This window comes from Bos javanicus, chromosome 5, assembly GCF_032452875.1.
Source record: "Bos javanicus breed banteng chromosome 5, ARS-OSU_banteng_1.0, whole genome shotgun sequence".
In the NCBI taxonomy this organism is placed as follows: Eukaryota; Metazoa; Chordata; class Mammalia; order Artiodactyla; family Bovidae; genus Bos; species Bos javanicus.
The window spans coordinates 60,321,180-60,443,075 of NC_083872.1; the positions used below are offsets into that span (position 1 = coordinate 60,321,180).

Genomic DNA, 121,896 nt, shown 5'->3' on the forward strand with positions numbered 1-121,896 from the left:
TTAGATACATAAACTATTTTGAATAAATAATCACTAAACATGTTTCATCTGCCCCTTAAAGATTTAAAGTATTTAGGCAGGAAATTGCATGAGCGCTGCTTAGCACTTCTTCCAATATATGACAATTCACATCAGAAAATTTTTCAGTGTTGCTCTCCAATTTGGGTTCTTTCACTATATTCTCTCTTAAAATTATTGTTAGGTTTAAACTTTGAATGACAAATGTAAAGCACCCCACAGTTATCTCAGTGATATGGTTTCTTTTCCCCCTTACCTCCCTTAAGATTTGGAATAATTTTTCTTTTAAACCCTACTAAACATCCTTGGTGAAGAGGGTAGGAAAAGATAGGAGGAATATCCTATTTCTACTGCTCTGAGTTCAAAAGATAACTAAATTCTCACTTCAGGCTCAGGCATGTTCAAGAAACAAGTGTCATTCTATCTATACCATTGTTTGATATGTGAGTATAGTCATCCCTCTGTATCCACAAGTAATGGTTTGTCAGACCCCTCTGGATACCAAAATCCACAGATGCTCAAGTCCCTTATATAAAATGGCATAGTATTTGCGTGTAACTTACACCCATCCTCCCATATACTTTAAATCATCTCTAGACTACTTATGGCAACCCACTCCAGTACTCTTGGCTGGAAAATCCCATGGAGGAGGAGCCTGGTAGGCTACAGTCCATGGGATCACAAACAGTCAGACACGACTGAGAGAATTCAGTTTCACTAGACTACTTACAGGAGAAGGCAATGGCAACCCACTCCAGTACTCTTGCCTGGGAAATCCCATGGACCGAGGAGACTGGTAGGCCACAGTCCATGGGGTCGCTAAGAGTCAAACACGACTGAGAGACTTCACTTTCACTTTTCACTTTCATTCACTGCAGAAGGAAATGGCAACCCACTCCAGTGTTCTTGCCTGGAGAATCCCAGGGACAGGGGAGCCTGGTGGGCTGCCGTCTATGGGGTCACACAGAGTCGGACACGACTGACGTGACTTAGCAGCAGACTACTTATAATACCTGTATGCATGCTAAGTCACTTCAGTCGTGTCCAACTCTCTGCAAGCCCATGGACTGTAAGTAGCCTGCCAACTGTCCATGGAATCCTCCAGGCAAGAGTACTGGAGTGGGTTGCCACTTCCTTCTGCAGGGGGTCTTTCCAACCCAGGGATCAAACCTGAGTCTCTTACATCTACTGCAATGGCAGGTGGGTTCTTTACTACTAGCACCACCTGGGAAGCCCTTGCAGTGTAAATGCTACAGAAATAGTTGCCAGCCTGGAGTAAACTCAAGTTTTGTTTTTGGCAACTTTCTGGAATTTTTTGGAATATCTTTGATCTGCAGTTGTTTGAATCCATGGATGCAGAACCCCAAAATACATAGGGCCAGCTGTGTATATCAGAATGATTGAAAACCAGTGTGATGAGTCTAATTTTATTTTGACCCTGATTTCTTCTGTGGTCATTGTTCATGTTGTACCTCAGATTTCCCATCTAGGAAATGGGTAGAGTCACCTTAAATCATCCACCTTAAATCATCTTCAGAATACTGGAGTGGATTGCCATTTCCTCCTCCAAGGGATCTCTGGATGCAGGGATCCAACTCTTGTCTCTTAAGTCTCCTGCATTGGTAGGAGTGTTCTTCACCATTAGCACTACCTGGGAAGCCCTATATTAAATTAAGATCCTTAATTGTATAAATCCTATTAGTATAACTTACATTTTCATATCAATCATCTCTCATGACCATCTACCATAGCATTACGCATGATAAAAGTTGTAGCTTTTATAAAACATTTTCATAAACTGTAAAGCACTCGGTGATAGCCTTTCACAAAAGTAATATGATTGGTGCCTTGGAAGAATGTGCCTGAAGGAAGTGTTATAAAACACTGGACTCAGCCTAGTAAGGGTGAGATGGATGATTGGTCTCCTGGTGCCACTCCTTTGTGTTCTGTCTCCCAGCATCTTAAAGAGAGAATTAAGAAACACAGCTCTTCCAAGCTACTCTTCTTCTCTGCTGCCACTAGGTGGACACCCCGTCTAATCCCTACCGAGGTGCTGGTATAATAGGTTTAGAAAGTTGAGGATTTCCAGAATTAATGGCCCCAGAGGGAGGGCCTCTCCCCAAAGCTGCACGTGAGTGAACAGCCTGGTGATTAGACCCTGAAATTTAATCACTTGCTCAAAGATAAACTGGAAATAAAATCATAATGGACCCCTGTCCTATACATACCCTAGTCATTCCTGCCACTTCAGGGCCTTGGCCCAGGTGTTCAAATCTCAGTGGCTCCTTAACCTCCTACCAGCCCTGAAAGTTCAGTATTCTAGAACGCTAAGCTCACAGCTCAGGTGTCAGGTTAGAGCCTTAACCCTGGGCCAGAGGGAGGTGTTGACCCCTCCCCAGAACCTGGTAAATCAGAAAAAAGATCCTGTCTGAAGGTACAGAAAGAGTCTAACCAGGAAGAGATGGCAAGGACAGAGTAATCTGTGCAAAGATTTCTGAAGATGGTAGAGAAAGTGGAAAATTTAAGTTTTTACCCAAGGAAGAAGCTTTGGATTTCGTATGTGTTTCCTTAGTCCAAATTTGCCAAAACCTCTCTCTGAAACAACACTTGATATTTATATCCCCTTTGGTCTTTTCTTCTACCTCTTAAGACGACCTGACACATGCTCTTCTCAGATTCCCCTCAGTGACTCCTTCCTAAACTGTTGCTGCTACTGAGCCATCTGTCACCCCCCAGCGTCTGCAGCCCCCTCCAGAAAGCTGAGTCTCAGCAAGCTGTGACCCAGGCCTGGAGACAGGAGGCTGCAGTCACAGCAGGGTTTCTGCTAACTGGGAGGCAACAGAGAGAGGAAAGAGGCTCGATTTGAACTTCTCAAAGTAAAGACGACTCTAGACATTTGCTTTTAATTCAAATAAATATTTATGAGACAGATTCTGTAAGACACCCTTTTTAAAGGCTAGTCCCTGCCTTCCAACAATCATAAAGAATGCCCTTAATGAAGCAGTTAGGAAGCACTGTAGAATCTGCAACACTTTGTCAATCAATCAGTCATACATGTTAAAGACCATTGAATCAAACCCCTTTAACTTCACATTGCATAAATAGAGATCCAAAGTTGGAAGATGCAAAGGTATATAGTGTGTGTGTGTGTGTGTGTGTGTGTGAATTTCAGTATCTTTGCATCTTCCAACTTTATATATATAGGCATTCCAGGTGGCTCTAGTGGTAAAGAACCTGCCTGCAAATGCAGGAGACATAAGAGACATGGGTTCAATCCCTGGGTCAGGAAGATCCCCTGGAGGAGAGCATGGCAACTCACTCCAGTATTCTTGCCTGGAGAATCCCATGGACAGAGGAGCCTGGAGGGCTACAGTCCATAGGGTTGCAAAGAGTCAGACAAAACTGAAGCGATTTAGCACACACGTGCGCGCGCACACACACACACACACACATACATATATAACTTAAAATGTATATTACCTCTTCTCTAATTAGTAGGAGAGATAATGTATTTTTCAGGTATAGGGATCTGGTGGGGTGGAGATGGGGGTGAGGATAAGGGGAGGTCACCCACTACCCCAACGAGGGCCTGGACTACAGTTGTGAAATTGATATGTGGCTTTTAAAAAGTTAATACAAAAAACCTGCAAATAACATCGATGAAGTAAGAACTATTCTGAAGATTTAAATGAAGGAGCCAAATCCCATCTGACTGATTTCAAGAAATCAGCAAAAATGGGATTGTCTCAGGAGAAGTGAGGGAGGGGTAGATTATAAGAAATCCAAGCAAAAGTGCATGTAGGAGCAAAACACTGTCTAGGAAAGTCCAAAGCAGAGTCTGCACTAATAGAAAAAAAAATTTTGGCCTGTTTTTAAAAGTGTATATAAAGTTTGTAATCAGAAATATTTGGGTAAATGATTAGGGCAATAAATTTAGGCGATTGGTGGAGGCTTTGAATGACAGACTATTCTCAGTGTCACTACTTAATTGAATAAGAAATGGGGAATCTCATAATTTCTGGAAAAAGGAGGTAGGTGTGCAAATAAGAGGCTGTCAAAAACAAACACTAGGCAAACGAAACCAAAGGAAGAGGGTTATTCTGTGTCTAAGAAACAAATTTCTCAAGTCAAATCAAATCATCAAATCAAATAAAAACCTCAGCTGTCTGAGTCTGTCCATTCACTCACCCTCTGATCCAAATCCCAACCTGCATCATCCACCCATATTGCCCCCTGGGGAGAACACCTGGGCCCTGAGCCTAGCTCAACCTCTTATTTACACAAATGTCAGATTGACAGGAATATTCCTGATTTCATAATATCAAAGTTTCTCTAACAAAATACATCAATTTGGAATTTAAAAAAATAATTACACAGTAATTCATGTTTGTTTTCTTTGCAAAAATTTGGGATTGGTAGGTAGAAAGTAAGGGCCATAGACAAGGTGCAATTAATACAAATTTGAAAGTATAACAAAATGTCTAGGAGATACAGATATAAATATAAGTTAGATTAGATATAGATGGTTGTGAAGGAGTTCTAACTTAGTTAGAAAGTAATGAAGGATTATCAAAAGTCAGTACCCATACAAAGTCTAAAAATAATTGTCAAACCTGCAGATATTTTTATCTCCACAACATTAGCTTTCTGGCTCTTTGAACATCACTGGGTAACTAACCATTTTAAAAGAAAAAAAAATGCTTTTATCCAGCTCTGTCCTACAGAACAAAAATAAGCAAATGACCTGCAGCTCTAGATGATGTTGTGTTTGCTTATAGAATTCTTGGTGTAACAGAACAACTGAGGTGTCTCTTTATCCCACTTTATGATAATATCCTCATATTGTTAATATACTAACATTTAGGATAGCTGGATGTGAAGTTGCCTTTCTTGGTTTTTAGCACCCTAGAAATCTGGAGTTCTTTCCCCATCAGAAGTGTCTGTGATGCAAGCAAGCAATTCTGTTGCTCCTGCCTTACCCTTTTATACCCTAAACCATTTTCTGTCCCTTTCTCTCAGACATATGTGAAGGGCTAGAAACTGCCTTCGCCAATCCCTGTCCTTTCTGGAAGAAAATGAATATAAGAGACTAGAGCTATTCCCCCTGGGGCTCCACATGCCTGATTTCCATAGGAAACAATCAACCGGACTCTGATCCGATTGTTTGGGTGTAGAGGCTGGGTGAGAGGCGGTGGAGGTGGCCAGGAAGGGGGCTGCCCACCACTGTAATGAGAGTCAGGGCTGCAACCGGAATCATGACAGATGGGGTATGAATACCAGACTGGCACCTTGAAAAAGTTTCTCATGAGCACATAGAGGGATGGGAGAGGAGTCCAGGTCTAGGGACAGAACATCCATCGATGGGCCATCTCTGCCTCTAATCCACTCCTCATTCATCAATGAGGCCCTCAGTAATCTGTCTCCCTAAATCCGACTCAGAGAAAATATACCATACCATCCCAACAGACAACAAAAATCCCACCAGGATACGCTGGTTTGTTAAGCATACTTCTCCAAAATAAACCAATCCTAGAACCAGGATGCCAGCCACTGACTTTGAATCCTGCCACTTCTCTGTGTAAAAAATGCCAGTGTCTCCCTATCGTTGGTAAGATCAAACATAAACACTTCAGAATGGCATTACTTAGTTATGGCTTTTCTGAACTCATCCTCAACCAACCCCCTCCACACACACCACCACCCACCAATACTGCTCGGTGATCTCTTAGAACATCCCTTATTGCCAGTACACCTCAATTATTCTCAAGCTGTCTTTTGCCCTGGCATCCCCATTGCTTGGAATACTTCTCTCTACTTTTATCCTTTAATGTATAACTTAAGTGAAAGAAAGAAAATGAAGTCGCTCAGTCATGTCCAACTCTTTGTGACCCCATGGACACCAGGCTCCTCCGTCCATGGATTTTTCTAGGCAAGAGTACTGGAGTGGGTTGCCATTTCCTTCTCTAGGGAATCTTCCCGACCCAGGGATCGAACCCAGGTCTCCTGCATTGTAGACAGACGCTTTACCGTCTGAGCCACCAGGGAAATAATTGTCTTTCTAACAGTCTCTGTCTTCTCTCTATACAAATTTCCTTTCCCTGTGTCATGTAGTACTTGATCGATACTTTCATAGAGGCAAACATCATATATTTTGTGGCAGTGTAATATCTGTCTCTGCCTAGGTATCTCTGCCCTTGAAGAATGGATCAGCAACTTATGCTTTTTATCCCAACATGAAATTCTGGAGGGCATGTGTGTGTTCAGTCACTCAGTCATGTCCAGCTCTTTGCAACCCCATGGACTGTAGCCCACCAGGCTCCACTGTGGAATTCTCCATGCAAGAATACTGGAGTGGGTTGCCATGCCCTTCTCCAGGAGAGCTTCCTGACCCAGGGATCAAACCAATGTCTCCTGCATCTCCTGCATTGCAGGTGAATTCTTTACCACTGAACCAGCAGGGAAGCCTGAAGACACTTCTAAAAAACGTCTGTGAGGACTTCGTTGATGATCCTGTGGTTAAGACTCTGTGCTTCCACTGCAGGGGGTGCAGGTTTTTTTAATTTATTTATTTTTTAATTGAAAGATAATTGCTTTACAGAATTTTGTTGGTTTCTGTTTTACTTCCAACAATGTTGTCTTATCTAGTTCTGAAGCTTGCTCTGTCTCTTTAAATTGTGGTTTTTTTACCTTTTTGGTATGCCTTGCAATATTTTCTTAATAACCAGATGTATCATAATGGGTAAATGGAACTGTTACAAATAGACCTTTTGTAATGTGGTTGTGAGGTGCGTGAAGAGAAAAAGCCTCTATAGTCCTACAATCCAGGTCTCTGTCTTCTAAGGAGCCTGTGCCTCTGGACTGTGAACATCACAAGAACTTCTCAGTTTTCTCCTCTCCACCTTAGGTGACACAACAGCTAGAGATGGCTGAAATGGGGCGTTTCCCACCCCGTAGTCAGTTAGGCTCTGGCAGGCCTTGTTAAGAATAGAGTGCTTCGAAGTATTTCAAAACTACATGATACATATATGCAATGGTATTATTACTCAGCCATAAAAAAGGAACAAAACTGAGTCTTTTGTAGAGATGTGAATGGACCTACAGGCTGTAATATGGAGCAAAGTAAGTTGGAAAGAGAAAAAAATATCATATATTAACACATATATGTAGAATCTAGAAAAATGGTACAGATGAACCTATTTCCAGGGCAGAAATCAACACGCAAAGGCAGAGAACAGACATGTGGTCACAGGGTGGGAAGGAGAGGGTGCGATGAATTTGGAGATAAGACAACATAAATACACTACCGTGTGTAAAGTAGATAGCTAGTGGGAACTTGCTGTATATATAGAACAGGGAGCTCAGCTCAGTGCTCTGTGATGACCTAGATGGTGGGATGGGGAGGGGAGGTGGAAGGAAGGTCCCAGAGGGAGAGGATATATGTATACATATAGCTGATTCACTTTGTTGTACAGCAGAAACTAACACACCATTGTAAAGCAATTATACGCCAATTAAAAAACAAAAACAAAAAACTGTTTCTTTCCCTCCAACTGCCTGAAGCACCCAGTGATTTTTCTGTTATTTGCTGTGAGAATCTGGTTGAGCTCCCACAGGTAAATCACAAAACTGTGCTTCCCTGCTCCTCATGATGGGATCCCCTGGAGTTTTTAACTCTCAGAGGCGTCCGCACTGAGCCTCCAGCAATTCATGTTTACAGCACAGGTGCCTCGCCTTTAGCCGTGTCACTTGTGAGCCTCTGCTCTGGTGAACTGGATCATCTGTGTTCTCCTGTCTGTCTCTTCAATCTCGAGGATAATGGTTTGCCTTGTGTCCTCCCCTCTCTTGTGAATCCAAGAAGAGTTGTTGGTTTTTCTGTCTTCTCAGCTTTTACTTGCTAGGACAGAAAGGGAACTTCCAAACCCCTTACATGTGGAATCAGAAACTAGAATTCTGTCTATGAGCTTGCAGTTTGGGATTTCAGCCATTTCTTTAGATTATTGATGTCTTTGGGCCACAAATTCTGTTTTGTTCTCTTTCTTTTAAATTCCCTTTGTCTCCATGCCAAGTCTACAAAGTACAAGACAATTTAAGAAATATTTTTGCTTACAGACTGCTATTTGGTTGGTGCTGGCTTCCCTGGTGCTGACTCAGTTGGTAAAGAATCCACCTGCAATGCAGGAGACACTGGTTTAATTCCTGAGTTGGGAAGATCCACTGGAGAAGGGATAGGCAACCCACTCCAGTACTCTTGGGCTTCCCTTGTGGCTTAGCTGGTAAAGAATCTGCCTGCCATGTGGGAGACCTGGGTTTGATCCCTGGTTTGGGAAGATCCCCTGGAAAAGGGAAAGGCTACCCATTCCAGTATTCTGGCCTGAAGGATTGCATGTAAGTATACAGTCCATGGGGTCACAAAGAGTCAGATGTGACTGAGCAACTTTCATTTTCACTTTTTTCACTTCCATATGTCAGTTTATGTGTGTGTGTGCTCAGTCACTCAGTCATGTCTGACTCTTTGTGACCCCATGAACTGTAGCCTGCCAGGCTCCTCTGTCCATGGGATTCTTCAGGAAAGAATAATGGAGTGGGTTGCCATTTCCTCCTCTAGGGGATCTTCCTGACCGTGTCTCTTGAGTCTCCTGTGTTGGCAGGTGGATTCTTTACCACTGTACCACCTGGGAACCCTCTACACATACGGTATATAATTGAATCTTACAGAGAATCTTGCCCACTGCCACACAAGTAATAAATATTAAAAGCGTCATTAGTCTAAGAACTTCTATGCATATTATTAGCTTGAAGATTTACTAAGAAATTTGTTCTGTATGGTCTGCTGTTGTGCTTTTCATATGCCTCAGAGAAAAAGGTAGGAAATAGGAGATTTCATAGAAATATTTGATCCCTTTGGTTAATGTGTAATGCAAATTTGCAGGAGAAAATAAATGGGGACAAAATATTTCACTTTCAGATGAATCTCAGTTACTGCTGATAAGTTGTAAGAATTGCAACTTTATGAGATGTTGAAAAAAATAGTAGAGGGAAACAGAAAAATGAAATATAATTGACCCTTAAATAACATGGGTTTGAACTGTGCAGATCTAATTATACATGGATTTTTTTTTTCCCCAATGGATAAATTGGAAAACTTTTTGGGAATTGCAGCAATTTGAAAAATCTTACAAACTGCATAGCCTATAAATATAAAAAAATTAAATTATATGTGTCATGACTGCATAAAATATATGTAGATATACATAGAACCTACAAAATGTATTAGTGGACTATTTATGTTATTTATACAGCTTTCAGTCAATGGTAGGCTTTTAGCAAGTAAGTTCGGGGAAAGTAAAAAGTTATATGTGTATTTTTGACTACACCAGGGTCAGCACCCCTAACTCCAGCATTGTTCAAGGGTCAGCTATGATTGTATGTCAGGAGTATCATGAAAAGAACACTGTTATGAAAGTGAATGATCCTGGATATGGCTTTGTCATCCAATATCTAGACCTGGGGTCATGAACACCTTCCGAAATATCTCATAAATTTATCCTACTCACCAGGAAAACTGAAGAAAGTAAGCCAAATGAATTTGCAGTTAATCTAGATATATAATTCGGAGAAGGCAATGGCACCCCACTCCAGTACTCTTGCCTGGAAAATCCCATGGACGAAGGAGCCTGGAAGGCTGCAGTCCATGGGGTCGCTGAGGGTCGGACACGACTGAGCAACTTCACTTTCACTTTTCACTTTCATGCATTGGAGAAGGAAATGGCAACCCACTCCAGTGTTCTTGCCTGGAGAATCCCAGGGACGGGGGAGCCTGGTGGGCTACCATCTATGGGGTCACACAGAGTCGGACACAACTGAAGTGACTTAATAGTAGTAGTAGTAGTAGTAGATATATAATTACATTAGGTTCTAGTCTATTTTGTTCTAGTGTTCTCCATTATATTATAATGCTTTAGACAGGGAGCTTAGAAAACCCTGACTATATGTATTAAGCACTATGCAGATAAATTTTGAGAGACTAAAAGCAAAGGTAGCAATATTAACAACTGTTTCAAATACATTGAGGGGGCTAGAAAATAAGGACTTGTTTTTCTGATTCCTTTCAAACTCAAGAGGAATAAAGGAACTAGTTCCAATTAAAATATTTAAGGTTAGGCATCTAAGTGGAGAGAATGGATAAAAGGTAACTGTGCAGAAAGAACAAAAGCCCAAAAGAAGGAGAGGAAGTCTGGATTGAAGGAAAGTCAGTTTATTTCAGATTTGTCCAATACCTGTAGATGCAACGTATCTGTCCCCACCCTGGCTCTTCTGGATGAAAAAATGTCGCAGTATGAAAAGAGAGAGAAACCCCCTCACTCGTGGAGCTTTTGAAAAACAAAGATAAATAAAGGAGGTTAGATCCTCATCTGAGTCCGATTTTCTGCAAAGCTGACTACATCAAATGCTAATCCTTCAGGCCTTAGGGGGCTGCCCCACTCAGTCTATGACCCCTAATCCCCTCTTATAGGTCCCCTAGAGTAAGTGATACTGTGCTAAGTGCCCGGATGGGACCCTGGCCACATCTGGTCCCAAGACCCTCTGCTCTGCATTGAAACAGAAGGATGGATAAACAATTTGGACTTTGTCTTATTCTCTCTTTGAAGGATGCAACCTTATTACCCAAAGTGCTGAGCCCCTGACTCAATTAGTCCGCTAATGTGATTATATGCTAATCTGGGTTTTATTTTGCATCTGATTTTCATGTTATTTGCTTGATTTTAAAATAGAAGCCCTCCTGTGTGTGGTTCCCACTCCCTAATACAGTGCATGAATTCTTACTCCCTGCGTGAGTCAGGTGTTCTACGGTTCATTAGATAGATCTAATGTGAGAGCCTCTGTAAAGACATAGGTACAGCTCTCTTTTTCAACATTTTATAAATTCTCAAAATATTAACGGGTCAGTCCCTAACACAAATGTGTCCATTGAAAGATGAAATAAAAGTTTTAGCCACTTAAAAAAAATTTTCCAAAGAAATCAAGATACAGGATAATGAATTATGAGTGACTTTCATAGACTTTTTTAAAATTTTGCTTCTCAATTTTTAATAATTTTGGCTATAAAAGTAATAAACACAGCAAATATTTAATTATCACTTGCTTTACAATACAATATTTGCACAAAAGATCTTTGAGGAAGATACAATTATCATACTTGCTTTAAAAATAAGAAAACTGAGGGACAGAGTTTTGTACGCCCAATATCATAATACTAGTACAAGACAGAACTGGGATAAAGTATGCTTTTATTACTGGCTTAATTAAAGGTAAAAATAAGATATCTATATGCAAAGAATATTGTCACATTGCCTTATAGATGGATGAATATTGAAACCATCTTAAGTTCATATGGAATTTCAGGAAAGCCATATATTGTAGTGGGGCTCCACAAACTTATACTTTAAATTATAACATTTCAAGTTAGAACAATTATAATTGGGTCAAGGGACAAGGGTCTTCTCTTCCATGCTAATAGCATGAAAAAAAAACATTTTGCTTTTTAAAATTCACTGTATTTTTTAACTGGCTTGCTCAGTGTTCCCTTTGGAAAAGGAAATTAAGCTAAGCAATAAAGTAGAGTAGCAAAGAGATAAAAGAAAACACAGGAGATGATCTTTCTCAAGTTCATATTTATTCTCTCATAAGCTTGTATTTAATGAACATTATACACTAATTAACAATGGGCTCAGGGCAAAGGATATAGAGATTAGCGGAGGGGGAGTCCCTGAAATCAAAGAGATTTAGCACAGTAAAGATGATAAGAAAAATGAGTGAAAACAAGAACACAAATGTCTCTAATGCAAGGCAAAATAAAATAGATTTGCCTGGGAGAGTTGTATAGAGGAATAGAAGTTTAGGAGAGAAAAAAAGATCACATCTCTCTGAGATTCCTCTGAGGGTACACATCCTTAGGAAATGCCAGAAAGCTGTACTTTGAAAGATGGGTACAATTTTGGACTACAGAAATAAAGGAAGAATGACTATCTCTAAGGCTCTTTGGCAGAATTTTTGGATCCCAAGAGAATGAGATGTTTCCTGAAACCCAAAGGACAGGATATTCCATTGCCTAACACTTTACCATTTAGAAAAAGAGGGGAGAGGGGGAGAGGTGAGGCTCTAGGAGTCTTCGAGAGGAAAGAGTCAAAGCCATAAAGATTGGGTATGCCTGGGCTCTAGCCAAAAAATTAGGGTAAGAAAATCAAGGAAATCTTTCCTTACTCTGATCCTGTCCTGAAAAAAAGATGAAATCTAAAAATACTTTTATCCCTTTGAAAAAATAATTGGTATGAGTTCTGCTCTTCCCTCATTGTATTCAGTCAGGTTTTGCCCAGCCCCTAACGGCAGACCCTGCTTGCACAGATGGGGCCTTTCAACCTAGCCTGAGTTTCTATTCTCTGGCTAGCACCAGACTCCAGCCAACACAAAACTCCCCTCTAATTGTAATTGAATCCACACTTTTATAGTTCATTACCTCTCTGATAGATTAGATTAGATCAGGCTGAAGCTGTGGCCAGTTCAGACATTGCCCAGGTTGGAGCACAAAGAATGGAAAAGGGGAAAGGCTGAGACAGAAAGAAGGTACCTTGAGAAATGATCTATCTTTCCTCCCAGCCATTAACACATTTCTCTCCGCTCCAACCTTCCCCAGCTCATGACCCTGTCCAACATATACACACATTCACCCTTTAGGAATTAAATGTTGAGACTCTGTAAAATCAGAGCTGGAAGGAGATACATGGGACCTAAAGGTCATCTAGCCACAGCCATTTTGCTCTACAAATGAGGAAGCTGAAGCCCAGGTTGGGAAGGAAATTACTCAAGCCAAACAACAGAACCCAGGTGTAGTGGCCTTGGAAATGGGCTACTGGGATCTTCTGTAAAAGAGCCTATGGTAGTGGGCATCGCTGACCACCATGGATGCCATGTTACTTGTGTGGTGCTCCTAGTTAATGACTAAGCACAAGACAGGCCCCGCAGCATGCAGGGTTGCTCCAACAGGCCATCTGGGCTCAGAGATTCATGACTGACACAGCCAAAACTTTCTCATGATTACGCTGCACTCAGAGTCTCTTCCTGCACAACCCTGCTTCCTTCCCCTCTCCTGTCATAGGTATCAGACCTGCATTACAGTCTGAGGGATTTCTCTTCCTACATATGTTCCCTCCCCTTAATCTTTCAGAGGCATCTCTCTCTGCCCCCAACTCTCTTGCTTGTTTAATATAATATTGGCATCTGCTTTTGAAAGATTTCAAATGAACATGTGGTCTCTTGGCTTACAGTTGATTGATACTGTCTTCCCCACAGAAACATAATTATGTATTTACTCAGTGGCACTGTCATAAGAAATTTCCCCCTATCAACCTGTTTGAAAATAATCTTTTCTTATTTTATGGGTTCTTTCTTGGAGTAAAATTCTCTAGAGAGTCATGAGGGTCTTCAGTTTTTTCTCATTTTCCAGGGTCACATGAGGCATAACTGCACACAAGTCCCCCCTAGACACAGGTGGAAGGACAGTAATTGTTACACCCCTTCCACCACAGCCGCCTTAAATTATGCAAGAGCATTAATCAGAGATCTTATTGGGTTCTTTTCTGGGACTATTTCAGTCGGCCAATTCCATCCCTTTAAACTCCATATTAACACACTACCTTCCAAAGAGCACTGCCCTGATTGCAATTATTGGAGGGATTGGGCCAGAATTTAAAGAAAGGATTATTCCTGGACAAATTCTGATTAAAATGGGCTCCCTCAACCTCAGCTGAAAAGATTAATAACTGTCCAATCTCCTACAGCCAGCAAGTCTTCGTCAATAACTCCCAATCTCTCTACTGTGAGTTTATCTGCCGAGGATTAAACTGAAAGGCTGCTCCCAAAACCAGTATTAAAATTGCCACAAAATATAGCCCTCTGGTTCCTGACAGCTGTTGAGTTCAAAGTGAGGGAGCTAGAAATCTCTTTCCAGCTGGGTCTGGAGGGATGGGTGTGGGAGGAGAGGTAGGGAGGAGAGTAAAAGGGATGGTCTGAATTAGGTGTCTGGAGGGACAGAACTTGTCGTTACTTACTGGAAACAATCAGAAAGGTCAGAAAAACTCCATCTTCACATTGTTTTAAATGGAAAACATCCCAGCCTAGTGGAAAGAATAGGAACGTGCTTGCTCGATCACATCAGTCATGCCAGACTCTGCGACCCCATGGACTGTAGCCTGCCAGGTTCCTCTGTCCATGGGATTTCCCAGGAAAGAATACTGGAGAGAGTTGCCATGCCCTCCTCCAAGGGTCTTCCTGACACAGGGATCAAACCCGTGTCTTTTATGTCTCCTGCACTGGCAGGCAGGTTGTCATTATAGATTTATCTGAGTTCAAAGTCAAAATTGGCCACTTGTCACTTATGCCTAGTTTTTCATCCAAAAGGGAAATAATACCGACCATGTTACTTGTCTCACACTGAGAATAAAACATGATTCACTTGCTGTGTTTTAAGAACTGTAACCTGCTTGTGGGGAAAAATGAAATTTACCAATATCTGCTTTTCTGTCCTCACTTGGAACGTAAGGTGAAAGTGAGTGTAGAATAGCTTAGCATCCCTCACAGCTATGCATTGTTAGGAGACCAAGTTCAGGTCACTGGTGTATGTTCTCCAAAAGCAAGTTTGTGTCGAACTTTTCTTCTCTCTACACACACCCACTTCCCCATCGCCTATCCTTGCTTCTGGCTGGAATGTGACTATGATGGCAGGAGCCAGAGTAACCATCTTAGAGATGAATAAAAGCTGCACGTTTAGAGATTCACAGACATAGAGAACAGATTTGTGGTTGCCAAGGGGGAAGAGGGTGGGAGGGAGGGGGGATGGATCGAGAATTTGGGATTAGCAAGAGTACTGGAGTGGGTTGCCATATCCTTCTCCAGGGGATCTTCCCAACCCAGGAAGTGAACCCAGGTCTCCCACATCGCAGGCAGAGACTTTACCATCTCAGCCACCAGGGAAGCTTGGGATTAGCAGATGCAAACTATTAGATACATATATAACTGAATCACTTTGCTATATACTAGAAGCTAACACAATATTTTAAATCAACTACATTCAAGAAAATATTTTTTTTTTAAGTTGCTTTTTTGGATGGCAGAGAAAGGAGAGAAGGATCCTGAGTCCTTGAAACTGTATGGTTACATTACTAATCCTGGTCACATTTCCTAGACATTTTGTAAAGGAAAAATAATCTTCTATATTAAGTCACCAATATTTTGGACTTACTTGGTACAGCAAAAACTGATATCCTAACCACTATACTACTTTATAAATACAAATATTATTACTTTGTCATTACTATTCCAGTAGCTGCGTGTGAGCATGGGTATCTCAAAGCCCTCTGATCTACATGGACCTGAAGTAGAGTCCCAAGTTTTAGGCTCTAAGCTCAACATCTTCCATCAGCCAGAACTGTTTTCATTTTAATTCTAGTTTGATCCAAAGAAACCACTAACAGTATTATTTTGAAATGGCTCTGCATCCTAAGTATATTCACTTAGGTGAGGACTAAAGTGATGACTGCCAAATTCCTCCACTTCAGTCTTCCTCTTACTTAAGCTTTCCAGAGCTTCCTATTTTCACAAGTGGTTGAGCCCTTTAATTCACAAAATCCTCTTCTTTCTTCTCTCATTTAACCTCCTCCCTCTATCCTCCATTAGCAACAAGCCTTGCAAATATTTCTCCATTTTCTTCTCCCTCAATGCATTTTGTTTTAATCTGCTAAATGAATAGCCTAGGGTCTAAAACCCTAGAAAATATTTTTCAACTTTATCATCATTGTTGTTCTTACCAAAACTGCACATTCCAGAGTAGTCATGCCTACTAAATAAGAATTTAAGGTCTTAGCCCTAAATTCTGCATATTAGCAAGCTCTCCTACCCTTCCCTCCAACTCAATCACATACCAAGCAAATCTGATGTGTACTAAAATGTAAGCACTACTAAGATCTCTGAAAAATCTCCACAAAGCACTTCCCATTTTCCAGCATCTAAAAATAAATACTCTACTGAACAATCATAGGGGGAAACTGTTGCAGAATTATGGCAGGGAAGAGAATATGAGAAGAGAATACGAGAAAACAATACCAAGTGGAGAAGCAGGTTCGATTATGAACAAATTTGAAATTTTTGAGCTCATTGAGTCATATCTAATAACCCTTACAAACCTTACATAACTTTACTGACTCCTTTGGGAGATTAAACTTGTTCCTTTGCTGTAGCCATTAGAACTGACTGAGAACAACCGGTTACTCTTTGGGCCTTAAATGAGTGAAGAGTGGCTTTCAGGCCAGGGGTGCAATGGTCAGAGAGTAGGGATACCTCCTGGACCTGTCCTCAGAGGCAGATGCTATTTCCTCTGGAAGTATAGCACGTTTGCTGGCAAAGGAAATCTCCCTCCAGGGCAGGCAAGGAAGGACAATAGAGCCACGTCACCACCCACCATCTGTCGTGAAAACAGACACCAGCTGACAGAGAGGGAAGCTCAAAATCCTGCTCCCACCCCCACGCCATCGTCAGCAACCTCACTGCTTGACCTCCTAAAATGGGGGCTGGGAAAGACGAGGTAGGGATTAGCCTGCTGGGCCTGTAGGGATCAAGTTCGGGGTCACCCTGCCCAGATCACTGCAGTTCTCTCATCAGTCCCTTCAAATCATCAAATTGTCACTCTCCTCTGGGAGAGAAAGGGAAAAACCATGGCAGATAAGCAGAGATCAGTGTCCTAGAGCCCAGAAAAGCAGTCTTGTTTCTGTGTGGCCAGTCTGCCCTGTCTTTGGATATCCAAGGCCCCAGGGGGACACAGAGACATGGGAAAGGCAACCTTGGATAACTGACAACAAAAACAGCTTAACACTGTCAAAGCAGCAATCAGACAAAGAATGGAGGGGAGTATAAATAGAAGTCCCAGGGTAGAGGTGGCTTCATAGTGAGGGGGCATTCAGAGCTGCTCCTGAAGGGAAAGACTTGATTTTTCCATGAATATTTTATGCATTGTTGTGCAGTGACTAGAGCCAGGAGTCCTAGGTTCTGCTTTGACTTAGGTATGGCCAAAAGCGAGTTCCTTCTTTGTTAAAGAACTAGGTCTCCACTCTAATAAAGTTATGAGGTTGGACAAGGAAAACTCAAGGTGACTTCTCTGATTCATGAGTGACACAGGCAAAAGCTCAGGTAGAAATTTCCATAATGTAGAATATACAATTAAGGGCACTGAGATAGAGCCTCTGAGTTGCCAAATCTTAAGAAAACGGGATAATTTCAGTCCCCTCTTCCCAGGACAACAGTGCTGTGCCGTGCTTAAATCACTCAGTCGTGTCCAACTCTTTGAGACCCCATAGACTGCAGCCACCAGGCTCCTCTGTCCATGGGGATTCTCCAGGCAAGAATACTGGAGTGGGTTGTCATGCCTTCCTCCAGGGGATCTTCCCAACCCAGGGATTGAATCCAAGTCTCCCGCGTTGCAGGTGGATTCTTTACCAACTGAGCCACCAGGGAAGCATCTGTGCAACACTGTAATTTACAAAGCATTCTCTGATCCAATGAGATTAGATCCTGCACTGAGGTAGGAAATGGATGGGCTCCAGGATGGACATTTACAATCAGCCAGCCTCTTCTTTGCATTTCCTGAATCAAGAATAGGTTGGCTCCAGTTAAGGAATTTACAACCAGCCTTCTGTTTGCTCTCCAAAATGGAAGTAACAACAGAAACAGGGTAAATAGTCAGTCTTTGTCGATTGTAAACATCTCAAGGGAATAATGGCAAGGACAAAAAGAGGCAAAAACCTCTGTGAGTAAAGGATAAGGGAGACACTACACATGAGCAGAAAGACACTATGCATGTAACAGGAAAAAGAGTCCAGTAAATGTAGATAGACACGTGGGCGGACTCAGGGAGTCACTGAGTTGCACTCTCCTCCTGCATTGCAGGCATCTTCTTTACTATCAAAAGTCAGAGGATAATTCCAGGCTGTAATGAGTCCTGCTCCTTCCAGAAGCCTTCCCATCAAGATCCATCTTGGTTAAGTTGTGCGTACACACCCCAGGGGAGGCTTCTGAGATAAATTAAGGGGTGGGAGAGGGGACAAAGCAAGATGACTGGCCTAAGACCAAGACCAGGAAAAAAAAAAAATGAAGTTGCTTAGTCGTGTCCGACTCTTTGTGACCCCGTGGACTGTAGCCCACAACACTCATCTGTCCATGGGATTTTCCAGGCAAGAGTACTGGAGTGGGTTGCCATTTCCTTCTCCAGGAAAACTGCCCCCTTATAAAGGATTTAAACTTCCCAAAGGTGCTACTGTCTTTCTGAGCCCACCTGTGTGCCTTTCCACATGTACTTTTCTTTTCAATAACCTTTTTACTCTACTCTTTACCTTATGCCTCCTCGACTGAATTCATTATTGATTAGGCAGGCAAGGACTAGTAATCCCAGCCCTAATTGCTGGCCCCTGTGGTCCAGTGGTTAGGACTCCCATTCTGAGAGACAAAGACCTTGCTTCCAGCTACAGCTCACTGCTGCTTGTAGCAAGCTGCCATCTACTGCCACGTGCATCCGAAATCAGCACTAGACTTGTGAAGGAGCCGAAACAGTTATTGCTATTTTCCTCTGTCCTAATGAGCTCAGGTGGCCTCGATCCACAGCAGCTTGAAACGGGGCTTCAGTTCCTGGCCAGAGCTTGAGGTCAAGTCGTGGTAGTGAGAGCACCAAATCCTAGCCACGGGACAGCCACTTGTCAGTGACAAGGTCCTGGCCCTTCAGCTTTGCAAACAAAGAATTCCCACAAGACAGAAAGTAGTGAAACAAATAAAGTATTTATTAACAGGAAAAAAGAGTCCAGTACATGTAGATAGACACATGGGTGGACTCAGGGAGAGTCGCTGAGTTGCATTCTCCTCCTGCATTGCAGGCATCTTTACTGTCCGAGCCACCAAGGAAGCCCACACATGTATGGGGCATTTCTTCCAGATTTTTTTTGGCCCATCATTTTGATTTTCCTGGTTCAGAGTCTATATTTGATATATCTCAGGATCCTCCCAGGTGCACATGGGCATCTCTTAGCCAAGATGAATTCTACCGAAGAGGCTTATTGGTAGTGGCATCAGTTAGCATCACTCCCTTTTTCACTGCCAAGAAGCTTTGCTGTGCGTGAGTAGTGCATGTATGGTCCAGAAGGTCTTCTGACTTTGAGAATGAGAAATATGTGGTTTCTTATCATCTATCTGGGCAGGGCCCAGGATCCTCTCTCAATTGTCTTGCTATTGAATCTCCAACAGCTTTACCCTGCTGCTGCTGCTACTGCTAAGTCACTTCAGTCGTGTCTGACTCTGTGCAACCCCACAGACGGCAGCCTACCAGGCTCCTCTGTCCCTGGGATTCTCCAGGCAAGAACACTGGAGTGGGTTGCCATTTCCTTCTCCAATTCATGAGAGTGAAAAGTGAAAGTGAAGTCGCTCAGTCATGTCCAATTCTTCACGACCTCATGGACTGCAGCCCACCAGGCTCCTCCATCCATGGGATTTTCCAGGCAAGAGTACTGGAGTGGGGTGCCATTGCCTTCTCAAAAAAAAAAAAAAAATGAATTATGCAAGGTAACAAAAATGTACTGAGCTAATGCTATTATTAATTATCAGAATAAATTTGGAAAAATATGTCACCTTCCTGGGATTCAGCACTGTAATCTGTAAAATAAAGGAGTTTATAATTAGCTCCTGAGATTCCAAGAGAATTAGTATAAATACTCCCTTACTTGGTTCACCATCACTGTGAGTCATAGCAGCAGCAGATCACCAACTATCATCTGTTACACACATTAGTTAAATTAATTGCCATAATAGCCTTCTGAGAGAGGTAGTGATATTGTACCTGTTTTAAAAATGAGAAAATTGAGTCATGGAAATGTTATGTAACATGCTTAAGGTCCAAAAGGAAACAGTCAACGACAAATCTAGGATTCAGATCCAAGAGTTCTGATGCCAGAACCAATGACAGTGCTCCAAAGTTGATCTCACATAAATGAACATCCCTCTGCCCCCTAATTTTCTGGTTTTACTAGGTTTTCTGCAGGAATGTAATTGACCAAAAACATTCACAGTGAGTCTAGGATGGTCTACTTTGATGTATGTAGCATAAGATGTGCCTCATGGCTTCACCATAACAGCAGTCACACCTGATTTCACCTCCTCTATGACGTTCAGTCTTAAAGTCTGGTGTGGTCCTTTCTATTTGTCAGAGAACTTAGTTATCTGCTTCATGATTTTATGTGAGTCCTTGCCATGAAATGCATGCATATTCACACAAGCATGCGTGTGCACACATACACACACACATTTTAAAAGGGAAATACATTTTATAGAAGTGAATGTATTTCCCTTTTAAAATTAAAAGCTTCTGCACAACAAAGGAAACTATAAGCAGGGTGAAAAGACAGCCTTCAGAATGGGAGAAAATAATAGCAAATGAAGCAACTGACAAACAACTAATCTCAAAACTATACAAGCAACTCCTACAGCTCAATTCCAGAAAAATAAATGACCCAATCAAAAAATGGGCCAAAGAACTAAACAGACATTTCTCCAAAGAAGACATACAGATGGCTAACAAACACATGAAAAGATGCTCAACATCACTCATTATCAGAGAAATGCAAATCAAAACTACAATGAGGTACCATTCACACCAGTCAGAATGGCTGTGATCCAAAAGTCTACAAGCAATAAATGCTGGAGAGGGTGTGGAGAAAAGGGAACCCTCTTACACTGTTGGTGGGAATGCAAACTAGTACAGCCACTATGGAGAACAGTGTGGAGATTCCTTAAAAAACTGGAAATAAAACTGCCTTATGACCCAGCAATCCCACTGCTGGGCATACACACCGAGGAAACCAGAATTGAAAGAGACACGTGTACCCCAATGTTCATCACAGCACTGTTTATAATAGCCAGGACATGGAAGCAACCTAGATGTCCATCAGCAGATGAATGGATAAGAAAGCTGTGGCACATATACACAATGGAGTATTACTCAGCCGTTAAAAAGAATACATTTGAATCAGTTCTAATGAGGTGGATGAAACTGTAGCCTATTATACAGAGTGAAGCAAGCCAGAAAGAAAAACACCAATACAGTATGCTAACGCATATATATGGAATTTAGAAAGATAGTAACGATAACCCTGTATGTGAGACAGCAAAAGAGACACAGATGTATAGAACAGTCTGGACTCTGTGGGAGAGGGAGAGGAGGGGATGATTTGGAAGAATGGTATTGAAACATGTATAATATCATATAAGAAACAAATCGCCAGTCCAGGTTCAATGCAGGATACAGGATGCTTGGGGCTGGTGCACTGGGATGACCCAGAGGGATGGTACGGGGAGGGAGGTGGAAGGGGAGTTCAGGATCGGGAACACGTGTACACCCGTGGTGGATTCATGTTGATGTATGGCAAAACCAATACAATATTGTAAAGTAATTAGCCTCCAATTAAAATAAATAAATCTAAATTTTAAAAAAAAAGCAAAATAAAAAAAGTGAAGCATGTTGAAATTCCTAAATTAAAATATCTCATTCAAAATTTGAGAACCAAAGGTAAATGTGAGAGAAGACACCTAGCACACAGGCTCTGTTAGTAACTGTAGTGCATCCTTGCTGCCCACGATACTCAGAATCAGCAGGACCTGCATGGGAAGAGTCCTGGAACCTTCAGTCTGGACCCAGCTCTCCCACTCATAACGTCCGTGACCCTTAATTAATAAGCTCAACTCTCTGTGTCTTTTTCATCCCTAACGTATCCCCTGACCCTAAACCACTTGAGACACCCAATATATTCCCTCATGGGAACCCCTTGATGGAGATGGGAGGTGGGGTATTACGGCCTGGGGGAAGTTATTGTCATATCCGGCCTGTGACATATCAGATCTGTGGGGCAGTGGCTTGTCCATATGAGGAGAGAGATCCAGGACTGAACCCTTAGGCATGGTCAAGGAGAGCTAGAGACCAGGAAAAGATCACCAGGGGTCAGAGAGCCCAAAGTCTCCAGCCAAAGTTGAATTAGCAATCCTAAACTAGGTAAACTGACAGAAGTTAAAGGAAAATAATTATTTACAGTAGGTAAAGGGGAGAAGAGAAGAAAGATGATTATAAGTACTCATAAGACAAAAGGACTCCAAAAAACAAACAAAAGGAATCCTGAAACCATCATTAGAAACAGAGAAGTAATACAAAGTTTCCTTAAATACTAGACCATTATGTGTAAATTGCTTTTGATTTCACACACACACACACACACACACACACGTTATTGGATTATAAATTACATTGGATTGTTAAGTTTTTCTTTTTACATTGTACCTTTCTGTATTTGAACTGTTTACAATAAAGTGTAATGTCCTAGACCATAGAAGACCACACAGTTGTAAGAAAACTTTAAAATGATCTCAAATCATTACAGTATCAAAAAGAAAACAAAGTGCATGCTGTCGCTTCAGTCATGTCCAACTCTTTGCAACTGTATGGACTGTAGCCCTCCAGGCTCCTCTGTCCATCAGATTCTCCAGGCAAGAATACTGAAGTATTGCCATGCCCTCCTTCAGGGGATCTTCCCAACCCAGGGATTGAACCAACATCTCTTATGTCTCCTGTATTGGCAGGCAGATTCTTTACCACCAGTGCCATCTGGGAAACATAAAGATTGAACTGATATTCAAATGTCCAATGATTCGATCAAGATTATAGACCTAAAATGTATCATAACCAATATTAATTCTAAGGGTACAAACCTCAGTTCCACTTCTCCAGTTTTATAAAGAAATGATATAATGGTAAGAATCCTTTGAAAAATGTCAATTCAAAAGAAATACATATGTCATCTGGAATAAAGCATCTATAGTCAAGCTTGTTCAGAAAAGAATGAAGTAAAGTGAAGTGAAAGTCAGTTATATCCAACTCTTTGCGACCCCGTGAACTGTAGCCTGCCAGACTCCTCTGTCCATGGAATTCTCAGTTCCATGGACGGAGGAGAATACTGTCCTTGGGGCTAGAATACTAGGCTGAGTAGCCATTTCCTTCTCCAGGGGATCTTCCCAACCCAGGGATCAAACTCAGGTCTCCCGCATTACAGGCAGATTCTTTACTGTCTGAGCCACCAGGGAAGCCATAAATATAGACCAGGAAAGAGGAAGCTGAGAATGAAAGTTTGAGAAAGAATATAAATAGAGAAAGGTAAGCCACTGCTTGGTGAAGACATAGTAATATTGACAAGCATCAGAGAGAAAACAGAATGCCACTCCTGATGGCATGGAAAATATGGGAAAATAAAAATTTTGAAGGTAAAATTAAAGTTCATAATAGAAGAAAAGACTAAGAGAACACTGCTGCTGCTGCTAAGTCATTTCAGTCGTGTCCGACTCTGTGCAACCCCATAGACGGCAGCACACCAGGCTCCCCCATCCCTGGGATTCTCCAGGCAAGAACACTGGAGTGGGTTGCCATTTCCTTCTCCAAAGAGAGAACTAGCTTGTGTTAAATGAACTTGAGCCTCCAGACCTAGACAAATGGTCCCATTATGGAACCAAATAAAGTGTAAAATATGATTGGGGAACTGTTCTTTACCATATTTAAGGAACTTTGGCTATGAGATGATGTTACCACAGTCTTCATAAGAAGAAAAAATGTCTGCCATCCACAGCTCATGAACCTGCCTTTATTCTAGAATAATGTTGAAAAATGGACAGCACAGCTCACAGCTCCCTTTTTCTTTTACCCTGTCTGATTCAATATATTTCTTGGAGCAACAGCTGAAGAAACCATTATGCTGGATTCAAATAGGCAATAACCACTTTTTGTTTTACTAACCCACTTTTATTTCACTTCAAAGAGAATAAAATACAGCCAGGTTTCTGAGGACACTTTTCTTCCTAATAGAGAAGTCTACATAATTTAAATAGCAATGGGTCAAATTAACACAGCTTATTAAAATTTATGTATAAAAAATTCCTAAGTGAAAAAAATAATTCTTTTGATAAAATGAACAACTTACTATAGAAATAAATTGGGAGTTTGGGATTAACATAAACACATTACTGTATATAAAACATAAACAACAAGGCCTACTGTATAGCACAGGGAACTCTGTGTTCAACATCTTTTAATAACCTATAATGGAAAATAATCTGAAAAAGAATGTATATACATATATGTGTGTGTATATATGTATATGTATAACTATATCACTTTGAAACTAACACAACTCTATAAATCAACTATAACAAAAAATAAATGAACAATTTACTGTACTTTATAAACTATGAATTCATCACAAACTTTGGATGAATGTTACTTTGGCAGATATTGTTGGCTGCCTACTCAATCTTTACTCCCATTTCCCTGGTTCCCCATCATGTGAGTCGCCTCAAGGGACACAGAGGAAGAAATACAAGGGACTAGTCACTCTTCCAGCTCAGGATGAGTAAATCGTCCAGTTCAAGCCAATGAAACATAAAAGGAATTCTGCCCGGTAGATTCCTGGATAATTTTTTTTTAACTCATTAAAAGAGAAAAAGAAAAAGAAAGTAAAGAAGAGCATTGTACCCCACTGACACCCCACTGCCTTTTAGATTTTGGGTGCCAGCCACCATCTTATTAATAGCAGCAAAGTTTTGGTGAAGATGGACCATGTACCAGACATTTTCATTACTGGAGATTAGAGAAGGAGTAGGCCACAGGGATCATTAGTATCAAGGAAATGATCATTATTTGTGTATACCTAAAGCCTTATGGCACCCCACTCCAGTACTCTTGCTTGGAAAATCCCATGGAAGGAGGAGCCTGTTAGGCTGCAGTCCATGGGGTCGCTAGGAGTTGGACACGACTGGGCAACTTCACTTTCACTTTTCACTTTCATGCATTGGAGAAGGAAATGGCAACCCACTCCAGTGTTCTTGCCTGGAGAATCCCAGGGACGGGGGAGCCTGGTGGGCTGCCGTCTATGGGGTCGCACAGAGTCGGACACGACTGAAGTGACTTAGCATAAAGCCTTATAGTGTTCAGTAGATGGCTAAACATAAAAATAAAGAGCAAGTTTTGCATATGCTTCAGGGAAAAAGAATCACAACTTGTTGAGTCAGAAGTTTTCAAATCTGTCTGAAGAATAGAAGGTCTCTGTATTAAAGCACTTAGAAAAGGAGGATCTATACTGCCTTTGAGAGGACAAATGTAGCCTGTAACCCTTTCATAAGAAATTGGTTTTTCTAGTCCTTACTAAATGCTTCCCCAGAAGTTTCTCATTTATTTTTCCCCCAAAAAATGTAAATAGGAAGTAGTTTATGTCTTGTGAAATAAATGTGGACAGGATAGGAAGTCGTTTATGTCTTATAAAACAAACTCTATAAAAGCTCCACAAAGCAAATCAATAGCAAAGCTTTCTGGAGAGTAGTTCAGTCAACTGGCATGGTAATCTCTAGGGGTCACCCTCCACATTCTCTCCCTCTGCCTAGGCCATGGAAGGCAAGCCCCTCCTCTCTCCAGGGAATGAGTTTAGAAACTAGGAACATTGAGAAGAGGGCCTTTGGTGACGTGCTTCGGAGTATTCTTCCCGTGGCACACTCATTTATAGAGGATAATTTCCACTTTTTCTTTAATATTGTATTGATCTTAATATCCCTAAGTCTTCAGGAGATGGCTTTAGGAGAAAGATACTCAACAGTAGAAGAGATTGTGACACATGTGACACATATACATGCCCTTTGATATCAGTCTGGAGGAACAGCATTAGGTTGTATCCATGAGTCCATGAAATGAGAGATGCTGCATTGTAAAACTGGAATGAGCAGGGAAGAGAACATAATCCTGAGGAATAATATCTAGGAGGATGATTGAAGAAAGATGTGAAGTAATCTCCTCTGCCTTCATTCATATAAGTCTTAGAGGGAAAAAAGAAGCATTTTAGAGGGAAAAAATCTGGCACTTCAGTAATGCTATTGGTTTGATCAGCTCACACACTAAACTCTGCCATCCAGGACAGAAAAGAGGTAACTGTACCAGAAGAATCATGTACCGGGCAGTACTCAGGGCTAATAGTAGGATAGCTCATATCCATTGCTTATCTTTCAGAGTTATTATGAGGGTAAAATAAATAGAAAAAGAGAAATTATTGCATCACTGAAAAGTGTATTTGAGTGGAACTAAAAATTAACCCTACCATTCATTCAACAAAAATTATTGAGCAGCTAATAGATAGCAAATACTATAAAAGAGAATGGTAATATCATACACTGTTGTTAGTTGTTGCTTTATACTAATTAACATAGATCATAAGAAACCATCTCTTGTATGCTTAGAGATCAAAATGTAATATGAATATTATGGCTACAGGTGAGCAGGTTGTTTGGAAGCTGATAGGTGATTGGAAACAGTACCACCATCTTTTCTTTGAACCTCAGACATTTTCCCTGATCAACTAGCTGTCCATCCCAAATATAAAGATCATCCCTGACCACCTAGAAAAACATCCTTCCCCGTCTCTGGAAAAATTCACAATGATTATCAGACTACTCTTCTTTGGTTTGGAAGAACAGAGACTCAGTCCCCCACTGTCTCTATTTTCTAATATGAAAACCAAGGCATTGGGAAATGGTGTGTGTACAACCAACATCACCAATTGTTGACAACAGAATTTTTTTTAATTAGAAAGCTATGTCAGAGTAGTTACATATACACAGGTCTGTCTCATTTTAAGGAAGCCCAAAACATACAATTACTCTTGAGAAAAGAAAAAGAAGAGGAAAATAAGGAAGCCTGGCTTTAGAAGAGTCTGCATTTAAAAATTTTCCCAATATGTTAGTCACTCGAGTGACAAATTAACTGCCACTTATTAAAAACAGGTATTTGGTTTACAGAACTACAGTGAGCTGGTGCCTGAATAGGGAATATCTGTGAGGAGAGCCGTCCTTGGAGACAAGAAGCTCCTGGCTATAAAGAGGTTATGTGTCCTCTTGACCAGAATCACTAGCTTCCAGCTATTATCTATCTTTAAAAACCTATTCTCTAGCCCCAGGGATTCAACAAGTTGTCTATTTCTCAGCTCTGGGTACAATTCAAATGCAAAAGTGGAATCTGAAGATTTAATAGTGTAAGCCCCAAGTGAGGCAGCAGCCTTCCCCAGAGAACAAATTATTGAGGAATTACCCTATTAATTTGGAGAAGGCAATGGCACCCCACTCCAGTATTCTTGCCTGGAAAACCCCATGGACAGAGGAGCCTGGTGGGCTACAGTCCATGGAGTCACAAAGAGTCGGACACAACTGAGCAACTTCACTTTCACTTTTCATGCATCGGAGAAGGAAATGGCAACCCACTGCAGTGTTCTTGCCTGGAGAATCCCAGGGATGGGGGAGCCTGGTGGGCTGCTGTCTGTGGGGTCACACAGAGTCGGACATGACTGAATCGACTTAGCAGCAGCAGCAGCAGCAACCCTATTAACTGCATGGCTGCCTCCTTGAGCCAACATGAATATGAAGGTGAGACTAAGACCCCACAGTCCTCTCTGCTGGGAACTAGAGGGGAACCACCAAGCTTGATGTCTTATCTTCTTTATTTCCAGCAGAAACCTCCATTGCTCACATGCCCTATACCTTAAAGAATCAGCCAGGATGAAAGAGTGAGGCAAGGAGAAAGATGACTAGGTCTCCAGCCAAGACTCAGAGTTTACAGCTGAATTCTGACTAAAGAGCTTAACCACACACAGTGCCTTGAGGAGGCTTGGTGTTGTGTGTGCAAGCTTAGGAGTGTCTGACTCTTTGCTACCCTATAGACTATAGCCCACCAAGCTCCTCTGTCCATGAGACTTTTCAGGCAAGAATACTGGAGTGGGTTGCCATTCTCTTCTTCAGGGGATCTTCCTGACCCAGGGATCAAACCTGTGTCCCCTGCATCTCTTGAGCTACTGTGTCTTCCCAAGAAGGCTTGGGGTGAATAGCTTATAAGCCAGACCCATTCAAGGATTAAATCCATAATACTGAGTATTACTTTTGCCAAATAAGAAGGCCTATGAACTTTAAAGTGCAGGCCATAAATGGTGACATGAAGGTAGGACAAAATAAAGTTCACAGACTCTCTATTTAACCGAAAAACTCTCTTGCTGAGTATGAGCATCATTTATTATACTTGGCATTGGCATTGGTATCATTGGAGGTGAGGATTTCATAGTTATAAAGAGTTTAAATGAAGAAGTGGAAGAATTTGAAAACTGATCTTTCCATACATTTCTACTTTCTTAGATGTCTACTTAATACATGCCCACGTAAATAGTGGTTTCCTTTTCCTTTCTTGGAATTCAGGACTATAAATAGTGTTCCCTCTTACAATTTGGAAAATTCTTCCTAATATCTGAACCTCTCCATTCTCCCATTCAGTTTTTGTCCCTTGCATCTATGTTATCACTAGAACTTAACCATTAAATCAGTAAAAATTAATTGAATATTTAATGAACTTACATGTAATGAATTTTACATGTAATGTAAAATCGCAAAAACCAAGTCTTGGTTCTACCACCAATAGGCTATATACCTCTGGACAATAATAAGTGCAGAGTCTCAGTTCCCTAATCTGAAAAATGGGGATGATAATATCCTGGTAATCAGTATTGTGAGGCTCAAGCTAAATGAAGTTATGAGGGTAAGCTTCTTGAACAATAACTAGCACATAGTATTTCATTCCTAAGTGTCAATCACTGAACTAGGTTTATTGGATATACCCCAATACCACTGTCTACAGAGCTTTCCTGGTGGCTTAACAGGTAAAGAATCCTCCTGCAAAGAAGACACAAGAGACAAGGGTTCGATCCCTGGGTCAGGAAGATCCCCTGAAGCAGGAAAATGGCAACTCACTCCAGTATTCTTTCCTGGAAAAATCCATGAGAGAAGAGCCTGGAGGGCTACAGTCCATGGAGTTGCAACGAGTCAGACATGACTGACTAACAGCTCACTTCAGACTTCAGTTAATAGTAGCTAGGCTAATAGCACAGAGGAGATCTGACTGAGTACAGATATGCACAGGAGAGCAAGTAGCCCAGAGGACAGATCTGAAGTCTTCTCAGAGAAAAAACCAATCTGTTTTCTTTGGTGCAGCCTCTACCCAGCCACACCAACCATTCAGACTCTAACAGCTCCTGAGAAGGGGGGTTGGAGATGGTGGGAGGGGGCAGGGGACCTCCAGAAGAGGATGGGGGTGGTGACATCAGGCCGGCTGTCGAGTATTCCAGCACCTGCCAGGGATGCCCCAGGGACGCCAGGTCTGCCCTGCTGGGGCCCAGCTGCCACCCGGGCCCTCCTGACATTTGACAATGGGCGGTTGAGAGGTCAGGAGGGAATAGGGCAGGCATGACAATGAGATTCCGATGCTATAGAAAGAGGAACAATTGGGCCAGAGGGAGAGAGAAGCCAAGTGTTTGGGAGCTGTGCAGGATTGGGGGGTGGGGAGAGGGGAGACAAATGTGAGGATAAAATTAGAATGACTGGAATTTTATGGGGGTGTCAGAGAATGAGGAGGAGAGAGACTGTCCTTGATTATTCTGTTCAGAACAGAAAAGGTCAGCCTGTCCAGGGAACAGGTTCCCTTGCTCCTGACCTTGGGGTTGAACTGTCAGTAACACTGATCTGCTCTGCCACACGAGCTGGATCTTGTCTCCAGCTCAGTCATTTATTCTTCTGTCCACTCTATGAATATGTATTAAACCCTTGCCATATATCAAGCTCTTTGCAAGGTACTAGGGACAGAGATTTGTAATTTATCTTCCTACTATTGATGAACCAACAGTCTTCAGTGGAGATGGATTTAGGAGCACAGGAGCATAGCAGTTAGATACTCTGTAGAGGTGGGAAGAGGACATTCCTGGGGCATGAGCAGAAGAGCTATTAGCTCACAGAGCAGGGAAACCTCATCCAGCCTGGGAGATGACTGTGTGTCAGGAACAGGATCAAAAAAGGATAAGTGACATTCAAGTTGCATCTTGAGATATAAGTAGGAGTTTGGCAGCCTAAAGGCCAAGGGAAGGCAGGGGAGCTAGAAGATCATTCTACAGAAAAAGAATGAGTTAGTTAGGAATCATAGGAAAATACCTGCCAAAATAAGGCCTTGGAGTTTCCAGAGGCTTAGACTGATGCCAAGCGTAGGTTATTCAGGTGATTTCAAGGCTCAGATCAAAAATTCTAGTTTGAGATTTCTCTGGAGAGCTGTTACTTCCCTTGTGTTCACAAGAAACAGTATCCCCTTTGTCTTCTAATCTACTCATCTCTTTCTTGTGTACAAAGATACACTGTGGATGCTGGTAGAGGACTTCTTCAGCAATATATTTAGGAAAAAAGTGTTCCTTTGTCTCTATTCCTATTTGTTGATGAGAGAATAGACATCTACTGCAACAAACACTGATTTGGGTCTTTAGAGAAAACCAGTTAAACCTTGCATACATTGCAAATGATGAAAAGTGAAAGTCCCTCACTCGTGTCCAACTCTTTGTGATCCCATGGACTATACAGTCAACACAATTCTCCAGGGAATAATACTGGAGTGGGTAACCATTCCCTTCTCCAGGGAATCCTTCCAATCCAAACCCAGGTCTCCCACATTGCAGGTAGATTCTTTACCAGCTGAGCCACCAGGGAAGCCCAAAAATACTGGAGTGGGTAGCCTTTCCCTTCTCCAGAGGATATTTCCAACCCCGGAATTAGAGTCTCCTACGTTGCAGGCAACTTATTTACCAGCTGAGCTAAGAAGCCCCCCAGATTTAGGCTTAAGGGAAGGGAGAGATATGCTGTGGGTGAAAAGCAACTTGGTGGGGCTACCACTGACAATGAGGAAAAAAAACAGTGTTGCTGGAATGCAAAGAGCTGAAAAAGACACCATCTTTCCCTTCAATGCCTAAACTTTGGAGCTGTTTAGGGTCCAGAGATGAATATCACTTTCTTCTCAAATAAAGAATCTAAGTCAGCCACTGCCTAGAGTTTTGCTGTGATGAATTCTGAGGAAGGTCCAGGCTCAGTAGGAAACAGCCCTGCTTGATTAATGATGTCCATCCAGGCAGGAGGAAATGGTAGAAGTCAGTGCACCTATTTTTCATCCCCATGTGAAAACCCACAATTTTAGATGGAGAAAAATAATAACTGAAAGTGATAGAGATCTGTCTCTTTAGAAAGATAATATAAATTTTCCTATCCACTGTACAGCACCTAAGCATATGAGGCTATTTAAATTTAATTACACTTCAGTAAATTTAAAAATTTAGTACCAAGCTCAGTTCTGTGCTTTGGGGTGACCTAGATAGGTGGGAATGGCACCCCACTCCAGTACTCTTGCCTGGAAAATTCCATGGATGGAGAAGCCTGGTGGGCTACAGTCCATGGGGTCGATAAGGGTCGGACACGACTGAGCGACTTCACTTTCACTTTTCACTTTCATGCATCGGAGAAGGAAATAGCAACCTACTCCAGTGTTCTTGCCTGGAGAATCCCAGGGATGGGGGAGCCTAGTGGGCTGCCGTCTATGGGGTCACACAGAGTCGGACACGACTGAAGGGACTTAGCAGCAGCAGATAGGTGGGATGGGGTGGTGGGGGTGGGAAGGCAGTCTAAGAGGGAGGGGATATATATATACATATAACTGATTCACTTCACTGTATAGCAGAAACTAACACCAACTCATAAAGCAACAACATCCCCAGTAAAATAAATAAATAATATAGTTCCTTGGTTGCACTTGCCACATTTTAAGTGCTTGATATCATAGAACCTTTCCACCATTGCAGACAGTTCTACTGGACAGCACTGGCAGAGAGTGATGGATAAAAATGCAAGCTCGGGTGCCAAACTGTTTAGATTAAATCTCAGATCTGTCACTTGCTTGTTATGTGACACAGCGGAGCTGCTTTACCCCTCTGTGTGTCAGATTTTCATCTGTAAAATGCACTGCTAGCACCAATTCCAGAGTACCTTACTAAGAATCACATTATTTCATATATGTAAAAACTAAAAGACATTGCCTGGCACCTGGTTAGCACTCAATTAGTACTGGCTGTTATGATTATCTTCTGCCCATGTTTATGTAGCAATCTAGGAGCAGAAAGGGCTAGAAAGTTCTTGACCCCCAATCTAACGCTCTCCACTGAGCCTGCCCTCAACGCTGAGCATTATTTCACATTCAGAGCACCCTCTCCCTGCCACCCCAGGCCCCTTATTTCTGTGCAGTGGAATCTCCCATCCTGGGAACCCAGGGCATTGCACCTTGCTTGTCTCTCTCTCCCTTTTGCTTCGCCTGATGCCCGCTTTCCCTGGGAATCCACGCTGCTGAGAACAACTGCAGCTGCTATCCCTGCTTGCAGCTGCTGCTCAGAAACAGGGCAGCAGGGTTCAGTGGTGCTCCCTCTCAGGACTGCTTTTTTTTCCCACTTATCCTTGAAAATTCTGTTGGACTGTGCCAACTGTGGGCATGGTGTCAGCTGCCCCCTGTGTGTCCCTGATGCTTCTGCTTAGGGACCCTTTGTACTCGGGCTCCAGCTGAGTCACACACTCCAGACTGCAAGCCAGTAATTCCTTCTGATGGCTTCAGTCATTTTCCAATACTACTTGTACCCTCCACGGGTCCCTTTTTCTCATTTCTCTTCCTCTTCTCTGATCTCTCTTTCAATTGCATGCGTGCTATTGTTTCAGTCGTGATCAACTCTCTGCGACCCTGTGGTCTGTAGCCCTCCATGCTCCTCTGCCCATGGGATTTTCCAGGCAAGAACACTGGAGTGGGTTGCCCACTCCCTGCCCTCCTCCAGGGGATTTTCCCAACCTAGGAATCGAACCGGTATCTTATGTCTCCTGCGTTGACAGGTGGGTAATTTACCACTAGTGCCTCCTTAGAAGTCCCCCTCTCAATTAGCCCAATGGAGTTCTCATTCACATGGGAGGAAATGATGATGATGACAACGACAATGCCAAAGTACTACTTATTGATCACTAATAATGTGCAGGCCTCATAATACATGTATAGTAATCGTTATATTTAATGTCACAGAAATCCTATAAGATATTGTCATCATTTTGTTGATAAAGGTTTTAAAGTCCTAGGAATTCATAAATCACGTCCAAAGTCAATGACAATACATGGTAAACCAAGCATTCACATAGAGCTTGTGCAGATCACAAACCCAAAACAAATCAAGAGACCTCAATGGCTCTAGGAGCCAGAGAAATTGATCTGTCCACATCACTGGTAAAGCATTTTTTGTTTCCGGTACCTTTCGTTAAAGAATATATATCCAGTGACTAAATGAAACCCTTCATGTTAAGACGTAAGTCTTCTGGTGGATGGGGTGACTTGGGAGACCTATAGTCTTTGTTCTTCTCCAAAACAGTTTATGGTGGTGATATTTCTATTGCTCTGAAGACAGATAGCCAGTGATGATATTCGAGGAGGCTTGGTGGGAGCACACTGGTGCCCAGCCTTTTGTGTGGCAGTAACAAATATACGAGGCTCCTGCCTGAAACACAACAGAGGCAGCAGCTGCCTATTTCATAAAGTGTACCTACCTCTCCCCACTCCCATGGAGCCCCCAGGTCCTCTGAGACAATATCTAAAATATTTGAAATGTTGTCCCACTTGAAGAAGTTGTACCCATGCTCCTTTTATCTTGCCTTTATTCTGTTCTTTCAGTGCTCCTCTGTCTCCTTTCCTTGTCTCTCAGTCTCAGCCTTTACATCAGCCCTTTTTCTGTTCCTCTGGTTTTATTTGTTTCTAAAACTCTACTCCTTCGACAGATTCTATTTGTCTCTGTATTTAACTCTGTATTAGTTCACCCAGCCTGTATGGCTTTGTCTAAATAAATTTTTGATGGTCAACATTTCATTCTGTTGAGTAGCATAGTGGACATTGGGGAGACTCAAGAAACGCTCACTTACGGTCTTTTTCATTCATACATGTATTAGAGCAAAAATCGCTCTGACAAGTCATCACTCCCTTCTTATGAACTGAGTTGACTTGAACATTATCTGAACCTCCTTTCAGTCATCTGTAAAATGGAAAAAACTTTTTCCCAAAGTTGTATGAATTCATGGGAAGGTAAAATTAACTTTGCAATTCCCAGCACGTGTTCAAGTGCTCTGGAAAAAAAATTGCTCTGTCTTCCCCTTACTATGTGGAAAGGACTCCACTGGGAGCTGTTACTATAGAAAAAGGATAAAACAGCCTCTCTTCTCTAGCTTATAAAGAGTAGAGGAGACACAGATGGAAATAGTAACTAAACTTCTAGGATCAACTATTATGACTCCCTAAATTTCAAAATGAAGGAGGCAATAATATAAATAAAATAAACATATAAGTAAATGAATTTTTTTAAGTGATCATAATTATTCTATTATAGGATTACTCAGTAAAGACTTTAGTGAGGACAAATTTCAATTAGGCTTTGAAGGATAAATACAATTTCAGCAAGCGAAGACAGAGGAGACAGCCCTCCAGAGAAAGGCATTGCAAGGAACAAAGGCAAGGGAGCAATTTCACTTCATGTTGATTAGAGGAACTGTAACCTAGAGAAGCCATTCTAATGTACAGTGAAGTGAAAGTCGCTCAGTCGTGTCTGACTCTTTGCAACCCCATGGACTATGCAGTCCGTGGAATTCTCCAGGCCAGAATACTGGAGTGAGTAGCCTTTCCCTTCTCCAGGGGATCTTCCCAACCCAGGAATCGAACCTAGGTCTCCCACATTGCAAGTGGATTCTTTACCAGCTGAGCCACAAGGGAAGCCCATATATATATAATTAGTGATATATAAATGTAGACCAAGACCAATTATGATGATTGGATTTTAAATGTTATGCTGAAAAGTTTGGACTTCATTCCATAATAGTGGAAGAATCAGTGCAGGGTTTTGACCAAAAAAATGACGTGGTCCATGGCTTTGCTTTAAGATGGTCAATCAATCAGGATGGATTCATGAAGAAAGAAACATTGCATGCAAAAAGATGGGAAGTTTGAAAGAACACTATGACATTTGTCCAGACAGGGAGAATCTGAGGGCCTCATGCAGGGCAGTGATGGTATGCATGCCTAGGGGGAAGAGGAAGAAGAAAGAAGGGAGACCGTGAGCACGTGCACTGCTCCCTAGATCTCTGGATCTCTAACTGTCTCGATCGGCCTTCCCGGAGTTCTGACTCTCAGATTCTGTGTCTTTCCCTACCCATCTTTACTTCCTTTTCCTTATGGAAACCCAGACAGTGAGGGCCAATGCCCTTTCTCAGAGTATTTGCCAGTAGTGAGGGGAAGGTCAAGGTTCTTTCTTTCAGAGCTGCTGTTCAGGTGAGAAGACAGCTTGCCTGGGAGCTGCTTGGAGACAGGGAGACTTTAGAACCAACTTTCAAGCCTGGCCCATCCCAGAGCTTGTCTTCTCTTCTCCTCCAGTACTAAACAGTGCTGAATCCCCCTGGTCCTCCATCTGTCTGCATGTGTCCTAGATCTCCCTGGGCAGGGATTAGGTAATTGTGCCATTCCCATCAGCACGCCCAGGGGTCTGGCAGGAGGGAAGCTGCCGGCTGGCAGCAGTGGGCTGAGTAGGAGCCAGGGGAGCGTCTGCTCCAGGAGTCCCCTGAGCAGCTTGCGGCTGTGCCTGGCCCTCTGTGGGGCAGCCATGTGTCCGCCTGCCCTGGATCTGCCTCGGCTCAGAGGCCAGCTCTCAGAGGAGGAGACAGCACTTACCTTTATCTGGCTGCCTCTCCAGGTCCAGGCCAGTGAGGAACACAAGGCCCTCCCCAGGTTCCTTCCTGCCTCTGGCCTCCTTCTCCTCCTCTCTCCTCTAGCTCAGTTAGTAACATTATGATAATAAAGGAAAGAAATCAGGCTACAGACTTGCCAAAAATTAAACGATCCAAAAAGTGTTTCCATTTAACTTTAGGAGTACATTCAAATGTGTGTGTATATGTGTGTGTGCCCATTTTCAGTATGTACCAATATGTGTATGTTAAATATACATACCTTTGTAGGTGGGGATAAATTAGGAATTTGGGATTAACATGTATACACTGCTATACATAAAATCTGAGAAGGCAATGGCACCCCACTCCAGTGTTCTTGCCTGGAGAATCCCAGGGATGAGGGAGCCTGGTAGGAGGCCGTCTATGGGATCGCACAGAGTCGGACACAACTGAAGCAACTTAGCAGCAGCAGCAGCATATATAAAATAGATAAGCAGCAAGAACCTACTGTATAGCATAGGAAACTGTATTCAATATCTTCTAATCACTTATAATGGAAAAGAATATGTGTACATATATGTATATATATATATATATATAACTGAATCACTTTGCTATATACCTGAAACTAACACAACATTGTAAATCAACTATACTTCAATTAAAAAAATACATATATACATATATACACATACCTTCAAATATATACACACATATAAATCTTGGTATGCTTGTATAAATATAGATATATTAATATGTGCCTGTACCTACACCACACATACACACAACACACCAAAAACTAGGAATATAGTAACTGGCATGGAGAAACAAGCTTCATATGAAATATTTTTCATCTGTCACCTACAACCTGAATTATTCATATGGATAATAGAGAACATGTTATATTTGCAATCAAGTGAACAACATAATCAACATCTTCCTTATTGTTTCTCACTTAAGGGGAGGGGGAAGAGGAAGAGCACACTTCTAGTAATAACACGAGCCTTTTAGTTGCTAAACATGCTGCAGTGGTTGTCACTAGAGAATGAAGTTCATTGCCTAGAAAATTATGGTCTAAATTGAAAGGCACCCGGTTCCTTAGGATAACTGACTAGTAAGTATTAAACCATACCCAGCACACCCTTGATTTTAAGGTTTTGTGGTCCACTCTTTCTTCATGTATTAGCTTTTATTCAATCATCATTCACTCACTTTTTTTTCCAAAATATGTGTAATCTGTCAGAGAAAAGGGACATTTGCTGCTCATGAAAATATTAAGATGAGAGAAACTCCAAGTATATAATGGTACAACCATATGATCTTATAGATGAGAAAACAAAACTCAGTTTATGTAACTTGCCATGGTCTCATATCTATTAATACACTTCTACATAGGTTTTTATAATATCTGGAACCCTCCTTCAAATGGTTTATTTTGAAGCCTGGCTAATATTGAGAACTTAACTTTGTGAATTTTACCTGATTTAGATGCCCACTAAACAGCAATTTCCTCTTCCTTTCCTTGAGTCTTTTGCCATTATTTTCTAAAAATTTCTTCAGATCACATTTAGCAAGTTAATTCATTTACTTACACATATATGAGGTATTGACCAAACATTTTATTTTCTTGTCCATGATGACAGCCTTAATGAGATGCCTTTGATTTTATGATGAACTGCCTCCCTGGTTACTATGCATCTGAACCTGACCTTGGCCACAATTTGTTTTGCTTTATGTAATATTTACAGTAATTCATTTTAGCCATTTTAGCAGGGTGTGAAGCTTTGAAAGGGTTAATTAATTTAACCAAAGTTATTCAACCAGTAAGTTATACAGAATTGTTATAGTAATCCATTAACCTCATCCCAGAAAATGTTTTATTTAACCACAAATAAAGCAGACTTTACTCATCTGAAATAAGCAAACAAAACATTGTAACAGATAGCCTCTGACTTAACTTCTGATTAATTGCTTGACCCAGCTAATCAGTATATGTCTCTGAAAATCAGCCTTCTCCTCTGTAAAACAGTATCTATGATACTCGAACTTATTGCCTCACATTGCTGTCAATATTGAGTGATAACTAGATAGAATGCTTTATTAATTCATACTCTGTCAAACTATAAACTTACAAATCATGGTCATATATTCATTTGTCTGTTCCCAGCACTTGGCTTAGTGTCTGTCCCATAAGAAGTGTTCAGCAACTATTTGCAAAACTGAATTGAAAAGAAATATATGGTACTAAGTATTTGTGAAATAATAAGAGTTCTTTCCTACATAGTCTTAGGTCAGATGACAGCAAAAGCCACCACTAGGCTTCTTTGAGCCCCATGCCAGTTTCCAGGAAAAAAGAAAAACACAGCGCTTCCTATTTCCCAAATTCTGGAAATTTGCCATTGAGGATTCTGTTTATGGTAGGCTTCTCTGGTGGCTCAGAGGGTAAAGCATCTGCCTACAACGTGGGAGACCCAGATTCGATCCCTGGGTGGGGAAGATCCATTGGAGAAGGAAATGGCAACCCACTCCAGTACTCTTGCCTGGAAAATCCCATGGACTGAGAAGCCTGGTAGGCTACAGTCCATGGGGTCGCAAAGAGTCAGACACGACTGAGCGACTTCATTTCACTATGTAGAATAAGAAAATAGCATATTCCAACATACAGAGTACTAGTCAAAAGGCTTGGATTTTTATATCAGCCCTAGTAAATGATTAACTGTATAAATTCAAAGGATCTTAATGGCACCCCACTCCAGTACTCTTGCCTGAAAAATCCCAGGGACAGAAGAGCCTGGTGGGCTGCCGTCTATGGGGTCGCACAAAGTCGGACACGACTGAGGCGACTTAGCAGTAGCAGCAGTAAATGATTAACTGTATAATTAAATAATTATATTAATGATATATATAATGATTATATATATAATATATAATATATATAATGATATATATAATGATAAATAATGATATATAAAATGATTAACTATATAATTAAATAATTATAAAAAGTATAAATTCAAAGGATCTTCTCTGCTCTCTCATTCTCAGTTTCCTTATCTCTTCCCATACACTCCTAATAATAAAACTAACAATAATAGGGACTTCCCTGGTAGTCCAGTGGTTAAGATTTCACCTTCCAATGCAGCGGGTGAGGGTTTGATCCCTGGTCAGGGAACTAAGATCCTACATACCTCTTGGCCAGAAAACCAAAACATGAAACAGAAGCAACACTGTAACAAATTCAATAAAGACTTAAAAAAACAATAAAAATAGTAGATTACTTCCCTTGTGCCAGAACCTGAGATAATCACTTCATTGGCATTATCATCACTTCTAATTCACTTCGTATCAACTCTATGGATTTGGTGGAATTTTTGTGCCCTTTATGTCAAGAAGGAAACTGAGACATAGAGATGGTAAATAAATTGCTTCATTAGCTTTGAATTCAGCCAGTTAACTTCAAACCGAAGTCTGATTCAACTCTTAACCTAAACTCTATGTATACCCTAAGTAAGCCTGCTGTAATCACCATCAGCACTCCCCAGTAATATATTAGAGACAAAGAGAAAAGTCAATGTACGGTTAATCATAAAATGATGAATAGTAACATGGATGGTAATAAATGCCACTTCTTAAATACTATGCACTGTGGACATATTACCTCAATTAATTCCTCAGAATGACCCTGTGAGAAAGTCATGCTATTATTGCCATTAAATTTGAAGGAACTAAGGCTTTGCAGGGTTAATCAATTTAATAAAGGTTATTCAATGAGAAGGAAATGGCAACCCACTCCAGCATTCTTGCCTGGGGAATCCCATGGGCAGAGAAGCCTGGCGGGCTATGGTCCATGGGGTCGCAAAGAGTTGGTCATGACTGAGCAACTAACACACTGCATTCAACTAGAAAGCTAATAGCTAAAAGAGTACCTGTTAGATCTTGATGCCAACGCTTGCAATTAATGCATGAAGCTGTACACTGAAGATAGCTTTGTGCATTAATAGACAGAAGAAAATAATCTTGAAGATAGTCTGCTCCTATGTTGCAAACAATTTCATTATTTTAATACCTGTAATTTCTTGCTAAAACTTTTTTCTAAAATTTTAAAGGTATGTAAGCTGACCAGCCATGAAATGGATTTCAGCTGTCAGAAAGACGAAGAGTTTCAATAAACAAACCATTGATCTGTGAGCTAGCCTATATCTACATAGGCAGCATACAATTGAAAGTTGAGCATTTCTTGGTGGAAAGAGAGTCTTTCCTCAGGTTCTGTTTCAGAGCTTGGGTATGGGCCAGCCTGGGTCATAGATATAACAGGGTGCCATATGTCATACGGACAATTTGAGAAGTATCAAAAAAATCCCTCCTCTTCCACCAGCTCTAACCTTCTGCAAATATGACATCTTTATGTACCTACCAGCCAACCAGCCAAACAACCAAACCGTTTGGATAAATTATCTAGCTCAAATCCTGGCTCTACCATTCATTAGCAGTGTGAGCTTGAACAGGTTACTCTATGCCTTTGTTTACAATTTGTAAAATGATGGTGATAATAATGTCTCTGTTATAGGAATTGTTTTAGATTAAATGAATATTATACAAATCACCTAGAAAAATGACAGTACATATTAAGCATTCCTAACAGCTAGATGTGATTATCATTGATATCCGTCAATTTATTTGTATTCCTCTAGAATATTCTTTGCTAAATATTCTTTTAACAAGCAGCAAATGACAGACCATTTTATAAGACTATCTTGCACTAGTGTGTGGGTGCTCAGTCGCGACCGAGTCTTTGCAACCCCAACTGCCAGGCTCCTCTGTCCGTGGAATTTTCCAGTCAAGATCACTGGAGTGGATTGCCACTCCCTACTCCAGGGGATCTTCCCAACCCAGGGAATGAACCCATGTCTCTTGTATATTGGCAGTTGGATCCTTTACCACTACACAACTTGGGAAGCCCATCAAATGACATGTACATTATTATTCACTTAATATTGCAAAAGATTGGAAAAGTCCAAATTTTGTAACTTAATTTAATCGCATATTGCCATGAAATGTTAACCAGCTATAACAAGAAATTGAGATTTTTATGACATATGAAAGAAACGTGATATGCTACCAATAATAGAAAAAAAAGAAGAGGATAAATGAACTTAGTATTTGTACCTAATATCTGTTTACATATTCATAAAAGATCTCTGGTAACTAGTAAACTAAAAATTAAAAATTGATTTCTAGTTAGAGAGTGAGTACTGGACAGATGGAGATTGGGGGTGGGAGGATGACTTTCATTCTTTTTTGTTTCTTAAATATTTTAAACCATTTCTCTACCTTGATTAATCAATAATATTTTATTAAAGTTAATTTTTATCATCATCATTATTATTTCTTTGTCATCAGCAGTTATGCATGTAAGAAGGGACCCTGGAAAATTTTAACTGGAAAAATCTGAAAGAAAAAAATCTTGAGAAGAAGCTGTTAACAGGCAGTTGCCAAAAACATGCCTCATAATTTTTTGAAGAGTTGCTGGCCCAGCTAAATTTTGGATAATAGTTTATCTTCCTGTGGTCCACCTCTCTGTACATCATCTAAGTCATCTCTTTGATGGCTTAAAACGCTCAAAGCCATAGAGTTCTATAAATGGGGAGATTTTTTTTTTTCCTCAATTGCAGATAGTTGATTATGTGAGTGGCAGAGTGCATCTAGGCTTCTAACTACTTGGTTTAGACCTTTCAAATCTTCTGGAAAGATCAGTTGAAATATGGGATGTATAAATCCTCCAGACGGGCCAGCAGTCCTGCTGTTGCTCATAGGATTTAGAGCCCAAGAAAATTAATAGGTGAAAATACAGAAATCTTTGAAGACTGACAATGCAAACACAACACAATGTCTATTAAGACTCACAGCTTTATTTCTGCTAGAAAAAGAGGAAAAACATTTTTTTTTTTTACAAAATGTTTAAACAATTGTTTTGCATTATTGGATAAAGTCCCCAGAAGAAAAAGACCATCCAGGGTTGGAGAGTAGGTTCTTTCCAATTACACAGCATTTACAAATTTTATTCAATTATGAAATCTCTGAACAATCCCACACTGGTTCACAGATACCATAGTCCCTAAAAGCATAAACAATGAGCCAAAATGATTGGCTCATCTTAGAGTGAAGAAAAAAAATCTAAGAAATATTAACTTGCATAGCCATTCAAATTATTGCTGCTTTTTATAAAATTCTTATAGGTAACTTTGCACTAACTTTCTCCTTTGCCCTCACCCCAAAACTCAGGAATTCCTAGCAAAATTATGAGCTACTTTCCAAATGAAGTCTTGGGGAGGGTTTGCAAGCACATGTATACAACCTAAGGAATTTGCATGAAAATGAGAAATAAATTAAATAAATATCTAATAAATAACTCAGACAACATTCATTATCTACAAACTTAAATGCCACAAAATGCTAACTTCAAGGATAGCTTCCCCCACCCCCATAACTTCTCAGGAAGGTAAGAACCAGTATAGACTCAGAAAGCACCTAGGATGGCTTCATCAATCATTTTACTTGTCTATTCCCTCTAGGGCAAATCACGGTGAGGGGAGCCACTTTGGTGGCTGATGGGGTTTAGGATCTCTCTTCAAGGGTACTTTCAAGTAGATTTACAAATTAAGGGTGCAAAAAAAAGTAAGATTAGTGTTGCAAGCAAAATGGAAAGAAAATGACTTTGGCTATAAGGAGATAATAAGTTAAGGGTAAAAAAAAAAGTTGATACACAAATAGTTTGGCAGGTTTTAGGAGTTAGCTGAGCTGTAGAAAATCACATACTAATCTGCCTTATCAATTTTATTCATTGGCCCTATTTGTGTACCCTGCCTGCTTCCTAAACTTATCCTCTCTGGCAGGAGCAGGATATGATCCACTATCATGTAAACCATGTAGGCTTTTGGTTTGTTTTAAATAATTGTTCCGGCAGATTGAACAGGACAGTGAAACTTCTCAGATCACATTTCTCTGGGAAAAAATAAACTTAACAAAATGACTGCTAATATAAAGGAAAGAAGAGTTACATGAAGAAAATATAACATCCTGCAAATCAGGATAAATCTATGATGAAGACATAGATTGGTAAAAGCATTTGCTAACCTTGGATTTGATTTCTACATCCCTAAGTTTGGTCACTTGAAATGTTATCTACAATATGTAATAACATATTTTAAAAGTGAAGAAGAGGTAATGATTAGTGGGAAAGGAGATAAGGAATTATATATGTTGGAAAAATTCAAGTTTGGTCAATAAATTGACTGGTGCTTGTGCTTTGAGAAAATATGTGTGGGCAGATGTTAGTGGTTTTTAGCCATGCTTTCTTTAACCAAATGAAATTCATCTTGCCAAAGAAAACCTAGTGGTTTTCCTATGGACAGGTTAAGAGTCCCAAAATGATGGTTAGTTAGTATCCAATGGCCATTTTATTGCTCTTGAATGTGACCTGGGTTGTTTGCTGATTCCAATAGCAGTACCTGAGCTTCATCAGAATTTCCATGCCTCTCTGGTTATGAAGGTCATGAAATGATTCTCCAAGTCCTGTTGGCTTGGAAGAGTCTAAGGTTTCAGTGTCTTGCTTGCCCCACTTCGAGTACTGAGAAAAGTGCTTTTGAAATGTTATCAAGAATCAAGTTGGTATGAGATCTCTATTACGGTTCTCAAATTACTAAGGAAGATATGTTCAGCTTTCAGCCCAGTAAGAAATAGAGCTAATCTCTTAAAGAACATTATTCACAGTGACAATCAAGGTAGAATGTCAGCCTCTGGAAGCTATTTTTAGATGGATGCAAAGAAGTCCTTTCATCAAGTCTGAAGGACATGCACCTGGTGCTCCTTTGGCACTTCCATCCAATCATTCCACACATAGTGTCCATTTCCTATTACGCCTCAATCCTTCCACCGTTAAGAAGTTTGTAGGAATGACCCCCAAAGTCATAGAATTTCATAACTGTGAAGAACTTTAGAAATTATCTAAACTTAGAACAATTGCCTGATTTACCAGTAAGTAAACAGAGGCCAGAAATGAAAAACGAATTGGCATAGACCATCCAGTGAGTTTTGGCACCACTAGGATAAGACCCAGGGCTTCTGATCAATTTTCACATGATTGTAAACAATCAAATAATTTCTTGTGAGGACCCAAAATAAAGGAATCAATACAATATGAGAAATTGATGAGAAAGGAGGGTGACAGGTTAGGGAGACCCAAACAGCCTAGGACTATTGTGTTTGATATACATCTATAGGGTCCCATTAAGGTCACCGAATCCTCTGCTCAGTGACTTGAGCTATGGAAAATTTCTCCAGGCATCTTTCTCTGAAATGCTGGTCTGACTGCCCTAGTCAGTGAAGATTGTATTGAGTTGGGCCCCAATGCTGTGGTGGGGGTAAGAATCATAGGACATATCTATGGGAACATCATAGCGGGGGGTGCCAGCCTGAAAAGGAGTTGAATGCACATGCCCTGAGCTTAGACTTGCAGCAGGGTAATGTGGCATGAAACTGTAGGACTTATCCAGGTCAGGGGAGCCATCTTGCTTCAAGGAGAAGTTCCCACTGATGCTCAGGGGTGGAGTAAGTGGGCCCTCATAAGGTGGTGTACTGCAGTCAGGTGGGTGGCTCCCAAAAGATGACTCTCCCAAACTCTTGAATACTGGGGGTTTGAGATTAATAAGATGTGTTTCCATATGGCCATAAGGAGGGCTGGGGAGCCCGGGAGATTGATAGTTGAAGTTGTGGACAGAGATGGCAGAGTCACAGATCGATTTCTCCTCACGCTTTTCCAGGAGGACGGACTGAGAGCCCAATTGGAGGCACCCAGCCACCAGGTTGCTTGTAGGCTGAGAGAGCCCTTTACAGAGCATCTCCACAAAGCCCTTCCCTTCAGGTGTCTGTCCAGTTTCTAGGACCTCGGACAAAGCCCAAATATAGTTCCTGGCCAGTCTAAGAGTCTCTATCTTGGAGAGCTTTTGGGTCTTAGAGTAGCATGGCATGACCCTCCTCAGATTGTCCAGGGCATCATTCAGGCCGTGCATCCGGGTCCGTTCCCTAGCATTAGCCTTGACTCTTCGAGCCCTGAATCTCTCAAGGCGAGCTTTTGTCATCTTCTTTTTCTTGGGACCTCTTCTTTTAGGCTTCTCCCCATCTTCTTCCTCCTCTTCTTCCTCCTCAATACTGTCATGATCTTCAGCTAAGCTGCCAAGCATTCCATAAGCACCCAGTCTTCTCTCCTCCTCCTTTGCCTCATTCTGAGAGGCCAGACCTTTGTCCATCCAAGATGGTGCGTTGACCAACTCTGTCATCTCCTTGGGTTTCACATAAGCTTTTGCCATCTCCAGACTCTGGGAAGAAAAACAGCAATGGTTAGTGCCTGTGGACATTTGACTTGGTTTAAAGTTAAACTTTCTTTTTACATCTTAGATGTAAAGCACGGAATTTGTGTTGGAATTCAACTTATGATTATCTATCCCAAACCCTCAACTCTAAATAACAAATCTAAACTCAAGTAAATGCCCAGCACACTCATTGAACTGTAGTATTTATAAGAAAGTCAACTATAGAAAAAGGAAAATGACTTGATTATTCATTGCAGAGTCAACACCTAACTCTTTTTATTCTCCAGTTCTTCATCTCATGGATATTTTATTCCAAAATAGCTGATATACCACTCAAAACATGTTTTTCTTTCTTTGCAGAATCAGATCACAAAAGAAAATAGCTAAGGTGGGCATATAAATTATTGTCCAAATACAGAAACTTCTGAAAGGGAAAGAAGATGCTGAAGTAGTTATAATTAGATAATATGTAAACAATAATTGTAGTTGTTGCAAAATTTTAAAGCATATCAAGTGATAATATTAATAAATTGTTGTATATTTACATCACAAAATAAATGAGAAACTGTAGTGAGATCATTCAGAGTTTATGTTCTACAAAGGACTACTCAATCTCTATTTAGAGACATATCTCTTACATCTAACCCCAGCATCCCTTGTTTCCCACTGTCTCTGCTTGTACACCATATGATCATGAAATATTTCTCTCACCATGGCCAAAAGAGCACTTAGGTTTTTTGGTAAGCACCTTGTGGTCTGCCTAATGTTAGTGGTGTTAGAGGTATTAGTCACATGGTGTCTAGAAAGAATCAGGAAAACAGAGGAGGTTGCCATTGATTATCTTTCAAATCCACCCATATGTTAAAAGTGAGAACTCTTCATTGAACATGTATCTCACATCACCAGACAAGAAAATAGCAGCTGCTAGAATTACAAGCCAGAGTTCTACCAAACCTATTTAAGATTATCTTCATGCAACTATTATAATAAGATTTCATTAAAAATGAAAAATCTGGAACAGATTTTACACTTCACCAAACAGTGACTGCAAACATAGCAAAAGACTATTTCAGGCAAACATGCAAATAGTCTAACTATTTTAACTCACCTGCCTAACAGACACTGTTTAGTCAGAATTTTCTATGAAAAAATAGTAAAACTTATTTGAAAACCAAAAGAGACTAGTTGTTTAGTCAACATTTAGCATTCAATTCTGGAAGAGCCTGAATTGTTTTGAGATTTGTTGAGAGATTTGTAGGTATATAATTTACCAAATAAAAGTATCTGCTAAACTCCATTGGGCCATCCCAGTTCACCAGCTAGTTTTTGAGATGTTAAACCCTCCATCACCTTTGTATATCAGAAAGGGGAGAACATGATAAGTGTTTTTTGATGCTTGAGGCTTGAGCCTCAAATCAATGAATGCAGGAATTAGTATGTAGCTTTTAAAAGTATAAATATATGGTTTGATGGTTTCTGGTAATCTGAGCTTGTTTTCCTTGTAACCTCATTTACCTCCTATAAATAATTAATGCGACTGCATGGCAAAAACAGCCTAGGTTTCATGTTAATCAGCAAGGAAATCATGTCAGCTTGACTTACTCACTTAATAAGGCTTCCTGGGTAAGCAGCTTTATTGAAAACACACGTTCAAACCTATTGGTCAACTGGCTGCCCAGGCCAAATCAGAAAATCCCACTTTTAATATGGATGATGGAGCTTGTGTGCTGAGCTGCACTTCTAACGCAGGCAAATATCCAGAGGGAGGGTGAAAGACCTAATTAACTTTCTGTTAAAGTAACACAGACCTTCCAGAGGCAGGTGCACTCTGAGGCCAGAGAGGACGGAGTGGGCTTGGGAAACCAAATGTTCCACACATCACTGTAATACCGTTTGTGTAGTCTTAGAGCAAAATGTTGAGGAGTCTCTCCTTTCAGGAGACTCTGATGCTCATTTTATAGTTGAGGTCACTGCAGGTCAGGTAGATTAAGTAATGGGAATATGAAGACATAGAGCAGGTAGAGTAAGACATAGCACCAGTTCTTCTGATTCCAAATACTAGGTTTTATGCTTTTGTTCCTTTTTATTTTCATCACAGCTACCAGAAGAAACAAAGAGACTTTGACTTCAGGAGATGTGGGTCAGTAGAGCTAAGTCAATAGGAAATGATCCTCATCCAAAGGGAGGCTTATTTAAGAGTTCTCTGCTTTCTAAACTCTTATATTCCAGGATTCCTTCCTCTTCAAGCTAGATTCTTGTTGTTTTTCATTTATTCTCCCCTCCTTTTTTTAAAAAACTCTGTTTCCTTCTCCTTTGTGACTTTCTTCTCTTTCTCTCATCTCCTTTTCATTGTCATCATTAGCATTGGGTGGTACATACATGCATGAAGAGGATAGAAGGAAGATGCAGGAGAGTTTCCTCAATTGTCCTAAAACCAAATACTATCCTAGCCTCTGCATTTGAGTTTTTTTATCATTCCCACCTCTGGACACTAGCCAAGTGCTGTCTACCCTCACACCCATCACAACATGGGATTAGATCAGAACGGACTACATTTTGCCTTTAACATAATTGGATGGTTTCTGTAAGAGCTGCTTTCAAATCAGATTTACAGCAGGTATAAAGGAAAATAGCCAAAAGACTTTGACTAAAACAATTAAAAGGGCAACAAGTTTTCATCTTTGTTCTCTTACTGACCATAGAAAGGACATAGATAGCTCCAGTTTAACTTTCTCTATTCCCATAAATTCTGGTCCATAAGCTCTTAGAGAATTCCATGAATATATAGTGTGGTTTCAAAACATGGAAGCTGGAATAACACACATTCTAGTCCCAACTCTTTTAATTCCTGGTAATTGTTCCCAAACACAGTACATAAGCTCTCTGATCTTTCACTTCCTCTTTGATAAAGTGAGGATAAGATATATTCTATGTGGTTTTGCAAGACAAAAAATATGAGAAAGGATTTTGTAAACTTTTGATGATATAAAACATTGTCCATATATTTATTTGTTTTGTGTTTATTCTGGGGTTTTCTTATCAAATTCATTCACACATCTGCTTATTCAGAAATACAAATTATTCCTCATGGGTGAATAGTAAAAGGAAACTGTATTAATTACTGTGACCCTTATTATCTGGATGGAACCTCCTCTGATTGGCTCAGATCATCTGACAATTGCCTAATAACCTTCCCTTTTACCCAATATGGCTAGACAGCACAAACCCTGGAGTCAGATTGTGCATGCGTGCTCATTTACTCAGTCCCCTTTGACTCTTTGCATCCCCATGGACTATAGTATCTCCTGTGTCTCCTGCATTGGCAGGCAGAAGCTCTACCATTGAGCCACTACCTGAGTTCAGATTTCAGCTCAATTACTTACCAAATATGTGGTCTTAAGCACGTTTCATAATCTTTCTGTCCAGTCTTCTCTTTAAAATAGGAATAATCATAGGAATACCTCACTAATTTATTGTGAGCATAAATACATTTAAAGACTTCGAATAGTGCCAGATATTGTAAATGCCATGTGCTGCTGCTGCTGCTGCTAAGTCGCTTCAGTTGTGTCCGACTCTGTGCGACCCCATAGACGGCAGTCCACTAGGATCCCCCGTCCCTGGGATTCTCCAGGCAAGAACACTGGAGTGGGTTGCCATTTCCTTCTCCAATTCATGAAAGTGAAAAGTGAAAGTGAAGTCACTGAGTCATGTCCAGCTCTCAGCGACCCCATGGACTGCAGCCCACCAGGCTCCTCCATCCATGGGATTTTCCAGGCAAGAGTACTGGAGTGGGGTGCCATTGCCTTCTCCCAAATGCCATGTAGTTGTGAGGTATTTTGTTCCTAAAGTTCACCATGAATTTTTCTGGCCACATGGACAAAATAGGTGTAATTACAGTCTATGCTTAATGTTGATTTTATGCCAGCAAAAGCCAATGGCTCCATCTCAACACCAATTTCAAATACTGCCCTGATAAACCCTCTCCCCCAACCTCCTAATGAAATGAAATTTCAAAGCTCCTATTCTGTTACAAACGATGAGGGAACAGAACTCTATCCTTTGCCTCTGCTGTGTTGACTAAAACTCTTCTACCATGTTCCAGAAGGAAGTTAACCTCTTTTATCCTGTTTTATAATTCCAAGAGAGCAGTTGACTGGACTCCTCCTCAGTCACATGAATTTTCAGGGTCATAAAGTTTCTGGTGGAATAGAGACCACCCTTGGCACTTGGACATTTTTCCTTTGTCTCTGTTTAGACAATATTTGGGATAAGACTTTCCTACCAGAATCAAGGGCCAGACCACTGAGAAGAAAAATCAAGAGTCTCTTAAATAGAAATAAAAGCCAGGATTGCCCAAAGATACAGAAGAAAACCTTTCCTTTGACTTTTTCTACCTAAATATCTTTAATTCATCAGAAGGTCAGCAGGGGAAAAAAGATAAACATCCAGTTTTTTATCTGAGAGTTGAAAATGTGTGTGATGTGCTTCTGAGTTTCAATCAAGGAAACCAACTTGGCTGTGTCCAGAACAGGTAAGTAATTCTACCATGGTTCTCAGCCTGTTAATGAACCAGCTCCAAGGTATATCGAAAAAAGCATGAAATCGAAACTGTGTTCCATCACTCACTTATTATATGAGCACAAAAAATATTATAATTCTTTTACCCTTGGGGCAAAATGGACATAATATTTTTGTCTTTCATATCTCATTTAGAAGCTTTTATAAAAGCAAGTACTTTATAAAGTTATTATGCAAATGTAAAGATAAAAGCTGTATGGAAAAATCTATACCACTATTGCACAAAGTTCTGTAATACACAATTTTCAGGTTTTCCCAATTCCTAGAAAAGAAATTAGCTTTCAAAATTTACATGAAGCAGACTCAAATAAGACAAAAATCAATGAATACTGGCTTTGGAGGCACAATACAGGCTCCCCTGTATATCCAAATACATTCTGATCTTTTAAAGCTCATTTTATCTTTTAATCTTAGAATTTGGATTTCCTTATGCGTCTACACTTTATACAGAATTTTTCCCTTTCTTTAGGATTCTTCTGTGAAATTTCAAGTTTGGAAAATTCTCTCAAATTCAATTTTTTCCCTTTTTTTTTTCATTAAAAAAAAATCTGTTCTGTAAAACAAAAAGTTTTGCTTAGGCAATGATTATGATGACCTAATACTTTCATCCTTGGTGAAGGGAATGGCAACCCACTCTAGTATTCTTGCCTAGAAAATTCCATGGACAGAGCTGTCTGAAGGGCTACAGTCTATAGTATCCTAAAGAGTTGGACTGTAGGAGGAAATGGCAACCCACCCCAGTCTTCTTGCCTGGAGAATCCCATGGACAGAGGAGCCTGGCAGGCTACAGTCTATGGGGTCTCAAGAGTTGGACATGACTGAGCAAATAAGTACACACAATACTTGCATCACTGGGGCTGAGGTCTTTGGGCATTACTGTCATGTGGGACTGTCCTGGAATTCATCCTACACATTTACTATTTTTGAGTTGTAAAGAAGTTTCAGTTGATGAATAAGTGAGCAAGGAGTGCTTGCATGTGTGTCTGTAGTGATTAGGTAGTATATTTCCTCTCAAAAGCTGATTGTACTAACTTCACCTCCTGATCCTACGACTAAATCCTAACTACAAAAAGGACAGGGACTATTCAGTCCAGTTTCTTGCAAATGTAAGGATCAGAGAGACTAGACTGTCTTGCTTGGATTTACAGAGTCTTTGCACGGACAACAGAATGCAAACCAAGGTACTCATAAATCACGCTGCCTGGAAACAGCCAGTAGGCTGTTTTGCGCTCTTCCTATTCAACCTTTTGGGTTTCCCTGGTGGCTCAGATGGTAAAGAATCTGCCTGTAATGCAGGAGACCTGGGTTCAATCCCTGGGTCAGGAAGATTCTCTGGAGAAGGGAATGGCTACCCACGCCAGTCTTCTTGCCTGGAGAATTCCATGGACAGAGGATCCTGGCGGCCTACAGTCCATAGGGTTGCAAAAAGTCAGACACAACTGAGGGACTAATACTATTCAACCTTTACACACTTCCACTTTCCTTCTTGATTAATACTTGTACACACACACACACACACCCCTTATCCAGCATAGCTACATCATACTTAAGTTTTCATAGCCTCAGATCCTGATGGTGAACTTTGCCAACAGAAATTACTCAGTCCTTCAGTTTTCCCTCCTTGTTCTTCAGCATTTCATCTCTGGTCCCTCTGTCAAAATGAGGGAGGCATTTTACATATATTATTATTTTTTTGAATATATTTCTAGGGGTAAGTGAATGATAAAAGACAGAGGAGGCAAAACTATACATGGACAATCTTTCTTTTCTGATTGCCCATCTGAAAGAGCTGAGGAAGAGGAAATGTTTCCCCCCTGATGCCAACAGTCTAAGGACTTTTACCCAAGCAAAGGGGGGCCAATGGTGAAAATATATGCCTTTCTCTCCTTCCCGTTTCTATTTTCATCACTCCTACCCCATTCCCTTCACTCCTCGCATAGTAAAAAATGCTGTGAACTGAATGGTGGATTGGGTCAATTCTTTCAACATATTTGGTGACCCACCTCTTCTTTGGCCCTTTTCTTCTGCATCAATAAAATGGAAAAATAGGTTTGATAGGAATGGTGGATAATTTATAATCCCTATTTTATAAAAGTGATTGGCATATCTGAGTTTCACTTTGAGTGACAGATGCTTGGGAATTAGTGAAATTATTACAATTTTAATATCTGTCCAAAAGCGTTCTTTGCTTCTCCATTCAAGTTTCCTAAATCCTACTCCCTTCTTACTTAGCCCAGAAGAGACTTACCTCACCCTAATTGCTCCTCTAAGTCTACAGAAACTACCCACAGAAACTTCAGTAATCCCCGTACCACCCCATCGCTGGCTCACCTCTGTCAGTAGCAATCCCTGGAGTGAACTCTGTGAATCTGTGTCCCGGAGGAGACTTAGAGAAGCCAAGTCTCCCTGACCATCCAGAGCATAGGAGGAGGTGCTTTTAGCGATCCATGTTAAACCCGGCCACTGCCTCTTAGAATTGCCCCGGGTCTGGTTTCCCTGACTGCTATTCTACTCCTTCCTTGGAGTTCTATATGCTCCTTCAGGACTCCTTTAGGCTGATGCAGCTGATTTAGTCGGTCTTCAGTACCTCCTCCCCCTGGCTAGTTCCCTGGAGTGGAGCTTTCAGGACCACAGCCTCTGGGCAGCTCCTGCTCTCTGGCTGGAGCCTCAGAGTTGCAGCAGTTTTGATTGCTTTCCCAGCTGTCCAGGGAGGGGTGATGCTGCCGGCAATCTAACTCCTCCCCTTCCCCAGATGAAAGGCACGCCCTCTTCAAAGGGCTCCTCTGGTCAGGTCCAGCTGAGCCATGCATTTGTTTGTTTAAATGGGGATAGAGGTTAGTAGGAGGGGAATATGAGAGAAGAGCTGCTGAAGTTGAGAGGTAAAGAAAAAGAGGACTGGACATTTTTGTAGTTAAAAAGATAAGAAATGGGACTTGACCAAAGGGCAATACAGGGAAAGAGAATTGGTGGTAAACTTGGATAAAGGCAAATAAAATACATTGGCCCATGTCTGAAAAGTCAAAAAAAAAAAAAAAAAAACTGAGAAAGATGCATGCCCAGGGCACAGCATCAATGACTGTTATCTTACACATGTGGATTGGTGTCTTGGCTTTAAAACTTCCAAACTCTAAAAGGAGAAGAATTATCTTCCTCTCCCTTTTTTCAAACTTGTCAAACTTATTCCCATTTAAAACCTTTTCATTTTATTTAGTGAATATAGACAAAGCTATATCTATATTTACTATCCTGTTCTTTCAACTTTTCTATTTGTTTGAAATTTTAAAAACAAAAAGCAAATGAATTAAATATTTCATTCTGAGGACACTTAACTCCTCAAATTACAAAGGAGGATCCTGTATTGTAATGAATTTGGAAGGAAAGAAGGATCAAGTAATTCCTAAAATCCCTGTGGCATTTTGAAGTTAGATTAAATCACTAGAAGAGAAAAAAGAAAACTACATCTGAAAAGATTTAAAGAAAATACATGTATATGCTTTATGACAGAGAACTATCTGTGGACCAGACTACCAAGTCAAAGTGTGGAAACTTCATCGTAGAGATTGTCAAATTTGGAATACTATCTGGTGTAAAAAATTTACCAAGATCAAATAAATAATTGTGAGTTCCTTTTAAGGTATAAACAATTTTACAATCTTCTAGTCATTCTGAGGAGGAAACGGTTGCATGAACTTTAATAGTTTGACTTCATTTCTGGCATCAATTTTCACATCTGTAAAATGATCTAATCACTTAAGTGTTTTCTAGCAGTAGCAAGATAGGATTCTCAACCTCTTTTTGAAATGACTTGAAGGCAATTCTCCAGGCTTTTTGGAAATCACTTATATTACCAATGTAACAAGCACATGTTTGTGACAGAGATGAAGAGTTATGCCTTATTGTAAGGAAAAGTGCAAAAGTTTAAAAGAAAACATAAGTTTTACTGCCAATAAAGTTGAAAGAAATACCGTAGGTTTGAAATTGTTAAATTTTTTCTAATTCTAATATAGGTGTCACATGACTCTTGTCCTTCCCCAAAAGCTAGAAAATAGAAATTAATACTTTGTTTTATACAAAGTTGTTCATAGGAAAATTTCAACGCTCTTACTGATCTTTTTCACATCCCTATCCAGGAAATATCTGCTCAGTAAAATAAACTTCATTTTCAGAGTCATGAAATAACACATGCTAGGAATGGTGAGCTTCTAAAAACCGAATCAAAATCTACTCCTCAGCCAGAGGAAATTTATCCATGGAGGAATTTGTGTTTAAGAGTACAGCTGCAATGAGCACGTATAGGACGGATTGATCTCGTTTGTGTCTTCCGAGCCACCTCCTTGAATGTTTGAGAGCTGATGACACCAGTGGTGTTAGAATCCTGCCCCTGAAATGTTCAGAGGGCAGGGAGGAGATTAGCAGAAAGGTGAACATATTGAGACAAAGATGAGGGTGGGGACAGAACATTCTGTGGGGCTCCTTGCTTTAGCTGACAGATGTGAGGAACTGGACACAATAGGATTAGCGCTCAAAACACGCTTAATTGTGTGTTCGTGTGTGTGCCTGCGCGTGCAGCCTTCGTAGGGAGTCGAGGAGGGTACTGAGTTTTCTTTAAGAGCTGCCTTTTTCAGAGGGAAGGGTGGAATCTGTTTCACCAGGGTCCCCCTCATCACAGCTCTTGGACGGTTAGACACTTGGCTATTCAACTCAGAGGGAGCAGGAAGGCGGCGGTGGGGGCGGGGAGGGGGCGGGGTGGGGATGCAGTCGGGAGAGGCCAGGGGTAAGTGGCTGAATGCCGGGCAGTTGGACTCAGTCTCCTCCCCCAACACGGTTTCTGGGCCAGAGGGCCAATCCCCAGCCCTTCCTTCTTTCTCTGCTGCTTTTTGTAAAGCTCTGAGCTAACCTGTTAGAACCATCTGCTGGGCGGGGGAGAAAACGCAACCAGCGCTCAGTGGCCGGCCCACGGGCCTCGCGGCCAGGAGCCATTGAAACGGAGAGGAGGGAGGCAACAGGCAGATTTATGGGCAGCAATCTGTTACCAACCCCCGCCCCCAAGGCCCCTCTGCCAGGAGACAGCTTGATAATCCATCAAGCCCACTAATGAATTAATTAGTATTCCCAGTAATCCCGACCCCCAAAGGGAACTGGCCCGCGGGCCCCTAAGAGCCCTGGAAACTGCCTTCTTCGACCAGACACTGAAGACCAGGGACCAGTGCCTGACATCGGTCCCCAGGGTGCTGAGCTGCAAGCCGCAGAGCCTGTTGGGAAAGATCCCCAGATGTCTGCCTTCTCACCTTCCCTGGGGAGATGGCTGGCTTTTGCTGAATTAAAACCAAATGGAGTCCCAGAGCCATAAATTAGGGACTGTGGAGAGTACGACGATGAACTTCCAGAAAGTGAGAATTCCGGCTGCCCATATTCCGGGTAAAACTTGAGCAGTTACTAAAGATATTCTCCAAAGACTAGTACAGGGTTGAGGCGGGCCAGGGATGGGGGCAGAAGCTCAGCACTCCGGGCGGGAAATAATACAGGGTCAAAGATAATTATGAAACAGGTTGGAGCAAAATGACATGAATCCCTACTGAATAAGAAGACTGGAGTAACACAGAGGTGTCCAGTTGAGTTTCTGAACAGTCTGGAAACTGGGAGTTTCAATAATCCTCCCTTACAACTGCAAAGTCCTTTCTTTCACTCAGTGATGCAGTGGGGTGAGAAAAGCTTGGGAGTAAGGAAAGCTTTGATCTTAAACCTGTGTCTGCCCCTGATTGTGTGGCCATAATGAGTGATCTAAGGACTCAGGTCACCAGTCAATAACCAGGTTGGATTATGATCTCTTGGGTTCCTTCAGGCTCTACCATTCAGCAATGATGACATAGTTAAGTGTTACAGTGCCCCTTTGAGGGCGATTAACACTAGCCCATTCAAAAGCCTTCGGTCTGAGTTGCCAAGTTTGAATGGGTAGCAAATGAAGTTAGTGACAAAAAGGGATCTAGAAACTAGGTAATAGTCTTAGGTGTATCCTCTGCTTGGGAATCCCCAAATTCCTTGTCTCTTTGGGGAAGAACATTTGACTCAACCTTCTCTTGTGCCATTCACTCAAGGCCTGTACATGTGGGCATTCACTGGTCGTACAGAGTGACTCATTCCAGCTACAAAAAATACTACCACTTATTGAAATCTGTTGGGAAACGTCTGCACCTGTATTCTCTGCCTCCCGCATCATTTTCTCTACATCCTCACCAACATTTGTTATTTGTAGACTTTTTTGATAATTTCTTATTGTTGTTTTAATTTGCATTTCCCTAATAGTTAGTGATGTTGAACATCTTTTCACATACCTATTGGCCATCTGTATGTCTTCTTCAGAAAAATGTCTATTCACCTCCTCCCCCATTTCTTAATCTTTATTTATTTATTTTGTTGTTGTTGAGTTGTATAAGTTCTTGATATATTTTTGGATGTTAACCTCTTATCAGATATATCATTTACAATATCATCTCCCATTAGGTAGATTGTCTTTTTGCTTTGTTGATAGTTTCCTGTGCTGTGCAGAAGTGGTTTTTTGTTTGTTTATTTGAGTTAGTCCCATTTGTTTCCTTTTCCTTTCCCTTGCCTAAGGAGACATGAGTTAAGTTACTGCTAAGACCAATGTCAAAGAGCAGACTGTCTATGCTTCCTTCTAAGAGTTTACAGTGTTGGGTCTTATGTTCAAGTCTTTAGTCCATTCTGAGTTAATTTTTGTGTATGATGTGAGATATTGGTCTACTTTCTTTTTCTTTCTTTTCTTTTTTTTTTGCATGTCAGTTGAGTTTCAGTTGTTCAGTCGTGTCCAACTCTTTGTGACCCCATAGACTGCAGCACACAAGGCTTCCCTGTCCATCACCAGCTCCTGGAGCTTGCTCAAACTAATGTCAGTTGAGTCGGTGATGCCATCCAACCATCTCATCCTCTGTCATCCCCTTTTCCTCCTGCCTTCAATCTTTCCCAGCATTGGGGTCTTTTCCAGTGAGTCAGTTCTTCACATCAGGTGATCAAAGTATTGGAGTTTCAGCTTTAGCATCAGGCCTTCCAATGAATATTCAGGACTGATTTCCTTTAGGATTGACTGATTGGATCTCCTTGCTGTCCAAGGGACTCTCAAGACTATTCTCCAAAACCACAGTTCAAAAACATCAATTCCTCAGCACTCAGCTTTATTTATAGTCCAACTCTCACATCCATACATGACTACTGGAAAAACCATAGCTTTGACTAGACAGAGCTTTTTAGGCAAAATAATATCTCTGCTTTTTAATATGCTGTCTAGGTTGGTCATAACTTTCCTTCCAAGGAGTAAGCGTCTTTTAATTTCATGGCTGCAGTCACCATCTGCAGTGATTTTGGAGCCCAAGAAAATAAAGTCTGTCACGGTTTCCATTGTTTCCCAATGTTTTTCATGTGGCTGCTCATTTTTTCCAATACCACTTATTGAAGAGACTATCATTTCTCTATTTTATGTTTGTTGCTTCTTTGTCATAAATTAGCTGTCCATATATGTGTGGGTTTATTTCTGGGCTCTCAATTCTAAACTAAAATTTTTTAACCAACTTTCAATATCCAGAAAATCAAATTACATAAATATATATTTCAAACTTCCACTTCTTCATGTCTTTTATATATATATATATTCTACTTTTTATTTATTTTTATTCTTCTGTTATTTGGGGGGAGCTGTACCACATGGCTTGTGCTATTTTAATTTCTCATCTGGGGATTGAACCCAGGCCCTCAGTACTGAGAGGTCAGAGTCTTAACCATTGGACCACCAGGAAATCCCTCTCCATGTCTAACATAATTACGTATGCCCCATGGAAGCATGTATGGACCAAATGTGTTCATTGCAGTATTGTTTTTAATATAAAAAGTTTTTGAATATATTGCGTAACCAATGGGTTAGCCAAAGTGAAGTCACTCAGTCGTGTCTGACTCTTTGCGACCCTGTGGACTGTAGCCCAGCAGGCTCCTCTGTCCATGGGATTCTCCAGGGACTGGGGTGGGTTGCCATTTTCTTCTCCAGAGGATCTTCTCAACCCAGGGATCGAACCTGGGTCTCCCGCAGTGCAGGCAGATGCTTTAACCTCTGAGCTACCAGGGAAGACTATATATATATATATATATATATATATATATATATAATTTTACTTTTATTTATTTTTATTCTTCTATTATTTGGGGGGAGCTGTACCACATGGCTTGTGCTATTTTAATTTCTCAACTAGGGGTTAAACCCAGGCCCTCAGTACTAACATATTTATGTTAGTATGTCTAAACATAAATATGTCTAACATAATTATGTATGTGCCATGGAACCATGTATGGACCAGATGTGTTCATTGCAGTATTGTTTTTAATATAAAAATTTTTTGAATACATTGCATAACGAATGGGTTAGCCAAATAATAGAATACTTTCTGATTTGCATGAGTTGGTATATATATCCTTAAAAGAAATGTACTTTATGTATTAATATGCTGTGGGGGAAAATGTAAAATGATTTTTAGAAATACAGGTTCAACATGATACAGTTAACCTTTAATATTTACACACATACATTAAATAATAGATACACACACACAAACTGATAATAGTGAGTCTTCAGAATATCTCAGGACTGAGATATAAAGTAGATTTAGATCAGGCAGGTATTAAAAAGAGATTGTTTATATGACAAGTATCAAGTATTCATATATAAGTTTTGAAAGTAAAATTGATGATAAAACATGCTGTCCTTAAAATCTCATTCCTTACTAATAGCCAAACTTATTTTTCTGAAGGATCTTATAGCTCCTTCCAACCCCAAACTCTGGAGTATATGGTGATATGACTCCTCTATGAAAAGATTGCTTTACTAGCTCCCATTAAGTCTACCCTCATACACTCAGCCCCAGGAGCATTTGCCTGATCTTAGTAGCAAACTTTGGGTTGAATTTTAAGAGGCTTCTATCAAGCTCTGAGAAATATCTGGTAGGGATAGTGGAGGTTTCCTAAGCATCCAGCCTTAATTTATACTATTGGAAGAAAATTAGGGTAATGAGATGAATAACACCAAGTCTCCTGGGAGGACCAAGCAAAGCATTGCCCTTGGCAGTCTCAGATCACAGCCAAAGCTCAATTACTCTAAGTGGACCCTGCACCATTACAGAGACTGTTCCCTTGCAGCCATAGGAGCTTTCAGTGGTCTGCTCCACAAGGCCAGTTGCTCCAATCATGTCACCTCTCCTAAGCATTCATTGATTGAGTGAGGCAGAAGTCAATGAGAAGAAACTAATTATTAACTGTATTAATTACAGCTAGGCCCTACAGAACATTTAACATCTGTTAGAGACTAAGTGCTTTGCATGTATTATTTTTATCATCATAACAGCCTTATGATGTAAGTATTACTATTATTATCATAATCATTATTGTTACTATTATGTCTGTTTTACAAATAAATTGATCAAATACAGAAAGGTTAAAGCAATTGCCCAAGGTCACATGGGAAGTGTTGGTGTACTAAATGATGATCCTGGGATTTGGATACAAATAGCCCACTACCCCATATTGCCTTCCTAAAGCAGACAACTGGTAGTTAACTGTACAACCAGAATCTATCCACTGGATGCTCTGGGGTGGAGATGGGGCAGGGGGTGGGGGATGCAGCAGGGACGGGAACAACACAAAGTAAAATGATAAACAGTGGCCCTTCTGCTACCACAGCCTGAAGCACCTGGCAGGTTGGCATTCTCATCTGGTTCCCCATTGTTCAGAAAATGTTCAGAAGAATCATGTTTTGCCCACAATACAGTTACCTGAGATTCAATTTCAGGAGACTTTTTACCACTACAACTGATGATGCAATGTGAGGAGGTGGTCTCATTGTGGTCCCTAGAATAGCTCCTGTAGCACATGAGATACTCTCCTCTCATGTGGCCTCTCCTGAGCCCCACTCTCTCTCAGACCTCATGCTCTCAGAGAGTATTTGATGAATACAGAGCAGAGAGAATAACCTCTCTTATGAAAATAAAACATAAAACCTCTGGGCCAACCAGAGTATTGCAAGACCATTGTGGGTGCTACCTACAGCAGCAGGCTGTGTACTCACCAGCATGGAATTCATCTTCCAAATGGGGTTTTCTCCCACTAATCTAAAGGGAAAATAACAAAATAATACAAGAAACAATCACATAGCCCAGCTCCCAAACTCTGACATTCTACTTCTACAATAAACAATTTTCAACCACAAAGGTCTGGTTGAACCTCTCAGACATTCTCCCCTTCCTCCTGCTCTTCTATTCTCTCATCAAGGAAGACCTTTATTTCTTGACACCTCAATTCCTGGTATGAGCTAGGAAGACAGGGAATCAGGCAACAGAGAAGGAAAAAGTGCTCTGGCCCTTTGGGGTTCAAAGGTGAGTATTTTAAGATTCCATAATTACAGTATGGGGAAAAGGTAGGGATCAAGGAGGAAACTGATATTTGCAAGGTATTTGCACCATACAGTCACATTAATCGTCTGCATACATTATCTCCATTAGAAATACAGCCAAGTTTCCTGAATGTCCACATCGAATTCAGTTTTACCTGGGTTACTTCATTTAATTGCCACTATTCTTTAATGTAGGAGCTATTGTTATCACTTTTTTAACAAAGAAGGAAAACAAGGTCCCTTAATTCATGCCTTCAATAAATATTTGACTGCTTCTTACTTGCAACAGACCCTGGGGATATATCAGCAAACAAAACAGAAAGAACAAGGAAGTTGCCCAAGGTCACACAGCTAGGAAATGAATGCTGTACTTTGAAAGTCTGCTTACTCTTATGTTGCTTTTGTTTATTTATATTATAATTTTATCCTTTTAATACATACACATTAGGAGGATAGATTTAAATGAAAATTAAATAGGTTAATACTTCACCTCCTCCTCCCTGGGTCAGGAAAAGCCTCTGCAGAAGGAAATGGCAACCCTCTCCAGTATTCTTGCCTGGAGAATCCCATGGACAGAGGAACCTGGCGGGCTACAGTCCATGGACTTGCAAAGAATCAGACACCACTTAGCATCTAAACCACTCACCTCCTCTTAATTGGCCAAGCTCCTTCATCCATGGGATTTTCCAGGCAAGAATACTGGACTGGGTTGCCATTTCATTCTCCGGGGGATCTTCCTGACTCAGGAATCAAACCCGGGTCTTCTGCATTACAGGCAGACTCTTTACCATCTGAGCCACCAGGGAATCCCCTAAGGAGTCATACTGTTACATAAAGGGAAGTAGTTATCAGAAAGAGATTCTCTGTGACAAGTTGAATAGTTTTTGTATCCTACCCCTGTGCTCTAGTCGCTCAGTCATGTCTGACTCTGCGACCCCATGAATGGTAGACTGTCAGGCTCCTCTGTCCATGGGATTTTCCAGGCAAGAATACTGGAGTGGGTTGTCATTTCCTACTCCAGGTGATCATCCTGACAAGGGATTAAACCCACATCTCTTGCATCTCCTGCATCCATAGGCAGATTCTTTACCATTGCACCACCTGGGGAGATTTGCCCTCCCTTCAACCACACACACACACACACACACACACACACACACACACTCACACACACACATTCACATAGAGTCAATACACAGCTATAGGGTTACCTGCCAATTTATTCCTATCCAGAGTGACTAAGCTCTAGTTTTCTTAGTACAGTGGCAGTTCACACCTGATGTAGAACACCTAATGCCTGTTAATTATTTTTAAAGCCCTTTCCACTTTTAAAACTATCCCAGCTTTAATGTACATTGTTCGATCACCCTACTTACACTCTACATTGAAGCTTCAAACTTTCTCATTCCCAATTAGGACCTTAGCTCTCTCTGTTCATTTTACTTTCCTCCACCATTAAAGGGGTAAAGCCTCCCACACCCTCCCTAAGCTCAAAAGGATCATAATGAGGGGAGTTGGAGGGGTGTGGAGATATTGGAAGGTGAGGGCTTTATAAATGAACTGTGACAAGTGAATGGAGAAAGTGAGAAAAGAGAGGTTAAAAAGCAAAGACAAAGGCAAAACCTTTCTCTACCCCATCCAATAACCCCTGTGAAAAAATATTCCCACATGCAGCTCAGCCTCCTGATAGCCAGCCCCCACCCCTCCCACCTTCACCCAGATGAATCTAGGAGTTAGAAGCCCAAATCCAGCTTTAAGGGTGGGAGCTGTTTATTCCCCTAGGCTAGAAGGGATTTAACGTCTTTAAAGGCTAAATTAAGGCTCTGAATATTTTCTGTGGGTACCAGCTGAGGCCAGGCTAAAACCACTCTGCTCTCCTCTAGGAACCTCCCACAATAATTCATGGGAAGGGTTGCCACCTATTATTAAAGAAGCTGATGGAGTCTTTCTCTAGATATTGTTTCCCACCCAACAACCTACCCCAGGCAGTTACCTATTTATTGGTGGTATTGAAGATTTAGTCTTACCTAATTTTTTTTTCCTTGTGAGTTATCCATTTTACTTTCTTTAACAGCTATTGAATTAACTAATTTTTAAAACCTTTTTATTTTGTATTGGGGTATAGCTGATTAACAAACAATTTTGTGATAGTTTCAGGTAAACAGCATAGGTACTCAGCCATATATACATGAACACATGTATACATTCTCCCCACAAACTTCCCTCCCATCCGGACTGCCATATAACATTGAGCAGAGTCCCCTGTGCTATACAGTAAGTTGGTTACAAATTTTTAAATAAAGCAATGTGTACATGTCCATCCCAACTCTCTAACTATCCCTTTCCCCCACATCCCACATTTGAGAATAATTGGAATACTCATCCAAGTTCCCCAAGGTCTGGGGATATTATGAAAGTGTGACCCTCCCTGTATCTTTCCCTTTACTCCCCAGCTCTTCTGGAAAAACACTAGCCTCCCAAGATGTGGCTTCCTTTTCCTTTTTCTCTGCCTAACTAACTCTGCACTCTCTTCTTCAGGCTCTGAGGGGGTCTCCATCCCACTCTCTCAGTCACCTCTCTACTGTGTGTGCGCCCTTTTCCCCCTCCCATCTTTTCCCTTCTTTAGTGCACATGTTCCTCAATTTGATTTACTTCTGTACATTGTGTAGCTTTGCAACGGTTGGTCCTTAGAGAGCCCTCAAAGAGAGCGCTCCATCTGTCAGCCTCTCACTATCCCCTCCCTGGCCTCCAGCCATCACTCCCCTCCCCCTTCCCAGGGGCAATTTCTATGGGAGCTGTGGAAGATGTAGGCAAACTTCCCGTCCTCCACCTCTTCCCACTTCAGCCCTCACTTGAGAGTTTTCTTTTACCTGATTTTCCCCCACTCTCACTCAGTCTGACTCCTACCATTCTCTCAAGGAAAGCCTTTGAAGTCACAGAAATCAATGAGAAAGTGTAGTCCAGTGAAGTCACCTTTGCGCCCTCTCTCCTACTAGGATGCCTGATGCTGTATAATTAAGACTTGCTGATCTAACACTACATTGGGTTATCCATTGATTCAGGCTTAGGCACTTGGACAGTAGGGAGAAATGGTGCGGAAAATCCCAAACTAGAGATAATTCAAAATTATATCTCATTCAACAAATCCTTGTTCAAATCCTGGAAGGTGCTGGAGACACAAATGTGAATAAAATTGGAACACTCCAGGGATTCATAGTCCAAGGGAGGCTATTCACACATATGAATAACTTTAATCAAGGAAAAGGCCCTAGGATTCTAGAAGGTGTCTGTGGCTCAGGGAATGCTTCCAGTAGGAGGTAGAATTTGAGCTGTGCCTTGAGACAGACAGACAGACACAGCTTCTGTGTGTATTCCTATTAATGCAGCAGCAAATGGAAACTGGGCATTTGTGTGCATTTTTCTATAAATAATGTGCATTTTTCCCATAATCTTTATTTTATACTATGTATGAGTAACTGTGTATAATAATAAACTCCTCAAGGGGGTATATTTTTTAAGGTGACACCCTTAGATGTTTTGTTTTGTTTGTGACTGCTGAGGAAAATCAGCAGATTTACTTATTTTATCATTTTTGACTAGGATTGATAATTCAATTAACTTGTTTCTGGGAAATGTGTTGCATGATTGTACTAGCTTTTGAGGTTCTGACAGTTTTGAACCATAGAGAATAAATAACAAGTTCATATATACAGAGCGCTTTAGATATCTGCCTAATTTTTTCCTCCCTTGGGCAGAAAAATCTAAATTATTTTGTGCATGTTAAAAAAAAGATAAAACATCCATAGGGAGAGTGAACTTGAATGAGGTTATCCATTGAAATGGCTTGATGACGTGATGGGAGCTTATCTGAAAACAACCAAAACAAAACCAAAAGTCACTTGTGTGTTAAGATGAGACTACAATTCTTTGCTAGCATAGTTTCACCTCAAATCATCTAAACAAAACAACCTCAAATCAGAAGTATCCTTGTGTATAAGTAAATTCACCCCTGTGCTGTTTATTTAAGTTAAATTAGGAAATAACTCAATTGGGCTCAGCAGAATAATTAATTCAATTTAGGTAAATTTGTGAAATAAAACTTTGCAGCTTTTACCCTGTGTTTACCACAGATTTTGAAGACATCTAAAAATGGCAGAAAGTAAATAAAGAGCACGTGTGTGTGTGTGTGTGTGTTTTCAGTTGCTCAGTTGTGTCTGACTCTTTGTTACCCCTTGAACTGTAGCTTGCCATGCTCCTCTGTCCATCAAAATTTTCAAGCAAGAATACTGGAGTGGGTTGCCATTTTCCTCCTCCAGGGGATCATCTCTACCCCGGGATCCATCCTGAGGCAAAGGAAAATTTTGTACACAATGTGACCTCAGTTGTCTGCAATGTGTGCTAAGAACTGACAATTTTCTACCCCCATACAACTTACTGTATACATTAACCTGACTTCCCTATTCAAGAAGCTCTTGCCCAGGAGAAAAATTATTTCAAATGCTTTACTGTTTATTTTAGGAATTTTGCTGAATGAAAGGAGGAAAAAAGTTTAAATGAATATTGAATGATAGTACCAAGTGACTCCTTACCATCTAAGACTCTTCAAAATTCTCACTTCGTAATCCTTGCCTTTCTCTCTTTCTTAATCCTAAACTGTTATATCATTATCTTTATCCTGTTATCTTCACATCTCACACTGAAACACTTTTCTTAAACTACACCTTCACATTATAAATATCTGAACCCCCTCCCAGTCCCTCTAAAAAAAAAAAAAAGCAAAACACACCTAAGATTCTGACAACACAATGATCTCCCTTGCCATGGAAAGCAAATAAATATAAATAGCTTATTTTGGTAGAATTTTGGAAGAATCCAGCATTTTCAAATATTCAAAGGAAAAAAAGTAGGAAAGAAACACAACAGACTTGGGTTATTCCTCAGGCAGTAAGATATGTTTGATTTTTTTTTTAATAGTAAAATGTTGTTTTACCAGTTTAAAATAAGTTGTTAGTCAAATGTGTAAGAGTCTCTTCAGGTTTCTTGAGATACATTTCACATCACTAGGACACAGAATTTATAATCTCTCTGAAAGCAATCCAACATGGTGATTCAAAATACAGACTTTGAAATCCCAATATTTTCTAACTTCCTTCTAAAACTTACCTTTCTGAGTCTATACTAACTCTACTGATACTAATTTTCTGCATCTAACTCTTTATGATTATATTCTAAAGCCATCTTTGCCGTAAATGTTCATGCCCAAGTATGTATCTTCAGTCCAGACCACCCCCTGGATGCCAGACCCATATATTCGACAGCCAACTTGATTATCACCAAGTTATGAGTCAGAGACATCTCAAGTTAAACTTGTCTAAAGCTGAATCCTTATCTCTCCAAATCGTATCCTCCTCCAGGCTTCTACCTCTCAGTTACCACTGACAAAATCCCGCTCTCTAGGGGCTCTGGCCAAAGAGCTTGAGATCATTCCTGTGCACTCTCTTTCCCTTACTCTTCCAACCAGTCAACAAACTTTGGCTGGTCCAAACTTCCAAGTATATTCAGAACCCCACCAGTTCTGCTATGACCCTGGTCTGAGTCATCATCATTTTTACCTGGGTGATTGTCATAGTCTCCTGACTGGTCCTCTCCTTTACATCCCTAATACAAGTCTGTTCTCAGCCCAGCATTGAAGTGAGAACTATTGCCACTGTTTGCTCAAAAGCTTTTAACAGCTTCACACTTTCCTCACAAAGTCCTTCCAGTGACTTAGACATCTTTCCTTCTTCTGAGTGGACCTTGGGTCCTCTTTACCTTGCACACTCTCCTCCAGGATCCCTGGCCTCTTTGCATGTCTCAAATACCCTGATCTTCTCATGCTCCCTCCTTTGTCTCCTACAACCATTAAGTGAGTGAAGTTGCTCAGTCGTGTCTGACTCTGCGATCCCATGGACTGTAGTCTACCAGGCTTCTCTGTCCATGGGATTTTCCAGGCAAGAGTACTGGAGGGGGTTGCCATTTCCTTCTCCAGGGGATCTTCCTGACCCAGGGATCGAACCCAGGTCTCCTGCATTGCAGGCAGACGCTTTAGCCTCTGAGCCACCAGGGAAGCCCATTTACTCATATCCAAATTATATTCAGATTAGATTATTTTGCCTCCCAACAAATAATTTCTATTCTCTGTTAAAAACCCATTCATTTTTCTAGTGCATGCCACCTTTTTAATGAGCCTATCCTTCCAGTCATTTTTTTACCTCTACCGTAGCAGTACTATTATGTGCTAAATGATCACAATTTGTTCTGTTTGTTCATGTCTCCTACAGAATGAGTGCTCTCCTCATGTCAAAACTTATCTTCTTTTCAATGTCATTTCTGTAGCACAAAATGTACTATATTTATTACACGTGTTGAACCGAGCTGTGAGAGTTGATCTCAAGAATCCCACATCAGGGACTTGCCTGGAGGTCCAGTGGTTAAGAATTCACTTGCAATGCAGGAGACATAGGTTTGATCCCTAGTTGGGAAACTAAGAAGTCACATGCTATGAAGCAATTAAACCCACTCGCCACAACTATAGAGCCTGCATGCCACAACTAGAGAGTCTGTGCGCTGCAACAAAAGAGAGTCCCACATCACTGGCAGGATGACCTGGCCATCATTACATAAACTTTTTCTGAGCACCTAGTGCCCAGACAGTTTTGGGCACTAGAAATCTAGTGGAGAATTGGGTTGACAAGTTTCTTGTCAACTTTCTTTCAATAATATATGATATTATTGTTTACATTAAAATGAGAAAAATTATTTAAACACTAGAAAATTTAATTTCACAAGTGTTCTCAGGAATAATCTCCTGACATTTAAACTCAGGATATTCGATCTTGGTTTCAACCTGTCCTATTTTCCCTCTGCTGTCACAGAAATTCTATTTTTGTCTTTCAGTGAGAAGTTCTTATTGAAAATTCTTTACTCAAAACAAATATCTTTGTTCCAGGCCTCAAGGAGCTTATGCCTTTAAAATGCTTATAACACTGTATAAGTAATTGAATTAAATGTGTTGTAAAATGTCCATGTGCATGGCAAGAGTAAAGACTAACATGAGATGTTAAATGTTTGTTTTGAATGCAAAAAGGGAAAAGAAAAATGGGTCAAAATAGGGAAGAGGTGGTGAAGTAGGTCCTTCCCTCTCTGTCTTTTCTAGAAGCATTCAATCCAGTTCCCTTGGCTTATCCAGGATATTTTCCTCTCTTAGGAACCAAATTAGCCCAAGATCTAGGTATCTTTCTGGTATGTTTTCCTCTCTTAGGAACCAAATTAGTCCAAGATCTAGGTATCTCGCTAGGTATCTCTCTAGGTATCTCTCTGTATGCTCCATAACAAAAGTATGTGTGTCTGTTTGTCTTTGTGTGTGTGTGTGTATAAGAGATAGGGACAGAGACAGAAAGAGAGAATGTGTGTTTACAGAAGGACTTCGGCCTGAAAGAGTTCCTATTCCTATTCATGGAGCTTATAGGGAGTGAAACTCTTAAAGAAATGGGAATGCCAGACCATCTTACCTGTCTCCTGAGAAACCTATATGCAAGTGAAGAAGCAACAGTTAGAAACCTCCTGTGTGGAACAACTAACTGGTTCAGGATTGAGAAAGTACAATGAGGCTATTTGTTGTCACCCTATTTATTTAACTTTTACCCTGAACACATCATGAGAAATGCCAGGCTGGAAGAGTTTACAAGCTGGAACCAAGATTGGCGGGAGAAACATCAGCAACCTCAGATATGCAGATGATACCACTCTAAAGGCAGAAAGTGAAGAGAAACTAAAGAACCTCTTGATGGGGGTAAAGGAGGAAACTGAAAAAGCCAAACTAAGATCATGGCATCCAGCCCCATCACTTCATGGCAAATAGAAGGGGAAAAGGTGGAAGCAGTGACAGATTTCCTCTTCTTGGGCTCTAAATTCACTCTGAATGGTGATTGCAGCCATGAAATTAGAAGACCATTGCTTCTTGGGAGAAAAGCTATGACAAACCTAGACAGAGTGTTGAAAAGCAGAGACATCATTTTACCAACAAAGGTCTGTGTAGTCAATGCTATGATCTTTCTAGTAGTCATGTATGGTTGTGAGAGCTGAAGGCTGGCTGCTGAAAAATTTATGCTTTAAAACTGTGGTGCTGCAGAAGACTCCTGAGAGTCCCTTAGACAGCAAGGAGATCAAACTAGTCAGTCTTAAAGGAAATCAACCGTGAATACTCATTGGAAGGACTGATGCTGAAGTATAAGCTCCAATATTTAGCCTTCTGATGTGAAGAACTGACTCCATGGAAAAGACTCTGATGCTGGGAAAGATTGAGGGCAAAAGTAGAAATGGGCATCAGAAGATGAGATGGTTGGATGGCATCACTGATGCAATGGACATGAACTTGGGCAAACACCTGGAGATGGTGAGGGACAGAGAGGCCTGGCGTGCTGCAGTTCATGGGGTCATGAAGAGTCGGACACGAATGGGTGACTGAACCACAACAACAATATAGGGAGTGAGGACAGAAGCTCCTTAAAGAACAGGAATACCTTAAATTTATAAAAGAAAAGCAGAACTTCAGTAAAGTAGATTCACTCATTAATATGTATCATGCTAAATTATTAGCAGTCCCTCCTTTTCATTCTCAAAAGTGCCTCAATTTGGAAAATACACATAAGATTATCCTACTTTTCATGAAGTTTTAGAGGAATAGTAGAAGAACAGAAAGAGGCAATATTTGTTTCTAACTTAATGTTAGTCACTCAGTTGTGTCTGATTCTTTACAACTCCATGGACTGTAGCCCGTTAGGCTCCTCTGTTCATGGAATTCTCCAGGCAAGAATACTAGAGTGGATTGCCATCCCCTTCTCCAGGGCACCTTCCCAACCCAAGGACTGAACCTGGGTCTCATGCATTGCAGGCAGCTTCTTTACCATCTGATCCCCCAGGGAAGCCCAATATTTGTTTTGCTTTCCTAGCAGCCTCAATTTAATAGGAGAAATAACCAAACAAACATAGGCAAAACAGCGTGTCCACAGTTCAAATAAGAAAAAAAAAAGTACACAGGCTGGAAGGTAAATGATTTGGGTTTCAGTTCTGAATTTGTCAATAATTCACTTCATTACTTCTAGCAAATTATAACACCTCTGTGAACTCTGTGATCACTACTCTCCCATTTCAGATTTAACTTCCTAAGATCACAGTGAGATGACACTGAATAAAAACAAATATCATATGATATCACATATATGCAGAATTTAAAAATATGATACAATGATTTTTAACAATTTAAAAAAGAGAAACAGATTCATAGACGTAGAGAACAAATTTATGGTTACCAAAGGGGAAAGAGAGGTAGGAAAGGGATAAATTAAGAGCTTGGGATTAAGATATACACACTACTATATATATAAAAAAATAAGCAACAAGAGCCTACTGTATAGCACAAGGAACTATATTTAATATCTTGTGATAACCTATAATGGAAAAGAATCTGAAAAAGAATATATATGTGTGTGTGTATATATGTATATATGCATTAACTGAATCACTTTGCTGTACACAAAAACATTGTAACTCTTCAATTAAAAAATTATGAGCTGCATAATGAAGCCAGACTTCTTGGAAGAGGAGACGTGGCAGGTTTAACAACCAAGAAGGTTAACCTCCTTTTAGACTCCTCCTCCACACTGCTTGCTCCTGGCTAAGTCATTCTTTGGCTGGGGGATATGTTGAGGGGAAGCGGCTGAGAAGATCAGTGGAGGGATAAAAAGGGCCCTAACGAAGCAGCTGGTCTAGTTAACTGCAGAGGCCTACAGCAGTTCAAAATTAAGAAAAAACAAATTATGTGTTCCTCTCCCATATTCTGAAGGCACTGCCAGTTAGCTGAACACTTAATAAATTTTGTATTGTTTTGCAATTGTCTCTCAGTGTTGTTGAAGGTAGCTGCAATACTCATTAGCGCTTTGTAAGATTTTTTTCTTTAACTACTTTAGTCCGTTTATAAGCAAACTGTTGGGTGTCTCTCTGATCCAGATACTGGGAAAACAGTTACAATGAACTCTTGTGAATCATCTATGAGCTTAAGAAAATGAGAAAGAAAATTAGCATATCCCTACATGGCCCTAGTGGTAAAGAACCCACATGCCAATGCAGGAGACACAGGTTTGATCTCTGGATCAAAAAGATGCCCTGGAGGAGGGCATGGCAACCCACTCCAGTATTCTTGCCTGAAGAATCCCATGGACAGAGGAGCCTGGCAGGCTGCAGTCCATAGAGTCACAGAGTTGGACATAACTGAAGCAACTTAGCATGCATCCAGTCAATTTCGCATCATTTTTTAATTTAAAATTTGTGATGTTTAATTTTATGTGTCAACTTGACTGGGCTAAGGGATACCCAGATAACCTGCAAAACATTCCTGGGTGTGTCTGTGAGGGTGTTTCTGGGAAATGTTTGCATTTAGATAGGAGACTAAGTAAAGATCACCCTCACCAGTGCAGGTATATGTCACCCAACGTGCTGGGCCCCTGAACAGAATGAAAAGGTGTAGAAAGGGCCTACTGTGCTGATCTCAAGTCTGTGCTCCCTGCCTGAGGGACATCCATCTTCTCCTGCCCTCAGATTTGGGTGCTCCCGTTTTCTGGGCCTTTAAACTGGGACTCGGCAGGACCCTGGTCCTCAGGCCTTCAGACTTGGACTGAATTGCATTATCTTCCTTCCTGGTCTCCAGTGTGCAGTCAACAGGTTGTAGGACTTCTCGGCCTCCAAAATCAAGTGAGCCAATCCCTACAATAAATAAATACATATAATTGGTTTTGTTTCCCTGAAGAACTTTGACTGATATAATATTCCCCAAGAAACTATGAAGAAACATGATTTTGTCTTTTGCAGATAAGGACTGAATAGTTAAGAAAAAGTATATAACCAAACAATGTGTCCACCTGTTCAGTGCCATGGTGGGACTCTCACCCACACTTACCTGACTGCAAAGTTCATAATCTTTTGATCACCCAGTGTCACTGGGGAGGAAGACAAGGCCATGTGTGAAGAGAAGTATGAAAGGCAGCCTATAAAAATATGAATAAACCCATACAAGGCATGAGCTGATGAAGTGGCAGAATCCTGAAGGGCTATGAAATTTCAGACCCAGATCATCTCATTCTGATATACTCCATCGCTTACTCTGAAGAAGGGTCTTAAAAACAAGTATCTGGCGGTCCAATCATTGCCTTGGCCGAAAGTGGACATGCAAGTTGCTACCAGCTCGGATTTGTCCTTTGGCCAGCGCTACAAGTAACAGTATGTCATGTTACCCAGAGAACTTTTCAAATACCCACACCCATCTGATGTTTGAAGAAGGGTGGAGGAGACTGGGTGTCCAGAACGTCCAGGCTGGAGTCATTACATGATTCGTGAGCCAAAACCACCTGTTCTTTGGAACCACTCCTCCAGAAGATCAACTATAAAGAAGTGTATCTGGGGATAAGCAGTTGAATCCTTTTCACATTTAATGTACAAGTATATCTAAGGCAGTATTCAGTGAATACTCAAAAAATGTACAAATTATTCATCCATACCTGTGTGTGAGCTGTATTCTTCCCAGCAACAGAGCTCAGTTAAATTCAAGTAGGTTACTATTCAGTGTTCGAGATAAATTTTCTTCTAGTCAGTTTTTCTCTTCACATAAAATGGACTTAATATAAAGCCTGTTTGACTTTACCTCTTACTTTTGTTAAATAAAGTTTGTACATTGTATTTACTTTGATGTCTGGTCCACTGTGCCTTACTGAGGATGGTGGCTCATTCTCCCTGAAGTTATCATTCAGGCTTTTTTTTTTGTAAGAAAAATTTTTTATATATCTCAATTTTAAGAGTGTTTTATTTTTAAACTTTACAATATTGTATTAGTTTTGCCATATATCGAAATGAATCCGCCACAGGTATACCTGTGTTCCCCATCCTCCCTCCCCATACCCTCCCTCTGGGTCATTCAGGCTTTATCTAGAAATTGGCAGCACAACATTGGAGCTGACTGCACCCAGGGTCAGAGGCAGACCTTGTGTAGGTCATGTTTGAAGGACACACATCCCCTGTGGAGGGCCTGGGGCAAAACCCCAGGGGGACATTTCATTTTGGATATTGGTGAAGAGACCTCATCAGACCCTCTCCTGAAAGTGCAAACTTAGGACACACAGATGGTGAGTTAGAAGAGCTCAGTTTGTCTCCTTAATTATCCCTGTCTCTCTCTCTCTCTGGGCGTCACTGTCCTGGCATTCTTGGACTCAGAATAACTGAGCTCCTGCCGCCATGTGCTCCCCTGCTGTGTCACCTCCCCACGCAGCCTTATAGTGGACCTGAACTACTGAAGGCACATCTACACATACATAGACCAATCACAAGTCCCTGCTCTTCTTCAAAGCAGGAATTATGCCTTTACATACTTTCACATGGGCTTCCCTGATGGCTCAGTTGGTAAAGAATCTGCCTGCAATGCAGGAGACTCCAGGTTCAATTCTGTGGTCGGGAAGGTCTGCTGGAGAAGGGATAGGCTACCCATTCCCATATTCTTGGGCTTCCCTTGTGACTCAGCTGGTGAAGAATCCACCTGCAATGCGGGAGACCTGGGTTTGATCCCTGGGTTGGGAAGATCCCCTGAAGAAGGAAAAGGCTATCCACTCCTGTATTCGGGCCTGGAGAATTCCATGGACTGTATAGTCCATGGGGTCACAAAGAGTTGGATGTGACTGAGGAACTTTCACTTTCATACTTTCACATCTACCTCACTATGGGATGTATGGTAAGCACACAACCAATATTAATGGAATGAAATTAAGGACTGGCAAACTTTGTCTCTAGGCAATTTGAGATATCAGTTATGTTCCAGTCTTAAAGGCAAGGCTCCCCAGGTGGCTCAGCTATAAGGAACATGCCTGCTAAGGCAGGAGACATAGGAGACGTGAGTTCGATCTTGGGTTGGGAAGATCCCCTGGGGAAGGGAATGGCAACCCACTCCAGTATTCTTGCCTGGAGAATCCCATGGACAGAGGACTCTGGCAGGCTACACTACATGGGGTAGCAAAGAGTCAAACACGACTGACTAAAACAACATGAAGGCAAAGGCTGGAGGACAAGCTGTAAAACAGAATTCTGTAAGGAAAGTAGCCGTTTTCACTTGAGATAGAGGTAGAAGAAAAGACCCTGATGCCAGGAAAGATTGAGGGCAGGTGGTGAAGGGGGCAACAGAGGACGAGATGGTTTGATGACATCACCAAATCAATGGACATGAGCTTGAACAAACTCCAGGAGATAGTTAAGGACAGGAAAGGCTGGTGTGCTGCAGTCCAGGGGGTCACAGAGTTGGACACGACTTAGCAACTGAACAACACTGCAGGATAAGTGGCAATGAATATTTGGAGAAACGACTTGGGAGTTAGGAAGAGGGGAAGGGCTCACAAAAGTAGGAGTAGAATCTCAGTTTTGAGAAAGAGTTCTGTGCTATTCTTTCTTCCTTGGCCTGGTGATAGTGGCCAGGCACAGCTGGCAGAAGGATGGATGGGATTTAGGTAGGTCCTTTGAGTAAAAGTCTCTTCTCTCTTTCTGATCTAATCTAATTCCAGGGGCCCAGATTGGCTGGGGAAGACAAAACCACCCAGGCAAGAAGAGTCAAATGTCCTCAGCAAATATTGGCAGTGCTCATTTACTTCTCATAGGCCCCGTACCCTAAAGGTGGGGGAAGAAAATTCCGGGCTGAAAATATAATTAGTCAGCCTGCTGGTTTGGGCTCTAATTTAATCTGGGCAGCTGTGTCAGGAGCCTGTATTAGCATGACACTGGGAGGCGGAGAATATAATTACTGAGCAATAGAGTAGGGGAGGAGAAGTGGGATGGTGACCGGTTTGTGCTTGTGGGAGAGGATGGGGGATGGAGGGTGATGTCAATGAAAAGTGAGGATTCTCCTGGGAGAAGGCGGTAGGAAAGAGGCTTCTCTTCGTGGATGGACGGTGACTTTAATTTGGCTTTTGAGAAATGATGTGTGTGTTGTGCAGGATGTGTGCGTCTGTGTTGGTGTGAGGGGGGGCGGGGCTCGGTAGCTAGCAGCTAGTCCACTCTGCATGACAAAGGTGAGCTTGAGAGCTGATAGATGGGCCTTGTTGGCTAGTGTGGAGAAAAGGGGACAGAGGGGACAGGAGTGAAGGAGCAAGTTAGGGTTCAATTCTGAACAAATATTCTCAGATACTTTTTCAGTGGATCGAAGTGGGGAAAGAGAAGAAGAATTTTAAATGTGCATGCTTATTATCTCCTTTTTGTCTTAGGCAAAAGAAATGAGATTGGAAAAATATTTTGTAGGCAATTTCACTTAGACCAAAAAGCTACCAACTACCAATTTCACTTTGAGGATGCCTACTTTGTGCAGAGCTCTGGGTTAAGCAGCTTATACTTTAATGTCCTAAATGGTCCTTTGAAAGTTCAACAAGATACATGGTATGCTGCTGCTGCTGCTAAGTCGCTTCAGTCATGTCCGACTCTGTTCGACCCCATAGACGGCAGCCCACCAGGCTCCCCGTCCCTGGGATTCTCCAAGCAAGAACACTGGAGTGGGTTGCCATTTCCTTCTCCAAAGCATGAAAGTGAAAAGTGAAAGTGAAGTCACTAAGTCATGTCTGACTTTTAGCCACCCCATGGACTGCAGCCTACCAAGCTCCTCCGTCCATGGGATTTTCCAGGCAAGAGTACTGGAGTGGGTTGCCATTGTCTTCTCCGGATACATGGTATGATAACCCATACCATGGGTTAACAATGGAGGAAACTGAAGTTCAGAGGTGTTAATTACAATACTCAAAGTCAGACAGCTAGTAAGTTTGAAGTTATCATTTAAATCCAGGCCTATCTGACTCAAATCACTATGCTATTAACTAGCAACCCAAAAGAGGTGTTATCCTTTCCATGTATGGGGCTTCTCTGGTGGCTTAGACAGTAAAGAATCTACCTGCAGTGTGGAGTCTTGGATTCCATTCCTGGGTCAGGAAGATCCCCTGGAGAAGGGAATGGCCACCCACTCCAGTATTATTGCCTGGAGAATTCCATGGACAGAGGAGCTTGGCAGGCTACAGTCCATGGGGTCACAAAGAGTCAGACTTGACTAAGCAACTAACACTTTCACTTTCTCCATGTATATTTGGGGGAACTGAGGCTCAGAGTAGTGACATAATTTGAATTAGCTCAAAACATGACTTAGTATCACAACTGGAAACAGATCTTGGATCTCACACAATACTGTCTTTTTACGTAAAGGATATGTAGGGGAAAGAAGATATTATTTACCAAGAAAAGAACTAGATATCTTGAAAGATATACAAATACAAAAATGGTTTTCCTCACCCTCAACCCAGCACTTTTCATTATAACTAAAAAGTATGCTAACAAACAGCTAAATTTTTTGCTCATTTGTTATATACTAGGTGATATACTAAATTTTATACACCCTCTTATTTCACTCTCACAACACCAGAGATGGGCATTAGTATTGTCCCATGTTACATGAGAAGATAAGGCTTCAAGGCTACACAGCTTGCCCAAACTCACATAGCGGGTCAGTGACAAAGCAGTGATTCAAATCCTGACAGCCCGCCTCTCTCTTTATTACCACCTCCCTGTGAAACACTGTTCCTTCAAGCATCAGCCCATCCTTCCTTCAATATCCAAGATGGATCTATCAGCTTTATCTACCCTCTTAAAGTGACATAACACTTAACAAAATTCCACAGAAATCTTCCTTTATTTCAACCCTAGGCCAGTCCCACTCACATTTCAGCCTATTATTTTGGGGAGTGGGAAAACATATAGATATTTATTGGGGATCTTTTTCTTTACTCTCAGAGCTATCTTTCTCTGTAGCTTTTAACCTTTCCCCACCCAGGCAAGGCCTTGCAAATTTGTCCTCTGTCTTCTGTCCTAGGGGTCTCTGTCTTTTAAGCAAAAATCAGAGGAGAAGCCTGGTTCTTCTATTGCTTTTGTCCTTTTGAGGTTCCATCTGCCCTTTTGCTCTCTTTTTCCCAGGCAACTATCTCTCGAGGGGCCTAGAGAGCCACTGGGAGTGAGAACGTAGAGAAGTCAACTCTTGACCTCCCAAGGGAAGGGGGAGCCCGGGAGGAAGCTGTGCTCCAGGGCTTCTGGACAACCGATTAGCTGGAGGAGATGGCCCTTCATGCCTGCCTGCCTAGTCCCGCTTGCTCAGCTGCTCAGCATCTGCCCTGCCCCCAAGAGAAGAGTGGGTCTTCTCTAGGGTCCCTGCCAATCTCCTGGGCTCTGGCAAAACGAGCCAAGAAGGGCGCAGATGTGTCCTGCATCCTGAAGCCTGCAGGCACCACTGGGCGGCTCTGCAGCCCATATCTGGGAAGCCAGAAGGAGCAACGTGATTTCACAGGTCTCCCTACCCCTGAAATCCTCCACCCGCCACAGTGTTTGCTCCCTATGTCTTCCCCCTCAGGCCCCCAAATCCTCTCCTCCCTCCTCAGAAGAAAGCATAGGCTATAATTAGAAAATGCTTCTGACTGAAAGTCAAAAAGGTTACTTTCATCACTAGCCACTAAGATCCCACAAACTGAGCAGCGTGACCTAAGTAAACAAATAAAGTTGATTCAAAAGAAAGAGATTGGTTATATCAGTTACCAAGGCAATGACAAGGGTCACTCCTAGTATGGCCATCAGAATGAGTGGATTTATAAGCCAGCAGCAATGATACAGTCTTCATAATCAGACAGACCAGAGATGAAATCCTGGCCTTCTTCTGAGACTGCTGGAGCTCCTTTTCTAACGTCTAACCCAAAGTCAATCTCAGGCAACTGCAGACAAACCAACCTGGGGGACACTCTACACAACAGAAGAACGATACTCTTCCAAAACGTCAAGGTCACGAGAGAGAAAGGGAAATTGAAAAGCAATTCCAGATGAAAGGAGATAAAATAGACATGAAGTGTATGTGCTATGTGTGATTCTATACTTCATGGAGGAAAAAATTAAATTTGAATAAGATCTATCTTAGATGATAATGTTGTGTCATTGTCAGATTTCCTAATTTTGATCATTGTACTAGACTTGTGAAAATTAGTAAATTTGTTTTAAGGTGACACAACATCTGCAAATTATTCTTAAAATTCAGAAAAAGAGACTGTGTGATAATGCAAAATATTAACCATTGTCAGTCAGTGTGACAGGTGATGTGCATGTGCAGAGTCTTCTCTTGTGTTGTTGGAAGAGGGTGTTTGCTATGACCAGTGTGTTCTCTTTGCAAAACTCTATTAGCCTTTACTCTGCTTCATTCTGTACTCCAAGGCCAAATTTGCCTGTTACTCCAGGTGTTTCTTGACTTCCTACTTTTGCATTCCAGTCCCCTATAATGAGGACAGTTTTGGGGGGGTGTTCTGGACGCAAAGAGTCAGACACTACTGAGCAACTGAACTGAACTGAACTGAGACAGTTTTGTAGGTCTTCATAGAACCTTTTGAAATCCTATTCAACTTTGACTCAAATAAAAATTTACCCAATCTTAGGAATAAGCCCTCTTTTAACCCTTAAATCCAGCCAATCTCTTGAGATAATCCATCAGTTTGGGTTATGTCAACCTTTTCAACTGTGGCCTGGTAGTTGCCTCCTACTATCTTAGGCAAAGCAGAACTCAGAGAATAAGTATAGGCTTCCACCTGGTGGCCTTTAAAGAAAATTACTTGAAAAATTCATCTGTACACAGAAGTTGGCAGAATAGGAAACACCAAGACACAGAGATTCTGCTTCAAGTCTCGTTTAATTTATCTGTGGGTTATAAAGTCCACTCTATGGAAGTGAATTTTGAAGTCTAGAGTCAAGATATATTCACTGTTTTCCCCAGAGTATTTACTCAATAAATGGTAACTAGAATTACTAGAAACATAAAATGTTATACTGGAAAGAAACTTGAAGACCATTTATTTTTATCTAATCATTTTATAGTTAAGAAACCTTGGGACTTCCCTGGTGATCCAGTGGTTAAGAATCTGCCTTGAAATGCAGGGGATTAGGGTTTGATCCCTGGTCAAGGAACTAAAATCCCACATACCTCTGCCAAAAAATATTTAAAAAAAAAAAAAAAGAAGAAGAAGAAGAAGAAAAAAGAAAGAAACCTAAAATCCAGAAAAGATGCAGATCAAAGTCTAAAGGACAGGCTTTTGACTCCTTGCTTTTATCAAACCTATTTCAGAAGAAACCAGTTTATCCTGAGTGCAGCAAAATGATAGAACGTGACTACAGAACACTTGAGTTTAAATCTCATTCACACCCACCCTCTCATTTACTCCTACCTTCTAAAGTGGGCCTGGCTGCTGCCAGCTCCAAGTAGGTAAGGGTAGGAGGGGGCTCCAGAGGAGGGAACTGTCCCGTCGGTGAAGGAGGACAGCTGTGACAGGAGCAGGTGCCTGCAAGAGACGAGATGTTTTTATGAGGTCGGTCGGCCAAAGCAACTTGCCTTTTGAAGTTGGGGTGGTTTTACACTCTAGTTTTGCTTTCTCTTGTGTATGGATCACTTCCTTTCAGATTCTCTCTCTGCACTTGTCTTAGGTTCTGTTTCTCTTCTTCTCCTCCCTTCTTCCTCTTTCTTTCTCTCTAACCCTAAACAAAGAGAACTCTCCTTGGAGCTGAGAGTCCTGCACAGACCAATAGCTGGGGTGGACCCTACACCATCTCCCGCTCTGCAACTCTGCCTCTGATCAGAAGCTGACGGTTATCCCACTTCCTCTGATTAACTGACACATCACTGATAAAACTTTTTAGCATCCTTGCAGAAATCCTGGTTTGTTGTTCTCCACCCATCAGTGGGTTCTGCCCCACACCCTCTCTTGCCTCCATATCTGCTCTGCCCCCCAGGTTCTCTGGTCCACTGTGGCTGGGAAGAACAGGCTAACTTTGGTGGAATGGCCGCAGAGTTTCAGGGCTTCTCTTCTGTAGAGATGAGAGGAGAATGTAAGCTTAGAAAAGAGCCCTCCACCTCTTCCTGCAATCTGCTTCTCCTGCCCCTTCCTCATCAGAACTCAAGTTCTCATGTTCTGCCTCTAAACCCTAAACCCCACACTCAAACACTGCATTTCCCCTTATATCAGATCTAAAGCAACCTTCAAATTCTGCCTGCTGTTGTGGCTTTTAATCCCCCTCCTTTTAAAGACTTTAGAGTGCTGGACCTAAAGACCACAGCTTTAAATGTTTCCCAAGTCCATGAGGTCACTAAGTGCCTCCTGGCACTTGACGCACAGTTTCTCAAAGGTCCAACTCACCTTAGATGCTCTTTCACCCAAACATTTTGACAGCTTTTCTTTCATCCCCTCATTGTTTTCTTACCACCAGTTATACCATTGCTATCAGCGGTGACTATGTACCAACTTCCTGGTAGAGAGAGGAACCGTCCTAGAAGCCATCCTTTCTTCTAGCTAGGAAGACCAAGCTGAAAATGTTTCCACATTTCTTGTTCCTCAAGTCCACAGGGTTATCCCAGCTCCCAAAGTCCTCGAACTCCCATCCTGTGAATCCCCAGATCCCTCCTCGTTCACTGCACTTATGTTCACATCCTGTGGACCTCAGACTCTGTCCTCCTCAAAGGGCTTCTAAGACACTGAGCTTACTACATGAATCACACTTGAGACCCCATGAGGCCTCTTAGTTAAATGACATACTTCTAAATTAAACAGGCTTGATCAGAAGAAAGGTAGGACATAGGCTTACCAGACAATCTCTGTTCAAACCATCCGAGTGTGATGAAAGACCTGAGCAGTGTTTTTTAATCTAGAGAAGGCAGAACAGAAATGACTGTAGTGGAGGACAACTTTCCTATGAGTGATTTGTTTGGGATGTTCCTCAAAAAAATAAAAAAGAGAGAGAGACTAAGACATTTGGGAAATAAAAACTCCTTCTGAGAGAATCACAACTGATGTCAGCTTGCTAAAATCTTCAAGAAGTTGTGCCTTAAAGAATAAGTTTTTTCTTTTGTTAGCCATGTATTTCCTCCAAATTATTTAATCACGCAAGAGAGTAAGCCTTCTAAGGGATAGCATTTTATATTGTCTATCTTTGTATCCCCCTGGATCTAGTTTTTCTCTGGAACTTAGATGGCAGACAACTAAATTCAATTCAAATAGAATTATCACATCAGATCCCCACAGTATTGCCCTTTGCAGAGGCTGGTGACATACTGCTCTTTAGTTCTGCTGGATTTATAACAGGGAAGAGATAGCAAAACAGAACGAAGAACCTCACTGCAGTTAAACTGAGTGATTCAGAGCACTGGGTGTATTAGGAAATAATAGTAAATCCCATTTCTTTGAATCCTGTACTGCCAAGCACAGAAGCAAAGAAAAGGACAAGATGAACCTCTGCAGGTCTGAATGTCTCATGAAGTTCAAAAAACTCTTCATGAGTTGAACCCTTACTTTCTCTCCTACGGCACTACCCATGCTCTCTCCCCACTTTTTAAAAAAAATTTTGGCTATGTGGGCTCTTAGTTCCCTGACTGGGGATTGAATCTGCACCCCCTGCACTGGAAGCAGAGTCTTAACCACTGGATCACCAGGGAAGTCCCTCTCTCCCCTACTTTTGAGCCTTTGGTACAGGAAGGGGACAAACGCATTCAAACTCCCACATCAGTGATTTGCAGAAACAGACCCAGTGGAAAATGGCTGCTCGCAAACCCCACGGTCTGAAAACAGAGAAAGCTGAGAACTGAAATGGAAGCAACTAGCTTGCATCTGGGCTGGGGCAGAGGGGTCCAGCTGCTTGGCCCAGAGCAGCGGCTGTGAGCAGCAGCAGCTTGTCCATCTTGGGACAGTCTTGCTGGGCAGCTGTCCTGGCTCTGCCCCAGGTCTGGCTGGGCTGCCTGCCAACTAGCTCTCAATCTGGTAGCTTCAGAACTTTTTCCCAATCCTGCTCAGCTGTTTGATGGACACCTCAGTGCTAGGAAACTGTTCTTATTTATCAGTGTTATCAGGTTACATGTCTGGAGGACAATATCATTCAAAGGCCATTTTTACTTAGCTTTGTAATGGATAACACTTTGTTCCCTAACGCATTCTCTCTTGCCTTTCTAATGATTTCTTACCAAAGATCTCTCACTTAATATTTTCGCTTTCTGTAAGAAACCACACATAGGTACAGGAGAGAAGAGTAAAAGTATGTGTAGATTTCTAGAGCCAAGAGAACCTTACAAAATCTTTCTCTGTTTGTCGAAAAGGAAGCTGATAGCCAGAGAAACTGAGTAACCAGCATATAGCTAGTGTTAAAGCCAGATGGCTTTTTTACTCCCAGTTCAGTGTTTTTACTAAATTTCATAAAGCAAGGGAGGTCACCCTAGAATGACAAGTTGACCATGTGATAAGGCGTTAAACTACTGAATCGCATGGGCAGTAGAGAGATAACTCTACATCTCAGATAGTTTAAGAGTTTTTATTTTTAACCGGGGGTGGGGGGGGTGGTGGGAAACGAGCAGAATCTCCTAAAAACCTCCTGAAATCTTGAACTACATCTAGCAGAAAAAGGACAATTGGTCAAGGTTTCAGGAAGCCCGTGGAATATATGATGAGAAAACTTTAGAGAGTCAAAGATATAGAGGCTCCATCCCTGGGCAGGGGAGATCCCCTGGAGAAGAAAATGACCACCAACTCCAGTATTCTTCCCTGGAGAATTCCATGGAGAGAGGAGCCCGGCAGGCTACAGTCCAAGGGGTTGCAAAGAGTCGGACACAACTGAAAGACTGAACACACACACACACACACACACACACACACACACAATGTTATCAGAGGACATAGGAAGGGTAGATAAGAGGGAGAGAGAGAAATATTCTACAATTGAGGAATAAGACAAACATAGAATACTCTGGACTTCTTTGTCTTCCTAGGGATCATACAGCAGCATCTTTGTCTTTCAGCAATTGCTTTTAAAGAAGAAAACATTTATTTAAAAAAAAATCACAGACCTTTTTTTAATTAACAACAAAAAAAAAAACCTCTCAAAATTTGCTTGTGAAATGAATTTTTGTGAAATGAAAATTTGTTTCTTTAATGAGTAAGGTCACTTTGGTGGCTTCAGGGACTAGAGTTTTCCCAGAGTTTTGCAACTAGTCCTTTAGGAAGATTATCTTCATTTTGCAGATAGGAAGTTGAGGTCTGGAGGTGTTAGTTAATGTGTCCAGGGCTTCCCTGGTGGCTGAGTGGTAGAGAATCTGCGTGCAGTGCAAGAGACTCGGGTTCGATCCCTGGGTTGGGAAGACTGGAGGAGGGCATGGCAACCCACTCCAGTGTTGTTGCCTGGAGAATCCCATGGACAGAGGAGCCTGGTGGGATACAGTCCATGGGGGTCGCAAAAGAGTTGGACGTGACTCACTGACTAAACAAGAACGGACAACATAGAGGTGGTACTTTCCCTGTCCCCAGCATGTTGAAGATAACAGTTAAGGAAAGTAGTGAATTTCAGAAATGAGGTTAAAAACAATTTTAACTTCGATTAGTTAGTTGTAGTTAATTTGTACAGGGTAAAAATAAATAGTGTTAAAGAGACCAAGGGAGTGCTAGATTTGGTTTTTTACTTGTGGATTTTGAGTTAATTCTCTGAAAAATTTATATTTAGCACCTACTATATACTGGGAAAGAGGTTTAAACATTTTTATTCCTACATGTAAATGAATGTATTGTGTGTGTCTGTGTGTATTAGAGAGAGAGAGAATTATTATTTTAATCCTACTTGTCTTTGAAGAAAATAATATTTAGAGAAGTTGATTTGCTGAGCAGAAATTTAGGCTACTTTCCATGACACTATAACTATATTGTGAATATCCAATGAAGTTGTCCCACTGGCAATTGGAAATGAAATTTTGGAACATGGTAAAAAGAGATCCAGCTGTAGTTATAGCCATAAAATTGGGAAGAAAAGAATGAACACATGAAAGTCAGTTCCAGCAGTACATCAGAGGTGTGTCTCGTATGACAAATATTATGATAAATATTTGTAAGTAAATGACACAGGAAAGGAACAGAATCAGGACCTGAAGAGAGATAGGAGATAACTTGGTGCAACATCAAAGAAGAAAGAGTGTCAGGAGATGGGGTGAGGGATCGTCAAGGATACTGAATGCTGGTCAGAGGTGAAAGTGACGGAGGGATGGAAGAAAATCTAGAGTCTAATCAGTCTTCTTGAAACTGAAAGCCAGTAAATGGAAGACATCTCCAGGCTGGGACAGATTTGGGGGTGAGAAATCAATCAGTCATTTAACAAGAAATACTTTGAATTGGTTTGAGCAAAAAATAAAACATTAAGAAGTCAACACAGAGAGACAGTTGTTTACAATGGTGCAGTATTTGAAAACAAGCTTCTGGGGACTTCATGAGAGTGTGAAAGAGTTATAAAAACAGATGCACTCTGGCTTAGAGGACTCTTCAGTTTGTGATGGGGCCATAAGCATCTTCTCAGAAATAAATGTGAGATCATTTTAGGGAGAGAGCATTACCATTTTTAGACACTTCTCCTGCTGAGGACAGAAGCTTTACGTGAGGCAACGGAATTATTTGAGGCAGTTACATGGTTAGAAGACTTTTCCTGTACACATCCTTCAGTGAGCTGTACCTTCCCCTTAATAGGAAAAGGTCTCCTATTGTCTCGGAAAGAGCATTGCAGATCTTGACGGGAAGGGCTCCTTAGTGGTGAGCTGCGGGGACCTCAGATATTTTGTTCTACAGTCAGTCTGCCGAGCTAAACAGAGGATGTGGCTGGGGTAGGAGGCGGGGACTGTGCATGTGTGTGTGTGTGTATGTGTGTTTGAGCATTTTCTCATTTCCGCTTCCCCTTTCAAGCCGGCAAAAGCAGTTTCATGAAGACAGAGAGAAAGGTGCGATATGCAATATGATACCTTCTCCTTGTCCTTGCCTCCATCCCAAAACAGGGGAAGGGCAGTGCCCAGCACTGACAACTGCATTGCCTCAAACTCAGCTCTCTACCAGTGGACAGGTGAGTACAACTTCCACCTCAGTTTTAAGACTGTGCTGATTTTGAATGATGCCAGGAGATGGGGAACTTCCCTGGTGGCTCAGCAGTAAAGAATCCATATGCAATAAAGGAGACCCAGGTTCAATCCCTGAATCAGGAAGATCCCCTGGAGTAAGGGGAAATGACAACCCACTCCAGTATTTTTACCTGGAAAATTCCATGGACAGAGAAGCCTGGAGGGCTACTGTCCATGGGGTCGCAAAAGAGTCGGACATAACTTAGCGACTAAACAACAACCGAAGACAGGGCGAAACATGTCAGAGAAAATCAGGCTGCAGAGAAGAGGGAAACATCAGGAGAAAAGCTCCCACATCCCTGACTTCAACCTTAAGAAATGCATCACTGTGCCTCTTGGAACATGGTCTCTTTGCTTTTTTTTTCCTTCCTGTTATCAGAGAGGTACTCTTGGCAGGGACATAAAACATGGGTTCCTTTGATGACCTGGTTAGTATTTAGGAATTCTTTCTCGCCTGAGAAGTTCCTCTCTGTGCCCTGCTGTCCTTACTTTTGCTTCATTTCAGTCTGGTTCTAGCTTTGAAAAGTTCTCAAGGAGAAAAGTTTCTTCCCTTCATCTGCTCTAGTATTCATAACTCTGACTCTCGAGAGTACCTAGCCTAAGTCAACTTTGCTTTTTGTGGATATGGCCTCTTTCTTCAAAAGCTGCAGAAGGTTGGTGAGGAGATAAACTATAGCCATATATGCTTGGGTGAGAGAAGAGGGAGAATTTATACAACTGGACAACACTGGACCAAATTTACTGGAAAACCCAAGATCAACAACCACCTCTCAGGTTGGTGTTCAAGCCGTACATCTCAGAGACGGATTGATGAATATATTGACCCCTTAATGATCTATGTAATCCTGAGTGAGGAGGAGGTCTGCTCCTCCAACACACCTGGTCTCAGCAGTAATCAGGCTGAGCATGTCACCACCTGCATGAGTTTGGGGGAAGGTAGAGGAGTGTGCTGGGGTTTTCCCATGCCCTGCTTGCTACTGAACCCACCAGTGGGTGGAGGAGCAGAGGTGAGTCCCCAGTGCAGAACAAGGACAAGATGAAAGAGCCCCCCAGAAGGGATTTGATGAGACCAGGAGGGTTTGTAGGAGAGCCTCAGTGACTCCATCTACCACAAATGGCCCTGAATAGAGAGAAAAGAGAACTTTCTAGACTTCTAGACAGCATACAGTGGTACCCAGGATAGGAGATTGGCAGTTGCAGGATTTCAACTTTTTTGTCTAAAGTTGTTATTAGGCTTGAGTGATTAGACCTAAAGATCTGGTATAAATTTCCTATAACTTGAAGCATTATTATGAGGAGGGTAAGTCAGGTTTATTATCTGTCTCTACTGAGAATATCATCAGAGATAACTTGCTGAAGCTATGACAAGAGAGATGGAAAGGGGTTTTACAAATGGTTTTTTACTCACAGACACCCCAAGGAGTTTAGAAATTCTTTCCAACTGTACTAATAACTTTTTCTCATAACTCCTTTGCTCCACTGAAACTTAGATGGAGTTCAGTGATTAAACATAATGTAGTGGCCATGGAGACCCAACATAGTCATTTTGATTCATATTCTATTAGAAAAAGTAGAGGGAAAAAAAAAGGAGAGGAAATTTATTCTCAGCTCAGATCATGATTCACATAATAAGAGAAATAGATCCGACATCTATCTCCACTTAATAACTGCCAAATGTTTACTGCCTAAAGGACAAGACCAAGGCTGGTATTCCAGTACCCATGGTACTACTACGTGTCTGGCCCATACCTGGGCCTACTGCAAAAAGCTTGAACACAGATTTTGAGAAGATGAAGAGAGGGTATAGATATTGTGAAAGAAAAATAAGAGTAAATGTGAGTACCTGAAGGACAGAGTTTCATTACCAAGGAAATAATACTGAAGTATTAAAGATTGTAATTCACAGAACTAACTCGATGATCAAGACATCTGCTCATTCTCACTCCTGTTTCTAGACTGAACTGCCTGTAAACCAGTCCAAATGAACTGGTGCCTCTTATTCTTGATGCCTGATGATAACCCATCCAGAGGAAAGAAATTAGTGTCTCCCAACATGGACAGCACAAGATTCCTTTTTTCCAAATGTACAACTTTAGTAAAGAAGAGAGAAAAAGAGTCTGTAGATGGTCTTCTTTCAGGATGCATTCAACTAAGCTTATTTGTGGGTAAGGGGGGAAGGAGGGAATGAAAAGAGAAGGGGAAAAGAGTTATAAAAGTGAATAGGCATTTTTCTTGGTTTTATTTATCAAATAGCATCCCTCTTTTCTCCTTGAATAGATTGAACTGCTCCCTTAGACCACAAGAATTCTCGAATGCAAAAATGCAGCACTCAGGGTAAATTTTGTTCTGATGGTCTTCCAAACAGCAGTGACACGGGAAAGGGTTACAGATTGGGAAGGCATTGCCTGTCTGTGAAGGAACATGAGAGCTTGTGGCAGGTATGGAGAGCCTGGAGGTATGGAGAATGGCGGGCTGTCAGCCTGGCTTGAGGTGGAGTTTGTCCTATTCGAAAACCGAGAAATTGGCCGTCCTGGGATTTCCCACACCACCTTACAACAGTGGTGATGTCTGTCTTGGCAGTGACCGAGGATAAGATGTACCTACTGCGGAAGGTCTTACAGGCCTCATCATGGAAACTCCGTTTCCTTTTTCTCTCCTCCCACGCTTGTTTTCACTCTCAGTCCAATTCACAGGTACTGCTCGGGGTATAGGCATAATTCAGAGAGAAGAGAAGAGAGGCCTGTCTGATACGTGTCCTAGGAGGAGGCCCAGAGTGCTGAAGAGAAAACCAGGGCTGGGTCTTAGAAACCAAGAGTGGAGGAGGAGGGCTGTGCAATATAGAGGAAGAAAGCACACACCTGGGGCTCAGAACTTGTGTGTGTTCCATTGATAACAGTCGGTATTCTGTGTGACTTCAGATAAGTCTCTCTCTGTCAGTTTCCTTAACTGCAAAATGAGGGATCGGGATTATATGATCTCTCTGATCCCTCTGAGTATTAAATAAGAACAAAGAACCTATTTACTGCTTATTTTTCATCTCTTCTTAACAGCATCGTCTTACTTTCATCCTCTGGATTTGGCACACACTTCTGTACCCTGTCCCCTGGAGGAGGAAATGGCGACCCACTACAGTATTCTTGCCTGAAAACCCCATGGACAGAGGAGCCTGGCGGGCTACAGTCCATGGGGTTGCAAAGAGTCAGATATGATTGAGCACAAACATATCTCTACTCTACTAACCACTTCTTATTCCTTCTTTCCTTATTCCTGAAAATGTTCCAACTTTAGTGAATGATTTAGACTGAGGGAAAATTTACAATAATAATAACTATGTTTATTAAGCACCTCCTTTATACATCAGGGACTTAATATGCATTATCTGATTTTTAAATCCCAATAACCCAAGTCTGGTACTCTGTCTGTTTTATATATGAAAAAATTTAGGTTTAGAGGGGACAAGGAATTTCACCAAGGACACATACACAGTAAGTAGGCAGAACTGTGATTTCAAACAAGGTTTATTCTGATTCCACAGTGCACATTCTTTCTACAGTTTTCCTTCTCAAGAATTGACCATTCTTCCTAAACCCCTTCAAAACATCCCCATAGTAAGATATCTGTAACTGGAGCTGATACTTGGCAGGTTCAGATTGGTAGGCTATAATGGTTGTTAAAATATTAAAATATGTTCACATCAAATTATGATAAATATTCATTGTTTCAAGCCCTTCGAATGCCCATCACTAACTCAGCTATCCCAGTGCTTCCAACAAGACCCCCCAGATGGCACCAAAAATTCAGTGCCATGCTAGCCATAGCACTTGTGGGACCCAGGCCAAGGACTCTGACTGGTGTCACCTCTGATTTTCCTGTGCTGCTAAATGTTCTGAATGCTACCACCATCTAAAAGTAATGTGAGATTCCAGGCAAACTCTCTTCTAAAGTAGAACGTAGGGTCTTGATTGCTATTAACCAAACAAAGTCACTCTTTTTTTGCTAAGATGATAGCAAAGTTGAGCCAAAATTACTTTTGGTTTGTCTGCCTCCTCTGCACTAGATTATAAGATGGAGAGTTTATGTAGCATGATGTGGAATAGAAAATTTACTAACATCGTTTCTCCTTCTTTTTATCCTAAATTGCATTTACTGCGGACATCTACATGGTGATCTTAGGTTATTCTCATACGCTATTACCAGTGGAAAGATGATACAACTAGAGTCAGATCAATGTGAATTTAAATCTCAGTACCACAAGATCTTAAATATATGACCTTGGATCACTCACATATCACTCTGAGCTTCAGATAACAGTAGTTAGCTCCAAGGAGATTGTGGGGATTAAGTGAAGTAGTTTGTGGAGAAGTTTTATGGGTAAATATAAGGAACTCTATACATCTCAGTTATTATGAATACCTATTACTTTGACTTGCCCATGTTAATATTAAGTGAATCTCAGACTGCATTCCTTAGAAAGGAGATACTGGAAGTAAGTGATGATCTCAGTGTAGTAAAAATCACATACCCATAAAGATTTTCTCTGCTACAAAAGTTACTGCTTCTGCTGATGATTTTGGTGGGAGATATTCCTTTCAAAGTTCTTAAACAACTCCCTAGTCTTAAACCACGAATGGTGACTCTTCTTGTCTAACTCCAATCCTATCTGCTGAAATTTTTTCTTTTAACTATAACATCCTCAGAACAAAGAGAATTTACTTCTTCTCTGTTTGGTTGTAGTCAGTTTCCAGAACACTCAACAGATGATGGAGAAATATTTGGGGAGTAAATCTCTAGAGAAATGTAGGGAAGGCAAAGACAAAGGACTGAAAATAGTAGCAGAAGGGGAAATAAGATTTTGGAGTGATTTAAGCAAGTAGCAATAAAACCAGTGTGGCGTTTTTGTTGTTTTTTTTGGGGGGGGGTGGGGGGAAATATTTAATGGAAATGTCAGAGAAAATTTATCAGACATCCATCCTTACAGAAGATAGATTAAATATAACATTATAATATAAACCAGCATTAAGAAAGATGGTACTCAAATCCCAAAGGAACTTTTGAACAAGGAGTAAAAATTTACAATGGAAAATTCTGGAAGACAGTTTTTTTTCCATGTTTTTGTTTTTAGGATAGGAGGATTTGATAGTTTCAGCTTATAAATTCATTAAGACTTGTGTGGCCCTGCGTTCTAGCAACAAAGCCTTGGTGTGACTATGCCCCAAGCCTTCTTCCTCTTCATTACAAGGTATATAAAACATATACTGATACATTAGAATTTGAGACCATGTGGACCTGTCCTAGGACATAGACTAGATGAGGGTAATTTTTCAGCTCCAGTGCGATTCTTGCTTCTCTGCAGGTACAGTGTCTACTGAGCCCCTTCTGTTGTGAGGTACTGTGCAATGTCCTGAGTAAGATTTAGGGGAGAGGTTCAAGCATTGGTGGATAATGATAAGAAACGTAGGCACATATATCTTGCTGAACGTGACATAGGTACATGTGCTGGGTGCTAGAGGTGGGCAAGAGAACAGAGATGACTTGAGGAGGTCTTCAAAGGATAGATAGCATATGGTTGTGTAGAGAGGAAGGTGGATGAGCCTGTATAAACTAAGGCAAAGGATCAGAGAAGTTCAAGAAGCGCCAGGGGTCCATGAGCTCTCCTGACTGAGTCACACTCCTTTGGTCTCCTTCTTTCAGCCTTCCTCATCTAGGCTTACCACTTTCCTAGGTCACTAGGAAGTTTTAAGTCTGGAACCTCATGAAAGTGAAAGTGTTATACACTCAGTCATATCTGTCTCTTTGTTACCTCATGGACTCCCTTCTCCAGGGGATTTTCCAAACCCTGGGATCAAACCCGAGTTTCCTGCATTGGAGGCAGATTCTTTACTGTTTGAGTCACCAGGGAAGCCTTCATAAATTAGTATTAATTGAAAGTAAATTTGTTAAGTAGGAAGTAACTCCCGAGGCCACTGGACCATTTTCTAATTCTTACAGGAAAAACTACACAAATGCTTCTTTTGTACAATATTGTTCCTACAAATATTTCAAAGTCAACTAGAATAAATTCATAAATGTTACTATTAGAGGCAAACTCTACAATATTCATTGCCACTAATTCACTTTCTAGAGGACAAAGTCAATGCCCAAGTAGAAACCTGATTGACTTACCAGAAGTCAGTTAATTGGACAGCAAGTTTGGAAGAATGCCCAAGTCTCCAAACTCCCAGTAAGTGCTTTTTTCACTGCACCAAACTCCACTGTACACACAGGTGTGTGTTTTTGTATGACTTGTTTAGAGGAAATACCTCCATACCTTCTATTACAAGCCACCCCCGCCCCATACCTTCCAAGGTGCCATCCTGACAGCTGTGTGCATACATCCCTCAGTTCTAACACTCTCACTGTTGATGTGCTTGCCTGATAATCATTTGCCACTTCCTCCAGATTTCCACAAACACTCAGTTTCTTATCTTCCAGCAACATCACTTCCTTCTGCTACCACTAACCAGACAATTCTATTTCTTTCTGCCTCGGAATATTGCTGTACTTATGGTGTTCCCACACAATGCCCCATGAACCCATCTCTATAATCCAAGTGTGGCTGAGATTGGAGAAAACCAGTTAGATTCTGTTTAGGCAACAGGGATATAGCAGTGAATAACCCAGAGAAAAATCTCTGCCCTGGTGGAGCTTCTATTTTAATCAGAAGAGTAAATAATGAATTAGATTAACAAGTAAAATATAATGTTAGTGATAAGAACAATGAAGAAGGGAAGGAACTACGAGGAAGTGACTGTTTACTGGACACTGTGGAAGCCAGGCCTGGCTTCACAGAGAAATTGCTTGATAGCTGGGCTTCGCAGGTTGAGTGCGTCAAAGGCTGAGGTAGGGGGAAGACAGGGGAAAACAATGTGTGAAAAGCCAGGAGTTGAAAAAGAGATAAGCATTTTCAGGGGGCAGAGGGAAAATGAGTCTATATGAGTGTGATGTATTTTCCAAAAAGTAGGAGGAATACAGGATAGATTCACATCATGGAGGATGTTAAAACCCAAGTAGAGGCCTCCATAACTCATCTCAGGTAGTGAGATTCTGACACAGTGCTTGACTATAGCATCCTCACTGAGAAAATGAGCCCAGAGAAAGGGGATGAATTTGCCAAGGTTATACTTTTAGCAAGTGGCTGAATATGGGAATCCACGTCCCTTCCTTCTTTCCCTCCTTCCTTCACTTCTTCTTCCCTCCCTTCCCGACTTCCTTCTCTCACTTCTTTCCCTCTTTCTTTCCTTCCTCTCTGCCTGCCTTTATGACTTCCTTTTAAATTCCCCTCATCCCCAAATAAGTTCTGGTGAGCTGAAGATTTCCTGTGATTTAGGTGGGGTTCATTTGCTCTGGAAATTAAAGACAACAGACTAGTCAGAAATTAAAGACAACAGGCAAGTCAACCTTTGATATTTTCTTCCCCAGTCTGACTGATGCCAACCTATTAAATGCTTTGGATGGTGGTGCAGGACCAGGTAAATGCAGGCTAAGACGGCTTTTTAGACTCTTTCCCTAAATTCTTTACAGTGGCAGTTTCATCCTTGTTTTATCACCTCACAGCAGCTTTAGCCAAAGGACAACAAATTCTCTCTGCTATCGCTCTTTGCGGCTTCACTCTGCATCCCAGGTTTCAGTCAATCATTTAATTTCCCCTCAAAGGCACTGGCTGTGGACAAAGAGCCCAGTGTCAAGGGTTAATAAAGTTGCATAGTGCCAACTACTATCTCTCCTTGGGGGAAAATATGCCTTAGGCTGAACCTAAAGTAAAAGAATTTAGATCAGACAGCAGTAATTACGTATCCTTTTCCTCTGAATATATTTTGTCTGTAACAAACAGAAGCATCCAAAACAATTTTATTGTCTTAGGAAGGCTTTTCTATTTAGGATGTTCTTTTCAAAAATAGCTATTTTAGTGCCTAAATTAATGCTTCGCTGATGGTTTTTGTTTTTAAGAGTTTGAAAAGCAGGAGTCTCTGGAAACTGGCTCTCTTTATTTTTCCCCCTTTTATTTTTCCTAACTCTAACAGATAAAGGTGTAGGTATAAGGATGGAGTGTTTATGGCAGCTGCAGGGATGAGGGGTGGTCCCACCTCCACCTGTTCACTGTGGAAGTTGTGAGTGCAGCTGGTGGAGAAGAGGCAGGAGGACAGAGTATAAGCAAATTACAGTATATTAGCCTCAAATCTTTTAAGCTGTATTTGCACAGTTGAATGATTCATTCCCTCTGATTTCCTCTTCAAATAAGTGGCTCGTGCCATCGGAATGCATCACTTGGAAAAACACACAAGTGTTGATCAGGCAGTGTTAAATGAAACATTAGCACACTGATGAACTGGGGGATTAACTCAGAGCCGGGGGAAAACCCAAGATGACAAATTAGAAGGTGATGATTCTAAAGGTGGTAACTGCTAATTGATCCAGAAATTCCAGAAAAGAAACATCTACATCTGCTTCATCAACTGCACTAAAACATTTGACTGTGTGGATCACAAAAAACTGGAAAATTCTTAGAGATGGGAGTACCAGAACACCTTACCTGCCTCCTGAGAAACCTGTATGCAGGTCAAGAAGCAACCATTAGAACCAGACATGAAATGACTGGTTCAAAATTGGGAAAGAAGTGTGACAAGGCTGTATATTGTCACCCTTGTCACCCCGCTTATTTAACTTATATGCAGAGTACATCATGCAAGATGCTGGGCTGGATTAATCACAAGTGGGAATCAAGACTGCCAGCAGAAATATCAATAACCTCAGATATGCAGATGATACCACTATAATGGCAGAAAGTGAAGAAAAACTAAAGAGCCGCTTGATGATGGTGAAAGAGGAGAGTGAAAAAGCTGGCTTGAAATTTAACCTTAAAAAAACTAAGATCATGACATCTGGTCCCATCACTTCACGGCAAATAGAAGGGGGAAAAGTGGAAGCACTGACGGATTTTATTTCCTTGGGCTCCAAAAGCACTGCAGAAGGTGACTGCAGCCATGAAATTAAAAGATGCTTGCTCATTGGAAGGAAAGCTATGACAAACCTAGATAGTATATTAAAAAGCAGAGACACCACTTTTATGCTAACAAAGGTCCGTATAGTCAAAGCTATGGTTTTTCTAGTAGTCGTGTATGGGTGAGAGAGTTGGACCATGAAGAAGGCTGTGCAGCAATGAACTGATGCTTTTGAACCATGGTGCTGGAGAAGAGCTTTGAGAGTCCCTTGGACTTCAAGGAGATCAAACTGGTCAACATTAAATGAAATCAACCTTGAATATTCATTGAAAGAACTGATGCTGAAATTGAAGCTCCAATACTTTGGCCACTTGATGTGAAGAGCCAACTCAATAGAAAAGACCCTGATGCTGGGAAAGGTTGAAGGAAAAAGGAGAAGAGGGTGACAACAGGTGAGATAATTGGGCTGAATCAACAACTCAATGGACATGAATTTGAGCAAACTCCGGGAGACAGTGAAGGACAGGGAAGCCTGGTGTGCTACTCCATGGGGTCACAAAGAGTTGGACATGACTTAGTGACTGAGCAACAACAATAACAACAGTATCTCTGTGTTGTTTTTATTATGGGATTCTCCCACCCTCATTTCCCCCAGAGAATTCCTATTTTAAACAGGAAACAAAACACGCCCAGAATGACTGTAGTTAGAGTGACATCCTGGTTGTGAGACCTTTAGAAAATTGGTTTAACCTTTGAGATCTAATTTTTCCCCTTTCATATATCTTTATGAAGATCAAATAAAGTGAAATTTACACATTGCAAATTTAAAGATATTTTCATTTCAATGGAATATTCTGGGAGACAAAATTCTTAAGAATTAAAGAAAATGTTTTCTAATACGGCAGCTAACCTATCATGAGAGGCAGCCCTTTCTCATTGTCCCTTAAATCATACGATGTTTCAAGTTTTCAGATTTGAAGAAATCTGAAATTGCCCTGGTGTTTAGGTTGTTCAGAGCATTCCTTTTTTTTTCTTTGAAGAACCAGACATCTCCTCCCAGCTCCTGAATAGGCAGAGGGTTATGCTCCTTTGTGCAGAGCTGGGAAAATGTGGAGGCAACCCTGGGGGTGGTGGATTCTGAACACAGGATGATGGTGTATCACTGTGTTCCAACTCTCAGGATAGCATCTCTGTGGCCAGAGGCCCTGAAGTCTGAATCGGCGCCATGGAGGGCTCTGTGCTGAGCCCCACATCCTGGGAGAGACGCAGGGCCTGGCTCCGTCAGAGCCGGCACTGGCAGACCCAGGTCCTGGAGGAGGAGGCTGCAGCGGCCCTGCAGAATGTCCCAGATGCCGAGCCCTCTGGCATGGATGACGTTTTCCAGGAAGGTAAGGAGGCCAAACAGAGAGGCATATTGTCTTGAGATAGGGAATATGTGGCAGATGCCCAGGTCTGCCGTGAGGGCAGAGGGTCCCCGGTTTCTTCCCTGATAGCTTGGTTGGTAAAGAATCTGCCTGCAATGCAGGAGATCCCGGTTTGAATCCTGGGTTGGGAAGATCCCCTGAAGAAGGGAGAGGCTACCCACTCCAGTATTCTTGGGCTTCCCTTGCGACTCAGCTGGTAAAGAATCTGCCTGAAGTGAGGGAGGCCTGGGTTCGATCCTCGGGTTAGGAAGATCTCTGGAAAAGGGAAAGGCTACCCCCTCCAGTGTTCTGGCCTGGAGAATTCCACGAATTGTATAGTCCATGGAGTTGCAAAGAGTCGGACACAACTGAGCGGCTTTCACTCTCACTCCATGTGGCTCATTTTGACTGGGTTAAATGAGCTAAAGGGAAGATCATAAAGACAGTAATGTAAGGTATGAATTGTGTACAAAAGAAAGGGCATAAGATTGAGAAAGAGGAAGAGGTGCACTTTTGCGTCGTCTTGAGTAGTTGTGAGGACCCCAGGCCAGGTATCTCTGTGAATGTTTAGAGTGTTTCTATGTTGAATGTGTGACAAAGCTACACTCAATCTTGGTGCCTGGACTCTGGCTGCTGCTCAGTTGCTGATGTGACCTTTGGCAAGTCACTCACCCCTCTAGAACATACTTGTCTAATTGAAGTATTAGTACCTGAAATAGTAATATTACCTTTTCCACATGCCTCTCAAAACTTTTTGGAGGTTCAAATGATGCTACAGACATGATTGAAAAATAAAAAATAAATCTTACGTAAATATGCCTACCCTTGCTTATTTGATAGGAAACAAAAAGGACAAAAGCAAAATTGTGCTGGTTTTTCTTGTTTTTTCTTTCTTTTTTCTTTAAACAGAATAATCTACCCCTGCTCCCAAACCTTGGAGTATTCCCAAGTTTCTGGGAGAAAGGGGGCCCAGAGGCCAAGAGAAAAGAGATGTCCACTGTTTTTTTACATGGGTATATCACTCTTGTATCTTAAGGGAAAGTTTTATGGGAATAAAAAGGGTTCATGAGGTGGCTTGAATAAGGATAAATTTGTGGAACAGGGTGAGTTCCAGGGAGGAAGTCTGATATCCTTCAGTCCCCACAGTGATCCGATATCTGACTTTTCTAGGAAATCCAATCAACAAGATTGAAGACTGGCTGCAAGATTGTGGGTAAGTACCAGCAAAGTGGTGTGTTGAGCATGGTTGGTGGTTGGGTGTCCTGACTGGAGGACTCAAAGACAGGGACATGAGTTTTAATTGGGCCTAATAATTAGAAGTGATGTTGAAATGAGTGAGAGGGGTCTGTAAAGAATTGAGTGAGTGTGGGGGTTAGGGCTGTGAGTCAAGTGCCTCTCTGGGCTGAGACTAAGTTAGGGTGAAGGTCTGGAAACACAGACTGGATCTGGTCTAAAATCAAGAAGGATGGAAATTGGCAGCCATAGTGAATGACGGCTAAATTCCAGACCCCTGCTCCATTACTTTTCCCTTTGGATCAGAGTCTTACACTGTGTGACAGAAGAGGAGTTAAAAACCTAACTGTTCTTATGATCAAAGTAATTCATCATTATGAATCATTATATTGTTTACTTCTACAACAGAACACAGGAAGGGCTAAGCATTTACCCTAGTTATTCAAAGCATTGACTAAGTGGAATAGGTACTTCAAGGCAGATTGTAGTATTTCTTTCCTGAGAAACTCTTAAAATTTGAGGCCCCACACCCCCAACAGGCTGTCCCATTTTAGGCTCAGTCTACTCAGACACAGAGGGAAAGCTTCTGTGACCTGTTTAAGTGTGATCACTTGTGTGATAATGAATTCTCAGAACTTAAAATCTACTGCCTGTTCTTTATTTCCTCTCCAGAAATGTCTCTAGCTTGATATAGCCTTTCATCTAAACTCATTTATTAACATAAAAATAAGCCCATCCTGGTTGATTTGGTAGGAAATAAATAGCACTGCATAATCCAAGGTTGTTTATTTTAACTCTACCCTGGCAGGTAAGGCCAGGAAGGATTTATTTTGTTTTGTTTGTTGTTGTTGTTTATTAAACACATTGTCTTTATTGATTGTCATAATCTGGTTCAAAATTTTTTTACTTCAAAAGTCAATTAAGGGTAATCAAAATACAGGGAATTGAAGGGATGATGTTAATGGGAATGCTTGCAGGTTTGGGTGTGTAAGAACTGTCCCAGGATTTAAAATGCTTCCCACAGTTCAATACTCCTTTGTACTCTTTGTTTATGAATTCAGTATATAGAAAGAGCAGTAACTTGGCCCTTCTATGTCAGAATGAAATGATGCTAAGGGACCTTTCAATGCAAATATGGAGAGGAGCAAACTCTGGATCTAGTCTCTAGTCATTGATTTTATGTCCTAAGCAATAACTCATGAAAGGCCTGGGACTTGGATGAGGGCTGTGAAATGTCAGACCATCATTCTCAGTGAGAAGACGTCAACAGATCCAGGCTTTTGTCCATATTTCTGTTGTGTATCCCACATACACAAAGAAAAGCAAGGGTCAGCCTGAGCTGGTCCTCATATATAGACTATAGAAATGCCTACTAGAGCACAACTAGAAAATAGAAACAAAGGATGCGCACCCAACAAATCTTGTGTTACCAAATTTTGTTTTGGAAAAATAAGGAATTTTATCAGTAGGATTTTAATGTAAATTTTATTGAAGTATAGTATACACATCAGTAGAATTTTTCTTTTTAGTATAAATTGTACAACTCAATGAATATAAGTTCCAGCTATGGTAGATGAATACATTCTAGTGACCAGTGCTGTACAACGTAGTGCCTGTAGTTAACAATATGGTATTGGGCACTTCAAAATTTGTGTAGAGGGTAGATCCCATGTTAAGTGTTCTTATTTCAAAAAAAAGTCAAAGGGAAATGAAGATACCCTGGGAATTGTTGGATATGTCTGTTTCTTCGATTGGTGATGGGTGGTATCACAAGTGTTTACATATGTCCAAGCTTATCAAGTTACACATGTTAAATATGTGCTGTTTCTTGTATATCAATTGTACCTCAAAAAAAACTTGTTAAAATAAGAGCAATATAAATCATTGAAGTATAAAATATTTACTGAAAAATAAGTGAGGATTTAAGTATATGGTTCAGTGAATTTTCTCGAAGGGAATAGAGTGATGAAATCTGAAAAATCTGAAGTGAAACATTGCCCACACTCCAGAAGCCCCTTGTGTCCTGTTCCATTCACTGCCCTACTTCCAAGGGTAACCAGTACCCTGACTTGTAGCATCATAGATAAGTTTTGTACTTTTTATGCTTTATATAAAGGGAATCATACTATATGCACTTTTTTATGTGTTCTTCTTTTGTTCAGCCTTAAGTTTGCGATGTTCATCCACCCATTTTCACCCAGCAATAGGTCCTTCTTTTTAATTGTGTAGCCCTGTCCATCTATCCATCATGGAAATTATCCACTTTAAAATAACTAGAGATTTGGGAGTCTCCTGATTCTGGGTTATTATATATATTATTTCTTTTGGTGAATATATATAGTCATTTCCATTGATGGCATACCTAGCAATGCAACAATAGTATGTTTTATTGTAGTCATATTAATAGTGGGCTTTAGTAGTTGCATTACTGTGTACTGACAGCACAAGCATTAAATGGAACAGTAGATCTTGTCATTCTAGTAGTTGACTGCATTCAGATCAGATCAGTCGCTCAGTCGTGTCCGACTCTTTGCAACCCCATGAATCGCAGCACGCCAGGCCTCCCTGTCCCTCACCAACTCCCGGAGTTCACTCAGACTCACGTCCATTGAGTCAGTGATTCCATCCAGCCACCTCATCCTCTGTCGTCCCCTTCTCCTCCTGCCCCCAATGCCTCCCAGCATCAGAGTCTTCCCATGAGTCAACTCTTCGCATGAGGTGGCCAAAGGACTGGAGTTTCAGCTTTAGCATCATTCCTTCCAAAGAAATCCCAGGGCTGATCTCCTTCAGAATGGACTGGTTGGATCTCCTTGCAGTCCAAGGGACTCTCAAGAGTCTTCTCCAACACCACAGTTCAAAAGCATCAATTCTTCGGCACTCAGCCTTCTTCACAGTCCAACTCTCACATCCATACATGACCACAGGAAAAACCATAGCCTTGACTAGACAAACCTTTGTTGGCAAAGTAATGTCTCTGCTTTTGAACATGCTATCTAGGTTGGTCATAATTTTCCTTCCAAGGAATAAGCGTCTTTTAATTTCATGGCTGCAGTCACCATCTGCAGTGATTTTGGAGCCCAGAAAAATAAAGTCTGACACTGTTTCCCCATCTATTTCCCATGAAGTGGTGGGACCAGATGCCATGATCTTCGTTTTCTGAATGTTGAGCTTTAAGCCAACTTTTTCACTCTCCACTTTCACTTTCATCAAGAGGCTTTTGAGTTCCTCTTCACTTTCTGCCATAAGGGTGGTGTCATCTGCATATCTGAGGTTATTGAGATTTCTCCCGGCAATCTTGATTCCAGTTTGTGTTTCTTCCAGCCCAGCGTTTCTCATGATGTACTCTGAATATAAGTTAAATAAACAGGGTGACAATATACAGTCTTGACGAACTCCTTTTCCTATTTGGAACCAGTCTGTTGTTCCATGTCCAGTTCTAATTGTTGCTTCCTGACCTGCATACAAATTTCTCAAGAGGCAGATCAGGTGGTCTGGTATTCCCATCTCTTTCAGAATTTTCCACAGTTTATTGTGATCCACACAGTCAAAGGCTTTGGCATAGTCAATAAAGCAGAAATAGATGTTTTTCAGGAACTCTTTTGCTTTTTCTATGATCCAGCGGATGTTGGCAATTTGATCTCTGGTTCCTCTGCCTTTTCTAAAACCAGCTTGAACATCAGGAATTTCACGGTTCACGTATTGCTGAAGCCTGTCTTGGAGAATTTTGAGCATTACTTTACTAGCGTGTGAGATGAGTGCAATTGTGCGGTAGTTTGAGCATTCTTTGGCATTGTCTTTCTTTGGGATTGGAATGAAAACTGACCTTTTCCAGTCCTGTGGCCACTGCTGAGTTTTCCAAATTTGCTGGCATATTGAGTACAGCACTTTCACAGCATCATCTTTCAGGATTTGGAATAGCTCAACTGGAATTCCATCACCTCCACTAGCTTTGTTCATAGTGATGCTTTCTAAGGCCCACTTGACTTCACATCCCAGGATGTCTGGCTCTAGGTCAGTGATCACACCATCACTGAATAAAGAAGACTTATTTAAGAACAGCTCCAATGGCTGCTTTCCAGTCAGTTTCCCCATTAACTCGCTTTAGCAACTCTTTATTCCAGCCTCCATTTGAGATTATATTCAAAGCATCATGTGCAAGTTCCATTTTTTAAACTTTCAGGAAAGCCAACTATAAAACTCACAACACATCAGTGCTCAAAGTGAACTTACTGCTGCTAAGTCGCTTCAGTCGTGTCCGACTCTGTGTGACCCCATAGACAACAGCCCACCAGGCTCCCCGTCCCTGGGATTCTCCAGCCAAGAATACTGGAGTGGGTTGCCATTTCCTTCTCCAATGCATGAAGGTGAAAAGTGAAAGTGAAGTAGCTCAGTCCTGTCCAACTCTGAGCGACCCCATGGACCGCAGCCTACCGGGCTCCTCCATCCATGGGATTTTCCAGGCAAGAGTACTGGAGTAGGGTGCCATCACCTTCTCCACAAAGTGAACTTAGAAAATGATAATATCTAGGCCTCTAAATCCCCTTACTTAATATATTTGAGAACATAGCAGCAGCAAGGAGCCACGACTGGAATCCAGGTACTCTGTTCTCCATTCAAAGGTTTTTCATAGACAACTTCATTCACTTGCTTCAGACAGTGAATCTCTTCCTTGTTTAAGCTGTTTCTCACTACCGTGTATGCTGACTTCCATCTGTTCTTGTGGAGATAGTGAATGTTTGATAAAGCACATATCTCAAAATGTAGAAACATAATCTTTAACCAAAATGCTGTTCCGACTGCTTCCTGAAAGACATGATATTCACCAAGAAAGGAGCTCAGAGGAAATGAAGGAGAGGTGGGTAAATAAGATGATCTCCTAAAAGATTTTTTCTTAGTCTCAATATTTGCATTTGTAATGGAAAGTTTATGGCACTCAAACCCCTGCTTCTGTAAATAGATTTATCCAGTTTTGTTTCCATATTCTTTCTTTCCTAGCTTCTGAAGAATTATTGCTAAGCTGACTTGGGGCACTGTGGTCAGCATGATGGCTGCTGCTGCTGCTGCTAAGTTGCTTCAGTCACTTCCGACTCTGTGCAACCCCATAGATGGCAGCCCAATTTAAAATATGGGGCCCGCTGACTACCACTATGGATTTGTCAGTCAAATCATCACTCTCCATTTTCTTCAACATAAAAGTGATTTAAATACTACTGACTCTCATTAGAAAATTATACAAACTTGTGGGAGATATTTGAAGAAAAGCCCCTTTGAAAACATAGTGATTTCAACCTGTGTTTCTTTTTGGTTTTTAGATACTCTGAAGAAGGGTTTTTTGAGGAAGCAGGACAGTTGAACTACAATGGTAAGTAGAGGCTCTATTCTTTCTTCTGTTCATCCACCTTAGACAGTGACATCACTGTGTGTGTGTACATGCACATGCATATGAGTGCATAAGATGCTATCTTTTCACTGCCTGCAGAACACCTATTAATAGTCATAAGGCAATCCAGGAGGCCCAGAAGATAGTGTTGGCTGAGAGCCCACAGGCTGACTAGTCCTCAAAGGTTATCTTCTGTTAGTGGTTGCTCAGCTAATAATCAGAGAAGGCAATGGCAATCCACTCCAGTACTCTTGCCTGGAAAATCCCATGGACGGAGGAGCCTGGTAGGCTAACAGTCCATGGGGTCGCGAAGAGTCAGACACGACGGACCGACTTCACTTTCACTTTTTACTTTCATGCATTGGAGAAGGAAATGGCAACCCACTCCAGTGTTCTTGCCTGGAGAATCCCAGGGACGAGGGAGCCTGGTGGGCTGCTGTCTCTGGGGTCTCACAGAGTCGGACACGACTGAAGCAACTTAGCAACAGCAGCAGCAGCTAATAATCACTGCTATGGAAAAAGAGCTTTGTAAAATGTGTGTGTCTGTGTATGTATGTTTATGTATCTGAGTGCATACCTCCATGTGCTAATTCTTTGATAAAGGACTGTGTACTTGACTATGTGATTTGGGAACATATTAATTATAGGTAATTTTACAAAACAAAAAAATTTTTACATGATTATTTTTAATCAGAATTATGAATGTGATTTCTGTATATGTATGGCTGGGGTTGTTTTGCAAATGTGTGGATGTGTGATGTGATTGTGTGGTTGTAGATGTGTATATAAGTGTGTAAGCATGTGTGTGAGTCCAAGCCTGATTTTCTGCAGCCCTTGCCTCATTATTTGATAGGGTGCCCCAGCCATGGAACCAGCTTTGAAGATGACTTGAGCCTTGGAGCAGAGGGTAAGTGGCACAGCTCTCTCAGGTTGGGATTGAAGAAGCGGCTATCCACTGGATAAATGAAGATAGACTGGAAAGGGAGAACTGCAGAAAGAAGCAGCCCATCCCTGGCATCTTCTCTGCAGGGAAAGAGCAATCCCATATGATCTAATGGAAAACTCAGAAAGCATCACATGCCCAGAACTGTCTGCTCACCATCCTATCAAGACATTTACTGGTTCATCATTGGAGCTTTCCTTTGGCCCCTAGGAAGATAATACATAAAATCACCCTAGAGTTGGCTGCCCAGACATCTTTGAAATGGTTTTCTATATAGAAGACCCAAGCAGCCTGAGTACTGGGTGTAAGAGAGAGATTACATTGGAGGAAGATAAAGGCTAAAATGAAGGATGGAGGTACATCAACCCACCTGTGTCTTCTGGGACCCTTAGAGACCCATGTGGTGAGATAGGAACACTAGCCTGGGGGCCTGAATGACTCTGTCCTCCTCAGGACAGAGAAACTCTTGTCTGGACACCAGGCATGGTTCAGAAGTTTGGAGGCATGGGGCCAGTTTTTCTCTGCCATGTCTGTCCCCCTTCCAGGTCTATGTTTGATAATCTTCATATACTTTCCTAAAGAACAGGGTTCATAGGGTTTATGGGCCTGTAGTAGTAGCAGAGAGGAACAGAAGGGGCCGAGGTTTCAGTTCAGAGGGGCAGCTCAGATGATTTTCCTTTCCCCTTCTAACTTTGTCTTTCTGTTACTTGTCCAGCCACACTGTTGGCCGCCAGCAGCAAACTCTACTCCAGGTAAGTGTTAGTTTCAGCCAGGCTGAGTGATATCTCCTTCAGGAGCTACTGAACTGGGGTGGGTGTCAGAGTCCAAGAGATTAAAAACAAAGAGCTGCAGTTTCACAATAGAGAGTGAAATTTCCAACCAGAAATGAGACCATAGATCCAGTTTTTACAGTAGATGTTTCAAACATACCCAGCAGGGAGTGACTGTGCCCTGCGGGGCATGTCTAGAAGCCAGAGTACAGACTGATTGCTCACAAGATTAGTGTGTCTTAGCATTGATCCCTGCAGGAGCTTCCTGGAGACATCCCGGCCCGGACAGCTACTAGATCTTGGCTGCAGTTTGGCTTCCAGCAGCATGACTGGTGGGACCAACAAGACTAGTTCAAGGTAGGTACCAAGTTTGGCAGGGTTATAAGGTCAGGGAAGATGAGAGGCAGAAGAGACTGGAACTTAGAACCATTGCCAGTTTTTTTCTGGGATATATTATTACTAGCGCTTTTATGCAGTCACATACTTGACAAGGGTGACAGCATGCTTCAAGAATAGCAGGGATGCACAAATATCTACTACTCAGAGCTGGTTGCTGTGTGTAAAATACAGGTGTCTCCTCCCCTGAACTTTGTACCCCAGGAAGTGTAATATTGGTCCAATCACATTTCCAGGACTTATAATAAGTTCTCAGTAAACAATCAGTTGGATATCAATTTCAGCAAACTCTCAGAGATAGTGAAGGACAGGGAAACCTGGCATGCTGCAGTCCGTGGGTTGCAAAGAGTTGGACATGACTTAGTGACTGAACAACAACAAAACAATCAATAAGTGTATCCATTAATTGATTGATCAATTGATGTAATAAAATATTGATTCATTCAAGCAATTTTGTATCTCCAAATTCAGGCCAGGCAATGACTGTATGGAATTTGAAAATCAAGTAGATAAAAAGTTTGCCTGAAGGAGCTCAACAATTCTATAGGGTGAAAAAAAAATACACACCAATAACTCTAAAACAAGGTGGAAAATGATGAGAACTAGTGTGCTATTATAAAAATTGTTTGGAATTTGGAGTCAAAGTTTGAATCTCAAACCTGGTTCGCAGACTTATTAGCTTATTTACTATTTTTAGTGATTTGTACTCACTGAGCCTTACACCCCAATTCAGTTAACATAGAATCTCTGGGGGTGAGACTCAAATGTCTGCATTTAAAAGAAAACTTTTTTTGAAGTACATTTGATTTACAATGCTTCAAATGTACCGCAAAGTGATTCAAATATATATATATTATATATATATATATATATATATATATATATATATATATTCTTATTCAGATTCTTAGGTGATTACAAGATATTGAGTATAGTGTCCTATGTTGTACAGTAGGTCCTTATTGTTTACCCATTGTATATATAGTAGCATATATGTGTTAATCCCAAACTCCTAACTTATCTCTCATCCCTTGCTATCCCCTTTGGTAACCATAAGCTTGTTTTCTATGTCTGTGAGTCTATTTCTATTTTGTAAATAAGTTCATTTGTATCATTTTTTTGGATTCCACATGTAAGAAATATCATATGATATTTATCTTTCTCTGACTTACTTCACTTAGTATAATAATTTCTAGATCTGTGTTGCTGCAAATGGTTTTATTTCAATCTTTTTTATGGCTGATATATACCACATCATTTTTCCCTTGATTTTCTGGTTTTTAATTTATTCATTCTTAATCAGAGAATAATTGCTTTACAATATTGTGTTGGTTCCTGCCACACATCAGCATGAATCGGCCATTGGTATATGTCCCCGCCCCTTGAACCTCCCTCCCACCTCCTACCTGATCCCACCCCTCTAAGTTGTCACAGGGCGCCAGGTTTGAGCTCCTTTTGATTTAGAGCAAATTCTCATTGGCTGTTTTACTTATGGTAACGCACGTATTTCCATGCTACTCCCTCAGTTCGTTCCACCCTCTCCTTGCCCTGTGTCCACAAATTTGTTCTCTATGTCTACATCTCCATTGCTGCTCTGCCAATAGGTTCCATATATGTGTGTGTGTGTGCATGTGTGTGTGTGTTAATATATTATTTTTCTCTTTCTGACTTACTTCATTCTGTATAATAGGCTTCAGGTTCATCCACTTCATTAGAACTGACTCAAATGCATTCCTTTTATGGCTTAGTAATATTCCACTATATATATATATATATATATATATATATATATATATATATATATATGCCACAACTAGCCTATAGTTGTTAGGGTTAGAGTTAGAGTTAGGGTTAGGGTATCTCTATATATACCACAACTTCTTTACCCATTCGTCTGTTGATGGACATCTAGGTTGCTTCCATGTCCTAGCTATTGTAAACAGTGCTGCAATGAGCCTTTGGGTACATGTGTCTTTTTCAACTATGATTTCCTCAGGATAAATGCCGAGTAGCAGATTGTTGGGTCATATGATAATTTTATTCCTAGCTTTTTAAGGAATCTCCATACTGTTCTCTATAGTGGTTGTGTTCATTTATATTCCCACCAACAGTGCGAGAAAGTTCCTTTTTCTCCATACCCTCTCCAGCATGTATTGTTTGTAGACTTTTTGATGATGGCCATTCTGATCAGTGTGAGGTGTAGTTTTGATTTTTATTTTTCTAATCATTAGCAATGATGAACATCTTTTCGTGCCTATTGGCCATCCATATGTCTTCTTTGGGAAAATATCTATTCAGGTCTTCTGCCCATTTTCTAATTAGGTTCTTTAATTTTTTGATATGAGTTGTATGAGCTGTATATTCATTTTATATTAACTCATTATCAGTCATATCATTTGAAAATATTTTCTCCCATTCAGTAGGTTTTCTTTTCATTTTGTAAATGATTTCCTTTGCTGTGCAAAATGTTTTCAGTTTAATCAGGTCCCATTTGTTCTTTTTTGCTTTTGTTTCCTTTGCCTTATAAGACAGATCAAAAAAAAACTTTGCTGTGATTTATGTTCAAGAGTGTTCTGCCTGTGTTTTCTTCTAGGAGTTTTATGGTTTCTGTTCTTATGGAACTGTCTTTATCCATTTTGAGTTTATTTTTTATATGGGGTAGGAAAATGTTCTAATTTCATTCTTTTACATGCAGCTGTCCAGTTTTCCCAGCAGCATTTGCTGAAGAAACTGTCTTTTTTCCCATTGTATATTCTTTCCCCCTTTATCATAGATTACTAGACTATACTTGCATGGGTGTATTTCTGGGCTCTGTTCTGTTCCATTGATCTGTATGTCTGTTTTTGTGCCAGTAGCATACTGCTTTGATGACTAGCTTTATAAAAGAGCTGTATCTGAAATGAGCACAAGTCACATCTTCCCCCAGAGTGTGCTGGGAACTATCACCTTAGTGGAAAGTGCAGCTAGAGATCAGGGGTGAGGGCGTTGGCTAGAGCCAAAGTTAGGTGTGAGCCAGGGCTTCTGTGCTCAGTGACTGACAGTTCCCTATCCAGGGCAGGATTGTGTCCTAAGTTTTTGGACAGGATTCCTGAGGGTCAGGTCTGAGCTGGTTCCCTTCTCTTTTAGTGTGTGGTCTCCCCCATCCCAGCTTTGGTACCTGTGCCCTGGAGGGGAACAGTGCTAGAGCCAGAAGGGCCAGAGCAGGTACCCAATGCAAGCTAGGGCACACTCTGGAGAAATTCTGGCACATTCAGTTAGAGTTTCAGCCCGTTCTTGATCCGCCTCCTCTGGGAGCAACAGTAATGGCTGCCATCACCCCTTTCAGATGTAGTGCCAGGTCCAAGCCAGCTCCATCCCCCACAGCTACACACTGTCTTCACAAATAGTGGCCTCCACCCTAGTGGAGCACTGCACTAGCAAGTGAGAAGAGCTGGAGTGATGCTCGGTGTAGGTTTCAGGAAGCTGGCCAGAGCCCCAGACACATTGAATCTGCTTCCTCATCCCTGTTTCAGGAGTAAGCAAGTGTGTGCATAATCTTTGCAAGCACAGTTCTTACTGCCCTCCTGTTAGTCCTACTGGTTTTCAAGCTAGCGAATGGGACTCCTCTGCCCAGCATCAGACTCGAGGGCTCTGGTGCCCAATTTGTGGTTTGAACCATCCATTCCCCAGGGAGGATCTCTGAGCCTCTGGGACCTCCCTCCTCCTCTGTGTCCCTTCCTAGGGATACAGATCCTGACCTGATCGTTTCTCTTCTCTTCCTACCCACTTCCATGTAGATCATTCTTTATAGCCTTAGTTGTTGAAGAGTCTTTCTGCCAGTCTCCATCCAGTTTGTTTTCAGCAAGAACTGCTCCTCGTGTGGATATATGTTTTGGTGTGTTCACTGAGGGCAATAAGCTCAGCATCTTCCTTCTCTGCCGCCTTGATCTCCTTCCTCCTCAGGGATCTAGTCTTATGAAGACAATTCAGATAAGGAAACTCGGGATCATGGAGATGAAATTAGCAGTTAGGAGGAACGCACAAGAATAGAGCCAGGGATTCCAATTATCCAGCTTTTACTTAAACAAGATGATTTCAGTTTGGAACACCGGCATCCTTTCTGAAGAGATTAACAGTGATTAGTCAAAGCCTCAAATAATTCACAGCTCCCCTACTCTCACTGATGTTTGGAATGTAGTGTTAGTGAGCTCTTGTGTCACCAGCCTGGTACTGCAACGATTTGCACAGAGATGGATGTTGGAGAAAGTGTTTGATCTACAGATGCAGGGATTCTATCCTGAAATTGTGCTACAAACAGGCCTACCTAACACAGCTGTATTGATAAAATTTTATCCTCAGGGTGAGAATAAAATGAGTTCTATGTTGCTTACACACTTATTGCCTGGTTGTTCCACCAACCACTGGTGCAAGCTGGTAAGCAAGTGACAAAGCATGTGGCAAAAGCCAGCTATATCTTATAGCAAATGGAAACTGACTGGTTAATAACACAACCACAGATCATTTTGCAACTATACTGATTTTGGTTTTTCAGATCCCTCTCATAGCAAATTTTCATTCATCTGTAATCATTTTAATCAGTCATTTGAAGTACTCTAATAGAATCATGTTCAATTTTTAAACCAAGGCCAGATTGTAATTCCCAGGTTTCAGACAGAGAATTTAGATTCAGAGAAGTGAAAGCTTTTCTGGGTTGCAGTGGTAGATAGAGAAATGGCCAGAAAGATATCTCAGTGTCCTGACACTTTTATTAGATAGTCTGGATTATCCTGCTTCTCAAAGCTTCCTGTGTTTACCCAAACCCCCACTTTTCAGCATCTCAGAGATTCTGGACAAGGTGCAAGAAGATGCGGAAGATGTTCTTTTCAGCCTGGGCTTTGGTCAGGAGGACCACAAAGACACTTCTCGAATTCCTGCTCGATTTTTCACCACCCCCTCTCAAGCCAAAGGCATTGATTTCCAGCTCTTCCTGAAGTCCCAGGTGCGGAGGATTGAGATGGAAGACCCTTGCCTCATGCTGGCCAGTGAGTGTTAGCACAGACCCGTGCTCTACTTCTCTCTCAACCTCCAGACAGTCATAACAGGGATCAATGGCTCTAAATCCTACTTTCTCTTGGTTAGCTTCTCTTCACCCTTTGTCTCTTGTGTCTGTTTCTTCCTTGTTGTCTTCAGTGAATGGAGAACTTCGAGTTCTGCTTCTCTCTCTTGAAGAGTTTTCAAGAGACCTGGTATCACAGTGACTTTCTTTTAGATCTTCTCTCTTTTTGCTGACTCAAATTGGACTGGTATCTTTAAATCTTATCACCATTTTCTATTTCTCAGTTGGAATTAGTGAATGTTCCCCATTTATAGCCATTACGTTAATACAATTTCCATTTAGGACAGAAGTTCTGTTAATTATGTTAAATTGTGCAGGAGTTTATAAAGCATTCATATTCTTTGGCTTTTCTTCCACAGAAGGAAGGGCTCAGAAATATTTAAGTAAGCACACCAGTGATCCTTATGTATAATCTTACCACATCTAGGGAAACAATGACTTAAGGTGTCCCAATTCCATACTGAAGAAAGATATGAGAGGGCTTCTCTACTTTGATGAGGGATGAAAGACTCTATTTTATTCTTTGTGTTAGAATATATTTCAAATAATATTCTTTTACAGCCCACCCCCTCCCATCATAATGGTGTTCCTGATAGTGTTGTTTCAGATCTTTTGTATCAGATTCAACTTCAAAATTTGGTAAAACTATACTCCTGAGCTCCACTTGCTGAAATAAGGATTTTCAGTGGAAGTATTTCACAAGCACTTTATATGACTCTTATGCACCCTAAAGATTGAGGATGTTTTTGTTGAATGTATTTTATGTGCCAGGTACAGATGTTAAATTCTGGAAGAACAGCAGCTAGGCAAGAGGAACATGATCTTGCCTTTAGGACACTTATAGTTTAATGGGTAAATGGTTTATCACATGCTTTTCAAACATGGATGTGCATATGAATTATGAAAGGATATTGTTAAGATGCATGGGATACAGTCTGAGATTCTGTATTTACATAAGTTCCCAAGTAATGCCAATGCTACTGAACTACTGATCACACGTTGAGAAGCAAAGTCTGTTAGAAATAATATAGTCCATCTAGATTTCTCTACCCTTGTCCATTGCCTACTAATTGCTATCTCTCAAATTTGCTTCTATCAAAGAAGATTTCCATAACCCTAAATTTTTCTTACTAAGAACACAATGTTAGTTTTGCCTTTTTTAGTCATGTTTGTCATCTAAAGCAGGGGTCCCCAACCTCTGGGATCTAATGCCTGATGATCTAAGGTGGAGTTAATGTAATAACAATAAAAACAAAGTGCACAATAAACGTTATGCACTTGAATCATCCTGAAGCCATCCCTCTACCCCAAGTCCGTGGGAAAAAATTGTCTTCCATGGAACTGGTCTCTGGTCCCAAAAAGGCTGGGGACTGCTGAAGCAAACATAGTGATAGAGGCCATTGTATACTGACAGCAGAAAGGATATGCTAAATCAAGATATGGAAAGGTTTCTCATCCTGTATAGAATTAATTTCTAGACTACTGGGGATAAAGAGTCAAAAAGTCAAGAAAGGGAATCCTAGGTCTAAGAAATCTAAATGGGAGAGATATTGGTAGAGAAACTGGCATCTTCTTTCTGAACTTTGAGTTTTAGGAAAGCTATTGAAGGGAAAAATTCAAGAAGTAATTTTCTGATGATTCCTAGACTCATCATCTTCATTCCTTGCACTCAGGCAGGTTTAAGCAAGTGCAAACACTGGCTGTCACTGCAGATGCCTTCTTCTGTCTCTACTCCTACGTGTCTAAGACACCTGTCCAAAAGTTCACACCATCCCACATGTTCTGGAATTGCAACCCAACTGATGTGCCATCCATCAAGATTCTGTCCCCAGAGCCTGAACCTCACTCACCCAGAGAGCGCCTCCGGAAAGCCATCTCCAAAATGTGCCTGTACACATGCCCACGAGATAGGCTCTCACCACCCGACCATACTCCCAAAAGAAACAGTTTAGACCAGGTGGTGTGGGAAGTGATGGACAGAGTGAGAGGAGAGAAGTTGGTCCTCCAGCAAGACTCTGGGTTTGGACCAGGCCCACAGGGAGATCCCGTGCCTCCTTTCAAGGGTACAAAACTGCCTACTTCTTCCTGTCCATGTGTCCTCTGCCTTAAAGAAGAAACACAGCAGGGGATGTCCACATGGCAAGAACCTTCAGAAACTATGGATTCTGACCTCAAAATACCATGTTGCTCACGTTCTCTGCCCAGAGCAGATATACAGTGGAACACAGACTCTGCACAGGTAAAGAGAGAGCTATGGGGGCTACAGGCGACCAGTAAGGAAGCCCATTCAGTCAAGGATGATGCCTTCTGGATAAGAAAGAGCAGAGCAAGAAGGAGTCTGTTTCAGAAGAATCCCATGGGCAAGAAGGTTAAATCACTGGATTTGTCCATCATCCAACAGAAATGGAAACAGAGTCAAGAGAGAACAGAAATGCACCGATCTCTAACTGAGCAGTGGCAGGACACTTTGGACTTGGAGGTGAGTGGGTTGAAAGTGAAGGAGAGGTTGGCATTCCTGCCCATGAATTCTGGATTCCTGCCCTTGGGTTAAAATATATCTTCCTTGTCAGATATACCAAGTCTTGAATTACATTCAGAAACCTTTGAAAGTGGATTCCCTGGTGGCTCAGATGGTAAAGAGTCTGCCTGCAATGCTGGAGTCCCGGGTTTGATCCATAGGTCGGGAAAATCCCCTGGAGAAGGGAATGGCTACCCACTCCAGTATTCTTGCATGGAGAATTCCATGGGCAGAGGAGCCTGGTGGGCTATAGTCCATGGAGCTGCAGAGTCGGATACAACTGATCAACCAACATTAATATAGAAGGAAGGGGAAAGAGAAATAGACCCAGTTTCTTAAGAGCACCCAGTTTTTGTCACTATTTTTCTAATTCCTCTTCCAGGCTGATCTTCACTAAAATTTCCCATCAAACACACCTACCCCTATCATCTGTGGGATACACACAAGAGTAAAGATAAGGTCAGTTACACACTAGACTAAACACGATTATATAAAATCTCTTCTACCTTGGCAAGTATATAACCATGAAGACCTAGAAGTTCAGATTCAAATCTAGAATTCTCACTCTTAGGACTTCAGTGCTAGAACATGGCAGCGTGGGCAGAGCCATCCCAGCCCTGGCCTATCTCTTTCTCTTCCCATACCTATGTCTGTCCTGCACCATAAGGGATTTTGCACACCATGTGTGAACACCCCAGCTGGCATATTCAAATGCCACAAAACCCTTGCATGTGTGCATGCACGCTAAGTCACTTCAGTCATGTCCGACTCTTTGTGACCCTATGGACTGTAGCCTACCAGGCTCCTCTGTCCATGGGATTCTCTAGGCAAGAATGCTGGAGTGGGTTGCCACGCCCTCCTCCAGGGGATCTTCCTGACCTGCGGCTTGAACCTGCATCTCTCACATCTCCTGCATTGGCAGCTGGGTTCTTTACCACTAGCGCCACCTGGGAAGCCCCCACAACCCCCCTACCAATGCATATAACCATCTACCAGTTATCATTCAGGCCTAGAAGTGCATACCCTAGGAAAAAGGCCAGTCTAGAGAGAACAGACACCAGGCGAAACCAATGCATTTCCCTGAAATAGGCTTGGGGCCATTGAGTTGCATTTGGGGAGGGGATTGTGGGCATCCAGAGCATGGTCTAGAAGTGGTAGTGCAATATCAAAGTGGACACATTCTCTCGGTCCACTGATTCTTCAGCCCATGAGCTCTCTAAAACTCGGGATTCCTCTTGCCTGGGTCTATAGACAGTGCTATGATCAAGTGCCAGAGTCTCAAGGAAAATCCCTCAAACCCTTGCCACAAAGAGAAGCGTGGTGATTTGCAGTCCTGTTTGCATGTGTGTCACCTCTCACTGAATGTAGAGCTGGCCCTGCCTTCCTCACTGCCAGGCTCCTACCACAAGAGAAGAGCCCAGGTTTCTCAAGTACACTCAGCCTCTTTCCCCTATAGTCGCCTGCTGTCCTGCACTTTCCCCTGCCACTGGTACTGACTGAGTTCTGCAGGGATCTTGGTTACAGGTGCAAAGCAACAGTGAGGAGGAGGAGAGCCACTGGCCCAGCAGACCTGGACATCACCACCTCTGCCAGACTTCTGCTGGCGAAGACTCCAGAAGTAAGTGAAGTGGATCTCTCGTCTCTCTCTGTCTCTCTTGGTTCTCAAACTGGGCCGCACATTGCAAGCACATGTTGAAATTTTTACAAATACTCATAATGAAGTGTCCCACATCCTGCCTTCTAATTTAATTGATATGGAGCCCAGGGACTGATTTTTTTATTGTTAAGCTCTTAGGTAGGGTGATTCTATTATGGCTGGATAAATACTTCTCTAAATCAGTGACTCTCAGACTTTAGCATCAAAATCCCCTGGAAAGCTTGAGGCACTACAGATGCCTGGGTCCTCACTGCCAGAGTTTCTGATTGAATAGGTCTGGACAGGGCCTGGGAATCTGCATCTCTAACATGTTCTCAAGTGATGTTGATGTGGTTGGTTTGGTGATTACAGTCTGAAAACTGTTGTCCGGGGAGAAAATTCTGTATTACCCTAATATTCAAATATAGTCTACAGAATAGCAGTTTTAGCATCACTTGGGATATTGTTAGAAATGTGGGATCCCAGCCCTTCCCCATCTTAGATCTGATGAATCGAATTTTACTGAGACCCTTAGGTGATTTGCTTGCACACTGAAGTTTAAGAAGCATTATAGTTTTGCAGCAGGTGAAAACCAACCATGGAGATTTATACCCTCACACCTGCTTTTAGCTGCTTTCTAATCAGCCTAAATCATAGGACTGAGGCAAAATTCCTTAATGTGTTCATTTAAGCTATGAGGTCCATCCTGCAGCTCGGGTTAGGTATACATAAGCTTTCCTTCCCTCCTCAAAGAAGGACCATTAATATTATATAGGTAGTTACTGCAGCTAAAATGTCTTTCCTCTAGATGTGAATTTCAAGCATTAATTCTTTCAGAGGTATTTTTTATTCTTTTTAATTTTAGCTAAAGATTTGTATTTAAACTAAGCAGAAATTAGTCTCCTGGTGCTACAACTGCCTGTCCCCTAGGACCACAGAGAATATGGCAAGAGTAAGAACTGAAATCTTTCTTGAATTAAGTAAATGAATCATCTTGCTTGGGGTTCCCTCCATTTTGGATGTTTTATTACTATTTACTGTACTTCCTAGTCTGATAATAATCAAATTGTTGATTATTAACCAGTTGTTAACCAAAATTTTGATTAACACTGAAATTTCATTGTTACTGGTCCTGAATCACAAAAGTCTTTATGAGACTAACTCCTTTAATTCTTATTATCTGTGGTTTTAGGGCCCTAGTCACTTTATTTTCTCTTGTGCCCATTACCTTTATCTCCAGGTACATAACTAGTAGCTATCAGTCACTCACAAAAGAAGTAAATATCAGAAGCAGCAATATACTATGTGCAGTTGAAAAAATTTAGGATATGAAGTCAAATAACCTACCTCATACTAGCTCAGTAATCTTGCAGAAATCAACTTTTGTTTGTTCCTATGAAACCTTTCAAGGAGTATGTGAAAGAAATGTGATTTATTGGAGTAACAGTTTTGATGTTGCTGCTGTAGATGATGATGATATTTTAGGAAAAAGTAATTATGGGCATAAAATATTTAGATCAGTGATTCCCAATCTTGCAAGCTTTTTTAAAAATATATATTTTATTTCCTGGATTCCACCTAATAGAATTAAATATAAATCTCTTAGATTTGAACTTGGGCATTATTATTGTTTATTCTTCTTTAAAAGTTTTCCTAGTGATATCAATCATCTATTGTTGTATAATAAACCACCCAAAATGTAGTGACTTAAAGAAAAACTTACTTATTATTTCTATTTTGTGGGTTTGCTGGGTGGATTCTTCTGCTTGTCTCATCTGATTTCACTTATGCAACTGCTTTTGGCTAGTTGACTGGGCTGGATCTGGTCAAAAGTGGGCTCGCCCTAATGGTGCTGACCTTGGACCGAATCTTGGTGCTCACTGTCAGCCAGGTACTCTCTCCACGGGAGTTGAGTCATTCTTCAGTAGTCTTAACGGAAGAATGTTCAGCAAAAACTGAAGTTGCAATGCCTCTTTTTAAGGATATGTTGTAAGTTGTACAATGCCCCTTCAACCACATGTTATTGCTCAAATTAAATTGCAAAGCCAATCTAGATTCAAAAGGAAGGAAAACATGCTTTACTTTTTTAATAGGAGTGGCAAAGTCACACTGTGAAAAGGCATGTGGAATGGGAGGGTTGTTGTGGCCATGTTTATAAACAGTCTATCACAGACAGTGATTCTGGCACCCGGTGAGGGTTAAGAACAACTAGTTTAATTAAAGGGCTTTATCCTCACATATTAAAGATACCCCAAGGGCAAGCTCTCATTCTAAAGCTCACTGAGACTCAGCCACAGCATACAAAATTTGAAAAGAAAATTAACTGCCAAACTTACCAAATTCAAATAGAAAACATGGAGTATATGCACCACAGCTAAGCTTCACTGCCAAAAATTTTAATTTACTCTAAAATACAAAATTCTGATCAAGTGTTATTTGTCCAGCAGATGTCAGCCTCACACAAGCAAAAAATAATGCCAAGATGTCCAGCAAAGCAGGCTGTGCAGAATCTATATGACTATACTTTTCTACACAATTCATGAAATACCCAGCACATCAGTTCCTCTCTCAAACATGTCCCATCTTTGGCTAGAAGTCAGGTATACAGAAAGATTGGAATTGCTTTGCCAGAGAAGAAGTTTTCAGGAGTTACACATTTCAAATAAGTAATAGATTCTATTTTCTGCTAGGGTAATAGGATTTCATTATAGGAGGAGTTATTGTGGTTAGAGATGCTGTATTTCACTTATTCTAAGATGTACATTTTTCTGTATTTGAATATGTCTGAAATAGAATGGGTCTAACAATTGGCATTGTTAACCAATGTAATTGTAAGATATACAGTTTTGTCCTACACACACACACACACACATATACTTGCCTCCTTGAAAATAATTATAAGCCTTACAAACAATAGCTTATCAGATTCAGTGAAACACAGTAACTTTAGAAAGGAAATCAACCCTGAATATTCATTGGAAGGACTGATGCTGAAGCTGAAACTCCAATACTTTGGCCACCTGATGCAAAGAGCCAACTCATTAGAAAAGACCCTGATGCTGGGAAAGATTGAAGGCAGGAGGAGAAGGGGACGACAGAGGATGAGATGGTTGGATGGCATCACCGACTTACTGGACATGAGTTTGAGCAAGCTCTAGGAGATAGTGAAGGACAGGGAAGCCTGGCGTGCTGCAGTCCATAGGGCCACAAAACGTTGGACATGACTGAGCGACTGAAACAACAACAACAAAAATAATGTTTCGAGAAGGGGGTGTAGTGTTCAGTAACATATGTCATAAAATATCTAGTAGGAAAGACAGTGCAACGATACCACTAGATTTTCCACTAGAAAATGATTAGGAAACTTGATAAGAGTATTTTTATTTGTGTGACAGGGCTTTATAATATTAATGTGAAAAATGAATAGGAAACTATGCAAGCAAAGTAGATAAAAGGGTCAAGAGTCTCTAAGGAGTGTTTTGTGTTTTTTTTCCCTAGGATGATGAAGTTTTAAGCATGTATATTTGCTGGAGGAAAAGAATCAATAGAGTGTGGGGGACCATGGTTCAGGAGGGTAGGGAAATGATGATGTGAGATCAGTAGAGAGTGGTAATGAGCTGAGATCCAAAGCACTTTTGAAGGGTTCAGCCAGGGACTAAGATACAGATCTTTGAGATGAGAGGAAATGAAAAAGGACAGGCGTGACTAGTTACATTGGAGAGGAGGTCAAGAAATGTATGCTTACTCTTTTCTCCCTTTTTCCTGTCAGGTCAGCAATAAAATTGTGAGGCAGGAAATCTGAGGAAGATCATAAAGGTTTGAGATCACCACTATGGAGAAAGGACAAGAATAATAGAAACATATATTAGTAGTTGAATTGGTGAATAACGTTGGGGCTCAGCTCAAGTTGCAGAACATGGATTGGCAATGGTTTTGTCATTTTCTCCAGCAGTGCTCAGTAATCTATACAAAAGAATAAGAATGAAAGTATAGGTAATCGTTTTATAACTCTAAACATTGAGTTCAATAGAAAGTCTACATCACATGACTCTTTGATGTCTCTGCTGCTGCTGCTGCAAATAACTTTAAAGATCACTTGTAGTAGCAAGAAACATTTCCCCAGGTAGGGTATGGAAGTTTCTACCAACCCAGTGCCTACAGTTGTCTCAAAGATGCATGATGTGACAAACAACCCAATCAAAAATGAGCAGAAGACCTAAATAGACATTTCTCCAAAGACATAAAAAGCTGCTCAACATTGCTAATTATTAGGGAAGTGCAAATCAAAACCACAGTGAGATATCACCTCACATGGGTCAGAATGGCCACCATCAAAAAGTACAAATAAATGCTGTAGAGGGTGTGGATAAGAGGTAACCCTCCTATACTGTTGGTGGGAATGCAAATTGGTGCAGCTGCTATGGAAAACACTAAGGAGGTTCCTTTAAAAACTAAAAATAGTATTACCATATGATCAAGCAATCCTACCTCTGGGCATATACCCAGAGAAAACTCTAATTCAAGACAATTCATGCACCCCAATGGCACTACTTAAAATAGTCAAAACATGCATACCTGCTAAGTCACTTCAGTTGTGTCTGACTCTGCAATTCTACGCACCATAGCCAGGCTCCTCTGTCCATGGGATTCTCCAGGCAAGAATACTGGAGTGTGTTGCCATTTCCTTCTCCAGGGGATCTTCCTGACCCGGGGATTGAACCTGCATCTTTTATGTCTCCTGCAGTGACAGGCAGGTTCTTTACCACTAGTGCCACATGGGAAGCCAAAACATGAAAGCAGCCTAAATATCCATGGACAGATGAACAAATAAAAAAGATATGGTATATATACACAGTGAAATATCACTCAGCCATTAAGAAGAATGAAATAATGACATTTGCAGCAACATGGATGGATCTAGAAATTATCATACTAATTGAAATAAGTCAGAAAGAGAAAGACAAGTATCATATGATACCACTTATATGTGGAATCTTAAAAATGATACAAAAAAACTTACTTACAAAACAGAAAAAAACTCACAGATATAGAAAGCAATCTTATGGTTACCAAAGGGAGTAATGAAGGAGCAGGAGAGGTAATTTAGGAGTCTAGGATTAACAGATACACACTATGTGTGTATGCTCAGTTGCTCAGTTGTATTTGACTTTGCAGCCTCATGGACTGTAGCCCGCCAAGTTCATCTGTCTATGGAATTTTCCAGGCAAGAATACTGGAATGGGTTGTCATTTCCTACTCCAAGGGATCTTCCCGACCCAGGAACTGAACCAGTTCTTGTGTCTCCTGCATTGGCAGGCAAATTCTTTACCACTAGCACCACCTGGGAAGCCCAATACACACTACACTATACATAAAATGGATAAACAACAAGGTCTTGTTGTATAGCACAGAGAAATATATTCAATATCTTGTAATAACCTATAATGTAAAAGAATAAAAAGAATTCATCTGTGTGGGCTTCCCTGGTGAGTCAGTGGTAAAGAATCCTCCTGCAATGCAGGAGACCTGGGTTTGATTCCTGGGTTGGGAAGATTCCCTGGTGGAGGGCATAGCAACCCACTCCAGTATTCTTGCCGGGAGAATCCCCATGAATAGATAGAGGAGCCTGGTGGGCTACAATCCATGGTGTTGCAAAGAGTCATACACAACTAAGCAACTAAGCGCAGTTATATAATTGCATTACTCTGCTGTACACCTGAGGCTAACACAACATTTGTAAATTAGCTATACTTCAGTTTTTTTTTTAAAAAGCATGATGTGTTTCTTTTACATTTCCATTGCAGGCTTTCACCACAACCACAGCACATTCTCTGACAGCAGTGACTTCACAGAAAAGCCTAATTCCCACCTCTTCTCACAGGAGGCTCTACAGCCTCCAACATCCAGCTCCTGCTCCCTGGCCCTGCAAACTCCTGACCTCAATAAGAGAAAAGCAAGATGGTACACCAGACAGAAGACCAGAGTGAGAGACTTGGAATCTCCTCCTGATGCTGTCATGAACAGCATGCACAGAGATAGAACTTAAACAGTCGCTTCATTTCTCTGCACTTTGGTTTTTCTATGTGGGTATTAGAATACATGATCTATATGATATGAACAGTGGTAACCTGGACAAAGAATTTTCTCTCAAGCTTTGACACTGCCTAGGGCAGTTAGTAGATTTAAGGATAACCAAATCTGAGAAACAAGGGTGCTACTGGAATACTCTCAAAAGGCTCAAGCTAAATAAGGAAAGACAATTCCCACTTTCAGGCTCTGAAACCTTGGTGCAATCTACAGTGGGATTCCCTCAGACCCTCTACTCATCCCTCCGTGCTCCCAGTTAAATTCCAGGAAGTCTTCCACCATACCAATGTCCTGTTTTTCTTCTTTTTTATTTTTAGTTTATTTAATTGGAGGATAATTGCTTCACATTGTTGTGGTGTTCTCCGCCGTACATCAATGAAAATTAGTCATAATTTTATATATATATCCCCTCCCTCTTAATCCTCCCCCACTCCATTCTACTCCTCTAGGTCATCACAGAGCACCAGGCTGGGCTCCCTATATTAAACAGCAGCTTCCCGCTAGTTATCTATTTCACACACGATAGTGTGTATATGTATATACATATATATGCATATGTATATATGCTACTTTCTCAATTTGTCCTGCCTTGCCCTTCCCTGTGTCCACCAGCCCATTCTCTATTCTGCATCTCCATTTGTTCTCTGTAAATATGTTCATCAGTACTATTCTTCTAGATTCCATATATACATGTTAATATACTGTATTTGTTTTTCTCTTTCTGATTTAATTCACTCTTTATAAGAGGCTCTAGGTTCATCCACTTCACTACAACTGACTCAAATTTGTTCCTTTTATGGCTGAGTAATATTTCATTGCAGAGAAGGCAATGGCACCCCACTCCAGTACTCTTGCCTGGAAAATCCCATGGATGGAGGAGCCTGGTGGCTGCAGTCCATGGGGTCGCTAAGAGTCAGGCACGACTGAGTGACTTCACTTTCACTTTTCACTTTCATGCTTTGGAGAAGGAAATGGCAACCCAATCCAGTGTTCTTGCCTGGAGAATCCCAGGGACGGCGGAGCCTGATGGGCTGCCGTCTATGGGGTCGCAAAGAGTCGGACACGACTGAAGCGACTTAGCAGCAGCAGCAGCAGCAGCAGCAATACTCCATTGTAAATACATACCACATATATCTTCTTTATCCATTCACCTGTCAATGGGACATCTAGGTTGCTTTCATGTCCTGGCTATTGTAAATAGTGCTGCAGTGAACACTGGGGTACATGTATCTTTTTTAGTTGTGGTTTTCTCAGGTATATGCACAGTAGTGGGATTCCTGGGTCATATGGTTGTTTTATTCCTATTTTGTTTTTCTTCTTAAGGCCCCATCTGAGGAGATCTGCTTGGAGCCTTCCCCCGCCCAAAAACCAGCTTCCACCTGTATCCCAAATTTTGGATCTTCATAGGAAAAGAGATGAGTGGGATTCAGAATCCCTCCTCTTGGCCATTGCAAAAAATGTGCAGTATTTTTTGCTGGCAGAAAACGATACAAATAAAAATGTTTATTTTTTCAATTGGAGTATAGTTGCTTTACAATGTTGTGTTAGTCTCTACTGTACAGTAGATCGGCTACATGTAGACATATATCCCCTCCCTCTTGAACCTCCCTCCCACCCCACCCCCACCATCTCACCCCTCTAGGTCACTACATAGCTCCCTGTGCTATATAGCAGGTTCCCACTAGCTATCTGTTTTACACCTGCCAGTGCACATGGCAATCCCGACCTCCCAATTCATGGCACTGCCCCTCCCTGCCTTGTGTCTACATGTCCATTCTCTATGACTGTGACTCTACTCCTACACTATAAATGGGTTCATCTGTACCATTTTTCTAGATTCCACATACATGCATTACTATAGGATATTTGTTTTTCTCTTTTGTTAAAAGATATTTATTTGTTGCATTGGTCTTTGTTGCTACACTTGGGCTTTCTCTTGTTGTGGCAAGTGGGGCTACTCTCTAGTTTTGGTGTGTGGGCTTCTCATTGTGGTGGCTTCTCTTGTTGCAGAGCATAGGGTCTAGGATACGTGGGCTTCAGTAGTTGTGACTCACAGGTTTAGTTGCCTCTCAGCATGTGGGATCTTCCTGGACCAGGGATCTAACCATATCTCCAGCATTGGCAGGCGGATTCTTAACCACTGGACTACTGGGGAAGTCCCCTGTTTTTCTCTTTCTGACTTACTTCACATACCGAGTAAAGTAAGTAAAAATATGTTTTTTAAACCTTGGCATTTTTAAAAGAGAATTAACAGTTGTGGTTTATATAAGACATAAAGTGTTTCGTCAGTAAACAGCCTGAGCACTGACAGGGCTCTCCCAGGCAATATACGGTAGAGAGTTTTCTTCCCAAAGAAAATTTCAGTCTAGTGAGACAGGTCTCACACACACACACACACACAGAGAGGTTTACAGTGATGTATCACTTGATTGCCTAATACACCGCAAGATAACAAAGACCAGGAAAGAGGGATTCAAAAGAAAACATAACCATGAGTGTTAAAGGAAAAAAATCATACCAGATATGACAAGCAAACAGAGCTCTATTTTATTTAGATACTATTGCTGGTAATAGACCAGTCTCGTTGCCCAGCTAGGTGGAAACAAAGGGCTGAAGACTTTTAAGAGCTGGAGTGGCAGGCATCTTAGACCATCAGTGTTTGCTAATTGGCCTTCCCCAAAGGAAAAGTCCCCTGGAGAAGCAGATGGCAACCCGCTCCAGTATTCTTGCCTGGAGAATGCCATGGACAGAGGAGCCTGGCAGGCTACAATCCATGGGATTGCAAAGAGTCAGACACGACTGAGCAACTAACACACTACACTATACACTAAAGGAAAAGTAAACTTTCTGGTATCTTCTTGAAGGAGGTAGTTTTGCAACTTGGAACTAGCCTTCCTCCCCCTCACCCCTAAGTCAGGATCTTACCCTCCCGGAAACTGGGTGATATTTTCCTCAATATTTACATTTCAGAGAAATGACTCTTTGGTCATAGAGACAGACTTTCCAGGGCTGTAAAAGTGGAATGAAGCTGAGAGAAGATTTACATCTCAAATGGACAGAGATAAGATTTACAATAGCAAGCTTTCTAAAATAAATGCTCAAAGAAAAGAGAAGTCAGAACCTAGAGTCTGGAAGATACCCATCCAAAGTTGAGTCAACCTGTAGGAAGGCCCAGTGGTTTAGTCATGT

The 121,896-nt window shown here is 41.3% G+C and overlaps 2 protein-coding genes and 1 long non-coding RNA gene across 8 annotated transcripts; 1 reads left to right on the plus strand and 2 right to left on the minus strand.

The window, feature by feature from the left end:
• Positions 1-41,688: 41,688 nt before the first annotated feature.
• On the minus strand, positions 41,689-52,467 carry NEUROD4 (neuronal differentiation 4). The gene is made up of 2 exons (XM_061416947.1): positions 52,077-52,467; positions 41,689-45,173 (listed from the first exon to the last, which is right to left on the minus strand). Exon 2 carries the CDS (start codon positions 45,162-45,164, stop codon positions 44,172-44,174), a length of 993 nt encoding a protein of 330 aa, XP_061272931.1. The 5' UTR covers positions 45,165-45,173; positions 52,077-52,467; the 3' UTR covers positions 41,689-44,171.
• A 9,806-nt stretch (positions 52,468-62,273) lies between these two features.
• LOC133247754 (uncharacterized) lies at positions 62,274-79,367 on the minus strand. Its single transcript, XR_009736480.1, has 2 exons — positions 78,534-79,367; positions 62,274-70,986 (listed from the first exon to the last, which is right to left on the minus strand). It is a non-coding gene; the product is annotated as an uncharacterized LOC133247754 (long non-coding RNA).
• Positions 79,368-84,026: 4,659 nt separating this feature from the next.
• On the plus strand, positions 84,027-120,919 carry TESPA1 (thymocyte expressed, positive selection associated 1). Of its 6 annotated transcripts, none has more exons than XM_061416948.1 (12): positions 84,027-84,213; positions 94,427-94,634; positions 95,820-95,862; positions 101,195-101,244; positions 102,116-102,169; positions 102,921-102,957; positions 103,219-103,332; positions 108,184-108,392; positions 110,140-110,945; positions 112,494-112,602; positions 118,425-118,603; positions 120,031-120,919. In XM_061416948.1, exons 2-12 carry the CDS (start codon positions 94,472-94,474, stop codon positions 120,112-120,114), a joined length of 1,848 nt encoding a protein of 615 aa, XP_061272932.1. In that variant the 5' UTR covers positions 84,027-84,213; positions 94,427-94,471; the 3' UTR covers positions 120,115-120,919. The 6 variants fall into 6 exon arrangements, with proteins under 6 accessions (XP_061272932.1, XP_061272934.1, XP_061272935.1 ...); XM_061416950.1 differs by having other exon boundaries at positions 84,028-84,213; positions 112,509-112,602; XM_061416951.1 differs by having other exon boundaries at positions 84,028-84,213; positions 103,234-103,332.
• The last annotated feature ends 977 nt before the right edge of the window (positions 120,920-121,896 follow it).

Bases quoted from the DNA above. Each gene is read 5' to 3' on its own strand.
- TESPA1 (XM_061416948.1), top strand. From the start codon at position 94,472: ATGGAGGGCTCTGTGCTGAGCCCCACATCCTGGGAGAGACGCAGGGCC. The intron at 94,635-95,819 runs GTAAGGAGGCCA...TGACTTTTCTAG, and splicing joins GGATGACGTTTTCCAGGAAG to GAAATCCAATCAACAAGATT. The intron at 101,245-102,115 runs GTAAGTAGAGGC...ATTATTTGATAG, and splicing joins AGGACAGTTGAACTACAATG to GGTGCCCCAGCCATGGAACC.
- NEUROD4 (XM_061416947.1), bottom strand. From the start codon at position 45,164: ATGGCAAAAGCTTATGTGAAACCCAAGGAGATGACAGAGTTGGTCAAC.